This window comes from Carassius carassius, chromosome 42, assembly GCF_963082965.1.
Source record: "Carassius carassius chromosome 42, fCarCar2.1, whole genome shotgun sequence".
Taxonomy (NCBI): Eukaryota; Metazoa; Chordata; class Actinopteri; order Cypriniformes; family Cyprinidae; genus Carassius; species Carassius carassius.
Genome location: NC_081796.1, coordinates 7,690,667 through 7,809,553, shown reverse-complemented (window position 1 = coordinate 7,809,553; position 118,887 = coordinate 7,690,667). Strand labels below are relative to the sequence as shown.

Here is a 118,887-nt window from a genome sequence, read left to right as displayed (position 1 = left end):
TATCGCTGTAGATGAAGTGACCCCAACTAAGCAAGCCAGAGGCGACAGCGGCAATGAACCGAAACTCCATCGGTGACAGAATGGAGAAAAAACCTTGGGAGAAACCAGGCTCAGTTGGGGGGCCAGTTCTCCTCTGACCAGACGAAACCAGTAGTTCAATTCCAGGCTGCAGCAAAGTCAGATTGTGCAGAAGAATCATCTGTTTCCTGTGGTGTTGTACTGATGGTCATCTGAGACAAGGGGGGTCTGTATCTGGGGCTCTAGTTGTCCTGGTCTCTGCTGTCTTTCAGGGATGTAGAGTTCCTTTCTAGGTGCTGATCCACCATCTGGTCTGGATACGTACTGGATCCGGGTGACTGCAGTGACCCTCTGATCTGGATACAGACTGGATCTGGTGGCTACAGTGACCTCGGAATAAGAAAGAAACAGACTAATATTAGCGTAGATGCCATTCTTCTAATGATGTAGCAAGTACATCAGGTGTTATGGGAAGTGTTCCCAGTTCCGGTTTACCTAATTAATGCAGCCTAAAATTCCTTTAACGGATTTGGATATTAAAAGCATCTCAGTATGTTATGTGTAAGCCAGGTTAAAGAGATACGTCTTTAATCTAGATTTAAACTGCAAGAGTGTGTCTGCCTCCCGAACAATGTTAGGTAGGTTATTCCAGAGTTTAGGTGCCAAATAGGAAATGGATCTGCCGCCCGCAGTTGATCATCCAGAGACCAGCCAGGATGATGACCCATGGTGGAGTCGACGGTGGGAGGAGCCATGGTGGAGGAGGAGCCAACAACACCAGGGGGCCGACTGACAGAGACTGCATCGATGGATGAGGAGCCCAGGATGGAGCAGAGCAGCCGCAGAGCCAGGGTGACGCAGAGGATCCGGAGGGCCAAGGTGGAGCAGAAGTCTCAGGCGACCAAGGCGGAGGCGGGGCACCTTTGGTGGCATTAATGGAAGTGCATTAGCATGGTTTAAATCTTACCTATATGACCGCCATCAGTTCGTAGCAGTGAATGAAGAGGTATCATATCAATCACAAGTGCAGTACTAATCTCAAGGCTCAGTACTAGGGCCGCTACTCTTCACGTTTTATGTTACCCTTGAGAGATATCATCAGGAAATATGGTGTTAGCTTTCACTAAAAACAGCAACAGTTATGCTGATTATACTCAGCTCTATATTTCTTCGCGGCCCGGTGAAACACACCCATTTGAAAAACTAATGGAATGCATAGTCGATATAAAAAACTGGATGACGAGTAATTTCTTACTGATAAATTCTCAAAAAACAGAGGTGTTAATTATAGGACCTAAAAACTCTGCTTGTAATAACCTAGAACACTAAGACTTGATGGTTGCTCTGTCAATTCTTCGTCATCAGTTAGGAACCTAGGTGTGCTATTTGATCGCAATCTTTCCTTAGAAAGCCACGTTTCTAGCAATTGTAAAACTGCATTTTTCCATCTCAAATATATATCTAAATTATGGCCTATGCTCTCAATATCAAATGCAGAAATGTTAGATTGCAGAAATGCAGAAAAAGGTTAGATTATTGTAATGCTTTATTGGGTGGTTGTTCTGCACGCTTAGTAAACAAACTACAGCTAGTCCAAAATGCAGCAGCAAGAGTTCTTACTAGAACCAGGAAGTATGACCATATTAGCCCGGTCCTGTCAACACTGCACTGGCTCCCTATCAAACATTGTATAGATTTTAAATTATTGCTTATTACTTATAAAGCCTTGAATGGTTTAGCACCTATTTGAATGAACTCCTTTTACATTATAATCCATTGCGTCCGCAGTGTTCTCAAAACTCAGGCAATTTGATAATACCTAGAATAACAAAATCAACTGCAGGCGGCAGATCCTTTTCCTATTTGGCGTCTAAACTCTGGAATAACCTACCTAACATTGTTCGGGAGGCAGACACACTCTTGCAGTTTAAATCTAGATTAAAGACCCATCTCTTTAACCTGGCTTACACATAACATACTAATATGCTTTTAATATCCAAATCCGTTAAAGGATTTATAGGCTGGTGGATGAGCACCTAGAAAGGACCTCTACATCCCTGAAAGACAGCGGAGACCAGGACAACTAGAGCCCCAGATACAGATCCCCTGTAAAGACCTTGTCTCAGACGACCACCAGGACAAGACCACAAGAAACTGATGATTCTTCTGCACAATCTGACTTTGCTGCAGCCTGGAATTGAACTGCTGGTTTCGTCTGGTCAGAGGAGAACTGGCCCCCCAACTGAGCCTGGTTTCTCCCAAGGTTTTTTTCTCCATTCTGTCACAGATGGAGTTTCAGTTCCTTGCTGCCGTCGCCTCTGGCTTGCTTAGTTGGGGTCACATCATCTACAGCGATATCACTGACTTGATTACAAATAAATGCACAGACACTATTTAAACTGAACAGAGATGACATCACTGAATTCAATGATGAACTACCTTAAACTGTCATTTTGCATTATTGACACAGTGTTTTCCTAATGAATGTGTTTCAGTTGCTTTGACGCAATGTATTTTGTTTAAAGCGCTGTATAAATAAAGGTTACTTGACTTGACTTGACCGGAAGACCGCTGCAGAGCCGGAGTGACTGAGGATGGAGGTGGCGCCAGAGGGAAGGAGGAGCCTGACAGAGCCGGAGGGATGGAGTGACGAGGCGAAGTCGGAGGAATGGAGTCCCGAGGTGGCGGATGGTCGACGACTGACCAAGGTGGAGCCGGAGGGACATGGGAACATGGGTGGAGCTGGTGGGATGCCGAGCCATGGTGGAGACGAGGGAGCTAAGAGCCATGGCGGAGCCGATGGGTCGGAGGTTTGAGGTGGAGTCCAGAGCTCGCAGGCTGGAAGCGGAGACAGGGGATCCTCACACCAAGGCGGAGCTGGAGACTGGAAGTCCCAAAGCATACCAGAGCGCCCAGATGGCGCTGACTGGGGGTGAGACGAAGGGCAGATGGAGATGGAGCCGAGATGGAGCAGAGGAAGTGACTGGTCTCGGAGGAGGCGGGAGAGGAAGGCTGGGAGGGAACACAGGAGGATCAGGGCTGGATGGAACCAGCGGAGATACAGGAGATTCAGGACTGGACGGAACCAGCGGAGATGGAGCAGAGGAATTGACTGGTCTAGGAGGAGGCGGGAGAGGGAGGCTGGGAGGGAACACAGGAGGATCAGGGCTGGACGGAACCAGTGGAGACACAGGAGATCAAAAACTGGACTAAACCAGTGGAGACACAGGAGATTCAGAGCTGGACGGAAACAGCGGAGACACAGGAGATTCAGGGCTGGGCGGAACCAGCGGAGACACAGGAGAATTAGGAATTACCTCCCCAAACCAGTCTATAAGTTCCATTTGAAAAATGTCCATTAATTCCTCCATATAATTTCCAGAAACCGGTTGCAGCTCACCCTCAGTCGCAGAAGTGTGGGGAGGGCTTTCCTCCACTCCCTCGATCTCCACCAGTAATCCCACGAAACATGGTGTTGCCGACTCACACACCTGGTCAGTCGTACATTCGAGTCCTAGATCTCGGACAATGATTGGCTCCTTTATTATGGCCGGCTCGGACTCTGTGGCAGCGGTGGCCTCTGGCTTTAGCTCCGTGCAGCGGGATGACGGCTGGCTGGTCTCTGGTTTGGGAGTGGGGCTGGAGATATCCTCTTCAGAAGGGCCGACGGTGAACGGGGATCCATTATTCTCCAGCAAAACAAAGAGTAAAGAAAAATGCCGCTAAACTCACTCATTCTGTCACACGAGTGCTGGTGTGTAAATCAAACGCACGAGGAAGAAGATATATATAAACAGTTCTTTTAATGATCATGGGAGAGTAAGGGCACATCCAACACAAATTTTAAAACATTAGAACTTAACATCAATAGCGGAGAAAAGGAACTGAACAGACAGTGTTTTTAAACAAAAGGAAAGTAATGAGGGGAATGAAAACAGGTGGGGATTAATGAATTAACAAAACGGAACTTGACTAAATAGGGATAAGACAAAAGGAACAGAAAGTCACTGACTGTGACATATATATATATATATATATAAATTATTATTATTATTATATTTCTTATGAATGTGAAATGGTTAAAATGAAAGACATTGTATTGATTGTAAGTAGGGTTTAATTTACTCTTTTTTTTTTTTTTTTTTTTTTACTTTTATGAGCATTTGATGAAGATATAGCTTGGAGCCCAAAACATTTGTCAAGTTTTTGTCAAATGCACTGTAAGAATATTTGAAATAATCTGGCAAAGTGATATATGAAACTGTAATGTTGTAATGTCAGACTTGTAATTACAACTTCAACAAGGATGTAAATGCTTTTTACAACTCTGAATCTTGTGATTGCATGTAATTCCGGCATGTCATTGCTATGGTGTTGTGAGTAGTTACCAGGGACTTGCTATGTGGTTACTTAGCTGTGTTTAGTTTTTTTTAGAATGTTACTATACAGTTTCTAAGTTGTTGCAGTTGTTAACTTAAATGTCAAATTCAAAAGAGTCTACTGTACCTTTCAATAAAATATGTTAGTTTCTCTATATGGCTTGTGTTCCTTATAAGTTAATATATGTAATGTTCACCCATTTTTTTCATCCATTTGAGATTTATAAACCTAATAAGAAAAGTACTAGCATACCACACAAAAACATATGATTTGAGGTATCATTCATGCCTCAAAAGTAGTGCATGTAAAGTTAGAGTACATGCATTTTTTTAAGGGTTATAGGTTTGATCAAATTCCTAAATAAGAACAATGTTAATGCAGACAATTGCCTTAGCAAGCACTACAATTTTTTTCAGTACACAAACAATTTTACTAATCATTTCTGTAGAATGCTGGTGAAGACTTAAAGACAGCAGGAATCACATCTTCCTGGCTGGTGAGAGTACAGTTAGTGCAGGGCCGTCGCGAGTGGGGTGAAAGGTGGTGACGATTATAGGGGCCCACGGCCGAAGGGGGGCCCCCGGCGATCTCAACCGTCTGGCTGAGGCCAGCCTAAAAAGACGATCAGAACAGTTGACAGACCACTGCTGCGTGTCGTCACGAAAGCTTATCATTTTCATATGTTTTTAAGCCTGGCCTCTTTCCAATATAAACATTCAAAAGAGTTTAAATCATTCAAACACAAGACGCGGAAAAACTCAAGTCATGTGCTGTGTTCAGTGCGCACGCGGAGAGAGAGCCGCGTCTGACAGACAGCGACACTGAACCAAGCTCTCTTCTGCGAAGTTCACCTCGAAGTCCCTCCTGCACCTGAACGAACAAATACAAGTCGCAGTTTAAACAAACAGAAAAGGATGTGAAAAAGCCCATTTCAGCACTGAGGTGTTCTGGTGTTCAGGCTCAAGCAGAGAGACACGTCTCAAAACATTTGAACACCGAATTTGCCTCTTTTTGCTCTTGTACTGACAAAAACATACAGAATATGTCAAAATACCCATCTTAGAAAGTATGTTAGAAAAAACTGTCGGTTATGTCTTAAGTGAAAGTAAACAGTTGAGAAATAAATCGGATGTGTAGCCTATTATATTGGATGCATTCATTGTCTCTTAAAGTGACCGCGCCTAATTTAGCTACTGGCTGCTGTAATGTTAATCCAAGAAAATGAAAGACGTTTTAATAGTAGGTTCAGGACACTATAATTCATGTAAGTGAGTATAGCAAAATAAAGCGAGCTTTGACATACCCAAAAAATCTTCATACAGTGGAGTACTAGTGAAATTGATAGAAGAAAAAAAATTGGACCAAAAATTATTCAGACACTTTGACCTGACCATGTTTTGCTTACGTGTTATTTTTTCCTGAATTGCTAATGCAACCTTTTAACACCACAGACTGAACAAAATTAAGCATTGCTTGGTAATTGTTCAACAAAGTATTGATAGTTGTGTAAATATTGTCATACTAACAACTGTCTTGGTTGATTGTAATCCATTACACACCCACCTTTCTATCAAAGTTATCTGACATTTTCAAGATGAATTTGTTCTGACACAGTTTAACTCTGAGATGTTGTCATATGTTATTATAAACTAGAGCAAATAAACTGTGATAATGTAAGAAATGTTGAAGGTGTCTGAATACATTTTGGTTTGACTGTTAATTACATTTTTACAGTGAAGACTATGCAGTGCTATTTTATATTTAATTATTTGTTTTCTGTACCTGGACACCTACAAACATGAGACAACTTAAACATTGTGCAATTAGCACAAATAAATAAATAGAATGAACATACAAATTAAACAATTTCAAACAGGGCCCACTGGTACAACCTTCACCGGGGCCCCGCAAACCCCAGCTACGGCCCTGCAGTAGTGGCAGACAGTATGAGAAACAGGTCCACAGGGAACATGTGGGCAATGCCAGGATGCTTGGTTTAATGAAAGAGAGAGGGTCATGATGATGCCTCTATGTTTTAAATGAGCAGCTGGAAAAATCAGTTCCTTACAGTAAATTATAGCACTGCTGGCATATTTATATACACTGTGGTCATATCTGTAGCATAGAGAAACTATCACAGGAAGAATGAAATTTCTATTGACTGACTAGTAGTTGTGAAGTTTTCGCTTAGATAAGACCACTTCCATTGATCAATTCAGTTTTGGTTCTCCTGTATTGGAAGCTTCTCCTCAGTTACCTTAATAAAATCCCCAGCTTGTTTGAATCTGCCTGTTTGGCTCCTTGACCAGTTGTGACAGTAGACCAGCCATTAACAGTATACTCAACCAACACTCACATGGATTTCCAGAAACCGGTTGCAGCTCACCCTCCTGCCAACTGTCACCACCACACCTCCAGCCTGTCCCATGGCCCAGCCAGCAATCTTTTCTGGTGAGGCAGCCTCCTGCAGAGGGTTTTTGTTGCAGTGTTCCCTCTACTTTGAGTTGCAACCCCACCTGTTTGAAACTGAATTGGCGAAGGTGGCCATCATCATCTCGCTGCTGTCCGGAAGAGCCTCGCAGTGGGTGTAAATCGTCTGAAATTAGCAGAGCCCTCAGGTTCACTCGTTGAATAGCTTTGTTCAACACTTCTGGGAAGTATTCGGCCCAATGACCACAGAGATCACAGTGCATAATGAGCTTTTCCAACTGCGGCGAGTGGATTTATCAATCTACGAGTACACTATTTGCTTCTGCACCCTTGCCGCCAGTAGCGGCTGGAACGAGGCTGCTGTGCTCTCAGCTGAGAAATGTGAGTTCCATATATCCACCATCCACTTCCTGGGCTACATCATCACCCCTGAAGGAATACAAATGGACCAGAGGAAGGTGGATGCCATTCAGAACTGGCCACAACCCACTATGTTCAAAGAGATGGAGAGGTTCCTGGGGTTCGCAAATTTCTATCACAGCTTTATAAACCACTGCAGCCAGAAGGTGACACCATTCTCCTCTCTCCTCTGACGGAAAGCCAAAACCCTCACCTGGACCCCAGAGGCACACCAGGCCTTCCTCCAGCTCAAATCTGCCTTCTGTATGGCCCCAGTTCTTGCACACACATACCCCAATCTCCGCTTCGTGGTCGAGGTGGATGCAGCGACCCTGGGAGTGGGCACCGTTCTGTCCCAATGCAATTGTGAACTTCAAGTACTCCATCCATGTATGTACTTCTCATGGAAACTATCCCCGGCAGAGCAGAACTACGACGGGGGGAATCAGTTGCTGGCCATCAAGCTCACCATGGAAGAGTGGCGGCATTGGTTAGAGGGTGCCCAACATCCATTGAGGTGATCACAGACCACGAAAATTTGCAGTACCTCTGAGAAGCCAAGTGTCTTAACCCTAGGCAGGGTCACTGAGCTCTAAGCTTTACCCTCTTCCAATTTGAGGTCACTTACCGGGGAGTAAGAACGTCAAAGTGGACACATTTTCCCGCCTACAGCAGCCTGATCCAACCGCAGAGGAACCAGAGTCCAGTCTTCATGTCTCCCATCCATTGGGCACTCGACTACCAAATCCATGCTGCCACTCTCATGGAACCTGCTCTGCCGGGAGGTCCAGAAGGGAAAAGTTGCGTCCCATCCACCCTGCGTCTGGCCCTTACCCAGATAGCACACGTACATCGCGGAGACGTCTTTGAAAGATCGTAGCGTCTGGTAAACATCGCATTCGAACGACCGTTTTTTTATATTAATGAGCCGTCTTCCTTACCTCTATACGATGTCTATACGATTAATCTTAAATAGTTTAAATTGTATGCTGCCACGCGGATCGAGCAGATCAGACGCGGCCGGGTGTCTCTGGCTTGCATTGTGCCACTCGCATCCAAAACACGGAATATATATTTTTTAAATAATTATACATACATGGCTCATTATTCGTCGTTGATTAGCATACAATTCGACAAGCATTAAAACATTGTTGCATTTTTCCCTTACCAGTACATGTGAAAACAAAACATGTTTGCGCTGCCTAATGCAGTTTCACCATTTTGTCTTACTACATATATTTACGAGGGAACCTTAACTTTTTGTTTCAGTACAGAATAATAAAATACAAGCATTACACACATGGATTTATTTAAATAATGCTTTCAATGAGTTGTTAAGGGCAACTTTATCCTTACTGGATACAAATCTGAATGTATTTTGCAGAAAGCATAAATTAGACCCTACAACCATGCCTGGCTGCTGCTGCTTAGAATGTAAAATGTAGCATAACAAGCTTGATAATTTGAGTAACAATTTAATTTATTCCATGATCCATGGCTTTGTGTCAGGTGGTTCTTTTACTATGCCATGCATGGAAATAGTTAAACACACCAATCCATTTTCATATTTTTGTTCCAAATAATGATGCTTACAAACTCCCAATGAGCAAGGCAAAGCTGGTAATGGTAAAGAAAACCCTTGTAGATAAATGAGGAAGAAGCCTTAAGAGTAAACAATATGCAAATGTTAATTTGATTCATATTACCTCATATATTTAATATTTAATGACATTTACTTTCCAGAGAATTGATTCAACTTTAAATATATATAAAAAAATTAAGGACACAATGTAATGTAGTAACTGCTGAGAGCATAAAGGTGAATATAGTCTCAAAGTCTGGCTTTTGCTGATGAGCTGGTGCTGATTGGAGGATCTTGGAGCGATATGACCATAGAGGATATGACCCACAATTTACTCCTGCTGGACGAGTTCTGCCAGAACACCTACACGAAAGATCTCTTCCCTAGGAAGTGTTGCAGCTACCATAATACCATTCTCAAAGATTATAATGAGCTTTAATAGAACAATCTAAAACATTTGCAATGAACAAGGAACAGATCGTGCATGGCAGACACTGGCTATGGACTGCATATTTATTATTTTATTGCATATTTATTATTTAATGAAACATTAATGGCCAGGTGGTTGTGGGAATGAAGGTGGACTAGAGGTAGATCTGCATCTGAGGATGAACTCTCTCCTAAGCTGTTTGTTAGAGAAAAGAAAATGAAAAATATGTTAGAGCATTCTATAAGGAAAGTTACTGTGGGTTATAATACTTATTTCTTACAAACAACATTGGTAGAAAAATGAACACAATACTGCCAACAACCTTCTTAATAGATACTTTAACAGCTGTGGAATTGAAATCAGATTGAACATGATTCTCACAGTATTTAATTTAAAAATGAAAGGTGCTCTAAGCGATGTCACATTTTTTAGGCCAAAACATTTGTCACATACAGCAAACATCTCCTCACCATCCGCTAGCTGCCTGTCCCCTGAAAACTGTAAAGAAACGCAGTCTCTGTAGACAGCCCAGGTTCCACAAACAGCAACAAAAACAAACTATGCTCACCCACACCACAAAACCAACAAAATGTTCCAGCCAATAACCAACAAGGAGGGTTTGGGGGGGTTAGTGTGCGGATGAGAAGGAGGGAGGGTCGAGCTAGCCTCCATTTTGTTTGACAAAACTTTCAGCGTCAACAAGTAGTGACATCACCCAACATCACTTTGAGCACCTTTAAAAAAAAAAAAAAACCACTTTGTTTTGCTCATTTACCAGTATTGCTGAGATCTAATGTTAACTGGTAGGAGCAGCACCGTGTCCTAACCAGACAGGATAAGATTCTAGCGACAAAAATTTGTCTCAGTGGTAAAAATCACAGCTAATCAGAAGAGCGTGAACTCAGCAAGCACTCTCAACAAAATGGATAATTACACAAATCCATGAATATTACACCTTTTTTTAACATTATTAAAAATACATAGTAACTGAAACAATTGTGTTAACAAACAGTTTGAACGTTCTTGTTCACTTTTTTTTGTTCACAGGTGAGTTGCTTTCAGTACAGCTATAAAAGACAAACAAAATGATTTTCAAACTTGCATACTCTTTTAACATTAAAGAATGCACATATACAGTACTATACCTGAAATCGTCACACTTTTGTCCCAGCGGTGACGTCGCAGAAATAGTCTGGTGAGGACACGGTGTTGCACATATTCACTCGTCTGAAATAAGTAAATGAACATAGTCATTGTATTACATGTAACAATTGTGGTAATTACATGTATACCGTTAACAGTTACGGCTCATAAATACATGTAGAATATCAAACCTACATTTCATATAAATATTTTAGCAAAACTTATGTTTTAGTCAGAATTACTGCTCTCCCATCAACACACAACCATCAAATGCAAGTTATACTGTGGTGTCGTGGTGTTATATTTTGCCGATTGTACCCCTGTGTTAAGTACCCCTTTCTGCTTTTTTAGAGCAATTCTGGAGAAAATGGGTCTGTGGAAGGTAACTCCCATACAGGCAAGGGAATTGATTTCAACGGTCTTCTCTCTGAGCTCGTCACGATACGCCCGCAGCGAACGCGCATCACACAGCAACTGCAGGTTCTGACAAACACACATAACAGCAAATTATACTTCTGCATAATGTGTCTTTTTACAACAAAACTGTGAATTACTCTGCCAGTATTCAGACAGTCTCATGCATAGAGATACAGATTCGGGCTACGGTCTACAATCACCTACGTAGGCTAAATTTGTTTGACATTTCTAATCGTAAACAGCCATGTTGAAGCCTGCAGTGAGGTTTTTCATTGATGTTATGGCAGTTCACTCCAGTGTTTCCCACACAGACAAATTCGTGGCGGTGCGCCACAGAATCAACACTGGCCGCCACATTGCGTTTCGTAAAAAAAAAAAATACCAAAAATACACTATTTAAAACACACAGCGTAACCATTCAGCTGAATTTCCTTTTCCCTGCTCTCCCTCCGTCTCTGTCACTCACGCGTCTCTCTCACAACACAAGCGATTTTTTTGTCTCGCCAAGACCTTATTTGATCGGTGAGTGATGTAGTAGATGACTGAAAGAACGAGCAGAGAGAGAGGCCCGGTCGCGCCCAGTCCCCTCACCGTCTTCAAACTGTCTTCTCTCTCGCTCCCTCGTGCATATTAATCAAAATCAATTGAGAATTGGCACGATGGTAAAAGATCGGAAGACCGAAGTTTCACATGAAGCATTCGGGTATTTTTTTCCTGAATTACTGCTGGGTGTTGTGCTAAAAAAATTTTTTTACATTGCCTTATCTTCCTTGAAAAGCGTTCCGTCCATTCAGCTGACATGAAAAACACTTTCAATAAACAAAACAAAACCTATCCAATGATTAAATGTTTTCTGTGTTGACAAATCTTGTGCGATGTCCTAACTGCCGGGATAATCACACAATGCGCACAAGTCCGCTAATGACACGTCCGAGTCGCGAACTAATGACTCCTTTGAACCGATTCAACCAAAACAATCTTTTAGTTTAGACTGGTTGCGGTAAATGCAGTTGGGTTGTCGAGGTCAAAACTCTAAATAAGCTGTGAATCAAATAAACTTACTATAAATTATGTTGTCATTTTTTTTACTCTAATGCTGCGTTCACACCAAACGCGAATATGCGTCTGGCGCGAGTGATTTAAATGTTAAGTCAATGGTAAGACGCGTTTACGCGCGTCTGGAGGTCTTGCGGCGCAAATGAGGCATTTAGCGCGGCACAGTAGGCGCGAATTCGCATAATTCACGCGTAAATTCGCGTCTGCCGCCCGAGTTGAAAAATCTGAACTTCTGCGTCAATTCGTGCTGCGTTAACCAATCAGGAGCCTGCCTGCCTGCTGCTGTCACGTGGTGAACTGACAGTTTAATGTTATTTTATGTTTGGCCTAAATAAATTATTTTGTAATATGACTAAAATGCACAACAAAGCAAATAATCTTTCACATAAAAACTCGATTTCAATATGAGATACTCATTTTGTATTGATATCTATTCTAGATTATATGAAACTTTATTAATCTAATGTACAGACAACAAACACAATATAAAAACTTTTCAAAAAAAAAATCACAGGACAGGTTTCACTTTTGGAGGCTGGCTCCATTTATTATCAAAACAAAAATAAATGACAGATTAGGTGCGGGAGAGGGTAAACTTCGAGCCGGGCTGTACAGCGCGGGCTCGTCATGCAGAGACCACTAGAGGCCGAGGCCTATATGGCATACGCTGTCCTCGTCAGCATCATCACCGTCAGGTCCACCAAACCTCCTCCTGGAGCAAATTGTGAAACTCCTGAAACCCCCGGAGGGTTTGGTGGACCCGAGTACTGCGACGATGTCCCCTATGCAGCTGTTTCTAATGATCGCGTTTACATGCACGTTATTAACTCGATTATGCTGAATAAACTGACACTGCATGTGGTCATGTAAATGGATTTAACCTGCATTATTGAAGTGCGGTGCGCATATGTGAAGTGCATCCAGACAGAGAGAGCACTGGTAGGAGGACATATATCGCAGACTCCGACTCTTTCTTGACCCAAGAAATTAAAACGTGGTCACATCTCGTGCAGAAGTACAGTCAAAATGCTGCAGATCTGTAACGGCATGAGAGGATAATGTGTGTCCGTAAATATAATGTGTGTCCGTAAATTTCCCGCTGACATGTTGAAAAACTCCGAGTCAAATACAAGAATGATTAGGATCTATTTTTTTTACCTCACTCACTTTACCAGGAAATAACCTGATTTAGCCTATTAATAAACACTCCACCTTTGCTAGCAAAATAGAAAAAGATTCTCATTTAAAACTAAGTAATAAAACAAGCAAACTGATGAGTAAATAAGTTAATAATCAAATAAGGGAAGGGTTTTCCAGACCATGTCATGTGAGTTTATTTTGATTTGACTCTAAAATGCAACTGATGTTTATTGTCATCTTCTAAGCATCTATCCAGTATATTGTCTCTATTGTTTTGTGGTGCAAACCATGGGCGTAGATTACACGGGGGACGCGGGGGACGTGTCCCCCCCACTTTTTATAAAATGTAAATTCGTCCCCCGCACTTTTTCATAGGGAAAGTGTCCACGACAACCTACTAACGTTACATCGAGATTTAAAATCCAAAGAGTCAAGGATAGTCTATCTACATACGTGACTTTCACGTTTCCATGGTAATCAGTCACTCGCGCAACACGACACGCCTTTCCGCGGCCAATCCATTTTTTTCATAGAGGTCGTCGCAATGAGTTCAAAACGGCAAAAAAACTCTTCACTCCTTTTTCACGAAAAAGTCAAGCACTGTAAGTAAGTTGTCATGTGGTATCCGAATTGGGTTGCACAATGATGAATAGCCTAACTCTTGTCTATTTCTCTGGTTGAATAATTAACAAGTTTACTACTAAAAATATTCACAACCCGCGAAACGTGCACTTATTTTCAATCTTTTTTTATTCGTAATGTGTTTTATTTTCACAGATGTTATCAAAGCTCTTCAAATTATAAACATGGTGATTGTTAATGCTGAATTTGTATTTTCATTCTACAGCTTGCTTGCGTTGTAACGTGTACATGATAGGGGTGGCACGGTTCACAAAACCCACGGTTCGGTTCGTATCACGGTTTTAGGGTCACGGTTTTCGGTTCTGTACGGTTCTTGTCATTATTTTTCTTTTAACCTTTAACACACTCCAAAAATTTACTTCAGCATATTATATATATAGCTTAATTATCTAATTATTAATTTACTTATTTATTTTATAAATGGGGCGTGTTTGTAAAACGCAGCTTCTCATTTCCCATTTCGAAGTAATATAGTGAGTGAGCGGTTACCGTGAGGAAACTTTCAGTGGCCCAGGAGGTCCATCCATCTGTAGCGAGAGCTACGTGGGCTGTGCCGGACAGTTCTTTGTCAATTTCTCCTCGTGTCTCGTCATCATAGGCATAATTTGCGAGGGGGACATTTCCCCACCATTTTTTGCCAGGGTCGATATTTAGCCCACCACTTTTGAAACATCTCGCGGCACGGATGTATGTACCAATACAAATAAATAAAGCATCTCCAGTTAACTAGCAAAGTATTATTTTTGTTCGTTTGTTAAATAAGAAGCAATCTAGCGCTGAAATGTGTTTTTTTTATCAAGTGATCAAAGTGAGTTATTAGAGTTAGAGTTATTTTAATTTATTCTGGTTCTTCCAAGCTTTATAATGGTAGTCAATGGGGGGCCAACTGAAACCAACAGAAGCACATCCATCCATTATAAAAGTGCTCCACACGGCTCCAGGGGTTAATAAAGGCCTTCTGAAGTGAATCGATGGGATTTTATAATAAAAATATCCATTTTTAAGTAGAACTATCTTCTGACAGACTGCCTTGCGTATTAAATTTGAAAGCGTAACTGATGAAGTGTATGACGTAGCAGAAGCATTTTGAACTGCAAGAGGTGTTGTTGATTGTGAAAATCTGTAGATTAAATACATCATTACTGCAAAAAAATTAAAATAAAATTAAAATAAAGTACCTGATAGTGGAGTTTGTGGGAGAAGAGACAAGATCTATAGCAAAATGATGGCCTCTCACAGCGGTTCCATACAAAGATCAGTCGCCGATGGAGGTGCCACAGCCAATCAAGACTGGAGTTCTGCAGTTCTGAGTCAGGTAAGCAGAATAAAATACACTGTAAATAAACAGTATTAAAATAAAAAGTAAAATCACTAGTACATGACCTTCCATGGCTTAATTCTTCCATAAATTAAAGTATCATATTTTATATCATTAAATTATGTTTTTCAGGATTGGTTGTTGAATAAAATGTTATGCTAGTAACAATTAATAACTACTAGATATAATATAATAAATACAACTCCCGATTTGATACTATCACGATACTTGGGTGCAAATACAATATGCATTGTGATTTGACACATTTCATCCTCTGTTGGAACAAAAGTGGCTAACTTCTATCAACCTCATCTATAAGCAAGGACAAAAATAAAACAATTTAATTTTCTACTAAGCAATACATTAAAATGTAGCAAAATTAATAAACACTAATCATGAGCATATTGGATTTTTATTATGTAGCTCAGAATAAATAAATAAATAAAATAAACAATGAATGTCACGTGACCTTAGGCTATATATAGACGACGACCATTGTAATTTGCATCAGATGACCGTTATTATTTACTCAGCATACTGTACCCTCAACATTTTTATGAATTTTTCCACATCAATAACTTGTAATTAGCAATTAACTGTATATATTTTGTATCTGTGCATTCGTTATAGGCGTTTTTACTTCTGTTGTTTTATTCATTCATTATAAGCCGGCTTTAGTTTGTTTGTAGTTAGTTTGTCGTTAGTTCGTCGTCAGTTCGTCAAATTGTTGGTAAGTATGAATTAAGCAGCCTTTTGATATGTTGAAGTTTATTATAAAGAATTATTATACATTAATATAACACACAGACACAATAAACCACAAATATAAAAACTAAAAACAAATACCGGAAAAGATTAGGGTTCTTTTTTTTTCCTTTCCTCACAAAACAGCTGTGAGTGACGACACTTGGAGCGGGAAAAAAAAAAGCTGTTCTGATTGGTTTAGACCGGGGCGTCCAAACTCGGCCCTGGAAGGCCGCTGTCCCGTAGAGTTTAACGTTAGCTCCAACTCGCCTCAACACAGCTAGTAAAAAGCTTGATTAGGTTGTTAAGGTGTTTAATTGGGGTTGGAGCTTAATTCTTCAGGACAAAGGCTCAACAGGAGCAAAATTGGACGCCCCTGGTTAACGTTAGACGATGAGAAAAGTTAACGTACAAATGTGAAGCGCTGTTCTACTTAACACTGGTTTCCGAAACCTTAACGTCAGTGGACGTTATCGAGTGTACAATCAGTCCAATTTTGCACACTCAACGGCTGTCCGAAATAGCTTATTCATTTTCCTTCACTCCTCCAATTTAACTGTGTTAAGTGAGCCATACCGTACCATGCAGTGGAAAAGCGCCATTAGTGGCCCAATGTAGGGACGATGTGTGCACGAGGCGAGGGAGACAGCGGCCCGATAACAAAAGCGTGCACGAATTAAGTTAAACAAGCACTAAACATATATGATGGTCATTATGCAAGACACACTATTTGTTAACATGCATGTTAATATGTCGTGTTAAACACGATTACCTTCATGACGATGGCACACATCTACGCTCTCCGTCGACTCGTCTCGAACTCCTCTCCTCCTCCTGATCCGGAGCTGATCCGGAGGCGCGCGCGCACGCACAAACACGCAAACGAAAAAGTGACATCAGCATCGAACAGCCAATCGCATGCCCTGAAACAAGAGAATCGGAATTCACTTCTCGCGAGAGACTAATTCAATACTCTCATCTGAAGATTCGATTGAAGAATAAAATACATAAATGCATTTAGACAGCAAGAAGAAAATATCTTGCTATAACAAGAACATGTGTTTGTCTTATTTATACTCCACAATATAAACTAACTAAATACTCAATTTATTTAATAAAAAAACCTCTTAATAAAAAAACCTCTTAATTTTAAAATGCTATTTATTCCTGGGAGGCAAAGCTGAATGTTCAACATCATTACTCCAGTGTCACATGATTCTTTGGAAATCATTCTAATTTGATTAAATGCCCAATTAACATTTTTTATTATCAAAGGATTATCACCATCATCACTGGAATAAATAACATTTTTAGATATTTACATACAATTATTTTAAATTGTAATATATATATATATATATTTGCAAAAGATACTTATTTCAGGGTTTCCGCGGGGTCTTAAAAAGTCTAAAATTCTGAACTTTAAATTTAAGGCCTTAAAAAGTCTTAAAATGGCCAGATTTTCATTCTAGGTCTTAAATTTAATTTAGTCAGGTCTTAAAAAGTATTTACCCTCGTTAATTTCCAGAAATGCTGGCCACAGAAAGTTATTATAAACTAGCAAAAAAAGTATCAATTTGTAGCCTACAAAGCGGAGCCCTAGAGCAGGGGTCTCCAACATGTGAAATATGAGGTTTATCTTTGTATAAAACCTTTTTTGTCAAAACTTTATTTGAACTTGTACATGTTAGTAGATTGCATGTTGCAAGACACTCTTTTAAAATCTGGCTATCATTTTTAATGGTATTTTAATGTTTAAGTAAACAAAAAGTGCATATTGATGCTAATCAATTTGTTATTTGCTGTTTTTGACATAAAACTTGTTGAATTGACTTCATTCTGTAGTATTACTTAGTACTTTTTGAACAGGATTCTGTGATAACCGTGATCATTCTGGTCACTTTAATCATCTCATCATTTCCTCAGTCTAGTTATGATCAACTATGATCAATAAAAAACAACAATAATTGTGTTTTTACAGTATAATATGCAAAAGTCCAATTTTCTATTCAAAAAATATCTACCTCTCTCTCTCTCACACACACATCAGATAATCCTAGATAGATAGAGAAAGATAGATACTCTAATGATACCGTTATCTAACTTGGATAATTTGTTGTGTACTGTAGGTCTTAAATTTCAATCTTTATGGTCTTAAAATGTCTTAAAAAAAACCTTACTGAAACCTGCAGAAACCCTGTTATTTCAAAAGCTATATACATACCTTTCTTACCAGTCTTAAACTTTTGTGCCTGTGTAAACTTAATATGCAAAGGCCTCTAAGGGCTGTCTGACAATTTCTTATGAAAAGAGCATTTTTATAAGACATTTCTTTGGTTCAGTAATTTCACTTTAATGGAAAGGTAAATGTCCTGTTCATCTCCATTAAAAACATAGGAGCCTGCTAAAGAAACTCACATTCAGAAAATTTCAGACGGAGCTTAGAGGCTTTTGCATCTGAAGTCTTCATCCTTTCAGTGCAAGTGAGGATGTTTTGAAGTGTATGTACATCAGTTGTGTTAATGCAGTTTAGCTAGTCTAGTCTTGGTAGGCCAGTCAACAAACAACAAAAAAGGGTTTTTTTCTGTTAAGGTCTTAAAACTATGGCTTGCAATGAACCATCCTATTGGACACTGAGAAGAAGAGCAAAGGACAAGGTGGATCAACAACTGCAGACAATACAAACTACAGCTTGGGGAGAGGAGTTGGGCTGCATGCACAGTGACAATACCTGTCAATGTCTAACTGAGGATGAAGACACATTTATGGACTGTGTCTCTCATATTGATGAGAATGAAGGTGTCAATATGGCAAGTCTTCTTGACGACAGTGAATCAGACACGGAGTCCGAATCTGATCCAACTTCCCTGGAAGACGATTTGGCAACTTGGGCAGCTGAACAAAAAATCACACACGTTGCATTGAATTCATTACTAGATATACTGCGTCAGCATAGTTTAAATCTGCCAAAAGACTCAAGGACATTGCTGGGAACAATGCGTTTGAACCCTGAAATACAAGACAAGGCTGGTGGCCAATATTACCATTTCTGATTGCTGAAGTCCATTACAGAGGTGCTACATCAGAACATTGACATTCTGAGCAGCATTGACATGCTGGAGCTTCAGGTCAACATTGATGGTTTGCCCCTCTTTAAGAGTTCAGCAACACAGTTCTGGCCCATTCTAGGAACACTGCAAAATATCAGACAAGAGGAACCAGTGACAATAGGCTTTTTTTGTGGTACATGTAAACCTACCTCGCTAACTGAGTATCTTGAAGACTTCATCACTGAAGTAAATGAATTGGCCAATGGATTTGAATTTGAAGGAGTGAGGTTAACTTTACAACTGTCATCAATGGTTTGTGATGCACCTGCTCGTGCATTCCTGAAAAATGTTAAAGGTCACACAGGCTATCATGGATGCGAAAAATGCACAGAGGATGGCGTGTACCTGGAAAACAGGATGACATTTCCAAGAAGTGACTTGCCTAGAAGAACAAATGAGAGCTTCAGAAACAAAATCGATTCTGATCATCACCGTGGTATCTCACCCCTTGAAGAAACGTCCCTGGATATGGTCTCTGGCTTCCCCCTCGACTACATGCACCTTGTGTGCCTCGGAGTCATGAGACGGCTTCTCCACTTGTGGCTGAAGATGGGTCCTCTCACTTGTAGGCTGTCGGGTTTTCAAATAAACACATTATCAGAAAGGTTGGTGAATGCGCGAAGATATGTGCCCATGGAGTTTGCATGAAAACCAAGGGCACTGAGGGAAATTGATAGGTGGAAGGCAACAGAGTTCAGGCAGTTTTTACTGTATACCGGACCGGTCATGATGTAGGATCTCCTCACCACCGAGGTGTACAAAAACTTCATGCTGCTTTTTGTGGGAATCTTCATTCTGTGCAACAACAGTTTCATTGATGATTACTGTGATTACGCAAATGAAATGCTAGGTCTTTTTGTCACTCACTTTGGGCAACTGTACGGTCCACAGTTCTTATCGTATAATGCACACCCCCTCGTACATCTTGCAGATGATGCAAAAAAGCATGGCATTCTTGACAAATTCAGTGCTTTCAAGTATGAGAATCACCTAAACAAACTCAAAAGACTTCTGAGGAAACCAACATGCCCTCTGAGTCAAATAATAAAAAGATTCTCAGAGATGCAAAGAAGCTGCAAAACACCTCAGAAAACCAGGCCACATCTGCTAAAAAAACAGCATGAGAATGGTCCTCTCCCTGCATCCTTTCATGAGGCGACACAATATAAAGAGTTGAGGACAAGCCCTTACAATCTTAAACTAGACCAGGCAAACAGTCACGTCTACAACGGCGGCAAAGCTTCTAAGCTCCAGAACATTATTTCATTCAAGGATGAAGTTTATGTTGCCTACAGTACCTTCAACAACCAGGAATCTTTCTTTGACTATCCTCTACCATCCTCTACACTCGGCATCCATTTCGTTGGCGACCTCTCAACAACCGTTGAGTTCTGCAAGTTTGAGGAGATAGAGAACAAAATTTTTCTTGTCCCATATCAACATCATTTCGTTGCAATTCCTCTTTTACATACAAATTAATCCTTTGTCAGTGCTTTTTGGAAAATAGTTTATGCATTTGAATTACATAGTTGAACATTTTATTGGAGTAATTAAATAATATGGGTTTCAGGCTTAAAAAAAAAAAAAAAAAAAAAAAAAATGTACCTAATAGTGGAGTTTGAGGGAGAAGGTACAACTGGACCAATTGCCAAGTCATGGTACGCAGACGGCTACTCCTGGTGGCCTCCATATAAAGACCTTGACAGAGTGTTGAAGAGCGTCAGAACCATGGAGGAACCACAGCCAGAGAAAGGGTGGACCCGTCACAGAACCAGAATCCTGCATGAGTCAGGTAAGAGTAAATTATACATGATCTTGCCCAGCATACCTGCATTTCATTGTTCAGAATCTTATTTCTACACTGTAAAATGTGATCTCACATAACTCTAATAAACAACATGTAAAAGCTGTATTTCATTTGTCAGCATCTTTTCAAAATGTGGCCAAAAATTGGAAGGCGGCCAGCTACACATCTGACATAAATTCAGAACCTGAAATTGCCAGAAAAAGGATTCCCAAGTAAGTAACAAAAGACAAAATAAATGGTTTAACACATGAAAATCAATAATTAAGGTATTTTTGATGAAATCTCTGAGCATTCTGACCATTCAGCATATTTACGTAGCTTTGTCTTTAACCAGTGAAGAGCATCCAATTGTACTTTTTCTTTGTTTTCCTAGAAAGAAAACATACTCTGATAACATCTCATCAGATGATGAGGCACCAGAACCACCACCCCTTAAAAAAAGAAAAACCGCAGACAAAGAGAGTGTTCCTCCAGCACCGAAACCTCCAGCACTTCCAAAACGCACCAAAAAAAAAGGTAATGGAAAATAACATGTTAATTAAATTAATGCTATGAATAACAATACACTTTCCATGTCGACTCAACCAAAGGTCGAAAAAAATATATATCTACGATTCTGCAGAGGGTGTGTGGGGTGGGCTTAAAATTACGATTTTGACCTGAGATTTTGAGCCAAAACACATGGGGGTTAGAAAGATAGCAGCATCGTTATTTTATTTTTACAGAGAGATTGGTAGTCTATTAGTAAAATCTGTCGACGTCAGCAAAATGATGACAGTTCCAAAAAAAAATTCATCCATGACATTCAATATTATACTATTTTTTATTTTCTGAAATTTGGTTGATTTGATGATTGATGAAATAAGTAAGATTAAAAGTGCATAACACCCAGATTACAATAAACGAAACTTCCTTATTATTAGGTCCTGTTGTGCAAACTCAGGTTTTCCAGAGCAAAGCTGTAAACCCTTTAAGCAACTGTAAGTTTTAAATTTTTTTTATCCAAATCTACAATGATTACTCAAAGCTAAAACTATGTCAGTGGTTCTTAATCCTGTTCCTTGGAACCCTCCACTCTGCACATTTTGTTTGCATCTCTTATCACTTCAGACTATTCAACTGTGGACTTCACAGGATTCCAGTTCGAAGGGAGCATATATTTTACATTCAAAGGGCATAAAAGTGCACGAGACATGCGCTTAAATTGTAGTAATTTATAGAGGTATATTACATCTCACTTCACACTTCTCTAATACATTTTGTCTGTGTGTTAAGACCCTGCAGAGGCGTTGTGAAAATCTGTGAATAAATGTTCCTAAGTGAAGTAAACTTCAACAGATTTCCTGTTAAGGAACAGGATTAAGAACCGCTGAACTATGTAATTGTTGAAACATGCAGCTGAACAAATATAGCTATCAAAATGAACATTGCTAATGACCCCCCCAACTGTCAACAGTATTTGTCAATCAGCAACAAAGGGAAACGGAAGAGCAACAGCAGACCTGGTGTGAGAGTCTCCCAAGCTTTCAAGGTAAATTATTAGTTGTATCTGGCTGTTGGGTATGCTCAAATGAAAATGCTTTTTTGAAGTTTGTAAGTTATGGGGTAATGCCCTGTCACAATTACACATATTACAAGTGCTACCTACCCACTCCACCTTTTGCAGCTCCAGTGCGTGTGTCTGAGGCAGACCATTACGGAGATGGCTGGAGTGTTGATCCACCTAACACACAAGGTACAATAGCATAATCAGGGATGAGTAAATCAGAAACACATTCACAGAATTTAAATGCAATATAAAACTAAATAACATCATATGTGTGTTCAATCCATAGAGCACACATTCTCTGTCCCGAGAACATCAGGGGACGACCAAGGAAGAACACGGAGTAAGATTACTGCACATAAATTCACTTGAGTAAATTTTACAATTTGACATCCCTCACCCAAATAGAGTCAGTTAACAGATCACAGTTCAAATTGCAATTGAAATGCACTTTACAGTAAAATAACTGCAAAATGATTTTTGGACAAATGTAGCCAGACTCAAGGCACTGGGATGACTCAAAATTATCCACCCTTGTTAAGATAGATTCTGAAATGAATGTGTCCCGATGAGTGTGAGGCCTTAGAGTGTTAATTTGCAAATTTAACAAGTGAATCTTACCTACTCCACCTTTCTCAGCTCCAGTGGGCGTCTCTCAGGCAGAGCATCATGGAGCCGGCTGGGGTGTTGATCCACCTAACACACAAGGTAAAAGAGCATTTATTACAGTAAGTAGGAGGAAACAAGACAGGCTTGTAAAAAACTGGTAGGGACTACACAAGCTTCCTCCAGGGTTAGTGACATCACTAACCCTAAAAATTACATAAACCCTGACCCCGGGAACACACAGTCCATGTTAAGAATTGTTGTTGTTGTAGAGCACATTTGTGAGTCTGCTCAAGCTGTCGGATCCGTCTTTTCACATGCAATACAGTATTAACACAAATGCAATAGCATGTCACTCTGTAGGCATCTTAAAACAGTTCCCACACAACCGATTTATAGATTATCATGACAGAATATGCAAATTGAAGATAGTTAACTTCACATCAGCAACATAAATTCATCAACTGACCATTCAGAAAGGTCCTTTTGCGCTACATGTTGTCACTTCTTTTTGAATCTCTCCATCTTTGTCCAACTCCAGTGTTTTATTATTTTCTGATATTTCAATTAACTACACATTTACATATTTTAGTGTGTGTTAACTTGTGTTTGAAACAAGCCAATCTTACCTACTCCACCTTTCTCAGCTCCAGTGGGCGTCTCTCAGGCAGAGCATCATGGAGCCAGCTGGGGTGTTGATCCACCTAACACACAAGGTAAAAGAGCATTACTTACAATAGAAAAGGGAGAAAAAAAAACAAATCTTATTCACAGCACTTCAACAAAATCTAAAACTGTATATTTCATGATCTTTTCCACTCCATAGAGCACACATTCTCTGTCCTGAGACCCTCAGGTGATTGTGACCACCAAGGAAGATCACAGAGTAAGATAAGAAATAATGAAAATAAATAAAAACAACAAATAACTGACAGTGTCCTTACCAGACACAGGCTGCGTTTACACTTGGCATTAACATGCTTTCACAGTGATCCAATCAAGCAGATTGGATCATTAGCCAATCAGGACATGGCACATTTACATTTGTTCACATTAAGTGGCCACTGTATCTGGATAACCGATTGGATTTCTAAAGTGTTGTCAATTTTTTATTGGCCATATGAGTGTAAAATTAATTTGAAGGAATATTAGACTGGTTCAAACTAAGCTTCTGTACTGTATATGTTTGATTTATGTTGTGTTTAGGACAAAACTTGTAATTAGGCTCTCTAAGTATATCAAATTTTGGATTTAGATTTATCGTCCAATATATCGTTATTGGCTTTCAGATATAAAGAATTAATGGTTATCGGTTTCGGACAAAATTTTCATATCAATGTATCCCTATTTTGGAGAGCAACTACTCCTAGTCACCCCTTGTCATTTCAAAGATTTGTATAATAGAGAGCATGTCAAGTAGAAACGCCTCATCCATTTTGTGATTTTGCACCCATTTTGGGAGATGCGTGCGCAGTCAGTAGTGAGGAGCCAGGCAAAAGTATAAACATTACACTTGTTTCAAACGGATTTGACAGAATCAAGTGACGAGACCAATGCTGCAGGGGGTGCCAGGAATAGTCACACTCACATTTGGAAATATTAGAGTCCTAACTGTACTCAAAAGAGCACTGATATACTGACTGGTGATTGTTGGTAATGCCAGTGTAATAATTAATAAATTAACCATACTGTTTTTATAAGAAGTGAACAAAAATCTGTTTTATGCTTTTCGGTTTTATATTTTAGTGTGTGTTAACTTGTGTTGGTAACAAGTGAATCTTACCTACTCCACCTTTCTCAGCTCCAGTGGGCGTCTCTCAGGCAGAGCATCATGGAGCCGGCTGGGGTGTTGATCCACCTAACACACAAGGTAAAAGAGCATTCATTAGGCATGAGGAAATCAACATTTAAAGACAATCTAATATATATATATATATATATATATATATATATATATATATATATATATATATATATATACACACACACACATATAATTACATTATCTGTTCAATCAATAGTGCAAACCTTTTCTGTCCTGAGACCTTCAGGGAACCACCAAGGAAGAGAGGAGAGTATGTTTCCTACAAATTATATTTTTACATATATTGTGTTATGCTGTTATGAAAATCATCATCAGCATTTAAGTTTTTACTTACCAAAATCCAGTCTTGAGTATTGTACCATGCAAGTCATTTATCGATTTAAATGATCTTCTGTATTGCAGCAAGGGCAATTCTGGAAACACTAGAAAAAATGGACATGAAGATCAACCACCTGACTTCACTTGTCCAGTCTCTAGTGGGAAACAGACGCATTCTACCACAGATGCAGAATGACGAAGAGGATGACGTCTTTCCACTTGCATCTATTGAAGAGCTAGACCGGCTGGAACAAAGTTTAGTTGACAGAGGGTTTATGCAGAGAATGGTAAGAATCAACTGAATTTTCAACCTACAACTAATAATGAAATACTGTGCATGTTTACACGCTTGTCAAAAGTCTGAGATTATCAAGATTGTAAAAAAAATAATAATAATAATTAAAGAAGTTTCTTCTGCTCAGCAAGGCTACACTTTATTTCAGAAATGCAGTGAAAACAGTAACAGTTAAATATGATTAAACCTTCCCATTTTAATATATTGTCAATGTCAAATGTATTTTTTCTGATCAAAACTAAATTTTCAGCATCATTACTCCAGTCTTCAGTGTTATATTATATTCTAATATTCTGTTTTTCTGATTGGTTAACAGCAATTATTATTGGTGCTCAATTATTGATAATGGTTATTATCAATGTTAAAATAATTTTTGCTGCTTCATATATTTGAAGAAACGGTTATCCTGTTTTTAGGATTATTTGATGAACAGTTCATTATTTAATGAACAGAAAGTTCAAATGAAAGTTCAAATGAACAATTTATTTGAAATGTGAATCTTCTGAAATGTAATAAATGTGTTTGTCATTTTTTAACATTGCTGATTAAAATGGTTACTTACCTAAACTTTTGAATGGTAGTTCATCACAGTTTCCACAAAACTATGAAGCAGCACAACTGTTTTCAATATTGATAATAATCAGAAAGGTTTATTGAGCAGCAAATCAGCATAATGATTTCTGAAGGATCAAGTGCTGCTGAAAATTCAGCTTTGCAAAGCAGGAATTGCTTTTCAAAATAGAAAACAGTTCTTATAGTCAATGAACAGACTTTCAAAAACATTACAAAATAAGAATTATTCCAAACTTTTGACGGATACTAAGAAAAGTACAGAAGAGGTACATCTATATGCTCAAATATTACTTAAAATTTACCTGTTGTGAGGAGTGAGGAGATTATCCATCAGTGGCGGGCCAACAATGAAGAAGACCGTGTGGAGAATCTGCTTCAAGGTCTTCACCACGAACGTCGCCAGGGAACTGAACTGGTGCGGGAGAGGAGACAAGCGGGGAATAAAGGCATCGAACGTCGGCTCACTCTTAATAGGCAAGTTCAAATGTTGTACAGATATGCATTACATTTGATGGCGGGAAGTTAGCCAGTCAGGTACGTTAAGTACTTGCTAACATGTTCATATGAGGTAATAATCAAACATGTGGTAATACCAACAGCAACGTGTCGTTTTCAAAAATAGTTAGCAATTATAATAGTTTGTTAAGAACTTAAAATGAGGTTTAAACGTTCAGTTAAATAAGTATTGACCAACCACAGAAACGTGCACGAAACAACGTGCTCACTACCTAACAGGTGATTTTCAATTTAACATTAGGCCTACGTAATTTCAAAGTTATTACATAACCGATCACAAACGCAATTACCGGTAGTATAAAAAATATTTGACTTATTTGATATATTTGATATTTGATTTATAAGCCAATCTTTCCTTACGCATTCTCCATGCAGCTTCAGTAGTTTTACGTAAACTCACTCAGGAAGAGCTTGACGCATGAACTCTCTGCACGTTTGATATCTTTTGACCAATGTACTCGGATAAAAAAAAAATTAAAGTATCTTTTTTCTTTTTTTTTATGCAGCTTCAGCCATGAGGAATCCCGTCCTGTTGTCACCAACGGAAGCAGAGGCAGAGAAATACATCAAAGATTTCCTACGCTTGGCCCCAGGGAGGGTGTAATTTATGTTATTAGTGTATTGTAGGAATATAGAGTGTTTTGTTTTGTTTTGTTTTGTTTGAATAGCCTATGATAATATAGCGTTCTGTTAATATGGCCTTTTATAATTAATTAAAAATGAATATAAATGATTAATTATAAATATATTGCCTATAATAAATGCATTTCTAAAAACGACAGCAAATGCGTGTTTTATTCTAGGTTCAAGAAAGCGTGGTTACTTCACCTGCACAACAACTTCTATAACTAGCTGATTATTATATCTAACCCAATCAACATAACGTAATTTTAAAGATATAACCGATCACAAACGTCACACAATTAGTATTCAAAATATATTTGTTTTATACCTCAAGCACATATGTTTCCTCACAACTCGTCAACACGTCTTCTCCACGCACTCAGCATTGCAGTATCAGCAGCACGTGGTTTAATGTAGACTAGACTCACGCAGGAAGAGTATGTCCAAAGCCAGGTAAAAGTAGGCTACATATTTACCTTTGCAAGTAATTTTTAGAAGAAGCAGTCGAGCAACAGAAGAGAACAGCAGATTGTAAGTGTTATGTTTTCTCATTAGATTTTAGCGCGGTTTGCCGTTGCTATGAAACATTGTTTTGTTTGCTGTGTTTAACGTGGTACACGCCTGCTGAAGTTGCGTTAGTTCTCGTACAGCGTGACAAGCGGCTGCATTTTATGGGAATTAATTTTGTTAATGGAAGGAATTATATATTACATATACACCCCCCGCCTGCATGAGGAGGTCTCTCCTAACGGGAACCTCCCATGGAGTGCCGTCAAAAAGAGAAACCAGGCCCAGGAACCATACCCGGCCCGGCCAGAACGGGGCTACTAACAGCAGCCGGGCTCCGTCCCGGCGCACTCTCTCCAGAACTCATGGGAGCAGAGCAATTGGGGGAAAAATGTACAGAAGAAGCCTCGGCCACATCTGTACCATGGCGTCCAGCATCAGTGGAACTGGATGAGTCAGAGAAAGCCAGAGGAGAGAGTGCTGTGTTGTCGGGTGCGCAGCAACACATGGTGACCTCTTAGGTCTGTGAGAAAGTAATGTAGTGCTCAAAGCACGGCCAGCATTCTTGGGCAGATGATATGCCATGTCGGATGGCGGCCACTCCACAAACCGTGGGCAGGATGGCCACTCATGACCACACCCCAGCCAGTGAGAGATGCGTCTGTCACTAGCATTATGCCCTGAGACAAGAATCAAGGTTTTCTCCACGTCTAAGGCACGTTTATATTTATAGTTATATATGCTTATTTCCCCTTTCAATTTGTTTATCAATTTAACTTAATGTTTTGGATAATTAGCTATGCTAGTATTTGCTAGCCTACCATATATTTTGCAAATAAACACCTGACAATTATGCCAATAAAGTTTTGACTTTATGATTGTATTTATGCCCATCTTTGATGTTTTGTACTTCTTTACTCTGAATCCGTTATGTTCGTCGCTGTGAAAAGAACTAACTTCTGTCAACTGTCATCAAATAAAGGGAAATACAAAATAAAAATAAAAATACACTGATTTTTATATTATATGCCGCTTTTTATAGTAATATTTTATTAATTAACGTTACCTGTAAAAAACAATTTTTCGCTACCCTCAGGACTCATCACTGTCTGTTGCGCATTTGAAATCTGTTACAGCATGCTTTGGTTTGATTAGCAGATGGCAGCCAGTTTGAAATTACATTACTGCCGTCTAATGGACTGGATTGAGGTGCATGAAGAAACCTTCTGAATTCTCACTATTAACATGTATTTTTTAGGTAATTTGTTAAATGTATGTAAATTATACATTATTTAAAAAGACCTCCTGGGAAAACTAGGTTGCTGCTGGAAAAGGTGTTAGTGAGGCCAGCAGGTGGTGCTCACCCTGCAGTCTGTGTGGGTCCTTATGCCCCAGTGTTTTGACAGAGACACTATACTGTAAAAAACACTACCTTGGTGAACCAAATATTTTAACCAAATATAAAAATCTACCATAAAAACACTGGTTGTATTACACAAAATATAGTTTCTTGTATTTTATATAAACACATGAATAAACATGAATAAAACATGAATAAAATGTTAACACGTTATTTAAAATATATTTTAATAATAATAATAATAAAATTAAGCTGTTTACTGTATATGCAAATATGTAACTAAGAGCTTGTCACAGTAAATCCTGTTTAATATAGCTTCAATGGATTGCTTTCGGTCTCAGTCATAAATAAACACGATCAACTCAGGCATGTTTCGAAGCAATTTCTTGAAATTTGCATTTAAAATGTAGGTTTTTCCATTAGATTGGATGGCGGTCAGATGTACTGACATTATGCAGAAGAGCTGGGTTAAGGAATGCCTGGTCGTTATTGCACTTTTTTCGTGGACTATCTGAATATTTTTGTAAGTCAGGTTTATCGTCCAGTTCACTAGAAGTTTGCTGTCCAACCACTGTACGCCAGACTGTCAAATTAATACATCTAATGCACTTTTAAAGAAATATAACCGAGAGGAACATTTAAAGTTACAGGTTATTCTTTTTTCTTCAGCTGCTCAAAATGTCTTTAGCCGGAGCACTGTGGTTTTCATTTCAGGATGATTTATTCACAAACGGAGTGTGTAACATTTCATCAGCACCCACTATGCACAATGGTCTCTGCCCAGTTAAATCACAGAGCAGCTGGGAATAGATCAGACAGCAGCGGGTGAGGCGGAGAAGACCATTACCAAACTCTTATCAGAAATGAGTCCTGATTTCATCACTTTCCAGAACAGTTATAATAACGCCATGAGTGCAGCACAAGCCTTTAAGAACCTGAGTGGCATCCCGCATGTGGTGGGGGTGCTGGGATATCCTCACCTGAAGCTAAGCCCTCCGGTCGGTGAGGAGCTCATGTACAGTACAGACCAAAGTTTGGACACACCTTCTCATTCAAGGAGTTTTCTTCATTTTCATGACTATGAAAATTGTAGATTCACACTGAAGGCATCACAACTATGAATTAACACATGTGGAATTATATATGGAATTATATACATAACAAAAAAGTGTGAAACAACTGAAAATATGTCATATTCTAGGTTCTTCAATGTAGCCACCTTTTGCTTTGATTACTGCTTTGCACACTCTTGACATTCTCTTGATGAGCTTCAAGAGGTAGTCACCTGAAATGGTCTTCCAACAGTCTTGAAGGAGTTCCCCGAGAGATGCTTAGCACTTGTTGGCCCTTTTGCCTTCTGTCGGTGGTCCAGCTTACCCCTAAACCATCTCGATTGGGTTCAGGTCCGGTGACTGTGGAGGCCAGGTCATCTGGCGCAGCACCCCATCACTCTCCTTCTTGGTCAAATAGCCCTTGATGCCTTCAGTGTGACTCTACAATTTTCATAGTCATGAAAATAAAGAAAACTCTTTGAATGAGAAGGTGTGTCCAAACATTTGGTCTGTACTGTATATGAACACCATGGGTTATCATTTAGTCATGATGCAGTCCATATTTGACGTGGACGGGAATCTGTTGAGTCTGGGGCAGTGCTGTCAGGGAGGAACTCCTGAAAGCACTGTTTTAGGAAAATTCAAACATTGGCAGACAGTTCAGCATATGTCAACATTGTCATACTTGGGTAAGAACCAATGAAGCGTAATAAAACTTCCCCTTGCATTAGAATTATGTGTCCTGATTATTTTTCTGAGGAATGAAGTCAACAAAAAGTTATAAATCATTTAATATATAATAAAATTTAATGTGATCACTTTTTTCTTTTATACATTTTTATTAGTTCTGTACATGTCAGAACAAGTATGATTCATTTTTACATAAATATATTTGTTACCCTGAGTGAAGATCAATCATAGGTCTTCAACCCTGCTCCTGGGGACCCACTGTCCTGCAGAGTTTCTTTCCAACCAGTATCAGCACACTTGGCCTGTGACTTGACAAGTGATCCTGGAGACCTAGGTTGTGTTTGAAATGGCATACTTGCTTACTGCCCAGCACACAGTGTATACTGCCTACTATTTTTCAAAGAATAGTGTGTGTGAAACAGTATACAATAAGCAACAAATGTTTCAGAGTAGTATGCTAAAGTGTTGCACATGACAAAACATTAATTCAGCACAGCTGCTGAGGTTGTTACCTCACAAATAAATGTACTAACCATTCTTTTTACAATGGCTTGTTAATTAAGGATTCACATTATAGTAAACAATGCTATATTGCCCAATTGAACTCATTTCAAAATTAATGGACTTTCCACACTGAACAGCACTAATAATAACTGTGTAAATAGTAGTTAGGTGGTAGATGTTTATATTTCAGTACTGTAGTACATTATAAATCAGAATGCAATAACATAGTGTGTTTTAATGATCATACTTAAAAATATTATTAAAAGAATACAACTTTATTTGAACAAATACCTTCCTAAACCTATACTGCTAACCACCTAATAACACTGTATTATTTATGAGATGTTTTATTTCAAATTTTCAAAAATGATTGAAAATAAATGCCTTTCTGATCTGATGTGTGATGGGAAAAGGAGTAGCCTAGAACAAGTTTGGTAAAGGGCAGCCTCGAACTCAGATAGCTCATGTCAAAATCATTAAACACTCTCTTTTACCCGCTGCACTACTGATATATCAGATAAATGGCCATCTTTTGCAGTGCTGTTTATCTCAGCCTGGCATTGGTGGGTAGAGTTATTGTAAATAGTCTCTGCCAACAAATTATTAATATATTATATTACTTCAATATTTTTATTACTCAATATCTTTGAAATTATCTGTACTGTATAAAGCTCTATAGAGATAAAGGTGACGTCATTTGACTTGATCAGAAATGTGCTGTAGAGATTAAAGTACAGTTTATATCCTACTTACAATATTGTTTTCAGATCCACAGCGACAGTTTGTAGTTTACAGTAACATGTATGTATAAAAGTGTTTTATAAGTACCATTCCACACCTCCAGTTCACTCTCACTTTTGAAGATGAAACATTGCATGGAGAGCATTGGGAAACAGTATCCCATGCAGTGTCTTCGGATGCATTTTCAATATTGCAGAAGATGAAGGTGAATGAGATGTGACCAGATGTGTTAAAGAACAATTGTGATAGCAAAAGACAAGAAACCATTACAGTTTTAATCATGTACTGAATACTTTTAATGAAATGAACACAGACAAATGCATGTCAATGCCAGTTGATTCTTGATATAGTTTTGTTTGATTAATCAATAACTGATCAAAATAAGTTAATGCTATATCTGTCAACAAGTGATGTGAATAAAAACAAAATGTGTATTAATGCCACTTGCTTAATAATACAAGTCTGTTACAAGAAATGGTATTGCAGTGTTACCGTGTCTCATTGATGCTATCAGCATTTAATACCATGGTGCTTTCAAACACAGTAAAATAGTGTGCGATTATCATATTTATACAAACACCAAAATAATTGCCATGGTTGTGTCTGAAAACATGTATTACCATGGTACCAAGTCCAGATATTAATAAAAGATGTTAATAGCTGGTACTTTTTTTAAGTTAATTATTTACATATTGCTTGTGGATGGAATAATATCATGTTTTGTCTTGTTAAGACATTATGTAATTTATTCAAAATTCAAGAGGTTCTGGTCTTACTAAAGTGCAACAAAATTGCATGACCAGCAAATACCAAAACCGGTAACACACAACATTATTTACCCAAATATGTTAAGGTGAATGTGAAAGTTACTTAAATTTGACTGGTTATTTAAGAAATACAAAATGTTTGAAGAATGCTTACACAGCTCTTTCGTTATAACAGATTACAGAAACCGTATATCTGTGAAGCTCCAAAACAAACTCATTTTCAACTTCTTGGCAGCTCTAAAAAAAGCATTCTCTATTTTGCATACAGATTTGAAATTATTTAAATCAGGGTACCCAGTCCTGATTAAAGCATGCTGTACGACAGCTGAGAATACATCACACTGGCAAACTAGAAAAAGAAAGAAAAAAAAAGATAGAAAAATAGTTTTCTTCTGTATTAATCTAAAACAAATTGAATTCAACTGATATTAAATAGACTGTCTCTTATTTCAATTTAAACAAAAAATATATATATTATCATTAAAAAGCAATGTGCAAATTAAGCAGCACAAAGTACAGCTCAAAGGAAAGTTTTCTTTCAGAGAGCACAGCTTATCAAGAAAACAATTAAGATGAAAAACCTGCCTATATACACAGCTACTTAGTTAAATACATATATAACACCATATAATCCAGTCTTACTGTGTTTATTTACAGAAGCCTGTGTATTTAAAATGGTTATTGGACCATATGATATGGCTTATATTTCTGCTCATATTTAACTTTGTTTTTCATATTCTCTTAATGCTATTGCGTTGACATAAATCATGTCTGTGTTTTCATAGAGAGGCTCTGACTTAGGCACAACTTTGGGTTGTAGAGTATCCATGATGCACTGGTGCAGGAACACATACTGAGACTGTAAGAGACAAAGCGATAAGAATAAAACAGATGAAAGTAAAGAGGGACTGCCAGGAATATGCATTTCCTTATTTCCGAGTGATGAAACGATTACCTGTAATTAAATAATATGTAGCAATCATAAAAATACAGATGCCATCCTGTTTGACCAAAGAGTTTTTGAAATTTCCTTAGAACTCAAAATAAGCATATTAAGAACTGTTATAAAAATGTACTATGTTATTGTACTTTTCTATTAACTCTGGAAGCAGCTGTTAAGTCTTAAGATTTAATTGCAGAATTAGCATTAATATCACTAGTATATATATGGAATAATGGGAAAAAGTGTAAAATTATATTTCTTATATGTCTTTGTTTTATAGGCTTTATATTGTACCGTTTTCATATCGTGCTTAGTTATTTCTGTATTGTATTGTATATATACTTCACTCATTTGGATGAATGCAGTGAATAAACTTCCAACAGCACACTGGTTGTTAGTATATAAAGCTTTAAGTAGTTTGATATTTTAACATTATTCTATGATATATGGTTACGAACTGGAAAATATACAGTTTCCCGAATGCCACCCTGGGATGGAATTTTTACAGTAAATTCCATTGACCACATCAGCCTGTATATATTTATATGTATAAATAGTTAGACATCACCTGAATAGGCTATATTCATCATGAAAATAACCACCACAATAATAATAACAACACTGAGAACCCAATTCTATGCTAAATTGCCAATAGTCACAATAAATGCTTTTTAAAATAATGGATTGAAACAGTGTTACCTCAGTTTGCACCATTAGTGGCCGGCTGAGTCTCATTTGCTGGACAAATGCTGAAATTCCCACTTCCTTCTCTTTATCCAGTTGCTGCAGCAGAACATCAAGTGCAATCAGGGTACCTGTCCGACCCACTCCGGCACTAGAGTAAAGAGATGAAGACAAATACAAGATTAAAACTTAGCTTTATTTATTAAATCAATTTAAATATTTATTAACGCTCACTCTTCATATTGCTTTGCTGTCAGCTTTGAACAGCTCACTGACTGTCATTACTCATGCTAAGTAAATGTTTGAGGTGGTTTTCAAAGTGAGCAGTGGTCACCTGCAGTGTACAATTGTTGGCCCTGCAGAGAAAGAGCTCTCTATGTGCTGACGGATGAGTCCTCTGAATTGGATCAGCTCCTCTGTGCCAGTGGGCACGCCATGATCCGGCCAAGCTGTGAAGTGGAAGTGCCTCACTGTTCGTGTCTCAGAGGTGGTTTTCTGTCATATGCAAAAATAGACAGAACTAGATTATGTCTAATGCTTATCTGACCAGTAATGTGTTAATACTGTATATTCATATTCAAGTTAAATGACTCATATCAGGGGGGATGAGGTTAACGTTTAAATCACCATTTTAAAGTAAGCTGTAAAATAAGTTTTGAACCTTTACAAGTTCACATCAGTGATGCCTATGTGGTGAACAGTAATTTTGCCCATCCAGTCAAAGTGAATAATTATGAGAAAGCAGAATGCATACATACCAGAATACATTCCTTAGCATCAGATGAACTGATGATAAGCGTAAAATGTGATAAAGTCTGTCAAAGCTTGTGCTATTTCTGACTGTGTGTAACACCTACACACAGTCAAGAAAAGCAACAACAACAACTAAAAACGTACAACTATTTTGGAAGCAAAGGGATAGAAATATCTCAGCTCACATTTTTGATATTAAACTCTCGCAGAGTCCAACTTGGAAATGTATCCTCCGATTTTATTGTGACAAGCAGGTGTCCATAGAGACATGGCGTGTAGTCCAGTGGCCAGTATTGCTCACACTTAACCTGGAGAAGTAAACACACACACACACACATATATATATATATATATATATATATATATGTGTGTGTGTGTGTTCAAATAACTGCACTAAGTGCAGTGGACAAATCTGATGTAGTGTTAAAAATTTTATTACAGAAATGATGCAACCAGACCACTCACCAAAACAAAAACAAAACAAACAAACAAAATTGGATTAACAAACAATTTTTCAGCCCTGATAATTGAAAGAAACAAATGGTAAACACTTACATGGTAAGTCGGTAAACACTTCATACAACAGTAAGCAGTCTTCTATTCTGAACATTGCCTTACCCTTCCACTCTCAGTGCAGTTGGTTACCATGACGATGACCTGTGACCTTTTCTCCCAAACCATTCTCCAGAAATCATTGACAGTGGATGGCAGTGGACCTTGAGCAGCGATATACTGTCTGTTTGCATTGCCATAGCCCTGATATGCACATAAACAAGCATTTTCTGGCTTGTGCCTTGTGTAATGAATTACAGTTGATGTTAACTACTATTTAATGTACTTACAGGCATGTAGTTAGCATTGATATAATCAGAATCACCCTCATCATTTGTGCTGAGATGCACTCTTGAGGAGTCATCTTAAATACAGAGAGAAATTTTTAGACAGACACTGTGCACTAATATTGTGTGTGTGTGTGTGTGTGTGTGGGGGGGGTCCTGGTATTCTCAACATTATGGGGACCAAATGTCCCTACAAGGATAGTCATGCCAAGTGTATTGAAAATCTAAAAGTGTAGAAAATGTTCTTGAGAGTCTATGTTTAGGGGTGGGATAGGATAAGAAGATACAGTTTGGACAGTATAACCATTACATCTATGGAAAATCCCACTCAAACCAGTGTGTGTGTTTGTGTGTGTGTAAACACTCACAGGCTAAAACATTGGAAAATCTGTTTTTATCCTTGTTTTCAGGCAGAAGAGCCGCAATACTGGACTCTTTTATACCCACTGAACTCAAGTCCTGTTAAAACATATTCAGTAAAAGCATACTTTACAAACACTCAGACTTAACTTAAACATAAAAGCTGATTTACATTTTCAGTCCCAAATAGGCCTTGTTCTGTTTTAATGCCACTCAAAAATCAGACAGAGATAAAAATAGTAAAAATATAATTTCATATATGATTAACCGTACCTCATATTCCTCACTGAAACCTTTATTCTCATCACGACTCATGATTTGAAAATATTCAGGAAATTTATCCAAGGGAATCTGTCTGAAAAACATTTTGCATTTGTTATATATAAGTCACTAAAATGACATCATATACACCAGCTCCCAAAATATGTAGACACTTTTGGCAAACCAAAAAAAATATACGTCTGAATGACATAGTAGTATTAATATATAATTAATAAAGCAAGTGCATTTCTATATAAAAGCTACTTCACATGACACTTTCACATTTTTATATCTAATCACATGCAGTTTCACCTAAAGTTCACCTGAAACTGAAAATTATGTCATTGTTTACTCACATTATTTCAAACCTGTACACTTTTCTTTCTTCTGAAGAATACAACAGAATATATTATGAAGAATGTTGATTAGCCAAACAGTTTTGGTGATCACTGACCTCAGTTGTACAGAAGAAAAAAAAACCTTTCTCAAAATAACTTCCTATATCTTATACTTCTGATGTACCACACAGGTTTGGAAATGACATGGGGGAGAAATTTTGAGGTGAAAGTCTAAATGATTCGAGCCACTTTATTTTCTAATTTTCTCATATAATGGACTCACACATACTTGTTGTTTTTATTAGGCACTTTTGACTCCACAGGTGGTCTGGGCATTCTAAAGGTGAGAAAAGACATTAGATATAAAAAACCAATACAGCTTATATTGCATTAAATTATAAAAGAAACCCATAATCTTAGAAAATAAATAAATAAATAAATAAAAATCATACTTATTATGCTTTGCAGAACCATAGCGGTGCCATACAAACACAGCAACACAAATAATGATGATCAGGAGGAAAAACACAAGAACACCTGCTATGACACCTGTAAAAAAAAAAAAAAGAAACAAACACTGAATATCTAAATGCAATGTTCAACTACTATAAATAAATACAAGATTAATAAGCTTTATGCAGCTGAAACCTATGGGGGTTAAAGGTAGAAATTTTCATATATGGGCGCATCATCAGAATGAACAAATGCAGAAGTCCAAGAAACAATTTCCAGTATTTTCTGGTACCCACCACAGGCCTCTAGGCTTTGTCATACTGTACAAAATCAACTCCTTCAGTAATAAAAAATTATAAAATAGGTAATTACTGTCCTTTATTTTGTTGAACCACACTTGATGCCATTGTGAAACACTTTACACACGACTGGTCAAACGTTTGGAATGATTATGATTTTTCAATATTTTAAAAAGATATCTCTTGTGCTGACCAAGGCTATTTATTTAGTCTAAAATACAATAAAAACAATAATATTGTGAAATATTCACAATATTAATATCACATGATCCCTCAGAAATCTATTTTGATATGCCAATTTGCTGCACAAGAAACATTCTTCATTTTTGTAATGATTATATTATAATGAGTGATTTTTCTTCTTCTAATTATTATATTGTGGAAACCATGATATATTACAAAAGTACAAAATAAACAAAATTTTAATTTAAATTTTAATTCAACAGGGATGCATTAAACTAATCAAATAAAATGATCTCCATAAGTTCAATAAGTTTTATAAGTTAAATAAAGGTTTTTTTTTGTTTTTTTTATAGCTGTTGTTTGACTTTTCTGTAAAAATAAAAAAAAATGTACCAGGGTTTCCACAAAACAAAAAAAATAATAATACAAATGAATAACATTGATGATAATGATAAACATTATTGATAATTGAGTACCAATAAAAATCGATCATAATTGAGCACCAGTATCAATATATTCGAATGATTTATGAAAGATTACATGTGACAGTAATGAGAAATGGCTGCTGATGAGTAATGTTTGCGCTCAGTCACAAAACTTTTGTGATGGAAATAAAATGAGATGGGAGGAAAAACTATATTTTACAACTATACATTGTAAAAGTGGTCCATACTGTATGACTGTATTGTCCAAATGACTTGGTATATTTCAAGTCTTCTAAAGTCATATAATAGCAATTGTGTATGGAACAGACATTAAATCTCTCCTTGGTTTTTCCATGACAGCTCATGAGTGAAGCAGGGTTCATAGAGGTTTGGAACAACATGAAGTTAAATAATAATGACAGAACTAAAAGGAGTTCTGTCATTAAGTTGTAATTTAACTTGGAATGTTCCCAAATCTTTTATTACAGATATCTAGACATCATTTTACCTGCTGGATTTGTTTGGCAGTTGACTGATACTGTTTGACTCCTCATGTCTCCAGAGAATGACGTTGCTGTCACGGTGTACCACTGGGCAGCTTGCAGGCCTTTTACCTCTACCTGTTGTGTTTTTTCTGAATTATGTGATTGGTTGAAACTTTGTTTGCCAACATCTACCTGCACCATATTCAGAACTCCATTTGGAGAATCCCACATAACAGCCAGACCATACCCTCCAGAATGATGTGTACAACGGAGGTCAGATACGCTATTTGGAACTAGTTTGAGAGAGAAGCAGAGGGACAAAAATAAAACATTTTGTATTGGGTATCAGCTTCTCAGCGGTCACAATCAAGACAGCGCATGTAAACCCACCCAATGTCAAGCGGTGTGAGCACTGTAGCAGCTTTTCTGACTCTAAGTCATAAAACAGTGAAACAGTGTAGCTTTCTCCAGGATATAGGTCTTGCAGATTCACCCTGTTATCATCTACAATGTCATTTTTACCAATTCCGGTGCTGTTTTGAGCTGTCACGTATGTGCAACCATTCACTGCAGCCTCTATTGATGAGGTGGTAACTGTCCAGTTAAAGGACGCACAGTTAAGAGCTGCAGAAAATATAAGAACATATGAATGTCAATTTCAGACTGAGTGGGAGTCTTACCCTTGGGGTCTTAATCTTGACATAAGTGATACAGGACTTTTGGTAACACTATATTTTCCAGCGTCATTGTACACATTGTATTTACCATAGTAAATACAGTAAATTATGCATAATTAGATGCAAATAACCCTAACTCTTACCCTAACATTATAGTAAATACACACTGTCAATTAATATCACTTAGTGTTTAAATGTATAATTACACAACAATAAAGTGTAAACAGACTTTAACTTCCTGGTCTGGATCTGGTCTTGGCCCCAACTTGGATTTAAAACATATGTTAGTTGATTATGCTGTGGATCCCTTACTTTTCAGAATATGTGTTACCAAATGTGTTAAAAATATGGGTAACACTTTACTTAACGTTAGTTAATACAATAAGTAATACATTTGTTACAGTATTTTAAAATCTTTGTTAATCTTAAATGTTAAAATACAACTTCAATAAAAGTCAGTTAAATAATATTAACAGAGACAACTTTTGATTTGAATTATGCATTAGTATTAAACTAATTAAACTAAGACTAATACATAACTTAAAACTATTTTTCACTTTTATTTCAATTTAACTAATATAGTTAACAAATGGAACCTTATCAAAATATTGTTTATAGTGTTCAAGCACTCAAAACCACATAAGTTTTTTATTTCCATGATTAGCAAGCTGTCAAAACTCTTACATTTGCTTTTTAAATAAGTAGCTGAATCAAAGTAATGCTATCAAAACTTACTAGTGACGTTCTTAAAGCTGTATCCTGTACTTCTGGCATTGTTCACCTCAGTGAAGAGACTAAAACTGTGTTCAGTCCCTGGTGTGAGAGATGAGTAAGTATATGTTAACTTATCAGATCCAGTGAAATGTATCTCACTCTCCTCTCCCAGCCTTTGCAAGGTGTAGTTGTAGATGTCATTGTTGTTTAACTTAGACCATGAGATCGTCAAACTCGTCTGTGACCGTTTGACTGTAACTCCAGTTATGTCGGATAGAGCTGTAGAGAGAGATTCATTTTTAACAAGAACTGTTAGTAATTAATACAAATACTGCAGCATATCCTCCATAAATTCATCATTGAGATATGGTATGTAGCAGGTTTGTACACCAATTAGAATTGAGTTGATAATTCATTTCAATTTAACCTCAATTTGAACTGAGACAAAATAAGAAGACAAACTGTAATACCAATTTAAATTGTTTTTTACAATTCCATTCAAACCAATTCAATTCTGCTGAAAGAATGCTGTCAGAGTTTGCAATAATGTCATTCATAAACATTTTTCATACAACATTTGGGTTGAAACATCAGATTGATTTATTGATTGATTGATTGCAATTGATTTTTAAAATGCCTCAATAGAAATTTGCTTTAGTCAACTAGTTCATAAGTAGTACTTTATTTTAAAATCCTATTCTATATGTACAATATGTACTAAAATAATGTGTAATAACTATACTAATCCTCGCCTAACCTTAACCCATTACCTTACAAGAAGTTGCTGTATACTGTATTTCTTTCAGTTATTTCAGTTCAACATCCTGTGTGTTGTAATCACTCTGATTCTTATATTCGGACTTTTGCCCAGTCCTGCTATGTGATCAATTATTAATTTAATCTAAAGAAATATTAATAAAAAAGTGAGAGCCACTTACTCGTTATTTGGTAGAAGTTGAATCCAGTACTTCTCAGATCAGCAAACTCTGTGTACAGAGTGTAGCTGTAATTTGTTCCAGGAATCAAATCTGATATATGACATGTTACCTCATTTCTTTCTGCAATGTAATTAATGCAATCCACCGGTTCATCTTTGTATTCAAGAGTATAGTTGTAAGAGTTATTGTCTATGTTTGGTACAACATTCCATTGTAAGATCATGTCTGTGTCATTGAGCTTCGGCATCACATTTTCAACATTAGATGGCACTGAAACAAATGCAGATATAGTGAGATATGTGTTATAAAATGAGCTTGCAGATTACATAGCAGTTATTAGATATCAGAGGGAGTAATTGCAGTCATAGACCTTTTAACTCTATGACACCAACTGCTAGGTTTGTGACAGTTTTTAGGCCAACTACGCTGCACTGCCATGGAAAAATGTACAAACTTCGTACTGTATTTACACCGTTTTAGCAAATTCATCTGATTCTGAAAACTTAATCCAACAGTTACTAAAACAATAGAAGTTTATCAGTTTTTGTGTTGGGACCAGTGAAAATATTTGGTGGGCAAATAAAATCCATAAGGGGTATACACTGATACAGTGAATTGCATTCTAATTTAATTAGAATTTCAGCTGTGGTTCTGTTCTTATTCCTGCACATAAACAGAAATTGGAGCGGAAAGTCAAGAGGCAATTGTTTTGTCTTTTATATCGCTTTCTTTCTGACTTGGTACAGTAGGTGTGACAGATCTCTGACAGAATATGACAAGATTTCAGCATAACAGCAGACGTAACACCCTCAACAGCATTTGTCCCTGTAGGTTTTAAATGTTAAAATGATATACTTACTGGTTACATTGGAGAAGTTGTATCCACGGCTCATTACATTTTCAAACACAGTGTAGAGCATAAAGAAGTATTCAGTCCCAGAAGACAGACTCTCGACAATATGTTCCACTGTAGAATCAGTAGATAATGCAGATATTGAAGTATTTTCATTGTTCCTGTATTTCAGCTTATAACTGTAATCATTGTTGTTGTTGACTTTATTCCACTGTAATTTTATCTCAGTCTCATTCCGTGTGATGACCGAAACACTGTCAACAGCAGATGGAACTAAAGAAACAAAACAAAAAATTATATATATATCTATATATACATATATATATATATATATATATATATATATATATATATATATATATATATAAATGACAATAACATTAATCTACAAGGCCATACAAGTACTTTTTTCTTATTGAAAAAATAATAATAATAATAAAATAATAATAATGATGGAAACCTGTAAATTGCCATTTCCAAAATTCCCTGCATGCCTCTTTACATTTCATTTGAATAATTACATTTCTTCTTATGGTTGTTATCAGTTATGCACATCAGAGTTAAATTTTACATCTTGTGTTAAAGTGTTAAAGTTTAATTGGATTATTTTAATGTTGTTTTACAACATTTACAACATTAACAGTTTTCCACTTTGCCACAGTCCATTTTAAATGAGCTTTGGCTCAGAGAAAATGCCTGCGCTTCTGAATCATGTTTAGATATGGCTTCTTTTTTGACCTATAGAGTTTTGGACGGCAACGGCGAATGGCACGGTGGATTGTGTTCACAGACAATGTTTTCTGGAAGTATTTCTGAGCCCATGTTGTGATTTCCATTACAGTAGCATTCCTGTATGTGTTGCAGTGCCGTCTGAGGGCCCGAAGATCACGGGCATCCAGTATGGTTTTCCAGCCTTGACCCTTACGCACAGAGATTGTTCCAGATTCTCTGAATCTTTGGATGATATAATCCACTGTAGATGATGATAACTTCAAACTCTCTGCAATTTTCTCTGAGAAACTCCTTTCTGATATTGCTTCACCTTTTTTCGCCACAGCAATGGGGAAATTGGTGATCCTCTGCCCATCTTGACTTCTGAGAGACACTGCCACTCTGAGAGGCTCTCTTATACCCAATCATGTTGTCAATTGATCTAATAAGTTGCAAATTGGTCCTCCAGCTGTTCCTTATATGTACATTTAACTTTTCCGGACTCTTATTGCTAACTGTAACAACATTTTTGGAATGTGTAGCTCTCAAGAAATCCAAAATGAGCCAATATTTGGCATGACATTTCAAAATGTCTCACTTTCAACATTTGATATGTCATCTATATTCTAATGTGAATAAAATATAAGTTCATGAGGTTTGTAAATTATTCCATTCCTTTTTTACTCACAATTTGTACAGTGTCCCAACTATTTTGGAATCGGGTTTGTAGATTTTGAGAAAGATCGTTAATTAATTTCACTTAGCCAACAATTAGTTTACATTAAATTTTACCATAAATGTCAGGAATGAAAATTAAATAACCCTTATAGTCTATTTACAGGTGCTGGTCATATTATTAGAACATATTCAAAAAGTTTCTTAATTTCACTGATCCCATTCAAAAAGTTAAACTTGTATATGATATTTAATCATTACACACAGACTGATATATTTCAAATGTTTATTTCTTTTTATTTTGATGATTATAACTGACAACTAGGGAAAATCCCAAATTCAGTATCTCAGAAAATTTTAATATTGTGAAAAGGTTCAATATTGACACCTGGTGCCACACTCTAATCAGCTAATTAAACTCAAAACACCTGCAAAGGCCTTTAAATGGTCTCTCGGTCTTGTTCTGTAGGCTACACAATCATAGGGAAGACTGCTGACTTGACAGTTGTCCAAAAGACGACCATTGACACCTTGCACAAGGAGGGCAAGACACAAAAGTCATTGCAAAAGAGGCTGGCTGTTCACAGAGCTCTGTGTCCAAGCACATTAATAGAGAGGTGAAGGAAAAGAAAAGATGTGGTAGAAAAAAGTGTACAAGCAATAGGGATAACTGCACCCTGGAGAGGATTGTGAAACAAAACCTATTCAAGGATTCACAAAGAGTGAACTTCAGCTGGAGTGAATGCTTCAAGAACCACTACGCACAGACGTATGCAAGACATGGGTTTCAGCTGTCACATTCCTTGTGTCAAGCCACAGAAGTGTCTCAAGACAAAGAGGACTGGACTGCTGCTGAGTGGTCCAAAGTTATGTTCTCGGATGAAAGTAAATTTTGCATTTCCTTTGGAAATCAGGGTCCCAGAGTCTGGAGGAAGAGAGGAGAGGCACACAATCCACGTTGCTTGAGGTCTAGTGTAAAGTTTCCACAGTCAGTGATGGTTTGGGGTGCCATGTCATCTGCTGGTGTTGGTCCACTGTGTTTTCTGAGGTCCAAGGTCAACACAGCCGTATACCAGGAAGTTTTAGAGCACTTCATGCTTCCTGCTGCTGACCAACTTTATGGAGATGCAGATTTCACACAGTGCCAAAGCTACCAGTACCTGGTTTAAGGACCATGGTATACCTGTTCTTAATTGACCAGCAAACTTGCCTGAACTTAACCCCATAGAAAATCTATGGGGTATCATGAAGAGGAAGATGCGATATACCAGACCCAACAATGCAGAAGAGCTGAAGGCCACTATCAGAGCAACCTGGGCTCTCATAACACCTGAGCAGTGCCACAGACTGATCGACTCCATGCCACGCCGCATTGCTGCAGTAATTCAGGCAAAAGGAGCCCCAACTAAGTATTGAGTGCTGTACATGATCATACTTTTCATGTTCATACTTTTAAGTTGGCCAAGATTTCAAAAAATCCTTTCTTTGTATTGGTCTTTAGTAGGAATCTAATTTTCTGAGATACTGAATTTGGGATTTTCCTTAGTTTACAGTTATAATCATTAAAATGAAAAGAAATAGACATTTGAAATATATCAGTCTGTGTGTAATGAATGATTATAATATGCAAGTTTCACTTTTTGAATGGAATTAGTGAAATCAACTTTTTCATGATATTCTAATTATATGACCAGCACCTGTATAGTGTTATGTAATTTTAATGTAAGTCGAATTTGAAATTTATTTTGCCCAAATTATTAAGTTGCTCTACAAGTTTATAAATACGGTTAAACCTCAATTGCTCACTTACCAGTTACTTCAGAGAAGTCATGTCCTTTGCTCGAATCATTCCCAAACACAGTGTAGAGTTTGAAAAAATATTTAGTCCCAGGTGACAGAGATGTGACTTGTACATTTACTGGAGCATCAGTTTCTGATGAGTTGATATATAATGGATCTTTGTCATTTATCTGCAGTTTATAACTGTAACTGCTGTTTTCAACTTCCCATTGAAATGTTAATTCATTTTCTGTTCGACAAATTACTAAAACATTAGTAACATCAGGGATTTGTGTCTGAGGAAAGAAATTACATTAATTAAATGAAATTAATTAAATGTTCTATCAAACAAATGGATTCTATAACAATCACAACAGATATGTTTTACAACCAGATGAATTGTAAAGTTATTGCAGAAATCACTCATACAGATTTGCTCTAAAACATCAGGAAAATCCCATCGTATCTCAGCATGCTGCACAATTCTTTTCCCACTATTCTTTTCCCTACTGTAAAGCTCTTAAGCAATCCTTCATCATCTCCAATCAAACATCTGTAAGTCTTCAAAGAACCCATATTACACCTTTTTGTGAATCTCTGCACTACCTGCCAATTTTATCAAAGACTGCATATTCGCTGTGTATCTTATTTTATAAATAAACAATACGTAGGATTACTAAATATGGATTTGCTTATTATTATTGCTATTAATCTAGAACGCTGTCTAAGACTTGATGGCTGCTCTGTCAATTCTTCGTCATCAGTTAGGAACCTAGGTGTGCTATCTGATAGCAATCTTTCTTTTGAAAGCCACATTTCTAGCACTTGTAAAACTGCATTTTTCCATCTCAAAAATATATCTAAATCATGACCTACTGCATGCTCTCAATGTCAAATGCAGAAATTTTAATTAATGCAGTCATGACCTCAAGGTTATATTATTGTAATGCTTTATTTGGGTTGTTGTTCTGCACACTTAATAAACAAACTCCAGCTAGCCCAAAATGCAGCAGCTTCTTACTAGAACCAGGAACTATGACCATATTAGACCAGTTCTGTCAACACTTGCATTGGCTTTCTATCAAACATCGTATAGATTTAAAAATCTTGCTTATTACTTATAAAGCCCTGAATGGTTTAGCACCTCAGTATTTAACCTGGCTTAGACATATTACACTAACACATTTCTAATATTCAAATCCGTTAAAGGATTTTTAGCCCTCTGGCTTGCTTAGTTGGGGACATATAATTTCCAGTGATTTCGTCGACTTGATGTTACGATCGGGAACCCAGGGAAACACAGGAGATGAGAGATCCAAACGGAGTGTGAGTTTAATGGGTAATCCAAATTCAAAATCCAACAAGCAGAGGGTCAAAACCAAAAATCCATCCAAAACAAACAAACAGGGAAAGGAACAGGAACTGGAAACTCGAAAGACGAGGAAACTGGGTGACGGAAAGAAAGGATTCCATGAAAACAAACAGAAACAGACCAGTTAATATAGGCAGGGTAATGACTATGAAGTGAAGACACCTGAGTGCAATTACTGTGATGAAGGGACAAGGCTTTGTGGGAATTGTAGTGCCTGAGGTGAGGTGCCTATGGGGAATTGAGTCCCTAGTGGAGACCCAGGGAAACAGAGACCAGACACCATGACACTTGATTCCAAGAATACTATTTAAACTGAACTGAGCTGGAAGATGACATCACTGTATTCAATGATGAACTACCTTTTGCATTATTGACACACTATTTTCCTATTTAATGCTGTTCAGTTGCTTTCTCACAATCTGTATTGTTAAAATTCATCAAGTGTATCCTTTGAGTCTGTAAAAAAACCCACAATCCTTTGCAAGCTCTCGATTTAATGCAAAATAATGATCAGAAAAAGAATCAGCACTGAGCTTGTCTAATTTCATTATGTAATGCAAGACAAAAAAAAATGTAGATTAAAGCATTATGTAAATTTGTTTTTGTTGGTTTTGTTTTGTTTGTTTTTTCCTGTAAATTTTTCATATAATGCTAAACTGTCTGTATCCAAAGACATTTGACCTTCACTTAAGAGTCTTATTCTAGGATTCATTGCTGAGGAGGACTCTAGCAAAACACAACATCTTGGGGCTTATTGCTTTATACAGTAAATGTCTGTTTTAGTTAGTTGATATATTAGAATAGCATAATTAGCATGATAGCTTAGCATATACATCAAATATTTGCACTTACCCTAAATGTATTCTCAATAACATACAGTATAAATGAATATAAAAATATGAAAATGTCCAAATATTTCAGTTATTAGAAAAGAATGAAGTTTGGTTATTCACTTATTAATTAATTGTTATCAAGTGAAGGAAATTATATTATGTCCAATTTGTTTTAAAATGCACTGTGTAGTAAGCAATTATTTACATTACCTATTGATGCCTTTACAACCTTTGAAGTGCAGCTAATGAAGATTGGTCAAACTTACTTTGTGCACTCATCTATAGACCACCTATATATTTTGTTTTTGTCAACACTGGTACCTTGTTGTGACAGATTGTTAATCCTTGGATATTTCAATATTCATATTTGCTGTAAAACACAAACCTTGGGTGAAGGAATTTTTGTGTGTGGTTGATTCCTTTAATTTGACACAGCTAGTTACTCATAAAGGGTCATATGCTTGAGCTGGTGTTAACTTCTGGTTTTCACGTGAGCAATCCTGAGGTGTTAGAATCTGGATGTTCTGATCATAGTTTTGTTTTATTTGAATCTCTACTGCCACAACCTAGCTCTACCACCCCCAGAGAGTTGCATTTTACTTGTGTTAGTACTTCTTCTATGGTTATGCAATTTTTAAGCTTCCACATATCTCTCTCAAAATACAGATGTGTTAACTAGTACTACGGATTCTTCACAGCTGACGGAAGTATTTAATACAACTTGTGCTAATATTCTGGACAGGTAGCTCCACTCAAATCACTGAGATCTAGAAAAAGAAAAACAGATATCCTGCCCAATGTCAAAACCGTTCTGTTAGGCAGCAATGCATGAAAGCAGAGCGTAAGTGGAAGAATGATAAACTTTTTTTTTTTTATAAATGTTTTGTTGGAAAATGTCCTTTCCTCATGACTCCAGTGTGTTCCCTGAACAGTGTGACGTGACACCAAGCTTTTCCAGTTGATGTGAGATCCTCGCCCACATTGGATAATTTTAAATCTAGATTGAAGACTCATTTATTCTCTTTAGCCTATGGTGTTGCCTGAGAATATTGGGAATATAAAGTTGTTTATGGTGCATTTTGCATGCTTTTGTTTGAATCTTATTAATTTTTTTGTTATTAATCGATCTGGATGAGCTTACAGAGACTGTAACATCTTATATCAATTTCTGTGAAGACGTGCATTCCTACCAGGACTCATTTAACCTACAACAATGACAAACCATGGTTCACTGCTATCTCTAGGTATCACTATTTCTCAGGACCTGAACTGGGACAATCACATTGAGTCCATTGTGAAGAAGGCCCAGAAAAGTTTTTACTTCCATCGCCAGATGAGGAACTTCAGCCTGCCACAAGAGCTGCTGAAACAGTTCTACTCTGCCATCATTGAATCCATCCTCTGCACTTCAATAACTGTCTGGTTCAGCTCAGATACCAAGTCTGATCTCAGAAGACAACAGAGGATAGTCATGACTGCTGAGTGAATCACTGGTACAACATTCCCCTCTCTCCAAGAACTGTACTCATCCAGAGTGAGCAAAAGGGCTGGAAGGATCCCTCTGGACCCCTAACATCCACCACACTTCCTCTTTGAACCGTTACCATCTGTCTATCTATCTGAAACACACTAGTAATGTGATGATACCTACCAGCAACTTCATAGCAATACGCTAGCAACCATCCAAACCAACTTAGCAACCACCCAGAGTACCCTAGCAACTGCATAGTAATCACCATAGCAACCATTGCAAGTACTCTAGCAAATGCAGAGTAATGCCCTTGCAACCACCCAGGATAGCAAGGCAACTACATAGCAACACCATAGCAACCACCGCAAGTGCCCTAGCAACCACATAGCAACGTCTTAACAACAACTCTGGGTTCCGTATCAACCAAATAGCTACATCCTAGCCACCGCCCCATGTACCATAGCAACCACCTAGCAACAACCTAACAACCACTTAAAATACCCTAGCAACCAACTTGCAACTACCTAGCAACCACCCTGAGAACACTACCAACCACCGCAAATAATGTAGCAACAACACCCTAGCAACCACCCGAGTCCACTAGCAACACCCTAGCAACTGCTTAGCAACCCCCTATAACTCCCACAACTATTGTTTATTCAAACTTAGAATAAACACCTTCAAACTAAAAGATTTTAAAAGGGTCATATGATGTAGCTAAAAAGAACATTATTTTGTCTATTTGGTGTAATGAAATGTGTTTATGCAGTTTAAGGTTCAAAAACACATTATTTTCCACATTATTGTTTCTCCTCTATGCGTAATTCTTTTACAAAAGGTGTGTGAAAATAATTGGCCAGCTATCCAGTGCTTTGTGATTGGCCGAATGCCTCAAGCATGTAACAGAAATGTTACGCCCCTTGTCATACTGTGATGCGTGTCCAGGTGAGAACACCGGTGAGACAAGACAAAAACAATAAAACCCATTACAAACAAAGCATTTGTAATTTTTGTAATTAGAAAAACATTATTGTCCCCCTTAGGGGCAATTTGATCTGCAGCAGGATAGATTTCACCACATACAAGACCGACAAATACACAACATTAATAGCATATTAAAAAGGACTAAAAACTACTTATTTCTGTTTGAATTACAAGGATCCTGAGGGGAGGGTCTGAAATGAATCTTATAAAAAGGGTGAGATGTGTCAGATATAATGTGATGCACTTTCTTTATCACATGAATGTCAAACAAATCTGACAACCCAGGCAGTTTCACACTGCAGTTATTTACAACCTTTGATAGAGAATTATTTTGTTTGACCTTTAAAGAGGCAAACCAACAAATCAATGAACAAGTTATAATCGATTCAACATACAGGTGCTGGTCATATAATTAATATATCATCAAACAGTTGATTTATTTCACTAACTTCACTGAAACTTGTATAGTATATTCATATTCATTCATTTACACAGACTGATATATTTCTTTTAATTTTGATGATTATAACTGTAAACTAAGGAAAATCCCAAATTCAGTACCTCAGAAAATTAGATTACTACTAAAGACCAATACAAAGAAAGGATTTTTAGAAATCTTGGCCAACTGAAAAGTATGAACATGAAAAGTATAAGCATGTACAGCTCTCAATACTTAGTTGGGGCTCCTTTTTTGCCTGAATTACTGCAGCAATGCGGCGTGGCATGGAGTCGATCAGTCTGTGGCACTGCTCAGGTGTGATGAGAGCCCAGGTTGCTCTGATAGTGGCCTTCAGCTCTTCTGCATCGTTGGGTCTGGCATATCGCATCTTTGTCTTCACAATACACCATATATTTTCTATGGGGTTAAGGTCAGTTGAGTTTGTTGGCCAATTAAGAACAGGGATACTTAAACCAGGTACTGGTAGCTTTGGCACTGTGTGCTGGGGCCAAGTCCTGTTGGAAAATGAAATCTGCATCTCCATAAAGTTGGTCAGCAGCAGGAAGCATGAAGTGCTCTAATACATCCTGTTATACGGCTGCGTTGACCTTGGACATTTTAGAAAACACATTGGACCAACACCAGCAGATGACATGGCACCCCAAACCATCACTGACTGTGGAAAATTTACACTGGACCTCAAGCAACGTGGATTGTGTGACTCCTCCAGACTCTGATTTCCAAAAATGAAAGTAAATGCTAAATTTACTTTCATCAGATAACATAACTTTGGACCACTCAGAAACAATCCAGTCCTTTTTGTCTTTAGACGCTTCTGACGCGGTCTGTTGTTCAAGAGTGGCTTGACACAAGGAATGCAACAGCTGAAACCCATGTCTCACATACGTCTGTGCGTATTGGTTCTTGAAGCACTGACTCCAGCTGAAGTCCACTCTTTGTAAATCTCTTACAAAGTTTTTGTTTCACAATCCTCCCCAGGGGTGTTTATCCCTATTGCTTGTACACTTTTTTCTACCACATCATTTCCTTCCCTTCGCCTCTCTATTAATGTGCTTGGACACAGAGCTCTGTGAACAGCCAGCCTCTTTTGCAATGACCCTTTGTGTCTTGCCCTCGTTGTGCAAGGTGTCAATGTTTGTCTTTTGGACAACTGTCAAGTCAGCAGTCTTCCCCATGTGTAGCCTACAGAACTAAACTGAGAGACCATTTAAAGGCCTTTGCAGGTGTTTTTAATTAATTAGCTGTTTAGAGTGTGGCACCAGGTGTCTTCAATATTGGACCTTTTCACAATATTAAAATTTTTTGAAATATTGAATTTGGGATTTTCCTAAGTTGTCAGTTATAATCATCAAAATTATAAAATGAATAAGAAATAAACATTTGAAATCAGTTTGTATCAGTTTGTGTGTGATGAATAAATATAATATACAAGTTTAACTTTTTGAATGGAATTAGTGAAATAAATCAACTTTTTGATGATATTCTAATTATATGACCACCAGTATCTGTATGCCTTATAAAAAGCAGTCATCAGTGTCTTATCAATTTTAAATGTATCTAATTTCCACAGACAATAAAGTCTTTGTTGGCTCATCTTACAAAGTCTATTGGTATTCTCTACAAAATGTAATTTATTATCAATAATAGTACCTTTAGGTACTAATAACTTTCGCCCATTTCAATCAAATGATTATCGACAATAGTACATGGAACTACTGCCTGATTTCGCCACAGGTCGATTTTCAATTCCAGTCCTTGCTCCCCCCAGCTTTTCATATTGTGCATGTCTCTCTTTGTTAACACACCTGATTCAGTTAATCAGCTTGTTAGATGTGAGCTCTGTTCATGAACTGTGTTCCAATTGACATGGTCCCTACACAGTGTTCATTGCTCCCTACTCCCTAAACAGCAGAGGTGGGTAGAGTACCCAAAAACTGTACTCAAGTAAAAGTAAAAGTACTTCTAGAAATATTTACTCAAGTAAAAGTAAAAGTACTAGTCTTGAATAGTTACTTGAGTAAGAGTAAAAGAGTATCGGATAAAAAATCTACTCAAGTAGTTAGTTACTAGTTACTTTGGGTCATATATACTGAGCCTATTTTTATTTAGATATATAGATAAAATGTATGTAATGTATGTGTGTGTGTATAAATGTATATATTTCATCAGCCTTTACTCCAATTTATGTAATTTATTATAAAACCCCGTCTGTTTACTTAAGTAACAGATATAGGTGTCATGCCATAACATATTTTTAATACGACTGACTTTATATTAAATGTGAATTTAACATGGAAAGTTAATGTGATATAAATATTGCTACTAATATTTCATTGTTCAGAAAGAGAGCAAATAACATTTACATTATTAAAGATCATTTTCACTGACAGTCTAGAGTTCAATCACTCTCAGAAACTCCCATTAAAGTCACTGAAACTGTTAAGACTGTGAAATCAATATCTTAATTAAAGATATACTCACATCTGCACTTTGTTGTTTCTGACGAGAGAATTCGCCAGAAAGAGGTATTCAGTCAGTGAGTGAGTGAAGGAAGCACCGGCATTTTAGCGATGACTCATTGGAACACCTCTGATTGGCCAATGCTTTAATAAGCTTAAAAGAATCATGTGTGGTTTGTTATAATGCGCAGTGCTGTAAAACACATCTATCTCTGGCTCAGCGCCAGCAAGCTATCACAGATCTGAATTTAGCAGCTGATGATATGACTTGCTGAACGTACTCGCACCGGTGTGATTGTATTAAAATTAATAAAATCTTAATCGGCTATTTTTTGTCTTTTGGAAGCTGCATTCAACTTGACTCCCCTCTGTTATAAGCCACACACGTACAACAAACTAATGTCACAGTGGTATCGTGTACTGTAATCGAATGTAGCCCAAGTTATTACCTGTTAAACAGTAGACAGCACACGCGGTGTTCATCTAATAAGGATCTCCATCGCAAGCAAATAATAGCCTTCGCAGATTTGCTTTCAATTCAGTGCAGTTCCATATCCACGTTTTCAACGCTGCTGATGATCTTAAACGTTACAACTCTGAGTGAACCACTTCAGACGCTCAGCGCGTGAAGCAGGGAACTAAATGAATCATTCAAACTGATTCATGAACCAATTCACTCATTTGCCAATTGGTTTGATCAAGCCTTTGAACAGAATTGACTCAAAAGAATGAATCATTCGCGAATGGGTATCGCTCATTGCCCAGAGAAAAGTAGACGGCGCGTTTGGAATACACTGAAGCATTTATAATATTTATTGCATTAAGATAAAGTAACGAGAGGAGCGTTGCCCACAGTAACGAAGTAAAAGTACAGATTTTTCCCCCAAAATGTACTCAAGTAAGAGTATAAAGTACCCATCTTTAAATATACTCCGAAAAGTATTAGTTACCCCAAAAAATTACTCAAGTAAATGTAATGAAGTAAATGTAACTTGTTACTACCCACCTCTGCTAAACAGATATAAACTTCCTTGTTTAAATAAACAAATCTAAAAGTTTACCTAACTTTGGAACATTCATTCACAGATTTGCACTGTGCAACATCTTCACACACAGGCAAGTGTGACATTACCTCTTTAAATAAATACAATTTAAATTCACATCTCGCACACTTCAATGCACTTTAATGGAACATATACATTCACTTCTAACTGTAATCATGGTGGAATATTCTGTGATGTCCACTTTACAGGACACTTACGTTCGAATAGAACGAACATCTGAAGCCATAAGAGAAACAAACAAAATGTGTAGAGCAGGGGGTGCGAGGACTGGAAATGAGAACCGCTGCTCTACACTGCTGTGAGACTGTGAGTCAGAAGCGACGGAATAGTAGTCTTCTCTCCCAGGATCAGGAAACAGTCCTCCACAAAATGCATTGCACACATCTAAATATATGGGTTGAACTGTTCTGGAACAGTCTGGTTTTGTGTCCTCTTTTGGAAGGCCAAACAAAGTATTTTCGCTTTCACAACGAAACGAGCGTCACCACGATATGGTGTCAACAGCGAGAATCAAAGATATGCCTTCTTTCTTTGCATGAACATTTGGGCTGCATTATGCAAATATTCCCACATCGAGGCATTTTAGGAGGGCATAGACAAGTCTAAACTTTTATAAAGAATATCTCTTTGGGTTTGAGACTTTAGTCTTTGCAACAGCTTGTAATACTCCAAAGAGAAAGGAAAACATGAAAATCATATGACCCCTTTAAAACCACTTCAAATAGGCTTTCTCAAGTCACCCTCAAAGTTTGTTCACAAACTTTACTTGACTAGTTTAAGCTGTTTTTCTCATGGTGACCGAATTTTTTGGGTAAAAAATGGCTGGTATTACTATCCTTGTGGGGATATTTGGTCCACATAATCAAGATAGGAAATAACAGGTACAAACACAAATGCACACACACTGATTTCCGTGTTTTATGGGGACATTCCATAGATATAATGGTTTTTATATTATTCAAATTATTGGTATTACTATCCTTGTGGCTACATCTGGTCACCATAGGGAATACAGGTAAACACACACACACGCACACTTGCATTTGTAGTTTACGAGGACTCTTCATAGGCAAAAAGGTTTTTATAGCCTACTGTACAAACTATATTTTCTACTGCCCTACACCAACACTACACCTAAACCTAACCCTTACAAAAAACTACTGGCAATTTTAGAATTTTATAAAACACAGTTTTGTATGTTTTTTAAGCCTTTTGTTTTACGGGGACATAGGAAGTGTCCTCAAAATTATTTCGCTTCTTCAAAGCATCCTCCCTTTCCAAACTCGTTATCTTAATCAATCTTCCAAAACAAAAACAAACAAAAAACCCAATTGAAAGAGTTTGACTTTACTGTCCAACAATATATTTCAGAAGGTCCAACAATATATATATATAAAGTTATTTTGTGCTAGTTAGGTATTTCTTACTTAAAAGATAAGAATGTCATACCCATTACAGTAAGATCTTATTACAACTCGTGATAACTTATCTGCAGGACTTTGGACTGGATCTTAGGGATGATATTTCAGTAAAACTTTAGATCCATAAACATAAAATATTAATCCACAGACCTGTCATCTCCACACCATTTAAAAGAAGATAATATTAATTTCATATAGTGGTTATTTCATATAGTGGTTATTTAACTATCTATCTATCTATCTATCTATCTATCTATCTATCTATCTATCTATCTATCTATCTATCTATCTATCTATCTATCTATCTATCTATCTATCTATCTATCTATCTATCTATACTTCAATAGTCCACTTTAGACATTCTTATAAGTAACTTAACAAAACTCTAATTAAAATAGACTGTTAGGCTATAAAGTTAGGGTGCAATATGTTAATTGAACAGTTGTGTGTTTCGCAGTTCTCCTGGAGTTGGAAAGATAATTTGGTTGCACTTTATGGTCCCACTTTATTAGCTGTCTATAAATACTAAGTACTTGTTATAAAATAATGAATTGTTAGGTAAAGTGTGCCAATTGTATGTTTAATAGCATTTGCTGCTATTTAGGCAAAATAAAAATAAAAAAAAAGTTGGTACACGTTTGGTGGCCCTTATGAAAAATACGTTTATTTAAGTGTGCTATTAGTATACTTCTTTTGAACTAAAAATAGGAAAGTATGCTTTTATTTTAGAAATAGGCTTTATATACTCCTCAGAAAAATACTTAAAATGACATTAAAGTATACTTGACTTATACGTACAAAAATTCTAAATAAATTTCAGCTATACTCCTAGAATCAGTGTTTTCATTATTATACGGTAGAGGGTGCTAGTACACATCTTCTGCACAGAATTTCCAAAACAAATTCTAACACATGTAATCTTACATGATCATCTGACATGAAACGGCATCAAAACTGTAACATTAAGGAATAAAATGTCGACTGAAGAAGAGGTAATAATTACAGTCAAGATTTGGGGTGCTAATCGATCTATGTTTTCGATCCATCTATGTTTTGATTATCATTCTGAATCCAATTTATAGGTTTTTTTTTTCAGATTTTCGTTCAAAATGTTATTTCTTTATTTTTTATGAAACTTACCCACATTAAAGTGTTTAAAAAAAAAGAATGCATGAAGCTAGAATTTGTTTACAAGTAGATACCCTGTTCTTTCTTTAGATGTTTTGTATGTTCAGATATTCATACAACAAAATATATACAAATTAAACCTAAATAGGGACATAATAGTATACAAAGTATGATGTAAAGTTCACTTAAAGAAAACTTAGGAGTATACTTGCGGTATAAAACTAGTAGTTTAATGAGACTACACTTCAAAGTGTACAAAGTATTTAATTAGTAAACTATCAGTATACCTATAAGTTAACTTTTAGTATAATTGTATCAAACTACAAACACAGAGGTAAACTAGTTGTGTACTCGAAGTTTGCTACTGTTATACTTAAAGTATACTTAAAATATACTTTTATATACTTGAAAGTGGGCCAATTTAGTCCCAAGGAGTATTGAAACAGTACTTATACTTGTAAATATACTAAAATGCTGATATTTGTATACTTGCTACATAAAGTATACTTAAAAATATACTTGAACTTTATTTAAGTATACTTAGTAAAATAAACTTGAAGTATACTACTTTTTGGTAAGGGGTATTAAGGAGTACATGTGGGGTTTACAGTGTACATTAAAATAAAATGGTGCTAAATAGCACTAAAAAGTGGTTAATTTCTTGTTAATCATAGGGGGACCACTTTAAGTGCTAAATAGCACAGAGTTAGGTCAAAAATTAATTACGGATGTAATTAGAGGATGATATTTCCAATATCATAAGTCCAGTGTAAAAACATGTACAGTATGTACACGATAAGTGCATTGTATTGAATGATTAATTTAAACATACGTAGTAGTTAAGACTGATTAATATAAAGTGAGTCGCATTTTATTTCCATAATCCTGTTTACACATTCTACTAACATTACATTTACATTAATTACTTATAGTTTCCCTTTCCATTTTTATCAACAGAGCTATTCTTTGACTTCGCCATGCTTTATTTCACTTGTATCAGTCACAGGTGTTTTGTCCTAAAAATGAAACCTCTTTGTCATGTACAGCTATTGCTTTACAGACTAAACCCCAAATCAGGAATCTCAGTTGATTACAAATAGCAGTTGTATATAGAATAAGAGTGACTTACCCATGCAGAAAGCACACACAGCAATATTAAAGTCAAAGCTACTTTCATGATCAACCCGGTGTGTGGTCAATGTAAACAGCACTTTTATCACACTGGAATTTCCTAATCACTGCATTCAAAACCATATATAATTGAAATAATTAATAAAGGCTGCTTGTGTTACAGCGCTCACACAAGACAGCTTTAGTATGATGTTTTTCTGTTTTATTGCCACTTCTCCTTTTTCTCATTACGGGAAAACAATGCCCATCAACCTTTGTCCTGCCTTTAAACCAGCTCTTGTTTCCTTGTTTTGAAACTCCTGCATTTTTATTCTTTCCAAACTGGTTATACCTCACTTCTCCTCTATTTTTAATTTCCACTCACATTCCCCTATGCTTTATTAAGATTGGTATTCCTCTATCAATTAAATACCTTTTAACTTTTTTTTAATTACAATTATTTTTCTTTTTGGATACGCTTTCAATGAACCCAAAAGGAATAACATAAATGAATAGAACTGAATTGTGGTCATTTATTGTTTTTTAGTTTTCCTTTGAATGGTGTTCTGCCTGTGGGTTGACAAGTTACAAAAGAAGTTAACAAAAGAATTCTTACAGATCAAATGCTGTTATGGCTTAAGTTCCATAGTGTAGTTGGGTGTGTCTTGAATATCTCTAATATCTGATACTGTTCACATCATAAATAATGATACAGAGAGCATTTCTATCTCACACACACACACACACACTTGAATATCTCTAATATCTGATACTGTTCACATCATAAATAATGATACAGAGAGCATTTCTGTGTGAAGAGTTTGGTTCCAAAACGCAATACTTCCCATTTTGATTAGTGTTTGTAAAAACTGGTTTCTTTACCAAGAATGTGACAAGATGAAAACCAGTATTTTCTGTTTAAAATTTAGCATCTTTAGGTTATAATAACATTAAAAATGACAAAAATCAGGCTTTGGTTTTCAAAGATTTATTTACAAATATTTCAATACTAATGCACAGGACTAAAAATACATTCATCTGTCATTCCTTTGAACATGAATGTCATCTTGTTAATGCTATAAATTAATTACAGCAATAAAATAAAATTTCATCATGAACAAGAACATTAACAACATCACATTAGACCGGAGAAATTCCCAAATTCCCTTACATTCTGTACGTTCATCTTTGCCATGTTACATTCATTTAGTTGACTAGTGCTATGTGCTGCATTACCGAAAAACATAAATGGCATTAATGAAAACACTAACTCTAACAAGCTACCCAATATCACGTTAATAATCATGTTTAACAGCTCATGGGGGCAGCTGTGGCCTAATGGTTAGAGAGTTGGACTTGTAACCTGAAGGTCACAGGTTCAAGTCTTGGTGCTGGCAGGAGTTGTAGGTGGGGGGGGTGAATGAACAGTGCACTCTTCCACCTCAATACCCATGGCTGAAGTGCCCTTGAGCAAGGCACTGAACCCCAAGTTGCTCCCCGGGCGCTGAATCACTTGTGTGTTCACTTCACTTCACTTCTCACTGCTGTGTGTGTGCACTTTGATGGGTTAAATGCAGAGCACCAACTCTGAGTATGGGTTACCATACTTGGCAAAAACCATGACTTTCACTTTTTTTTTTTCACTCTGTGTATTAAATGCATCTGAATAATTTCCATCTGAAAGCATGTGATAGAGATTTACCGGTACCAATAATCACTGAATTGGCTTTATGACGAGATGCGCATGGCAATCCCATTCAATTTATCGTGCAGCCCTTGTTTGTTGATCACAAAGTACAAAGTAAAAGAGGAAAACTAGGATGGAGGGTGTATTCAAAGAGCCTCCATGACTGACTAGAATGCATGGAATGGTGCTCTGTGATTGGTTGTTACTGTTTACAGTGTGTGGAATGGTGTGCTGTGATTGGTTGAGCGGATGTTTCACGATCTGCAAAAAAGGGAGACTGGCGTTTGTCAATAACTCTGCGAATATCGCATTTTGAATTTAAAAAAAAAAAATTACATAATAATAATTAATACCAACCAAATATACAATACTGATTTGGGCGTAAACTCATTTATTTATTTATTTTTAAATGCCGTTTATCGCATTTTGGAACCAAACTCTTCATTATATATATATTATTTTTAATAATTATTTAAAAAAAAAAACCATTCCACACCTGAATGGTTATATATACCATTAGGCCAATGTTAATATATATATATATATATATTAAATAAGATTTATTTTTCATCAGACTGACATTTTCTCTCTGTTGTAAACATTTAGTAGGTCCAATGATATGTGGAGGGAATTAACTGTGGAGTGTTTGGTTTCATTTTAATTTTCAGCCCTCACAGGAGCACAATCAGCACTGAAGCGATTGTTCACCAGGCACCACCATGTCTTTTTCTTTGTTGTGTTTAAGAATTGCTTTTAGATCCTCTTTAAATTATTATTATTATTTTTTTTTATTGCCAACATTGTATGTGAAAGTGTGATACATAGCTGAATCACATAGCTGAAAATACGTTTTTATTCATATTTACATTATAAACAAACAAATAAAAATTGTGTTTACGCACATTTTCCAGGATGTCTCCTTATCAAAATAAAAATAAAAATACAAGTGTGTTGCTTTTTGTGGAATTACAAACATTGTGAATATATGTCAAAAGCATTTCATCAGGTTTTTCCTCTCAAACCAATTTGTACCAATGTAGAGCTGTCATTATGATCAAAACAACAATTGTTTTCTCAAATGGTATACTTTCCACGCATATATACAAACTGGTGTCCCGTTTCATTTGCCGTACAAGGAATAAAGATGAACACAAATTCATTGTTCTTTGTAGAAATATTCAAAATTATAATACTATCAAAAAAGTATTATCTAACACAAATTTCTAGTTTTTAAACATGCAATAGTATCACACAGACCTCAATAAATGCATTAAAGTTCATAGCAGACTTTTTAATTTACCACACACTATATTTAGCTGTACTATTTCCAACACACATATTATGCCATATTCTCAATTTTTACCCAAAGTATCCTCAAACAATTTAATCATTCTTTTACCAAAGTACTTTTAAGAGAATCTTTAACCTAGGGTTCATTAATACATATTTTAATTCAATTAACTTATTAAATGATCAAATTGTGTTTTTATGTTACATTTTTGAAACATAAATTCAAAATGTCAAACAATAAACCTAACACAGCACACAGAATGGGCTTAAAATGGAACATAAAATGTGCTTAAAATCAATATTTTTACAGCCGACTCACGTGACTGGATGTGTTTGACTCCTCGACTGAGAGGCTAAGGCAATAATCAAAAAAGAAATTATGAAAAAATGGCAGGACAGGTGGGATGTGGATAAAAGTGGAAGGAAATATTACAGATTGCAAAAATCTATTAATACACAGGGGGTGAATAGAAGTAACAGAAGAGAGGAGAGTGTTTTAACCAGGCTAAGGTTTGATCACACAGGATTAAATAAAACATTGTTTTTAATGGGTAAAAGCCAATCTGATGAATGTATAGAATGTAGGTCCAAGGAAGATGTTGAACACGTATTATTGCATTGTAAGAAATATAGGGATGAGAGGATGAGACTAAATCAAAAGATAAGTCGGGTAGGAAGAAAGTGGAATATTGAAGGTTTGTTAGGCACAACAGGAGATGGGGTAAAGGATGCACAGAAAGCAGTTGTACAATATTTGAAAAATATTGGAATATATAATAGGATTTAGGTAGTATATATATTTTTTTTTTTTGATGATATAGTCATGATAATATCTTCTCATGTTACATACTCCTATACAGTAGGTGGCGGTATGCACCTTTATAGTCATGGTTGCAATCTGCCAAAAAACGAAAAGAAGAAGAAGAAGAAGACTCCTCGACTGTAGATGTCGCTGTGTGTAAAGGCAATGGGGAGATTTACTGCCGAGGAAACAACAAACACGGGACTATAAACGTGTTTACAAATCAACCAATTAAAGTTGTATTCTGTTTTCCCCGTAACCTGTTTTTATACAGTCTATGAATCTGACGCGTATCGTTACTGAAACGGTGAGTCTATGATCCTGTTAAAGTCAATCCGCGAACATATAACGTTACTGCAACAGCTCAAAGCTTTGTAAACAATGCCATCCATGCGTTTTTGTTTGTACTTTGCGTTTGATCAAATTTTATATATATAATTGAAATTATGATATTAGATTTATATATGATAAATTAATAAACTCAAAAACATAATTGGTTTGTGCCTAAATATTTAATTGTAATTATTGCTGTACAACATATGCAACTATCCATGTCATTACAGACAGAATTCAGTTTACAGCAACATATCTAAAGAAACAAAATTGTATACATTGAAAGGGGTTTATATATATATATATATTTTTTTTTTAAATTTGTACTATTTTTGAATCAGTACATCCCTGTTTTGAATCATAATCTACGGAGAGTTACATGTCTTTAGTACTTACCCCAGGTTTGCGTCACATCTGATAAATCTATAACGCGTTGGACAGAATTTAGGGTGATACACTCCCTCAGTATCAGCACTGAACAGTGAACACACACTTTACACGGTAAGACAGAGAGTAGTGCAGTATACAAACATTTTCTTTTTTCTTTTGTTAGTACATGTAATGTTTGTCTTGAATCCACCTGTACTCCACTAACCTTTTTAAGTTTTTCATTTTGTATTATAGTTCATCTGTTTTGCATGTTTTCCTCCTCAGAAATGTCTCTAGTCAAGCAGAATCTTCACCCGAATAATGAGGCAAACATCAACAAACTGGTCAACCTCAAACTGACGGCCTCATACGTGTATCTCTCATTGGTCTGTTCACAAACACTGGCACTACAAGTTTTTAAGAATAGAATATTTATGTTTAGAATTTAATATTCTATATGCAGTGACAAAATATTTTTTTTAGGCTATATATTAATATTTGACCCCTGCATGTCTGTTTAGACAGTAAGACTAACACAGTCTCTCTGTGTCTCATAGGGAATGTATTTTGACAGAGATGATGTGGCTCTGCCAAACTTCTCAAAGTTTTTCCTGGAGCGTTCACTGAAGGAGCGGGATCAGGCGGAGCACTTGCTGGAGTATCAAAACACAAGAGGAGGACGAATCGTTCTGCAGACCATTGCAGTGAGTGAGTTTTAAAGGAATAGTTCACTTAATAATGGAAATTGTCATCATTTACTCACCCTCTTGTCATTCCATACCAGTAAGTCTTTTGTGGAACGCAAACGGAAATGTTCAATAGAAAAGTCACATTGCTCTTTTTCATACATTAACTAGGGACTGTGATGCTTTAAAAAAAAGAAGAAAAAAAGCACCCTGAAATATTGTAAAATAATACAAATGACTGGTGCATTGAAGTCTGCTAAAGGTTTATGTCTCTTTGAGATGTTTCTAATGCAAAAGTGCACTTGCTTACTGAAACCCTTTATTACCACACTTTAGCATGCTTTTCTCATTACAGAAATAATGTACTTCTTAAAGAATATACTTCATTGCTATAGTATAGTAAACACATACAAATTGTTGTACTTGTTGATAAAGATTGTTGAACATGAAGATTCAAATGTATTTTAAATTTGTGAAGAAATAATTAAGTGTACTCCAAGTTTACTTTTGTGGTATTTATGCAACTACAGTAAAAAAAATAATAATAATAAAATAAGTGCATTAAAAGTGCATAATCCATACAGTTAAGGCCAGGACACACCAAGCCGACTTCAAAGACGAAAGCCAATGATGTCGCCTCGCGTCAGCCCAAAAAGCTGCACTGGAACACATCACACAGACTACAGCCGATGGCAAATTTACACGTGTGTTCTGCGCATACCTGAGAGGAATGAGCTGTTCATATCAGCAGTTGTTAATAGTATCTATTTGTCATTCAAAAGGAGAAACCGAAACAAAGATAAACGAAATTAAAGCAGATATAAGAAATGTAAATAAAACAGCGCATTATGAATACATTTGCGTATTAGAATGATTGGGAAAGATCACATAACATTTAAACAGCCTTCTGTCTGTACTGCCTTCATTCACATGCTTGTTTTCTTCACTTTTGCTTTAATTTTCTGCACTGACTCATTAGCTTAACTGAACATCCAATCAGAGCTCTTACTCTTGCTGTCAACATGTTGAATCGGGAAAACTGCCGATGATGTGAGCCCGACAAAAGCCGACGAGTGGAGCACACCAAACAAACTAGCCCGACAATCGCTCGCCATTGGCCCAGACGATGGCAAACGGCTGATCGTCGGCTTGGTGTATCCTTGGTGTACACTTAGTTTTCACAAGTATGGTGTCATTGCTATCAAATTTAGATTATAAAAATCCATTTTTATCTCTTTCTATCAATTATCAGAAGCCCAGTCGTGATGATTGGAAAGGAGGTATGGAGGCTCTCACTTTTTCTCTGGACCATCAAAAGTCTCTTAACCAATCTCTGCTGGAGGTCCATAAAGCAGCTGGAGAAAACTCTGACCCTCATGTGAGTAGCATAAGGGAAACAACATCTGGCAACCCCTGTATCTTTTTTCTCATTTGTTTCATGTGTTTTCCGATATAATTGCATATTAATTTTCAATAACAGTGTAAATTACTTTCTGTTTCAGCTGTGTGATTTCCTAGAGAGCAACTTCTTTACTGACAGTCATGACACCATTAAGATGCTGGGTGACTACGCTGGCAGCCTGAGTCGCCTCATCTCTTCTGACCCGCATGGAAAAATGGGAGAGTACCTGTTTGACAAGCACACTCTCTGATCCGCTCTGATCTGAGTTTTGTTGTCAACATTCCGTTAAACAATATGTGCATTGTAGGGGTAGAACGGTACACTGATGTCACGGTTCGATACGTACCTCGGTTCGGGGGTCACAGTTCGATACGATTTCGGCAGTACATATATACATACAAGGAATAAATTATTGAAATAAATTCGATTTAGTTTACAGATAAACAAGGGGAAAACAGTGGGACAGGTAACGTAACCTATAAACGCAGAGTTTCAATTCATTTTTGTGTCACACTTATTTTGTTCACAGACAAACATAGCATAGCAACATCCTATTTGTTTTCTTTCTTTTAAAAAAGCATGTTTTTTTTTTCATTTTGAGTGTACACAAATGAAAGCAGACCTTTTTACAGTGATGCATTATTAATAAGACGAGTGTTTAAAGTTGATTCTGCTGGTGTAAGGAAGCAGTAAATTGACTGCGCATACGCACAAACACAACACATCAGTTCTAGCATTGCTAACTTAACAGCACCGTTGGTATTTTATCAAAATAAAATACAGTGAACATAACATCAGAACGCCTGCCTCTGTGTCACCGTTGGAACATTAATGAAGTACAAAGCCTATAATTTACTAAATAAATAATCGTTTAGCATTCGGATACGTTACATCGAAAATATGGAAAAATGATGGAATACCGTAATTCCTCAAATAAAAACCATTAGTCAAATAAACGCCGGGCCTATCATAGTGGCCGGGGGCATGGTCAACGCGGACAAATAAAGGCCGTTCTTAAATAAAGGCCGGGGGAAAATTTGTGCAGCAGTCCACTGCCGGAGCGTTTCTCGTTCTCGAGTCAAGAACCGGTTTTCGGATCAACAGTACACTGAACCGAGAACCATTTCTGTCGGACGCGTCCGATTCGAGAACTGAAGAGCTGATGATACTGCGCATGCGTGATTCAGCATGAAGCAGACTGACACAGAGCGCGTCTGAACAGAACTGGTTCTTTTGGTGATTGATTCTGAACTGATTCTGTGCTAATTTTATGATCTCTGTCCACTGGAACGGTATCACTTTTAATTTAAAATGGGTTATTTAAAACAATTACTTATCAAACAGATAGAATTAGAAATAAAGGCCTGCCTCTAATAAAAGCCTGTTAGCTTCTGCAGTTCAGGTAAATAAATGCCCCGGCTTTTATTTGAGGAATTACGGTATTTGGATTTGTGCCGAATGAGAGAGGTAGGATACATGAGCACAAAGCTTTTTTTATTTGTTTTCAAATGCGCATTTCACGCCATTTGCTGTTCTTTTGCTGGCGGCAGGTTATCAAACAGTGTTGCATTGCTGCATCACCCTCTTCTGGATTGGGGGTGAATTACCTGTATTCTTTGTAAGGCCTCATACACCGAACCGAGATGTCTGTACCGTGATGGTTCGGTATGTATCGTTCCACCCCTAGTGCATTTTTAAAGGAGTTTTAAGTATTTTTGCTCAACCATTTCATTTCTTTTTCACCTTTCAAGAGAGACATTTTGGTAAGAACTGCCCATTGTTTTGACATCCCAATTTGAAGTGTTTTAATCCATATAAAAGTGGGACTATACTGTGAAATGTGCAAATCCAAACATGGTACCCTTGTGTTAAAGCCTTAACTACCCCATGTCTGTTTACAAAATTGAATAAGTGCTAGGATAAAGCTATATCTTATGGAAGGCCAGCCTATAGGCTCCTGTAGGTTCTTCAGGAGAGTTTTAGTACAGTGCACTAGTGAAAATTGGTGTTTATGTGAATGTATTGTACTCCGAAACTTCTGTTACTGTGGATTGTTATACCTTGAACTTGGTGCTTAATGCCAATATAGCAATATCAATAAAAATCAAGCGTTCCAAAAACAAGTCTTGTACCTTTAATGCACCTCTGTACAGTATTATTTTTTATAAAGCAGGCCATTCACTTCTCAAGTTTTATAATCAAACTGATCAAATCATTGACAGATGAGAGTATAATGACACATTGGAACTTGCTTTCCTGCTCATAAAGCTGAAATGCTAATGGCAAATTTTTTTTATTTTCTTATATGGTTGTGAACAGTTTATTTGAAGTATGAATTCAGTTAAGCTGGTATTGGTTTTATGAAAACATGATTTACAGTAATTATTATTTTTATTTAGATTACATTACACTCCATTATCTGACCAGATAGCAAATTGCTTTAAAGGGCTTTCTGCAAGTGAAAAATGCTCTTCTTGGTATTTGACTGCACATATCCTCCTTATACATGGACACGGCTGAGCACACCAATTATTTTAACAGACGCTTAAGTCAGTTATGAATTAGGCTGTCAGCCACAGAGATAAGGACATTGAAACTGTTGACTCATTATGTGTGTTGTTTGGATAAGAAAACATATCCGGTGTTGTTCTTGTGCTTGAATGTTTTCTGTGTGGTTTATGTTTTCAAAACCCCTGAACTGCACTGAATGCCTTGCAAACAATTTATTTCTATGACTTACAGATACATAGAGGTAACTGAAAAAAAGGTTAATTTGTAAAATACCTTTTTTATATAAAATTTGGGTAACACTTTAGAATACTGTTTCTTACTTACTACATAACTAATAAGGAATTATTGAAGAACTAACAGGTGATTATTCATTAACACTTAACTCACTACTGTTAACTACTAAAGAAGATGTGTTAATTAATCAGTATGTAATATCATTTTATGATTATGTTAAGTAACAGTTAGCTAATCGATAACTAATGTATTATGTCATACCTCCTGAAGAACTACTATTAATTATCTATAAGTTAGGGTTCAAGTCAAGTCAAGTCACCTTTATTTATATAGCGCTTTAAACAAAATACATTGCGGCAAAGCAACTGAACAACATTCATTAGGAAAACAGTGTGTCAATAATGCAAAATGATAGTTAAAGGCAGTTCATCATTGAATTCAGTGATGTCGTCTCTGTTTAGTTAAATAGTGTCTGTGCATTTATTTGCAATCAAGTCAACGATATCGCTGTAGATGAAGTGACCCCAACTAAGCAAGCCAGAGGCGACAGCGGCAAGGAAACTCCATCTGTGACAGAATGGAGAAAAAAACCTTGGGAGAAACCAGGCTCAGTTGGGGGGCCAGTTCTCCTCTGACCAGACGAAACCAGTAGTTCAATTCCAGGCTGCAGCAAAGTCAGATTGTGCAGAAGAATCATCTGTTTCCTGTGGTCTTGTCCTGGTGGTCCTCTGAGACAAGGTCTTTACAGGGGATCTGTATCTGGGGCTCTAGTTGTCCTGGTCTCGGCTGTCTTTCAGGGCAGTAGAGGTCCTTTTTAGGTGCTGATCCACCATCTGGTCTGGATACGTATATGATCCGGGTGACTGCAGTGACCCTCTGATCTGGACATAGACTGGATCTGGTGGCCACGGTGACCTCGGAACAAGAGAGAAACAGACAAATGTTAGCGTAGATGCCATTCTTCTAATGATGTAGCAAGTACATAGGGTGTTATGGGAAGTGTTTCCGGTTCCGGTTTACCTAATTAATGCAGCCTAAAAATCCTTTAACGGATTTGGATATTAAAAGCATATTAGTATGTTATGTGTATGCCAGGTTAAAGAGATGGGTCTTTAATCTAGATTTAAACTGCAAGAGTGGGTCTGCCTCCCGAACAATGTTAGGTAGGTTATTCCAGAGTTTAGGCGCCAAATAGGAAAAGGATCTGCCGCCCGCAGTTGATTTTGATATTCTAGGTATTATCAAATTGCCTGAGTTTTGAGAACGTAGCGGACGTAGAGGATTATAATGTAAAAGGAGCTCATTCAAATACTGAGGTGCTAAACCATTCAGGGCTTTATAAGTAATAAGCAATATTTTAAAATCTATACGATGCTTGATAGGGAGCCAGTGCAGTGTTGACAGGACCGGGCTAATATGGGCATACTTCCTGGTTCTAGTAAGAACTCTTGCTGCTGCATTTTGAACTAGCTGTAGTTTGTTTACTAAGCGTGCAGAACAACCACCCAATAAAGCATTACAATAATCTAACCTTGAGGTCATAAATGCATGGATTAACATTTCTGCATTCGACATTGAGAGCATAGGCCGTAATTTAGATATATTTTTGAGATGGAAAAATGCAAGAAACGTGGCTTTCTAAGGAAAGATTGCGATCAAATAGCACACCTAGGTTCCTAATTGATGACGAAGAATTGACAGAGCAACCATCAAGTCTTAGTGTTCTAGGTTATTACAAGCAGAGTTTTTAGGTCCTATAATTAACACCTCTGTTTTTTCAGAATTTAGCAGTAAGAAATTACTCGTCATCCAGTTTTTTATATCGACTATGCAATCCATTCGTTTTTCAAATTGGTGTGTTTCACCGGGCTGCGAAGAAATATAGAGCTGAGTATCATCAGCATAACAGTGAAAGCTAACACCATGTTTCCTGATGATATCTCCCAAGGGTAACATATAAAGCGTGAAGAGTAGCGGCCCTAGTACTGAGCCTTGAGGTACTCCATACTGCACTTGTGATCGATAGGATACATCTTCATTCACTGCTACGAACTGATGGCGGTCATATAAGTACGATTTAAACCATGCTAATGCACTTCCACTGATGCCAACAAAGTGTTCAAGTCTATGCAAAAGAATGTTGTGGTCAATTGTGTCAACCGCAGCACTAAGATCCAATAAAACTAATAGAGAGATACACCCACGATCAGATGATAAGAGCAGACCATTTGTAACTCTAAGGAGAGCAGTCTCAGTACTATGATACAGTCTAAATCCTGACTGGAAATCCTCACATATACCATTTTTCTCTAAGAAGGAATATAATTGTGAGGATACCACCTTTTCTAGTATCTTGGACAGAAAAGGGAGATTCGAGATTGGTCTATAATTAACTAGTTCTTTGGGGTCAAGTTGTGGTTTTTTGATGAGAGGCTTAATAACAGCCAGTTTGAAGGTTTTGGGGACATATCCTAATGACAATGAGGAATTAATAATAGTCAGAAGAGGATCTATGACTTCTGGAAGCACCTCTTTTAGGAGCTTAGATGGTATAGGGTCTAACATACATGATGTTGGTTTAGATGATTTAACAAGTTTATACAATTCTTCCTCTCTTATGGTAAAGAATGAGTGGAACTGTTCCTCAGGGGGTCTATAGTGCACTGTCTGATGTGATACTGTAGCTGACGGCTGAATGGTTGCAATTGTATCGCTAATAGTATCGATTTTAGAAGTAAAGTAGTTCATAAAGTCATTACTGCTGTGGTGTTGGGAAATGTCAACACTTGTTGAGGCTTTATTTTTTGTTAATTTAGCCACTGTATTGAATAAATACCTGGGGTTATGTTTGTTTTCTTCTAGAAGAGAAAAAAAGTAATCGGATCTAGCAGTTTTTAATGCTTTTCTGTAGGATATGTTACTTTCCCGCCAAGCAATACGAAATACCTCTAGTTTTGTTTTCCTCCAGCTGCGCTCCATTTTTCGGGCTGCTCTCTTTAGGGTGCGAGTATGCTCATTATACCATGGTGTCAAACTGTTTTCCTTAACCTTCCTTAAGCGTAAAGGAGCAACTATTTAATAAAGTGCTAGAAAAGAGAGAGTCCATAGTTTCTGTTACATCATCAAGTTGTTCTGAGGTTTTGGATATGCTAAGGAATTTGGTTACATCAGGAAGGTAACTTAAATGCAGTCTTTTGTGGTAGAAGTGATGGTTCTTCCATACTTGTAACAAGAAGTAGAATTTACAATTTTGGCTATATGAAGTTTGCACAGAACTAAATAATGATCTGAGATATCATCACTTGGCTGAATAATTTCAACACCATCAACATCAATTCCATGTGACATTATTAAATCTAGAGTATGATTTCGACAATGAGTAGGTCCTGAAACGTGTTGTCTAACACCAATAGAGTTCAGAATGTCCCGGTAAACATTTGACTATGGTGGCTGGTGTCTCTATATTCACGTTCTGTACAATAGAATCACCAATAACTAGAGCACTTTCATCAGGTTTCTCAGTGGGTGCATCACTGAGTGGGGAGAACCTGTTTAATGTTTTGATCGGAACAGAAGAGCGGTGTTTTGACCCACGACTACGCTGCCTCACCGTCACCCAGTTGCCCTGCTGCAGGGGCTTTGTTTCCAGAACCGAACAATGTACAGAAATCCCTGAGCTAGACGCATCCAAAGCCGTATCTAGAGCCCTAACATTCTTACTGTCCTCAATTAAAGTTTGGATGCGTGTCTCTAATTCTGAAATCTTCTCTGTCAGCCTAACTATTTCCCTGCATTTATCACATGTGAATCCCTCATTTGCGACAGAGATAGATAAACTGTACATGTGGCAAGAGGTGCAAATAACAATAGCAGGAGAAGCCATTACTCACCGTGCTTGATGAAATATTCTTACTGCGGTTGTTTGATGAACTTGTGAAAAACTGGAGCGAGAGAGAGGAGAGAAAAAGGAGAACAGCGATAGGTTCGAATGAAAATGCTAATGACAAGCTAACGAGTGCTAACGCTTTGCAGGTGTACTGCACTCACGGATATAAAATAAAAGTGAACGATCAAAGTTAATCTAATAAGATTGATCGATAATATCAGAAATATGGTGTGAATTAAGTTATATTTTATCACTTTAAAAAACAGAGTAATAGTAAGATAAAGATTCTAGTGAAAAAATAAAATAAAAACAGCTACACGGAGCTACGATTAGCTACAGAAGGCCAACAGGAAGTAGAGAAAACACTGTCCAACAGCGACACCCGCAGGCAGCAAGGAAAATAACTATGAAGTAACTACTAATGAACAGTTATACACAGTTACATTGAATTGTGACCCTTTCATATAAATGGTATTAGCAATAGTAGTGGTAGTATGAAAATGCAATATTAATAAATGCCAATACATTTGATAGAGGTTTTGCCTGTGTATTGAATTGTTTTGTGTATTGTGTATTGTGAGTGTGTTTTGTAAGAAATCAGCTTCCAATAGGAACCCCACCATGACTCCAGTGCATTGCGATAACATACCTTAGTTTTTATATTTTATATATAGTACTGTATGTGTGCCTCCTCAGCATATACCACATTATCATTATCATTATCATTTCTGTATGTAAGGCAAAGCCTCAGGAAAAGTTATAATACAGGTATCCAATTTGTAATTAATAAAGAATTATCAAATAATTCTGCAGGACTTATTTTGAACCTGAAACATTAGGCCTATTCTAAAGTGAAAATATTGGGAACCCATTAGTAATTAATAAAGAATTATCAGATAATTCCTGAAGAATTACTTAGAATCTGAAACAGTATTCTAAAGTGAAAACATAGGCAACCCATTAGTAATTAATAATTAATTATCAAATAATACTGCAGGACTTATTTTGAACCTGAAACATTAAGCCTATGCTAAAGTGAAAATGTTGGGAACCCATTAGTAATTAATAAAGAATTATTAGATAATTCCTCAAGAATTACTTAGATACTGAAACAGTATTCTAAAGTGAAAACATATGGAAACCCATTAGTAATTAATAATTAATTATCAAATAGTTCTGCAGGACTTATTTTGAACCTGAAACATTAAGCCTATTCTAAAGTTTAAATGTTGGGAACCCATTAGTAATTAATAAAGAATTATTAGATAATTCTGCAGGAATTACTTAGAACCTGAAACAGTATTCTAAAGTGAAAACATAGGGAACCCATTAGTAATTAATAAAGAATTATCAGATATTTTTCAGGACTTTACTTAAAGTGAACCTCTTAGTAAATAATAATAAACATCATTTTGACTAAAATCTGTTTATTTCAGATGAGAACATTTCTTAATACAGCATATTTTATTCCATTTTAACATGTATACATTTTAAATTGCCCACATTTGAACTAATTTAACAAACATTTCATAATCATTTAGAAGCAAACAAAATCCATATTTCCTTTCCATTATAAGCTAATAAGTGGGCTGTAACAAAGTTGCTACTGTACTTCGTACTTGTCCTTTTACTCAAGTAATTTTGAAAATAAATAGGCCTACTTATAATTTTACTGGAGTAATATTTTATTGGGCTATCTGTACTTTTACTCAAGTACTTGATTTGTGGGCCACAGCCTGATTATTATAGTGTTTATTTGCGTATATCTGTTCAGGAGTAGTTATTTCATAGTTATTTTTCTTAAACCTTAACTAGTTGATAATTAATAGTAGTTCTTCAGGAGGTATCACAGAATATATTAGTTACTGATTAGCTAACTGTTACTTAACACAATCATAAAATTATATTACACACTGATTAGTTAACACATCTTTCTTAGTAGTTAACAGTAGTGAGTTAAGTGTTAATGAATAATCACCTGTTAGTTCTTCAATAATTCCTTATTAGTTATGTAGTAACTAAGAAACAGTATTCTAAAGTGTTACAAAAATTTGTAGTTCTGTTTAACCAGGTGAAAGAAGAAAGAGGGATTTGAAATACAATTGTTTTGTCATAGCACGGTAGATATAGTCGTGGCCAAAAGTTTTGAGAATTACATAAATATTAGTTTTCAAAAAGTTTGCTGCTAAACTGCTTTTAGATCTTTGTTTCAGTTGTTTCTGTGATGTACTAAAATATAATTACAAGCACTTCATACGTTTCAAAGGCTTTTATCGACAATTACATGACATTTATGCAAAGAGTCAGTATTTGCAGTGTTGGCCCTTCTTTTTCAGAACCTCTGCAATTCGACTGGGCATGCTCTAAATCAACTTCTGGGCCAAATCCTGACTGATAGCAACCCATTCTTTCATAATCACTTCTTGGAGTTTGTCAGAATTAGTGGGTTTTTGTTTGTCCACCCGCCTCTTGAGGATTGACCACAAGTTCTCAATGGGATTAAGATCTGGGGAGTTTCCAGGCCATGGACCCAAAATTTCAGCATTCTGGTCCCCGAGCCACTTAGTTATCACTTTTGCCTTTTGGCACGGTGCTCCAATGTGCTGGAAAATGCATTGTTCTTCACCAAACTGTTGTTGGATTGTTGGAAGAAGTTGCTGTTGGAGGGTGTTTTGGTACCATTCTTTATTCATGGCTGTGTTTTTGGGCAGAATTGTGAGTGAGCCCACTCCCTTGGATGAGAAGCAACCCCACACATGAATGGTGTCAGGATGCTTTACTGTTGGCATGACACAGGACTGATGGTAGCGCTCACCTTTTCTTCTCCGGACAAGCCTTTTTCCAGATGCCCCAAACAATCGGAAAGGGGCTTCATCGGAGAATATGACTTTGCCCCAGTCCTCAGCAGTCCATTCACTATACTTTCTGAAGAAGATCAATCTGTCCCTGATGTTTTTTTTTTGGAGAGAAGTGGCTTTTTTGCTGCCCTTCTTGACACCAGGCCATCTTCCAAAAGTCTTCGCCTCACTGTGCGTGCAGATGCGCTCACACCTGCCTGCTGCCATTCCTGAGCAAGCTCCGATCCCGCAGCTGAATCCTCTTTAGGAGACGATCCTGGCGCTTGCTGGAGTTTCTTGGATGCCCTGAAGCCTTCTTTACAAGAATTGAACCTCTTTCCTTGAAGTTCTTGATGATCCTATAAATTGTTGATTTAGGTGCAATCTTAGTAGCCACAATATCCTTGCCTGTGAAGCCATTTTTATGCAACGCAATGATGGCTGCACGCGTTTCTTTGCAGGTCACCATGGTTAACAATGGAAGAACAATGATTTCAAGCACCACCCTCCTTTTAACATGTCAAGTCTGCCATTCTAACCCAATCAGCCTGACATAATGATCTCCAGCCTTGTGCTGGACAACATTCTCCCCTGAAGACGATTACTGAAATGATCTCAGCAGGTCCTTTAATGACAGCAATGAAATGCAGTGTATAGGTTTTTTTGGGATTAAGTTAATTTTCATGGCAAAGAAGGACTATGCAATTCATCTGATCACTCTTCATAACATTCTGGAGTATATGCAAATTGCTATTATAAAAACTTAAGCAGCAACTTTTCCAATTTCTAACATTTATGTAATTCTCAAAACTTTTGGCCACGACTGTACAACTTATTTAAGATCTTTACCTAGTAAAGCCAGACATAAAATAATGGTACTAAAAATTAAACTTTTATTTATATAGTGCTTTTAACAATAAAGATTGTGTCAGCACTTCAAAGTATTAAATAATGACAATAGTAAACAATCAATTTTCAGTTAAAGGCAGTTCATCAGTACAACCTCATTGTTGGTGCTGATTACAATGAAGTCACCATTCTCACCATCACAGTTTTCCTCAATTTCGATTCTGAAAATATATAATCAGTTTAGACAAGCATTTCAACTCACAGACTTTTCCTTGCGAACCCCCATATGTAATAATCATCTTTTCCCAGCTGCCAATTTAGATGCTACTTTCAAGCAGGACTTGGGCACAGTTAAATGCAGTGACTTTACAATACTTTTGCCAATTACAATGATCTGATTAAAAAAAATGAATTTTCAAAAGTCCGATTTTTTTGTTATCTTCAGGTTCGACAGTTTATTCAGGCCCATTGCTCTGTGTTTCCTCAAATGCCCTCTGAATCAAGGTTGGACTTGGTTCTTAAGACCCCTACACACCTCAAGGGCCTCATTTCCGAAATATATAACTTAATTATGACATTTCAAAATAGATCACAAGAGAAAATAAAAACAGAATGGACAGGAGAGTTGGGAATTAACATATCTGAACTTGTGCACGACTCAGTCTGATTCAGATGAAAGTTCTCTACCATCTTCACTATAGTAAAACCAAACTGGCTAAACTATACCCAAATATAGATGAAATATGTGATAATTGCAATGCATTTAAGGCAGATCTAACTAGTATGTTCTGGTCATGTATTAAACTGAGACAATTTTGGTCTTAAATATTTTAAATATTAAATTCCACATTTAATTTGAGAATTCAACCTAACCCAATAATGGCATTGTTTGGAGTTACAGGTGACGACAATCACATAACTAAAGATAAAGAAAATGTCTTGGTGTTTACAACATTAATAGCTAGAAGAATTATTTTAGAGTGGAATTCACCACTGGCACCTAAATTGTCACTATATGGCTTAGTGATGTAATGTTTTTTTCTAAAAACTGAAAAAAAATCTAATATTTTCTCAGAGGATCAATCAGAACGTGTTACAAAACATAGGATCCTTTAATAATCTATATCGAGAAGACTGTACTCTTCCAACTTTGAGCCAAATTATATCTATGCAATCAAGTCAACAATATTGTTGGATATTAGTCTGACCTAGATAGAGACTAGTTTTGGTTGCTAGGGTGACCTCGGAATAAGAGAGAAACAGACTAATATTAGCGTAGATGCTATTTTTCTAATGATGCAAGTACATCAGGTGTTATGGCAAGTGTTCCCGGTTCTGGTTGTCCTAATTAATGCAACCTAAAAATCCTTTAATGGATTTGAATATTAAAAATGTGTTTGTGTGTTATGTGTAAACCAGGTTAAAGAGATGGGTCTTTCAATCTAGACAGAGTTTTTCTGACAGAGTGTTTCTGCCCTTCTCAAACAATGTTAGGTAGGTTATTCCAGGGTAGGAAAAGGATCTGCCGCCCGCAGTTGATTTTGATATTTGCGGTTGCGGTGTGATCACCAGCTCTGACTCCAAGACCTGCAATGGGTGTGTCAGACAAAGGTGAAATGCAAAATGTGCAGTATTGTGGGGGCTCCAGGAATGTGGTTGGGAACCACTGTACTAAAGCATTTTAGTGTGCAGTGCATTCTTCCTTCCCCAGCTCCACCTGTTTAGATCTGCTACAGGTTATTTAATATACTATTCACAAGCTAGGACCACGCCACAAACAAACTACGGAACTGGGGAAGAGTAGAAAGAGGATCAAGGGGTCGAGGGAATGGGATGATGGTAAGGTTGATCAGGGCATCTTGAATTGAGGGCTCAGAGAGACTCAGGGTGGGGGTACCGTCTCTAGCATATATTTAGGCCAGACAATGAGGACCCCCCTGATACAACCTGATAGAGATATAATGTGGGAGAAGGTTGACTAAAAGGATGAGAAGGGAGGGAAAGGGTGGGTTCGAGAGAACGAGACTAGCAGTGCGGTGTGACATGGCCCGGTATATATGGAGGTTCTTAGAAGTCAGGTGATTGTTTGGGCGTGCCCCAGCCCCGAACTTTAGTTAATACCAATTAACTCCATTTCACAAGCTAGGACCACGCCACAAACAAACTAAGGAACTGGGGAAGAGTAGAAAGAGGATGAAGGGGTCAAGGGAATGGGATGAAGGGGTCGAGGGAATGGGATGATGGTCAGGTTGATCAGGGCATCTTGAATTGAGGGCTCAGAGAGACTCAGGGTGGGGGTACTGTCTCTAGAGTATATTTAGGCCAGACAATGAGGACCCCCAAAGATGGGAAGAGCTTAGTCAAGTGTGAGCTCGGAATGCCCGATCATACGGAGAGGACGCAGAGGCTGATTAGTTCAGTCGTTAAATGGTTAACGCAGGTACTTGTTTTCGTAAGCCTTTAGAAGTATGAATGTGTGAGAATGGGAGAAGCTGGGCAATCGCAGCCAGTGGTTATTCAAAGGAATAGATGATCCCCCAAGTAGGTTTAAATGCACATGGGGATCTGAAGAAGGAATGACTGTAAGATGTTAAGTTGTAGATGGACGGTGGGTAGGTTGATGGGAAAGGAAGCTTTGAGACAGTTCCAGGCAGAGTGGAAATCATGCTTGGAGCAAGGCTATTAAAAATGGCTTCTTGTGTCATGATTCTGCCTTCTTGTCTCTGATTTTTCCTGGTCTTGAGGCAGGATCATGACAGGCCCATGTTTTATGTGCAAGCACATGGCCATTTGTTTGGGCCATGTGCTTGCGTTGTCTTGTCACGTTACCCCGCCCCCTTGTCATCATCTTGTAATCATTAGATTGTTGCCTTCACCTGTGTCACCTGTTCCTGATTAGTTTGCTCCTCATTTAATCCCCTCATGTTCTCTGTCCTGTGTCGGTACATTGTCTAACATTGAGCTGTCCGTGAGTAAGTCTGTTGAAAGTCTTGTCTAAATAGTAGTTTGTTCCTGTTTCTGTTGTAGTCTAGTTTGTCAAGTGTTAGTCTAGTTTAGTCATCCTTCGTCTGTCTAGCCCTTGTTTTGCCCCCTCGTGGGTTTTGTTTTTCCTGTTATTTGTTCAATAAACTGTGTTGCTGTGACAACTGTCTGCAATTGGGTTCTACCTCCATCAGCATAACAGAATGTACCGACCAAGAAAGAACCCAGCAGACAGTAAGTCCTCTTTGGTAGAGCACAACTCTGACAACCTTGCACAATGGTGGCAGAGGGCTATCGACGATGCAAAGAATGGCAAGCTGCCAATACCTCCCCAGGGAGAGCGGCCCCTGAGAGAGTACGCTCGGGTCGCGAACGAGAGGAGGCTGTTCCTACCTGATATCCTCCTCAACCGCTACCTCATAGTGGGTCTCAACGCTCCTCCACCCCTGGCAGAACGGGAGAAGCTGGTCTGCTGCTCGTTTGGTGACATGGTGGATTGTTTGTCGCAGAGGGAGTCGCGGGGTTCCACCTTGTCGTCACCATCACCCAAGCTGTCAGTGATTCCCCTGGGGAATCAAGCTGGCTCCACTTCCACCCCTGAGGCTTCAGTCGTCCCCGAAAGTCTCCGTGGTAAACAAGGGAGAAGGGTGTCTTGGGATTCTTCATCGGAGTCCTCCGCGACTGAATCAGCCCTGTCAGAGACTGTCCTCCATGCCCCAGTCACAGCTCCTGTTGAGATTCCCCAACCAGTCACAAGTCCGTCCATGGCGTCTGCAACGCGACCTAGGAGAAAGAAGAGGAGAAGGGGAACCTCTCGTTCTTCATCTCCGCCTGTTCCAGAGCCCGCTACTGCAAGCGCTGTTCCAGAGCCCGCTACTGCAAGCGCTGTTCCAGAGCCCGCTACTGCAAGCACTGACCCCGAGCCAGCCGCTGTAAGCGCTGATCCAGTACCAGCAGCAGTGAACGCTGATCCTGAACCAGCTTCAAGAGGAACTGTGTCAGAGTCAGCAGTCGTGAGCGCTGAGGAGAGAGCCGCGGCCGACACTGCAGCAGAAGCAGTGTTGCAGTCTGTCTCGGCTCGTCAGGAGATGCCTGTGGCCATTGCTGCCAGGACCCTGTCCGATTATTTGTCTCGTCTTGTCAAGATCCTTGAGGTCCCCGCCAGCCCTGTCTTGTCCCCAGACGCAGTGAGCGCTGATCCCGAGCCAGCCGCAGTGAGCGCTGATCCCGAGCCAGCCGCAGTGAGTGCTGATCCCGAGCCAGCCGCAGTGAGCGCTGATCCCGAGCCAGCCGCAGTGAGCGCTGATCCCGAGTCAGCCGCAGTGAGTGCTGATCCCGAGCCAGCCGCGGTGAGCGCTATTCCCGAGCCAGTTTCTGTCTACCCCGATGTTGTCTTGTGTCCAGAAGATGTTGTCATGTGTCCTGTTGTGTCCCCTGCTGTTCCCCCGGTCTGGCTTCCTGTTTCTTCGCCCTCTGTACCCCTGTGCATTTCCCCGGACGCTCCTGTCACCACTTCACCCCGAACTGTTTTCCCTAAGACTGTCCCTCGTGTGTCCCCATCCAAACCTGCCCGGAGTCCTTGTTCACAGCCCTCGTCCGGAAGACCCAAGACTTCAGTCCCACCCACCCACCATGGAGATTCCCCCATGAACTTTGTTGTTCCTCCGCCCCCCCTCCCGTGTTTGTTATTTTTATTGTTTCATCCCAACCCGGTTGTCGTGTTTTCGTGTCTGCCTTTGTTAGTTTTTGTCATGTTTTGTTGGTTTGTGTCCTGGTCTCAGTCTGTCATGTCACGTGTTTAGTGTTCCCTTAGGGAGGGGTTCTGTCATGATTCTGCCTTCTTGTCTCTGATTTTTCCTGGTCTTGAGGCAGGATCATGACAGGCCCATGTTTTATGTGCAAGCACATGGCCATTTGTTTGGGCCATGTGCTTGCGTTGTCTTGTCACGTTACCCCGCCCCCTTGTCATCATCTTGTAATCATTAGATTGTTGCCTTCACCTGTCTCACCTGTTCCTGATTAGTTTGCTCCTCATTTAATCCCCTCATGTTCTCTGTCCTGTGTCAGTACATTGTCTAACATTGAGCTGTCCGTGAGTAAGTCTGTTGAAAGTCTTGTCTAAATAGTAGTTTGTTCCTGTTTCTGTTGTAGTTTAGTTTGTCAAGTGTTAGTCTAGTTTAGTCATCCTTCGTCTGTCTAGCCCTTGTTTTGCCCCCTCGTGGGTTTTGTTTTTCCTGTTATTTGTTCAATAAACTGTGTTGCTGTGACAACTGTCTGCAATTGGGTTCTACCTCCATCAGCATAACATCTTGGAAAGCCAATTTGGTGTTTGGTTTGTGGTGTGACCGGCGAGAGATGCATTTATTCTGGAGCCAAGTCTAACTTCTGAAATGGGAAAAGAGACGAAGAGCCGGTTTACGAGATTAAGGAGTCGTGGTATAGGATTGCTTGGAGGAGGAATTGTTGTTGAGTAGATTAAGTGGCCTATGCATGAATTGCATAACTGCCAAACGTAGTCATCCCTTGTTTATGGTTTCAATTTCTACTGCATATTCTGAGCAGATGAGCAGATTCAGACTATTCAAACCCCCAAGGATGGCTGTTATGACTATGGGATACGTTTCATAATGCTATGACGACTGCTCTTGACTGTGGATTGTAGGAACTGAATTCTGGATGCTGAGGCGCTGCTGTTGTAGCTGTATGATCGTTTCACCTGAGGCGCTGTTGTAGCTGTATGATAGTTTCACCTAAAGCGCTGCTGGCGGTGCTGTTATAGATATATGATCGTTTCGCCTGAGGAGCTGCTGTAGCTGAATGATCGTCTCACCTGAGGCGCTGGTGGGGCTGCTGTTGTAGCTGAATGATCGTCTCACCTGAGGTGCTGCTGGCGGTGCTGTTGTAGCGGAATGATCGTTTCACCTGAGGTGCTGCTGGCGGTGCTGTTGTAGCTGTAGTTACAGCTGAAGTTAGGGTGGAAAAAAGGATGTTGGGATGAAAGGATGTTTGTGAGTGGGGTGTGTTGCAAGATGCGGGATGAGGTTGGGAGGTAGGTAATGAAAAGAAGATTTAAATAGAATTGGAGGTTGAAGGGAGACCGGCTGGTCTGCATGAGTGAAGATTAAATAATACACAAGACGTGTCACTCCTTTAGTTTTGAATGGCGTGAGGGACGGTGAATGGGCATCTGGAATTTAGAAGTAGCTGTAGAGAATTATTAGAAAACATGGAGCCGTATTGCTGATTGTTGTCTCTTTACTTATTAAGCCATACCAGCATATGAGGCTATACGTCATGGCAAAAATCAGTTAATACATAAAATCAATCCGTGCACAAGTCTGTAATACATACGAGTCAAGTGGGGAACAATTTAGACTGTACGATTTGACCAGCCTGCGTGTCTTTGGGCTGTGAGCCGTATTGCTGTAATCAGCTGAAAGGAAGGGTATAGGAATGGATGTTGGAATGAAAGGATGGAGTTTTATGAACGAAATGTGAGCATAGAGAAGAGAGATCAGGTTGCTTGAGTGCAGGTGGAATTACATCTTGCCTGCCGCTAGGGGGCGCTGCGGTTTGATGATGTTGAGGAGAATTCCCGTGGGAGAGTGGAGTTGCCGGAAGTGCTGAGGGCTCAAATTTTGTCACGACAGAAGTTTTATTGAAACTAAATATAGTTGAAATAACTGTTTGTTATCTGCACGATTAAATTGGATACCTTGGATTTAAGAGCGTGTTGAAGGCGACCTGTGGTTCAGTTGTCCTCAGCTCTGGATTCTAGAAGACGTGCAATGAGAGCGCTGAGGAAGCGTGAGAGAGCGGCCGCGATGGGAGCGAGAATTTAGTTTCTGCGTCCACCACGCAAGTGATGATGGCGAACTCGGCCGCGGATCTCACTGACAGAGAGCAAGGAGGTTGGGCTCAGAATCTGCCTGAGATGAGCCTGTGAGTGGGCGCTCGAGGCCCAGAATGTGGGCAATCGAACGCGAACGCTCTGAAAGAGACTGTGAGCGGAATGATGAGAGGTGATCGTCGAGTGTTGTCAGTGACATTGAATCAAAAAGCGCGCCGTTCAGACCAGGCAAGTACACCTGTCCTTCGAGAGAACGAGACTAGCAGTGCAGTGTGACGTGACGTGGCCCGGTATATATGGAGGTTCTTAGAAGTCAGGTGATTGTTTGGGCGTGCCCCAGCCCCGAACTTTAGTTAATACCAATTACCTCCATTTTGTGCTGCAGCAGTATGTCTTAAATACTAAGAGCACTCTATCTTGTATCTTAGTTCTTGTATTATACTCTCATAAATAAAGGTACAAAAGCTGTCACTGTTACCGTACCTTTTCATAAGGTTCTAATATGTACCTTTAGATGGACTACCACATTAGACAGCTGCAGCTCATCCAGAATGCTGCTGCCAGGATTCTGACTAGAACCAGAAAATCTAAGCATATCACACCAGTCCTCAGGTCCTTACACTGGCTTCCATTTACATTTGGGATTGATTTTAAAGTACATTTACTCGCTTATAAATGACTCAATGTCATAGGACCAAAATATTGCAGATATATTCACTGAATATAAACCTAACAGACCACTCAGATCATTAGGATCGAGTCAGAAATACCAAGGCTTCACACAAACAAGGGGAGTCTGCCTTTAGTTACTATGCCGCCCGCCGTTGGAATCAGGTTCCAGAAGAGATCAGACGTGCTAAAACACTAGTCACGTTTAAATCTAGACTCAAAACTCATCTGTTTAGCTGTGCATTTATTGAATGAGCACTGTGCGATGACCGAACTGATTGCACTGTATTTTACGTATTCACTGTATTTTATGTAAAATCATTTTCTATTTTTTAACCGTTTTAAATTCATTTTAAATAAGTCATTTTTTAATTAATTTCCAAAGTTTTAAAATTTCTTGTTTTTATTTTTGTTATTATTTTTCTTCATGATTATTTTACTTTCTTTTTATGTAAAGCACTTAGAATTACCATTGTGTACGAAATGTGCTATATAAATAAACTTGCCTTGCCTTGCCTTTAAGGTACCAAATTGGACCCTTAAATACAATCATATCCATTTTAAAAAGGTACCACCCTAGTTGTCATGTTAGAAATGATAGTATGGACATAAGTTGTTGCATAATGCAGAATTCCTTTGCTGGCTATTTTACTGTCATAATATAGGCAAGTGTGACATAAGAAGGAAAATGCTTGATGCAACTATAATTATGCAGTATAAAACAATAATACAGTGTAAAAAAAAGTACATTCATTTTGATCAAATAAATTGCACTCATGGAATGTGAAGCATGATTGGTTTTATTATCACATTAGTGGTTAAGACGTGTGACATTACAAGAGAGTATATGCATCATCAGCTACACAAGCAGAAAATAAAACAAAACAAAAATTAAGATGCTACAAGCAGAGTAAAACTTTTGCAAGATTACGCAATTTCTGAAATGATACAATCTGAGCATTGAGGAAAATGGAGTTAAACATTATTGTGCTCTAAGTAATAGCAGTGATTCATTATCATATGTGTTTAATTTAAAATTGGAGGTGCTAATGACATTATCTAAAGCTTTTTGCTGCTCATGCCTGTTTCACTTATTATAACTTTTGTGCTTTTAGGTCAATAAATGAGGCTGAGGTTTTATCTCTTATTTGCCCATTATTACATTACCACATATGTCCACCAGGGGACGTACAGGTATTACATAAACAGTAATTTTAAATGGGTAAAGAGCACTGGTGCCTTTGTTGTTGAGCAAGCCTGCAGTGCCATTCTGCAACCAAGATCATTTTATAGATATTTTTACTTCTTTTATCATCGGTATGATTTGGGAGTTTCCAGTAAACCTCATGCAAAAGGACAAAAACATGTATTCACATAATCATTTTGGATGTTAAAATGCTTTTTCATATTCTTCCATTTTTATACTGTTTACTATTTGTGTAATTTGTCACACTGAGACCTAAAATAATCAGTGTGACAGTTTAACTAAGACAGCCTGTTGTAAGGAAATGTAACATTATTCGTTAAACTCTGAGAAATATAAAAGATATATATGAGCACTTAGAAGCAATACTTCAGGTTTTCTTATCTTGGTTTGTTCCTCCACCTTCTATGAAAGGTGAAGAACAGTCTGTGGCTCTTACATGTGAGACTAGAAAAAGAAGAAAAATAATTGGTCTTACTTTATAAAAAAAAAAAATACCTGTCCAAAAAGTCTGTTGTTCTTTTGATCAAGCCACCCGTTATCTGTTTCATATAGTTGCAATTTTATGTTCATGCTGTCCATGTAGCTCAATAATGTTCCCATATACCATGTTGCATCTTATTGGCTGGCAACGCCTAGTCCCCACCCCTTACCCTTACCAAACAAGATGAACTCAAGGAACTAAGGTCATTTGGACTAGTACAGTAATCACTTACTCACACAAACACTGGGTGAACGAAGTCACCTTGATTGAAAAAGTCTGCTGCTATAAAAGAAGCAAATAAACACATGCAAACAGACACATTCACATTTTCCTGCAGAATCCAATATCTGGACTAGCAGTACAGCACACATGCTTAGGGCACCTACACACTAGAAGTTATGCTATGTCAGAGAACGCCGCAAACACTTTAATGGGGATCTTGCTCCACAAAGATGTAGCAGAAAATAATCAGGGTTTGGTGAAACTGATGCTCTGTTAAGTAACCAAAACTTCTTTAGGTATCAATTAATTGATCAGAATCTTAGAGAGATGAGCTTTTAGAAATCAAATTTGGCACTTGATAGCAATCTTAATCCTACCAGTAAAATGTTCTGTAACAAGTTTCTCTAATGTGTATGCGCCCATATACACACTAATCGCTATCTCTATCATGGTCTTCCACTAACACCAGCTCTTCTCCCCTCTCCAGTAGCGCTCTCATCTCAGGACTATCTTCTGTCTCGTCATCTTCCTCCACCATATCGCCATCATCCATCTCCATCTCCTCATCTTCTCTTCCCTCCATCACTGCATTTTCCACCTCCTCTGCTTCCCCAATGACTTCCACCATCTCGGTTCCCTGGATCTCCATTTCTCCTTCACGAATCTTCTTCACATGGAAGGTGAACGGGGGAACCTTGTAGACAGCCGTTTTGGAGCGAGCATAGATGGTGTGGTCAGGAGTGAAAGACTTCACCATCTTCTTCTGCGAGGACTTGATCTTCTCCTTGCGCTCGGGGTTCACAGACATCCGATTGCCGAGTTTGCCCATCTTTTTCTCTATATTGTGACGTGTTTTCTCCAGGTTCTCTTTGGTTTTCTGTTTGGTCTTCTCAAGATTCTCCTTGGTCTTCTGCCTGGTTTTTTCCAAGTTCTCTTTGGTCTTCATGCGAGTTTTCTCCAAATTCTCTTTGGTCTTCTGTTTGGTCTTCTCCAAATTCTCCTTGGTCTTTTGCTTGGTTTTCTCCATTTTGTAATTGGAGAAAACGGTTTTGATGTTCTGGACACGTTGTAGGCTGCTCCGTTTGATGCGCTCTGCTCGAGACTCCTCAATGGTCTCATCAATCTCCACCTCCTCTTCATCAGAGGACAAGTCCAGATGGACTTTCTCTTTGTCCTCTCCTTCTTCCTCTGCTGCCGCTTTGTGTTCACCTTCAGCTTCTCCTTCCAAAGGCTCTGGAAACTTCATGGACTTGGCCACACTGACTTTTGAAGGTATTTTCACTTCGTCCTGTAGAGAGACAAAAAAATAACAATGTATAATTCACATTCCTTAAAACATTTGTAAGTTGTCTTTCTTTCTTTATCTAGATACAACAATTAAGATAATCAGTGGTGGGTCCTTTTTACTCAGGCCATAACTTAATAAAAACCCCAACTACCACTTTCTGTACCAACATGCCACCATTATGCAAGAACCACTAATACTTTCTGCTGAAAATGTCATAGGTTTTGTCCACAGTATCTCTCTCCTTAGGGAAATGATAAATTAATAAGCCTCCTTTGCCAAAAGTCTGTAACAGATCTCCAAACTAAACAGTGCCAAAACAATCAATTTCCTGTCTTTATTTATCCCATTAAATGGCCCTATTGTTCAGTATCCGTACTAACATTAATGGTGACCTTGCACACATTCACAAAAACACACCCACCCACATGCTAAATTCACAACAAGGCCATTATTAGACAGAATATTTGATTTCACTTGGTCACTGATATGATTTTATGATGTTTGTAGCGTGACTGCAAACATTATATGATGCACTTGTGTTTGTATCAGTTAAAATTGCATTCTAAAAGCTACCTTCTGTATTAACTTTAGCAGGGAAATCCTTATGCAAACCTTTACTAATTGTAATGTCAAACAAGCATGTGCTTATGAAAGAGCTATGTTAAATACATTCTAACAGAGGTTGACACATGGAGAACATGCAATAGTCAGCAAGAGCCGTTCCTCTTACTGTAAGTAGTTAAGTTCCTCAACAGAATTTTTGTTTTCTTTCTTTTGTTGTCTTCCATTCTTTTCATCGCCCTTCCCTTCCGACCTGACTAGCACCCACCCTCCTGCCCGACCCTAATTCCCAGCATTCCAAAGCCCCTCGTTCCCAAGCACACTCTTTTTCTACAGCACAATGCTCTGACTTGTCTGTAAAGGAGACATACTTTCCGTTAGTGTGATACATTGAGTCATTCCGATTTGCTCTGTTAATGTCCCTGCCAACATTCCCAGACCAAACTAACAAATATAAAAATTGTTTTTTGTCAATGGCAAAGTTTGAGCTTTTGCCCCCAAATGGACTTTTGTGACTGCTCCCTTTACAAGTTTCACACGCAAACATCCATGTTCTATTGTCAAAAATGGCAGTGCACAGTATGAAGCACATCCACACAGAAGTTATTATCAAACCAAGCAACTTGATATGAGTGAAATCTTTTGTACAGCTCTTATGCCCTCACACAAAACCCCTGTTTGCACAGATTTCTATAGAAATGACTGTATTTTACCAAAATAATTTTACGAGGCACAAACAATTTCTTTGGGTCTAAGTAAAGACTTTTTTGCTTATTCATCAGCTTTTTGCATGTATCAAAATAAAAAAGTGTAGATCTGATGGGAGAGAGGTCATGTTGCAGGTTTGATACGGATCCAGGTCCCCGCAAGCACAATAGCTTTTACAATATGACAAACAATGTATAACCCTAATGAATGTTAAGGTAATGAACCTGATGCTAATGTTAACGTGCTAACATAAACAGTAGAGAAATCTATGGTTTCAAGATACACACTCTTTTACACATAGTAGTAGTACAGTGTTATTTCAAATAGTCATACCACAATGATGTTCACAGTATTAGAAGGGCATCTAATCTATAGAACTAAAGACCCAAAGGTCAGAAAGTCAATGATTTTGAGTAAACAACATTCTTTAAAAGCAGTTTTAATGGAGGAACAGTTTGATGGAAAACATGTCAGAGGAAGTCAGAAAGTCACCTTGGTGAGCCCACATCCCAGAGTGCCTCTCTCAAGTTAATGTTGCATTGTTCTGCTGAACAGAGAGGAAGGGAAACACACACTCCTCCATTGCAAATGATTGGAAAATGCGAGTAAATGTGTGTATGAGGGGAACGATAAGAGCTTTCACATTCCCAAGAAAAAAAGAAGAACAAAAACTCTTTAAACTTGTTTCCTTTTGAAGGGTTTAGATCCTGTCAAACCATGAGACAGAAATCCCTTTATATATTTGTTATTATGCACTGAACAGTCAATAATTAGTCTATCTGTGTAAAGTGCATGATTCATTTGCTGATTACACTGTGCAAAAAATGCACAAAGATGTAAATATATTTTAATCTAAAACAGGGCTCTCCTTTCATACTTGCAAAATAGATAAGTGATTACTTCCAGATAAAATAATGTAATTGCTGAAAGTACATCCTGTATCATTCAAGATAGCGCTGTTGTGAGAAGAGAAGAGAAGAGAAGAGAAGAGAAGAGAAGAGAAGAGAAGAGAAGAGAAGAGAAGAGAAGAGAAGAGAAGCTGCTTTCACCCATTACATGCAGATACACAGCACAGTTGTCTTGGAAACAAGTAACATACAGTGTATCTGAATCTGTGCAGCTACTCGTTTCATAAGTATTCCTACTTTTTATTCTGTCACTGGCTCATTTTGGTCTGGGAAGAAAAATGGTGTCATGCAATGGCTTTCCCCTTTTTTCTCTCAAACACAAGGTGTTCTGCATGCACACACACATACATAAGTATGTATGAGTCACATACAGAGAGCTGAGAACACATCACAAACTGCTTGACTTTTCCATGTGCCAGCCACAGAAGCATGGAGGGCCATGGGCTACAGAGATTGACATTATATATGAGCACATGAACAGAAGAGTTGTTTGTGTGTCTCTGATACAGATAAAGGGGTCATATGTCATTGCTAAATATAACATTATTTTGTGTATTTGATGTAAAGCAATGTGTTTGTGTGGTTTAATTTTCAAAAAACACATTAACACATAATGTATATTATTGTTGCACTGCCCCACCTTTCTGAAACGCATTGCTTTTTAAAAAGCTCGTCATTCTGAAAAGCAAGGTGTATGCTGATTGGCCAGCTATCCAGTGCGTTCTGACTGGCTGAATGCCTCAAGCGTGTGACGCTCCTTAACATACTGTGATGCCAAGTCCCGAGACAAAACCAATAAAACTCATAACAAACGAGGCATTTGTTGCATCCAGTGGGGACATAATTACTAATTATAATGACTTATACTGTTTTTTTATGCTTTGAGCGCCGGGTAAACAAAACCATGTCTGCATTTGAGATCTGAGAAAAGACAAACAACAAGCGCTACTCTACACTGCTCAAAACTAGTGTGTTCTTTAAATATGAAAACGTACTTACAGGCTCTGAGTCAGAAGCGCCAGACTGTCCTTGCAAAGTAGGAATTGGCCCACTTTATAGAAGTAGCCTTTGTGCACGAAAGCATTGTAGGCTACTGGTTCAGGAAACAGTCCTTGTCCCCCATAAAATGCGCCTCTGATTTCTAGTTGTGTCCTCTTTTGGAAGACCAAACAAAGTAGTTTCACTTTCACAATGAAACACACAGCGTCTCCACAACATGGTGAAAGCAGTAACAGCAGAAAGAATAAAAGTTACGCCGTCTTTCTTTGAATGAACATTTGTGTGGTGTTATACAAATCTTCCCACATCGTGATGTAGAGATGTGGAGGCGTGTTAGAATGAGCCGTTTTAGGTAGGCGTGGTGGACTCTTAACTTTTATAAAGAATATCTCTTTGGATTTGAGACTTTAGATACAACTTTACAGATCTTCTTTATGCACCAAAAGCTTGTAACACTCCAAAGAGAAAGGGCATTTTGAAATCTCATCATATGACCCATTTAATGTTCACGTGTGTGTGTGTGTGTGTGTGTGTGTGTGTGTGTGTGTGTGTGTTTGATATGCTGTGTTTAAACACAATCTGATACAACAAGAGCTCTCTTTGATTCTGTGTGTCACATGGTGTGAAGAAGAACTGTCTCTCTGTCTGTCTGACTCTTGTATGTTTGCAGGTTTGTCAAATGCTGATATCAGCTGGCTTCAACCACAGCTGGTCAGTAGAAACCTCCTGTCTTTTATACTTTCATTCATCCGTCCTCTTTTGCAGACAGTATCGTTTTTTTTTGTTGTTGTTGTTGTTGTTGTTTTAGAAGAAAATATCATTTTGGGCTCCCAAAAGAAAAAGGAAAAAAATATAATTAGATAAATAGTAATAAGAACAACATTTTAATAATCTAAAGAAGAACCTTTGGTGCAATGGAAAGGTTCCATAGACTTAGATGCCAATAAAGAACCTTTATTTTTAAGAGTGTATAGTGCTTGTTTTCTTTTAATGATGAATAGTCATTACATGGCAAAACCTACATGAAGTTTTCTTCAAAATATTTAGGTCTTTGTTCCACAGAAGTTTGAAAAAACATAATGGTTGCATTTAATGACATAATTCTCTAATCCTCATTAGAACAAAGAAATAAGATGAAAATGTTTTCCACATGTCAGCAGACTGATAAATGAAAACTGTGTGTGTGGATGGCAGAATATTTCCACTGCCTCGCAGAAGCGTCTCTCTTCAGTCACATGTGAAGAGCTCTTTCACATCTGACTGCCTCGTCTCCATGGCGATGAGGGATTCCCTCCCAAAACACTCTCCACCCCACCTTTCCATTCACAGCCAACCACCACACCCACAAACTCCAGCACGGGGTCAGAGCAGAGGGAAAAGAGAGTGGGTGTGGGGTTTTCCCAAGAATATCTGAATGTGTGGAAGGGAATCCTCCGGATGTGTTGCATAACAAGAAATGGAAGTAGAGCACCAGTGAAGGGAGTACGTGTGGAGTGTGTTTGTCTGTGGAGCACATTCTGTTACAAACAAGTCAAAAATAAACATAAGCACACACTAAAAGTGATACTTGATTTATTTAGCAGAAAGATAAAGCAAACATATTAACAGTTTCCCTTATGTCTCATTTAATTAATATTCCCCTCCACCAGAGCTCGCAAATATCATTTATGCCATTAAATTCGGCTCCTCGTGATCCATCACCCTTCGGGTTGGAGTTTTAAATACCCTTCCATTCTATTGGACCCTTTTCAATGACTGTTTCCACAGATATTCAAATTTTTTAACATATTCATGTATATTGTGTTACCTTACCTCTGCATTAAATTACAGTAAACGCGATTAACACAGTTAACTAGTTAACACTGCTGTGTAAGTGTTTCATATGGAGCCCCGCACATGACATGAAAGAAAAAAATAAATAAATTGTGCACACGATTTACTAATTCGTTCCCTCAATGTACTAAAACATGCACACGATTACTATTGCGTTCCCTCAATTGTGTGCACAATTTATAAATCGAGTGAATGAAATAGTAAATAGAGGGAACGCATTATTATTATTATTATTATTATTATTTATTTTTGCTATGAAGCAAATGGTAAAGCAAAAATTATAATTGCTGTAGTTTCCATTCACCACTATAGAAGTTTTTTCCAACAGTTACGACTTCCACTTCTGAAATGTGAATAGTTCATAAAAAAGTATCCAAACTGCAAAAGAAGTTGTTTCAGTAATGGAATGCGTTAATCAAAAACCTGGGTAAGAGGAAAAGAATGCTCTAAATGCAAATGTGTTGGTAATAATTAAAACTAGACAGAAGGAGCCAAAAGCACCACGTACCAAATAGAATGTTCGAAAAAAGTGCAACCAGGGTAGCATTTTATAGTTTTCAAGGTATATTCCACACAGATGCAATGTTCTATTTTGAAATTCAAATTGGATGCCAAGAGGTTAGTGTTACGTTCATTATTCACAAATGTTTTCCTAATGCAATCATAGGACTGCAGCCCTGAAACTAGCCTTCACTACCCTAGGATAATGCATCTCAAAAGAGCTTGAGATTTTAATAAACAGAGCATTAATGTGCATTGGTATGGATGCTATATAGTTATTGATATAGCGATTTTTATAGTTATTGTTCTTTGTATGAATGGCCTTTAATGTGCCATCACAGGCGTATGTTATCCCATCAGAATTCAGAGTTTGAATTGTCCGTTCTTTTATACCGATAATCCTTCCTTATTATATAAATGGACAAATAGAAGGAGAGAGAAATGGGAAAATATTTGTGTGGACAGACCCTAGGGAAAATAAAGAGTTATTTTTCTACTTTAATGTTTTAAAGTAGAGAGAGAGAGAGAGAGAGAGAGAGAGAGAGAGAGAGAGAGAGAGAGAGAGAGAGAGAGAGAGAGAGAGAGAGAGAGAGAGAGAGAGAGAGAGAGAGAGAGAGAGAGAGAGAGAGAGAGAGAGAGAGAGAACTTTGACTATATAAAGTGATGGTATGCTAGTTTTCCCTGCAGGGAGTATTGTTTGATGAATCAGAGGCTGTTGTTGAGATAGAGGGAGCTGTTCAACTGTTACAACCCCAAATTAAACTGTTTGATGTCATAAACACTGCGTGTTTCCATGGAAACCGCACAACAGTATCATCATGGTGACTGTCCAGGCAACTGTGGCAATTGTGTGCTTAGCAATAGCAGCTGTCCTTGAAGATTCACATCCATGTGGAGTTCAGTACAAACTCTGGGTAATCACTCATGCTATAAAATGGCAGATCTGGCCAGCTTCCATTGGAACACACTGCTCTGAGAAAGTGAACATTGGCATCACAGAGCATCTGAAACTCACAAAGCAATCATTTATTTCAATATTCATCAACAACAGACTGTTCAAAAATGTTTACTAAAGGCTTAGGGCATGGTGCATGGAGTAACTAGTGCGTTCGTCGCCATGTTGAGATTTATAAGCAAAGCAGGCAGTTTCCAGGCTGTGGTGAGCTGAAACCCTTTTCTCAGACTGATGTTTTCCCATATGCAGTACAGTTGTCATCGGCCCATTCTGCCCTCTGATTTACAGTACTGCTGGCACCACAGTCATGGTTGCCATGGTGCTGTTACTCTTTCCAATAACAATGGAAGAGAGAGGTGTGTTTACACAGAGATTTATGACTGTGTGGAACATCAGCACATCCTTTTTGTACAGCAGTAGTAATGTACCAAATACTCCCCACAGTAAAAAAAAAAAAAAGAAAAAATCATAATTTAGTATATATATTTCCATTTTTTTTTTTTTGTAAGCAAGAAGAAGGATTTTAATACGGTATTTAACCGAGAGCTAATTCAAGTGTTTTAATATGGGAGAAATGTGTTCAGTTATAAGAGTTCTGCAAATAATTTTTTAGAGATGTTTAAGGTTCTCCATGGAATCGTAGATTGACTTATTTTTAAGAGTATACCTGAAAGTAGCAATATTACTAAAGTTACTTACTTCACCTGACTTTTTCAGTACAGTTTCAGATAAGTTTACCCAACACTAAACGAAAGAGAATCTTGAGAAGAAGGAGAAGAGGAAAGATGGAGATTAGGCGATCGAGTACAAACAAGATAAAGTCTCTGCCAAACTGAGAAGCATTGGCCAAAAACCAGAGACATGTCGTTATGCCTCATGCCCGGCTGAAGATTAATTGCACAGAAACAACTCAAAAAGACACACAGCAATGGGCTGAGCCAGCAGTGGATATAGCCATCCATTCTGTTGTTGCCTTCGTCCGGACATGGAGCTTTCTGAGCGTCTGCTCCAGATCAATTATAGAGAATAACCCAGCCTCATCCACAAGCCCTCTCCCCTTCATTATCAAACAGCTATGCAGTAGATCCTATTAATAGCAACCGCTAGTGCTTTTCCTTCCCTTCTCTCATGTGTGTGTGCTAGCTGTGTTTTAGGAGCCCAGATGGCTTTCTATTCTCATAACTTCACCCTGTATGCTTCTGTTTCACACACTTTTCCTCTAATTCTCTTCTTTTTCTGGTCTCATGCACTCCTTCTCTCTCTTTGGTCAGTGGAGAAAGCACTGAAATTGCTTCCAAAGTGACATAAGACTAATGGGCTTTTCTACATGACGTACACAACAGGAGTATTTCTGTGACTTTGCCATATATGGTCTACCAGTGTTAGGGCCAGATAAAATTAAGTTATCGACTTACCTCACTATGTGATGGATGTTAATTATATAAGTTACATGATACAGTTAAGCATTCCAGTCTCTGAAAGGTGGACAAGATCCAAGTTTTTCCATGTGTATTTGTAGGCCTTGTATTTCTCACAGATCTTTACTTTCTTGAAATATCCAATCTCTGTGCTACTGAAATGTCTTAAAACCAATGCTGCGCATCCAGGTTGAGAATTTCTGGATGTTATAAAACTTAAATAAAGTAAAAATAGGTTTGAGCTGAGGTTAAAGGTATTAGAGCTCATGACATGGATAGCTTCACAAACTCAGTCTTTTGAATATCGTCAAGACAAATTGTCCATATTCAACCTAACAAGAATAGCTCACTTAGAAAGAGACTGAAACAAATCAAGCAGTTCAGTAGATGTACAAGACTGACACTGGACCCAGCCCTTAAAGCAAAGTGGAAAGGTGTACCGATTCAATGCACTACCTGCCTTAAACAAAACAGTATGTTTTAATGATGCATTGCCAAAAATCTAAGATTTTTCAGTAGTATCCTTATCTGGCCCTACTTGTAGCAGCCTACAAACTTGAAAACAGTTCCCCTTGAGCTAACAAAAACCTGTTTCCCTTGTTTGGTGCAATATGCTTTATAGTGTATAAACTATGTTGAGTGTTAAAATTATTCTTCCTTATATTCCTTTTAGCATGAAAATAATTTATTTTATTATATTCTTATATTAGGCTATATTTTTTCTTTTTTTTATGAAATTTCATATTTAATATGAAATTTATTGGCTTGCATACCTCATTATTTAGACCTTTTCTTTAAAGACCTTTCTCTATTTAGAACTTTCTTTAAAGGAAAAACAAACTTGCAGAAAGTTGCAAAATCTAAAATATCATCGCAACTAAATGCAAGACATTTTTACTTCTACTGTTAACCAAAACACACTGGACACATATAACTCACATAACAGCTATTAGTAACAGTCACATCAAATGTCATCAGGATAATGAGCCATCAGGATTTTGGAGACAGGGAGTATCAGGGTGTGAAAGGTACTGGTAGGCTTATAAATGCGTTATACTGGGAGGGTGAAATGGAGTGGTTGCAAATAGGATGAGAAGCAAGGGGAGACAGGGGAGTGAGGATGCCTGAAGCATGAATCAGCACAGTAAATATGAGCTCCACTTTGTTAAGACACCACACCCTATCACACAACCCTCCTCTCTCTTTCCTTTTCCTGCTTTTACTGAATAGAAGAGGAAAAATAACTGGAATATACCTCTATATTCATGCCCAGAGGGCCCAAGAAGCAACAATAAATGCTATTAAAATGTTTTGGAGGTTTATTGAATTTTAGTAAAGTGTAAAAACTGAAAAGTTGCAAAATCTAAAATATTGTGGTAATTTAATGCAAAAAAATTAAATAATTACTTTTACTGTTAACCAAAACACACTGTACACATATAGTGTTTAACTGGTGCTAACTGATCCGAAAACTCTTTTGACCCACTCTAATGGCTATTAAACACATAATGAAAAGGAAGAATGAAGGTGATAAAATTATGTCAAAAGAATGTTAGCGTAAGAGAGAGAGAAGCAGAGAGAGAGAGAGAGAGAGAGTTGTAGCAGCAGCAGATAATAAGATGAATGTTTATGATGATATAGAGGGGTCAGAAATGTAAATAGTCAGCGGTACTAACCGGTAACACCCCCGGGCAGCTAGATCGATATAGCCTACAATTATGATTCCTATCTGCTTGAAAGGGAAAATACCAAATTCTCCATAATAATTGTCTTACAATTGTCTTTTTTTTTTTTACTAGCAATAAAGTGTGATAATAGCATCATAAAATGAGCATTAGTCCAAATTTAATACTGTAATACTGGCCGTCTCCTCCTTATATTGCAGAAGTCTAACTAAATTGCATTATGATTATCTTCCAGTAGCTTGCCATGTAACTTCCACACTTCTTGACAGGTGCCTCAACAATAATCCCTGATGTATGAAAACTGTTATTCTTTACACTCATAACAGAAAGGCTCAGTGGGATAAGAGAGGCATCTTGTTTGGGCAGGGACACAACAAATCCCCTAAACGCCCATTAACTCGTGACCCTGTAATGTCTGTCAGGCACACATTTCAGAAATTATGAAATATGGAACGTTGGCCTACTGTGCTGAAGGAGACAAATGATTAGAATACTCTTTGTCCTACAAAGTATTTCAACACACCCATGAAGCATACAAATCAGACATGTATGTAACTATCTAACTGTTGGATTTGCATCCCACGGGTGAATGATGAGTTCAGTACTCTGCATATGACATGTATTCAAAAAACATAGGAAACATATGTTATTTAAGTGCATTAATGTAATCACTTCTACAGTACAGTACAGTACAGTTCAACTACTAAAGCTTGATTTCACATGACTGCAACACAATTCACAAATTATTAGCATTGCTACAAAGGGTGCCATTGTTGGCATTATCGAACTATTTTGGAAAGTGAATTTTCCAAACCAACTTCAAAGAATTAGCAGAGAGGACTATGGTGTTGCCTCACTTTGCCTGCATATAAGCAAAAAAAGGTGAGCTTAAGCACACCACGATGAACTACAACCTATGGGCAATTAGCATACGACCTGCATGAGAAGAAATAACTCTCCATACCAGCAGGTGGCAGTAGTCTGTATTCACTATTCAAAAAAGGAAACCCGGAAGTGCTCGGACTTTGAAAATGAAAATTAAGCCTTCTTGCCTTTGTCAAATTAGTTTTTCTTCAAATCCATTGATTCGCTAAGCACAACACCAAATCAGAGCGATCTCTCTCACAAATGGACTTCACTGCCAATTCAACATGCTCAATCAGCCAAAAAGCCACCAACAGGGCTCAGACTAGCGCAATGGTGCAGAACACACTGCAAAAATCACAAATACTGTCCTACCGTCACAGCCTTTAAATCAATTACTGTAATGACTGAAGAACTTGTCAATTGATTTATCACAGTTTTGCAGGTTTGAGTCATCAAATCTTTGAAAGATATTCTAAATTTTGAATTTGGTTTCTCTGATGAAACAAAATGAGATATCCACTATGAAAATGATATATTTTATGTCCGTGCAATAACTCATTAATTTTGGAATATGTTATCTGCCAAAAAAAATTCTGTAATATACCACAACCGATAACGAAGTCAAAAGTCTCAAGTAATTGTTATTGTTACTCAAGACAATAACACAAGAATGCACATTGTATGGGACACTTGCAATCAGTGGTGTTAAGTGGTGCCTTGAGAAGTGGGTATACTCTTAACTTTTGTCCCCATTTTTTATTACTTGTATTGTTGTTGTTGTCAATTTCCTATTTCTTACTTTTAATTGGTTGAGAAATAAAATACACTGCTGGGCAATAAGCAATAATTTGTATTCTATAATATTTTTCCTAGAATTTCCTAATGACAATTTTATGATGACACACACACACACACACACACTTTTTCCATTTTTATCACAGAATAAGGCAGAAGATTTAATAGTTTCTATAGCCAACTGTAATAAATGCTATGTCAGTTAGCACTGTATTATTCAGATGCTTTTTATTGTCTGGAGATGACCTGAAAAACACACATAAACCATATATTGTCGCAATTGTGTGTTTATTGACTTCATGTTTCATCAGTCAAAACATTTTATTTTATTCAGCTTAGCTACTGCAAGAGATTGCTTCGGATTCGATAGCCACATCCCTTTATCCATATTAGGGATTTCCTGGCATGTCATAGTTATTACTTCTACGAGTCAGTTTTGGACTTTCTGCATGAGAGTGCACTCTGCTTCGAGTATGAACGAAAACACACTGCATGATACTGCATGACGTGTTTACGCCTCGGTCCTTACCCCATCACTGTCTTTACTAGGTTTTTAGTCAATATTTGCATTAATTCACATGCGATTGAATTCGTTTGGCCTACTCATGTGCTGGACTGTCATGATTTGGGCTAATCCAGAACACTACAGAATAAAGTGCATCAAAGGGGGTTTGGGTATCCACAATGCAGACTGATAAAGCAGTGGGTATACATTGATACCTGTGTATACCCTGCACTACACCACTGCTTGCAATGCATTGGCCATTCACATATGTATTTGCATACTTGACTATGTTTCTGGCCATATAATGTTGAATTAACCTAAGTCATCTAAACAAAAAGATGAGGGAATAAGCTGAACTGAATGAATGAAAAGAGTGGAATTTGATCTTCCTAAACTTGCAAAATAATAACAGGGTGGAATTGTGATGGACCCTCCCTCTCTGATGAGTGAAGGAAAGATGTTCGGAAGAGTAATTAGTTGATTGTGTGTGCATGGGTCAGGAAGCTCCAGCCTCTTCTGACTCACTGTGTGGAAACTCTGAATGTTCTTGCGCCACTGTGCAAAGCTGCAAGCTATTACACATTGCACTATACAGCCAAAACAACAACAACCTCTAACTCCAGACAGACTCTCTGAGTTACTCTCTCTGACTATTTTTGCTTGAAGCTACCCTTTTTCTTGTTTTTTCCCACTCCCCTCTACTCTGTCCTTAGCCTCTGTTCTTCCATTCCTTCTTTCCCTAACAAACCACTCCCACCCTTTTAAAATAGTCTCTGGATTTTGCTTGTGGTATTTTTCCATTTCTGGAAAAAAAAGAAACTTTCTCTACATTAATCCAGCATGACTGCCATGTATGAGAATACATGTTAAAACATGTCAGTGTTCGTTTATTCTGTGACCATCAAACAGAACCCTGCTTGTAAAGGCAGCAGGTAGCTCAGCTGAAGCAACTGTAATAACACACAGTGCATGCAGACAAAATATTTCTTCATCATTTTTTTATCAATGCTTTTAATCATATGGTGATTTTTGTAGATGTATATATAAAGTAAACCCTTCTCAGGTTCACACAGGTCTTAGCAGAGCAACCAGAGGTTTCATTGTTTATATTAAATATGAACATATAACTAAAATCATGATCCAAACATATTAATATTACTTCAATTTACTAAGAAAGGGGCCCAATGCATGCAATTGTCAGTAAACTTAACAGAAAATGTAATGATTATTTTTCAGCCAGGACACCCTTTTTTTCCTCCAGTGTAACGGCATGCCTGAATGTTGCACTTTAAAAGTGTGCTTTGATATTTTGTTATGTATTTGAAGTAACATTCAATTTTAAGTAAGCAAACACTTTTAAGGGCCATTGCAAATGCTTATATTTACTCATGGTATGATGTAGCTCAATCATTTTTACCAAGGCCACACCCTACCAATTATGACTGTGACGTGATGTACCCTGAATATTTTATATTGCACTCAGAGTGTACAAATGTATAGTCTAAAATCACCTTTAACATGTAATTTATGAAAAGAAAGAAAAAACACCAACAGAATTCCTTCAGTTTCTCGAACATTTCTCCTAGACACCACTAACATTCAATTGAGCTGTTTTTGTTTTGTTTTGTTTTTTTTGTTTGTTTTTTTTTTTTTTTGAGAAAAAGAAAATCTTGCATCTTAACTCAAGTTTCAGAAGAGATCTCAAGCTTTGCTCAGATTTACCAAGAAACTTGAATCTGAAGTCAGAAGTGAAGTCATTGTGAACTAATGAATTTCAATATGAACGCAGCTATTCCATCCACATTTTATAGATCTTACTGCATGTCAACAACTGTCTCAGTTTTGTCCGTTTTTACTTGTATAGAGAATTTCAAAAGAAATGTCTGGGACAAAGTTGATATTTCAATTAAATGTAACTTAGCTATGAAACCTGATCAAACTCGAAGCAATCCTAACTGTTCTCTGTGTGCACACTCCTCACCTGGTAGATCATGACTTTAAAGTTTCTTCTCTTCAGAAGTTCGTTCTCATTGCTCTCCAGCCGTTTGATGTGCCCGGCCTGTTTTTCTAGGTTCCCCCGCACGGTCTTCACATTCACACTGACTTTCCGCACCTTCTCTAGCATCTTGTTGACCTGGTTGGCTGTGGTGCTGTGGCTTTTGGACAGTTTGGTGAGTTCCCCCTGGATGCCCGTTACGGATCTGTCCATCTCCCGTTGACGGATTTCCAGCCCGGCCTGCGTCTGCTGGATCTGGTCCACGGCCCCGATGATTTTGTCCAGCAGTGCCAAGACCATGACTCCATTCATCTCACCTTTGTCTCCCTCTCCTACCTCTTCTTTCTCATCAGAAACTGTTGCTTTGTTTTCGGCGGCGACCTCGTCTTCTTCGTCAGAGGCTGGGAGGTTGATTTCATCTTCTGAGATCTCAGTAAGGGATCTGTGTGGGTCAGGCACCTCCAGGTGCAGATGGCTGTCTTCAATCACTTCCATGTTTAAAAGCTTGACTATGTGGTAAAATAATGTGGAATGTGGAAGGATATAAGCAGTGGAAAGTTCTGTGTCCTTACTCGCCTTTCTTTCTGCTCTCAGGATTCCCCTTTAGAGTTCACCTTACTGTTCCCTCCTCTGTCACACTCAGCACATCTGCTCTCCTCTCTCTCTTGCTCTCTCTGAGTGTGTTTGGGATCTGGCCAGAGCAGTGGAGGCTGGCAAGCAGGCTGTGGACGGACCGTACTGCATGAGCGCTGGGTCGTGAATGCCACACTTTCCTGTGAAACCCTCCAGACAAATCAGCTGCATGCCAGCTGCCTTCCTCTTACCCACTGACACTCCCCCTGCACACTGTGTGTGTGTGTTTGTGTGTGTGTGTGTGTGTGTGTGTTGGAGAGCAGTGCTCCACCCAGTGGCTTGCACTGGGACCCTATTGTGAGAAAAAAAAGTGTTTGTGGAACTCGGTGGAGATTAACTTTTCCCACTGTTAAAAAAGTTTACATTTAAAGATGAAGAATCCAGTTATATCAGTGGTCTAGAAAAAGCTGCTTTACTCTGCCTAATGGTGGTCCATCTCATTGTGACCACTGTTAACAAATTACCAGACAAATACCACACTCTTGAAATCACAGGGAAAACCATTGTGAAAAAAGAAGAACATGTCAATCATTTTTTTAAAGGAGTATTTATTAATTAAAATTGATCATAGTTTACATTTACATAAAATGCAGTTTGACCCATCTAAGCAGGACTTATCAAGATTATAATTTCACAATTACTAATAATATGCAATTGTTCAAAAACATTTCATTCAATTCACACTGTAGTATATTATTTCTGTAATAAGGCCTGTAATGAGTCAATGAACTTAGCACATTAATTTGATAGTTCTAAATTCCAATTGTATATGAATAATTGTCTCATTTGTGTCTATTTGTATACCTCCAAATGAACTGTAAGAGAAAGGTAAATCTTATATGTCACAATTCCAAATTCCATTAGATCTTTTGAGCAAGATCTGAGTAATATTTTTTTTTTCTTGGGGATGGTGCTGTGTATGTGTGAAGATAACAAGGTCCTGGAGAGTGTAACAGTATTAGACAGGCACAGACACAGCGAGAGCTGGAATGTGATCCAGACCTACAGGGTTTCTGAGTTCCCTAAAGGCCCATTTTTCCCATACAGCACACCAAAGCCACCCGAAGGGAACAGTTTACAAAAATAACTTGAGCTTTTATGCCTGCATGTGTACACATGTGTGAGTCTGTGTATTATTACAGCTCATCTCTCACTGACAGAATGCTGATGTTTACAGATTTAGAAAGAATAATGTAATACTCAATGGAGATTGATTGATTATAACATTATTGTTTTTCCAGTCAAATGGAATAAAAATGGTTTTGTGGATTTAGACTCCAAAATTGAGCCTTTCAAAATCAGAGAGTACTGTATGTTCATCTTTAGAGCTTCGGGTGTCCAGGTGCTAAATTAAGTTCTAAATAAACTAAAGCTAGAATATATTATATTAGCTATAGATGGGACCTATGCTCTCAATGTCAAATGCATGTCCTCCACATCTGCTGCATTCTCAAAATTCTGGCAACTTGATAATACCTAGAATATCAAAATCAACTGCAGACGGCAGATCCTTTTCCTATTTAGCTCCCAAACTCTGGATTAAACTACCTAACATTGTTCGGGAGGCAGACACACTCTGTTAGTTTAAATCTAGATTAAAGACCCATCTCTTTAACCTTGCTTACACATAACATACTAACACATTTCTAATATTCCTTGCCGCTATCGCCTCTGACTTGGTTAGTTGGGGACACTTAATTCCTGTGATATCATTGACTCGATTGCACAGATACTATTTAAACTGAACTGAGCTGGATGATGACATCACTGAATTCAATGATGAACTGCCTTTTTGCATTATTGAGACACTATTTTCCTATTTTATGCTGTTCAGTTGCTTTGTCACAATCTGTATTGTTAAAAGCGCTGTATAAATAAAGGTGACTTGAAGTTGACAAGTAAACAGTATTTTTATTTATTTATTTATTTATTGTAAAAGACCATTTCTGAAGATTAAATACATATATTTATGTTATGTAAAGTCTGATATTTGAGAAAATATAAGAGGTCACTAACGTTGTCATGTCTTTTTTTACATTTTTACTTAACTGTAACAGCTGAACATTATACCATTTTCAGATGAGTGATGATTTTTTTGTTGTTGGTTTTTTTAATAGATATTTCAAGACCAAACAAATATGTGGTTCTTTTATGTGTGTCACACCATAAAACATTATGTCACTCTCAAGGACAGAAATGGTAATTATTGCTTTCAAGAGAAGGTGAGAGGTATTACATTAAAGTATTTCTATTTAACTTTGAACATGTCAAATGAGAAAGATACTTTAATATTGATACAAACAATATCATGTTTGTTTTATTATTAAAGAGTATAATAATTTTAATCAACAAAATTCAAGGTGCATTTCAAATTGTGTACTTATGCACTATTCTGTGATGTTTTGTATAATAGTGCGAGTAGTGTATTCACACTGAAAATTCCAAAAAGAAAAAGTACACTTTCATTACCCAGACAATGCACTTAAATGACCAAAAAGTGTACAATATTGGACACTTTATGAACTCAACTTTGAGAGCTTTAATTGTCAATGTCAATGTCACCTTTATTTATATAGCACTTTAAACAAAATACATTGCGTCAAAGCAACTGAACAACATTCAATAATGCAAAAATGATAGTAAAAGGCAGTTCGTCATTGGATTCAGTTATGTCATCTCTGTTCAGTTAAATAGTGTCTGTGCATTTATTTGCAATCAAGTCAACGATATCGCTGTAGATGAAGTGTCCCCAACTAAGCAAGCCAGAGGCGACAGCGGCAAGGAACCGAAACTCCATCGGTGACAGAATGGAGAAAAAAACCTTGGGAGAAACCAGGCTCAGTTGGGGGGCCAGTTCTCCTCTGACCAGACGAAACCAGTAGTTCAATTCCAGGCTGCAGCAAAGTCAGATTGTGCAGAAGAATCATCTGTTTCCTGTGGTCTTGTCCTGGTGCTCCTCTGAGACAAGGTATCTGTATCTGGGGCTCTAGTTGTCCTGGTCTCCACTGTCTTTCAGGGATGTAGAGGTCCTTTCTAGGTGCTGATCCAGCATCTGGTCTGGATACGTACTGGATCCGGGTGACTGCAGTGACCCTCTGATCTGGACACAGACTGGATCTGGTGGCCACGGTGACCTCGGAACAAGAGAGAAACAGACAAATATTAGCGTAGATGCCATTCTTCTAATGATGTAGCAAGTACATAGGGTGTTATGGGAAGTGTTTCCGGTTCCGGTTTACCTAATTAATGCAGCCTAAAAATCCTTTAACGGATTTGGATAATAAAAGTATATTAGTATGTTATGTGTATGCCAGGTTAAAGAGATGGGTCTTTAATCTAGATTTAAACTGCAAGAGTGTGTCTGCCTCCCGAACAATGTTAGGTAGGTTATTCCAGAGTTTGGGCGCCAAATAGGAAAAGGATCTGCCGCCTGCAGTTGATTTTGATATTCTAGGTATTATCAAATTGCCTGAGTTTTGAGAACGTAGAGGACGTAGAGGATTATAATGTAAAAGGAGCTCATTCAAATACTGAGGTGCTAAACCATTCAGGGCTTTATAAGTAATAAGCAATATTTTAAAATCTATGCGATGCTTGATAGGGAGCCAGTGCAGTGTTGACAGGACCGGGCTAATATGGTCATACTTCCTGGTTCTAGTAAGAACTCTTGCTGCTGCATTTTGGACTAGCTGTAGTTTTTTTACTAAGCGTGCAGAACAACCACCCAATAAAGCATTACAATAGTCTAACCTTGAGGTCATAAATGCATGGATTAACATTTCTGCATTTGACATTGAGAGCATAGGCCGTAATTTAGATATATTTTTGAGATGGAAAAATGCAGTTTTACAAATGCTAGAAACGTGGCTTTCTAAGGAAAGATTGCGATCAAATAGCACACCTAGGTTCCTAACTGATGACGAAGAATTGACAGAGCAACCATCAAATCTTAGACAGTGTTCTAGGTTATTACAAGCAGAGTTTTTAGGTCCTATAATTAACACCTCTGTTTTTTCAGAATTTAGCAGTAAGAAATTACTCGTCATCCAGTTTTTTATATCGACTATGCAATCTATTAGTTTTTCAAATTGGTGTGTTTCACCGGGCTGCGAAGAAATATTGAGCTGAGTATCATCAGCATAACAGTGAAAGCTAACACCATGTTTCCTGATGATATCTCCCAAGGGTAACATATAAAGCGTGAAGAGTAGCGGCCCTAGTACTGAGCCTTGAGGTACTCCATACTGCACTTGTGATCGATAGGATACATCTTCATTCACTGCTACGAACTGATGGCGGTCATATAAGTACGATTTAAACCATGCTAATGCACTTCCACTGATGCCAACAAAGTGTTCAAGTCTATGCAAAAGAATGTTGTGGTCAATTGTGTCAAATGCAGCACTAAGATCCAATAAAACTAATAGAGAGATACACCCACGATCAGATGATAAGAGCAGATCATTTGTAACTCTGAGGAGAGCAGTCTCAGTACTATGATACGGTCTAAATCCTGACTGGAAATCCTCACATATACCATTTTTCTCTAAGAAGGAATATAATTGTGTGGATACCACCTTTTCTAGTATCTTGGACAGAAAAGGGAGATTCGAGATTGGTCTATAATTAACTAGTTCTTTGGGGTCAAGTTGTGGTTTTTTGATGAGAGGCTTAATAACAGCCAGTTTGAAGGCTTTGGGGACATATCCTAATGACAATGAGGAATTAATAATAGTCAGAAGAGGATCTATGACTTCTGGAAGCACCTCTTTTAGGAGCTTAGATGGTATAGGGTCTAACATACATGTTGTTGGTTTAGATGATTTAACAAGTTTATACAATTCTTCCTCTCCTATGGTAGAGAATGAGTGGAACTGTTCCTCAGGGGGTCTATAGTGCACTGTCTGATGTGATACTGTAGCTGACGGCTGAATGGTTGCAATTTTATCTCTAATAGTATCGATTTTAGAAGTAAAGTAGTTCATAAAGTCATTACTGCTGTGGTGTTGGGAAATGTCAACACTTGTTGAGGCTTTATTTTTCGTTAATTTAGCCACTGTATTGAATAAATACCTGGGGTTATGTTTGTTTTCTTCTAAAAGAGAAGAAAAGTAATCGGATCTAGCAGTTTTTAATGCTTTTCTGTAGGATATGTTACTTTCCCGCCAAGCAATACGAAATACCTCTAGTTTTGTTTTCCTCCAGCTGCGCTCCATTTTTTGGGCTGCTCTCTTTAGGGTGCGAGTATGCTCATTATACCATGGTGTCAAACTGTTTTCCTTAACCTTCCTTAAGCGTAAAGGAGCAACTTTATTTAAAGTGCTAGAAAAGAGAGAGTCCATAGTTTCTGTTACATCATCAAGTTGTTCTGAGGTTTTGGATATGCTAAGGAATTTGGATACATCAGGAAGATAACTTAAAAAGCAGTCTTTTGTGTTAGAAGTGATGGTTCTTCCATACTTGTAACAAGAAGTAGAATTTACAATTTTGGCTATATGAATTTTGCAAAGAACTAAATAATGATCTGAGATTTTTTTTTTTATTATACCTTTATTTAACCAGGAGGTCCCATTGAGATTCAGAATCTCTTTTACAAGAGAGACCTGGCCAAGGTAGCAGCCAAAGCACACAAAATGCATACATAAACACCAAATTACATTTTCACGTACAAAGAAGAAGTACAAAATGTTAAAAATAAAAATATAAAAACACAATGAGACTCTCAAGAAAAACAAGAACATGTCTCCATCACAACACTCTTTACAGTAGTTTTAAATTCATTTATGGACATAAGGGTTTCTAACTTTAGCTCTTTTTGTAGATTATTCCACCCCCAAGGTGCTAAATAAGAAAAAGCAGTTTTTCCCAATTCGGTTTTAACTCGTGGCACCTTAAAAAGCAACCACTTTGAGGAGCGTAGCTGATAGGTACCAGAGCAAACAGAGAGGAGGTTACAGAGGTACAGTGGAAATTTGCCAAGTATAGCTTTATAAATAAAGATATACCAGTGCTGTTGTCTACGAATTTTAAGTGATGTCCAACCAACTAAATCATAAAGAATGCAGTGATGGGTAAGGGACTTTGTATTTGTTATAAATCGAAGTGATGCATGGTAAACTGAATCAACATGACGCAGGATGGAAAATGCAGCATGCATGTACAATATATCTCCATAATCAATTACAGGCAGAAAAGTAGCTTCCACAAGTTTCTTCTTAGCACTAAAAGTAAAGCAAGATTTATTTCTGTAATAGAAGCCGAGCTTAACTTTAAGTTTCTTAACTAAAGCAGTAATATGTTCATTGAAGGAAAGCTTATCATCTATCCATATCCCCAAGTACTTGTATGAAGACACTCTCTCAATTGAGTTCCCATCTAATGAAAAAAGGCTACAATTGTCGAGTAGCTGTGCTCTAGCTTTAGAGAAGACCATAAACTTTGTTTTCTGTGTATTTAAAACCAGTTTTAAACTCAATAATGTGTATTGCAGTGTCTGAAATGCAGTCTGAAGTTCCTGCACTGCTACTGAAATGGTGGAAGCCTGGGTGTAAACCACTGTATCATCAGCATATAAATGTAATTTGGCTTGAATATCTCTATCCAAATCATTTATAAAAATTGAAAACAAAATGGGTCCTAAGATTGATCCTTGAGGGACACCTTTAGTTATTTCAAGAAAATCAGATTTACATCCTTCAGCATAAACACATTGAGTACGATCTACCAAATAATTCTGGAACCATGCAACAGCCTTCTCACTTAAACCAACTGAACGTAGTTTGGTCAATAACAATCCATGATCAACTGAATCAAATGCCTTAGACAGATCAACAAATAATGCAGCAGAATGTTGCTTCTTATCTAAGGCCCCGATAATATCATTTATCACTAATGTAGCAGCAGTGATAGTGCTATGGCCACTTCTGAACCCTGACTGAAAATTATTTAAAATATTTTTGTCAGTCAAATACTGTTTTAACTGTACATTAACAAATGATTCCAAGATCTTTGACAAAACAGAAAGTTTTGATATTGGACGGTAATTATTCAATTCTGATGGGTCTCCACCTTTATGTAAAGGGAGAACATAGGCTGCTTTCCAGCTTTTAGGAATGGAGTTAGAAAGAAGACTCAAATTAAAAATATGCGCTATGGGCTCAGCAATAATATCAGCTGCCACTTTTAACAGAAAGGGATCCAGATTATCTGTACCTGCTGACTTTTTGTGATCAATATCTCTGAGGGCTTTTTGAACTTCTGAAACTGAAATCGGTTTAAAATTAAACAATTCCCGATTTTCATTTTCAGATGCTGACATGGCAGGACATGGGACAGATTTATTTGCGGTTTGATTAAATATGAATCCAGCCTGAATAAAGTGTTTATTAAACTGATTGACTATGACTGCTTTGTCTTTTACTTCATCTGACCCAATAAGAATCTGTTCTGGAAGGTTTGAGGTCACACGTGCACCCGACAAAGATTTAATTGATTTCCAAAACTTTAAAGGATTGTTTAAGTTTTCTGTGGTTGACTGCAAATAAAACTCAGATTTGGACTTTCTAATCATCAAAGTACACTTGTTTCTTACAGTTCTAAATGCAGTCCAATCAGCAGAAGAGTCGGAAAATCTGGCTTGTGCCCACATTTTATTTCTTAAACATATTAGCTCTGATAGGCTGTCTGAAAACCAATGATTGTCCTTACCACTGATCCTAAACTTTTTGATTGGTACATATTTATTTACAATGGAAATAAAATTTGAATGAAAAAAATCCCATGCCATTTCAGCATCCGAAAACAAAGACACCCTGTTGAGTTCACTATGATACAGATCATGCAGAAAAGCCTGTTGTTCAAAACTTTTCAAATGTCTTTTTAGGAGTATGCGTGGTTTTACCTTTGGGATTTTTGTATTTCTTACACAAGCGACTGCACAATGGTCACTGACGTCATTGCAAAATACGGCAGTAGAGGTGTATTTATGAACTGAGTTTGTTACGATTAGATCTAGGAGAGTAGATTTTATTTCTGCTTTGGGATTTATTCTTGTCGGTTCATTAATAAGTTGCACTAAATTTAAGTCATTACATAAGTCTTTAAAACAATCAGAGTTCCCAGACAGCCAGTCCCAATTCATATCACCCATAAGAATAAATTCAGAGTCATTAATTTCATGTAATATTTCAGATATAGATTGGAAAGCATCCTTTGAAGCAGATGGAGGTCTATAGCACCCAACTACTGTAATATCAGCGTCTTTTGAAATATTCACTTTCACAGTCAGAATTTCAAATTGTTTAGCTTTAGTTAATGACAGGGTTACCGAGCTTATAAACTTGGATTTCACATATATGGCAACCCCACCTTCTTTGCCAACCCGTTCAGTTCTATAAACTTTAAAACCTTCAATAGAAATAAGTTCATCAGATACAGATTTTTTAAGCCAGGTTTCAGAGATAACAATGATATCAGCATTGGTTGTATTAGCCCATATCTTAATCATATCCATTTTAGGGACTAGACTTCTAACGTTTAAATGTATAAAACCAAGGCCATGTCTGCTTTTGAAATCAGAAGGAGTGGCTGAGCATTGCAAAGTATTAAGAAGACCAAGAACAGGACCAGGATTGGGCTGAACATTACCAGATAACATCAATAAAAGCATAATCAAACAACGTAGTTTTTGTTTAGCTGGGTAATATTTATCATTACCACTGACCTCTATGAACTGAGAAAAAGAGAAATCTGAGACAGTAAAATGATCATTTAACAACATTAAGTTCTGGAGATACAGGGTGTTATTAATTTGTGAACAATTTGTTTTGTTACACAGTTTGATTTTCTGGCGGTACATCTCATAATGGCTTGTAGATGAAATTGAGAAATGACCATAATTTAACTGTATCAGTATACTACTTCTCATTTTGGGCATATTAAATTCATCTAGTATAGGGCTGGACTGTAAAAGTATGAATAGTATAAACAAATGCATGATGTCAAGTTACCAGGTTTAGTTGAATACAGCCTTAACAGGGGTGAACAGTAGCTTGGAGTCAAAAAGTCAGGGCTATGGAATGGAGGCTAACAGGGAGGCTTCCAGGTAGCAGCAGGGTATCCAGAAGGTGGCTAGCAAGTGAAGCTAGCAGCAGTGCATCCAGGTGGTAGCTAGCAATGGCAGCTAGCAGCAAGGCATCCAGGTAGAAGATAGCAAGGGCAGCTAGCAGCAGGGCATCCAGGTAGTAGCTAGCAAGCAACAGGCTAGCAACATAACATCCAGGTGATGGCAAGCAGGCAAAACCACCAGCAGCAGGATATGAAGCAAGGCTACCAGCAGCAGGCTATGAAGCAAGGCTACCAACAGCAGGCCAGTAGCAGGGTAGCAACAGGGCCTCCAACAGGCGGCTAGCAAGCAGGACTACTGACAGCAGGCTAGCAGCAGTAATTCCAGCAGCAAGCTAGCAATATATCATGCAGGTAGTGACTAGCTGCAGGGCTAGCTGCAGCAGGTTAAAAAGCAGGACTACCTGTAGCTGGCTGCTAGCAGGGCATCCAGGTGGTAGCTAGCAAGCAGGGCTATCAGGTGGTCAATGTCCAGGTTTTAAGTTCAAAATTCAGCCTTATCCACCATTAAAATGATCCCAGTATGGAAGAGAATGTCCTGTTTCTCGAGAGTATACTCATTTGAGTTTAAAAGACATAAAACATCATAGAAAAAAAAAAAAAAAAGTAAAATCTTGAGATCTCAAACACAGAGATCCACACATAGGTGTGGCTCGGCTGCCATCTTGGATGGAGATATCATCACTTGGCTGAATAATTTCAACACCATCAACATCAATTCCATGTGACAGTATTAAATCTAGAGTATGATTTTGACAATTGCGTACAGAGATGGGAGGGTCTATCAGAATCTGATTATGAAGGACAAAATAACCTTATATAATGCATTGATGAGTACATAGTGCATAAGTGAATAGTCATTTGGGATCCAGCTTCAGACATTCAGTCACTTCGTCAATCAGTATGTTACTGAAATTCTTCTAGAGCCTCCAATGTTCATTAAGATATGAATGAAGTACATGGCTTATTTAGGCATCATTTCAATTCTATTTACTTTCTGCATCACTCTCATTCCTTCTGCATGGATCACCCCCCCCCCCCCCACCCCCTTTAAAATAATCACATTTTGTTGCTTCACAGCCTGAAATGAAGACAGACAAAGTTTTTGTTTTATCCAGCTGTATTTACTCAGTGCAACTTATTACATCCAAGTGACAGATGTAACACCAACATCTCAGAAAAAAAGAAAAAAAAAACCTGAATCAATGAGTTGAAAAAAAGTATCACTTCCCTGTTTCAGTATTTTGTTGAATCACTTTTTGCTTTAATCACAGCATTTAGTCTGTTGGGATTTGTCTCTACTAACTTTGAACATCTACACTTTGCAATATTTGCCAAATCTTATTTGCAGAACTGCTCAAGTTCAGTAAAATTTGATGGTGACAGTTTGTGGAGTGCAGTTTGAGTCATTCCACAGATTTTCAATTTAAGTCTGGGCTCTGACGAGGTAATGCAAGGACATTCACCTTTTTCTTCTTCAATCTCTGTGTGGTCAATTTTGCTGTGTGCTTGGGTCATTGTCTTGTTGGAAAGTAAACATTCTTCCCTTGGACAACTTTTTGGCAGAGAGCAATAGATTTTCCTCTAGAATATAACTGTATTTTGCCCCATCCATTTTTCCTTCTATCCTGACAAGTTCTCCAGTCGCTGCTGCAGAGAAACATCCCCTAAACAGGATATCACCACCTCCATGCTTTGCGTCATGTGGAAGGTGCGCTGTATTGGATTTCCACCAGACATATCGTTTGGTGACAAATAATCACATTTTAGTCTCATCTGCCTCAGAATGCAGTCCTCCCATACAAGCCACATTTGTGGAGAACTTGTGATGTTGTCACAAGCACACAATGACCTCTCTTTGTGATAAATTCCTGCAGCTGCTTCAGAGTTGCTGTAGGCTTCTTGGTCGCCTCTCTGATCAGTTTCCTCTGGCTCTTTCATCTAGTTTGGACTGACGTCCTGATCCTGGTCTGTGTTTTTTCAAATACCTTCCACTTACACTAAACTTCACTGTGCTTCTAGGCATTGATAATGCCTTTGAAAAATATTTTTTGTGTCCATCTCCTGACTTGTGCCCACAACTTTATCCTGGAGATCTTTTGACAGTGCCTTGTCACCCATAGCTGATTGTTTGCTTCAATTGCACTACTAATGGCTCAGTTGCTCCAGGAAAGCTCTTTTCATGCTGAGATATAATCAGTGATTCTGTTTTTGTATTTAATTATTTATTTTTCTGACATGTTAGTCTTTTATCTTTCACTTAGACATTATACATTGCACTGAATGAAATACAGCTGGATAAAACAAAAACTGTGTCTATCTTCATTTAAGGATGAAAAACAACAAAATGTGATTATTTTAAAAGGGGGTGATTCTTTTCTATCCCAACTTTATTTATATCTCCCAGTAATTTCTCTTACTCAATTCTTTCTGTCTCAAAATCAAAGGATCACATTTATACTTATTTTCAGGACACTTTATAACAGTACAAGTTTTTCTGCAAAAACATCAGAAAATATTTTAATGAATGTAACTTTTGCATTCAAGAACACTGAAAATTTCACAGTGTGACAGTGAAAATTGGCATGTCATGTCAACAACTCAGATACAGCTAATAGATACAACTACTTTGAAAACATTATGTAAGTTCTGAAATGTATAATACTCTTTAAAGGTCCTAATTATTGATTAGTAACATACATACATACATCTTCTTCCGCTTATCCGGGGCCGGGTCGCGGGGGCAGCAGTCTAAGCAGAGAACCCCAGACTTCCCTCTCCCTAGACACTTCCTCCAGCTCTTCCAGAGACGTTCCCAGGCCAGCCGGGAGACATAGTCTCTCCAGCGTGTCCTAGGTCTTCCCCGTGGTCTCCTCCCAGTGGGACGCGCCCGGAACACCTTCCCGGGAAGGCGTCCAGGAGGAATCCGGAACAGATGCCCGAGCCACCTCAGCTGACCCCTCTCGATGTGGAGGAGCAGCGGCTCTACTCTGAGCTCCTCCCGGGTGACTGAGCTTCTCACCCTATCTCTAAGGGATCGCCCAGCCACCCTGCGGAGAAAGCTCATTTCGGCCGCCTGTATCCGGGATCTTGTCCTTTCGGTCATGACCCAAAGCTCATGACCATAGGTGAGAGTAGGAACGTAGATTGACCGGTAAATCGAGAGCTTCGCCTTGCGGCTCAGCTCTTTCTTCACCACGACAGACCGGTACATCGACCGCATTACTGCAGAAGCTGCACCGATCCGTCTGTCAATCTCCCGTTCCATCCTTCCCTCACTCGTGAACAAGACCCCAAGATACTTAAACTCCTCCACTTGAGGCAGGAACTCTCCACCAACCTGAAGAGGGCAAGCCACCCTTTTCCGACTGAGGACCATGGCCTCGGATTTGGAGGTGCTGATTCTCATCCCAGCTGCTTCACACTCGGCTGCAAACTGTCCCAGTGCATGCTGAAGGTCCTGGCTTGATGAGGCCAACACGACAACATCATCCGCAAAGAGCAGAGATGAAATCGTGTTGTCACCAAACCTGACCCCCTCCGGCCCCTGGCTGCGCCTAGAAATTCTGTCCATAAAAATCATGAACAGAACCGGCGACAAAGGGCAGCCCTGCCGGAGTCCAACACGCACCGGGAACAAGTCTGACTTACTGCTGGCAATACGAACCAAGCTCCTGCTCCGGTCGTACAGGGACCGGATAGCCCTTAGCAAAGGGCCCCGGACCCCATACTGCCGGAGCACCCTCCACAGGCCGCCGCGAGGGACACAGTCGAATGCCTTCTCCAAATCCACAAAGCACATGTGGACTGGTTGGGCAAACTCCCATGAACCCTCCAGCACCCTGTAGAGGGTATAGAGCTGGTCCAGTGTTCCACGGCCTGGACGAAAACCACACTGTTCCTCCTGAATCCGAGGTTCTACTATCGGCCGGATTCTCCTCTCCAGTACCCTGGCATAGACTTTCCCAGGGAGGCTGAGAAGTGTGATCCCCCTGTAGTTGGAACACACCCTCCGGTCCCCCTTCTTAAAAAGAGGGACCACCACCCCGGTCTGCCATCCCAGAGGCACCGTCCCCGACTGCCACGCGATGCTGCAGAGGCGTGTCAGCCAAGACAGCCCCACAACATCCAGAGACTTGAGGTACTCAGGGCGGATCTCATCCACCCCCGGTGCCTTGCCACCGAGGAGTTTCTTGACTACCTCGGTGACTTCAGCTTGGGTGATGGACGAGTCCACATCTGAGCCCTCAGCCTCTGCTTCCTCAATGGAAGACGTGACAGCGGGATTGAGGAGATCCTCGAAGTATTCCTTCCACCGTCCAACGACATCCCCAGTTGAGGTCAACAGCTCCCCACCTCTACTGTAAACAGCGTTGGTAGGGCACTGCTTCCCTCTCCTGAGGCGCCGGACGGTTTGCCAGAATCTCTTCGAGGCCGACCGATAGTCCTTCTCCATGGCCTCACCGAACTCCTCCCAGGCCCGAGTTTTTGCCTCCACAACCACCCGGGCTGCAGTCCGCTTGGCCTGTCGGTACCTGTCAGCTGCCCCAGGAGTCCCACAAGCCAACCAGGCCCGATAGGACTCCTTCTTCAGCTTGACGGCATCCCTTACTTCCGGTGTCCACCACCGGGTTCGGGGATTGCCGCCTCGACAGGCACCGGAGACCTTACGGCCACAGCGCCGAGCGGCCGCTTCGACAATGGAGGTGGAGAACATTGTCCACTCGGACTCAATATCTCCAACCTCCCTCGGGATCCGGTCGAAGCTCTGCCGGAGGTGGGAGTTGAAGATCTCTCTGACAGGAGACTCGGCCAAACGTTCCCAGCAGACCCTTACAGTACGTTTGGGTCTGCCGAGTCTGTCCAGCTTCCTCCCCCGCCATCGGATCCAACTCACCACCAGGTGGTGATCAGTTGACAGCTCCGCCCCTCTCTTCACCCGAGTGTCCAAGACATACGGCCAGAGGTCGGATGAAACGACCACAAAGTCGATCATCGACCTACGGCCTAGGGTGTCCTGGTGCCACGTGTACTGATGGACACCCTTATGCTTGAACATGGTGTTCGTTATGGACAAGCTGTAACTAGCACAGAAGTCCAATAACTGAACACCGCTCGGGTTCAGATCAGGGGGGCCGTTCCTCCCAATCACGCCCCTCCAGGTGTCACTATCGTTGCCCACGTGGGCGTTGAAGTCCCCCCTAAAACCACGGAGTCCCCAGTCGGAGCACTTTCCAGCACCCCTCCCAGAGACTCCAAGAAGGCCGGGTACTCTGCACTGCCATTCAGCCCGTAGGCACAAACGACAGTGAGAGACCTATCCCCGACCCGAAGGCGCAGGGAAGCGACCCTCTCGTTCACCGGGACGCCCCTCCTTGAACTGCCACCTTAACGTGGTGGAGGGGTTTGAGTACCCGAATGACCCTAGGAGCTATGTTGTCCGGGGCTATATGCCTCTGGTAGGGTCTCCCAAGGCAAACAGGTCCTAGGCGACGGGTCCGACTAAGAGCGGTTCAGAAAACCCTTATGAAGAGATCATATCATAGGACTGTGACGTCGCCCGGTATGGCGCAGCCGGGGCCCCACCCTGGAGCCAGGCCCGGGGTTGGGGCTCGTATGCGAGCGCCTGGTGGCCGGGCCTCCCCCCACGGGGTCCGGCCGGGCTCAGCCCGAAGGAGCGACGTGGGGCCGCCTTCCCGTGGGCTCACCACCTACAGGAGGGACTGTAAGGGGCCGGTGCTTAGAAAATCGGGCGGCAGTCGAAGGCGGGGGCCTCGACAGCCCGATCCCTGGACACGGAAACTAGCTCTAGGGACGTGGAACGTCACCTCACTGGCGGGAAAGGAGCCCGAGATTGTGCGTGAGGTTGAGAGGTTCCGACTAGCGATAGTCGGGCTCACCTCTACACACAGCTTGGGCTCTGGAACCACACTCCTCGAGAGAGGATGGACTCTTCACCACTCTGGAGTTGCCCATGGTGAGAGGCGGCGGGCTGGTGTGGGTTTGCTTATAGCCCCCCAGCTCAGCTGCCATGTGTTGGAGTTTACCCCGGTGAACGATTATTAGTAACAAAACAAAGGAAAAACCTTCAGCTAGCTTCAGATGATGTGTGTGTGTGTGTGTGTGTGTGTGTGTGTGTGTGTGTGTGTGTGTGTGTGTGCGTGTGTGTGTGTGGTCAGTCACATGTAGGTTTCTCACCTCTGGTTCTTCAGTAGTTACCGACTCTAAATATATCCAGGTTCATTACAGAGTCTGTGCTACATTCTTCTAAGGTCTGCAATCTCACCTCTCAGTGTTACACTGGCACACAAACTTGTTTCATTCCATCTATATCAGATAACTCTGAGCAGACTGAGTAAAAGTCTATAGCATAATTCAATAATCTGGGATTGTACAGAAGCTTCCTATAGCTTAATTCTCGACTTAAGATTTAAAAAAATTCTAAAATGATAAAAGTGAATTTACCATGGTTCCTAAACAAATAGTATTCTGAGTTAGGATGCGTCTCTAATACAGCTTCAGGTAGCAAACTTGTTAGGTTCAGTACAGGGTCAACAGTATCAAAAAGAAAATACTTATAGAGCTCATAAAGGCTATCTCTATTGTACTGCTTATTTTGGCATTTTGACACACTATTTTCCTTTAATGCTGTTCGGTTGCTTTGTTACAATCTGTATTGTTAAAAGTGCTATATAAATAAAGGTGACTTAACTTGACTTGTACTTCATGCTATAGTACATAGCTTTTTATGCATTGTTATTAACATCTATTTTTATTTAAATCACAAATATTTCATTATAACAGTATATTTTTTTGAAAATGACCTATGGATTCTTTTTTTGAAAGGCTCAAGCATGGATGGACTTATTACCGCCTATCTATCTATGAGACCATCATACTATCATATCACATTTTATTAACATGTTTATAGTTTTAATTAAAAAGTAAACATAGTGTGTGTGTGTGTGTGTGTGTGTGTGTGTGTATATATATATATATATATATATATATACACACACACACACACACACACACATACATTTGCATAATAAATGAAAAGAAAATATAATAAAAAAAGATTAGAAAGGCTGTTAGATTTTTTTAAAGAATAGAATTAGAATAGTGAGGGCTAAAGTTAGAGGGTCAAAAGATGGAAGAGATGGGTTTTAAGCCAATTCTTGAATTATTATTATTATTATTATTATTGATGTTGTTGTTGTTATTGTTATTATTATTATTATGTGAATTAAATTTAGTAATGGTAATTCACCTTTTCCATGTAACCTCTGGTTTTACCAGTAGGATTTACTACAGAATTAACTATTGTTCCTAACGTAATAGTAGCCTGTTGGTTTTTATGGATGAACACATTAACAAGAACAACCAACAACAACAAAACAAATTATAATAAAACAGTTTAAACCAATATAAACATAGTTTATAGCAATAAATGCAAACTACATAAATACAATAATAACCGCACATAAAAATGTCCTGTGCGATTTGGCTACATCGAAAAATCACGTGACCAGCAGCAGCAGGCGTGACGTCACGTAGCAGGTCTGATCATCATTGCAGAGGTGACCATATCTCTTACTGAAGACGTCAAGGACGGTAAGAACATTTATATTTTACAAATTCGTGTTTCTCTTTCTCCTCACTTTTAACTCGTACACTGTGTGTGTGTGTGTGTGTGTGTGTATATATGACGTTATAAATGAGTGGATTAATTATTTTATCTGTGGTGATGCTTGAATATGGATGCATCGAGTCTGTCAACCATTAGCGGTGAGAAATATATTCATATATCAATTTCTCTGATTATGACTTCAATATTATGTTATAATTGCGGGAGAAAAAATAAACAGCTGACAGCATTTTAGAGATTAATACACTGGAAAATCTGCGTTAATCGGTCGAGCATATTTATTCACTGTTTCATCCATGCGTCCTTTTATTCAGTCATGAATTAATGTATTAACTAATTTTGTTCAAAATACAACTACATGCGCTTGATGTGTCTAACTGGTCTACTAAAATTCATTATTAGGATGATGCCAGAATGATTCACTGCAGCCTTATTAAACAAAAATCAACATCTTACATATAAATATGCGTGTTAAATGATTCACAAGCGCCGAGATTTGTTAGTATATTAGAGGATGCGATAAACCTGTGATGAAATAATTGTTGTTACGGGGTAACGTTAGATAGAAAGAGGAGCGCGTAATGGCGCCCTTCAGGGCTGAAGGACAGACAGTGCGGCAAGAGATGTGAGCGAGGTTGAGCCATCAGCCAATCAGCTTTCAGAGATGCGTAGGTTGTTGAGCCATCAGCCAATCAGCTTTCAGAGATGCGTGGGTGGTTGAGCTTCTTGGCCAATCAGCTCTTAGAGATGCGGGGATGTTGAGTTCATCAGCCAGTCAGAAGGGATGCTGAGCTTTCAGCCAATCGGCTCTTTGGGATGCAGGTGATGCTGAGCCAAGAGCAGAGACTCTCACATCAGAAGAGAAGAAGCCCGTTTCAAGTGGTCAGCATGGACTCGTGTAGCTGACGTCATCGCTTCCATCATTTTACATTAGCAAGTAACAGTTTGTACCAAATGAATGTGTCAAATGTTCAGATCATTCTCCTTTTAAATCTATTACAGAAGCAACATTAATTTAAATGAAATTCATATAATTGCTGATGTTTTAGTAATTTAGTATTACCCATAAACGTGTTATCATACATATGGAGTATTTGCAGAAACATGAGTATATTAATAAAGGTTATAATGATAATGATCATCTTTAGAAAATGATATTTAAAATATAATAAAGCATATGCAGTATATGAGGAATAAAGATGTATATAGAGATAGATAGAAAGATAGATAGATAGATAGATAGATAGATAGATAGATAGATAGATAGATAGATAGATAGATAGATAGATGGACAGATAATACTTATCGCAAGGGTTTATCCCATTATTTGAATTTCAGTTTTAGTATAAACTAATATATAACATTATAATACTATTCATATTTTTACTTTTTTATAATTTAAAGAAGAAACCAATCCGATGTATAGTTGACATTTGAGGCTTAATACTATAGAAAAGCACTAAAGGTTTTTCAATTAGAGTGTTTTCAGCTTTTTTATTTTCATATAAAATGCAGTTGCATCAAACAATGTATAAACATCATTCAGTGTAAATTGTGATAATCGTTATTAATTACAGTTTCAAGGGAATAATCGACAATTATGATTTTTGTCATAATCGTGATAATAAATATATCACAATTTATTTAGGCAAAAACAACTTGTAATCAAATTTAAGATTATTTTGGCTAGGGTTACTCACAGCCAGAATATATTGTGTCTTTAGTTAACAGAGATGGTGAAATGATGGCTATTGTTTGCATAAATATGTTATCATATATCATTTACAATTTACACACATGGGGTATTTGCAGAAAAAATTAAGTTAATCCATCCATCTATCCCTAGACTGACCAGTAGCATCCTGTGGGACTGATTCCTGAGCCGTGGGTGAGTTCCTGTGGCCTGCAGCATCATGGGGGAGTTGTTCCGCAGTGAGGAGATGACTCTGGCCCAGCTCTTCCTCCAGTCTGAAGCGGCCTACTGCTGCGTCAGTGAACTGGGAGAGCTGGGAATGGTCCAGTTCAGAGATGTGAGTAGATACAGCTCACTATCTCTCTCTTCCTGCTCTCCTCTATTATATGCTGATGATGAGTTCAAACTGTTTTCTTTCAGCTCAACCCTGACGTGAACGTGTTTCAGAGGAAGTTTGTGAATGAAGTGAGACGTTGTGAGGAGATGGACAGGAAGCTCAGTGAGTGGATCAATACATGCACAAACACATACACGAGACCAGTGACAGTCCTGACTCCTCAGAGATGACTGACAGTTCTCTGATTAACTACAAATGATGGACAAAGTCATATCAAAAATAGAAATATAGAAAATAATGGGAAATTTAGAATATATCTACTCCAAACCATCACTTGCAGAACCTAAGCTAAATTCTAAAATAATAATAATAATAAATTTTTTTTTAAATATAACACCATAATTAAATAAGGCTGAACATTGTTATTTATGATTGTACATATAGTGTACATTTACATTACATTAAGTCATTTAGCAGACACTTTTATCCAAAGTGACTTACAAATGAGGACAATAGAAGCACTCAAAACTAACAAAAGAGCAACAATATGTAAGTGCAAATGACAAGTCTCAGTTAGCCTAACGCAGTACATGTATATGCACACACACACACACACACACACACACACACATACATGTACATCAGGGCTAAAGGCACACATCAAGGAAAATGTACTTTTCAAAACCTCACCCTTCTCTGTGAGAAATAATCATATAGAACATTATTAAATATGATTAGTAAATTGTTGCTGATGTCATGCTCTGCAGGGTTTGTAGAGAAAGAAATTAAGAAAGCCAACATTCCAGCAATGGACACTGGTGAGAATCCCGAAGTCCCATTCCCACGAGACATGATTGACCTTGAGGTAATTATACTCTCTCATGCTGCTTTAATCAGATGTGGGCTTAATAATTCTGTCAAAATA

The 118,887-nt window shown here is 38.2% G+C and overlaps 4 protein-coding genes across 8 annotated transcripts in view; 2 read left to right on the top strand and 2 right to left on the bottom strand.

Moving 5' to 3' along the window:
* Positions 1-33,213: 33,213 nt before the first annotated feature.
* LOC132124491 (receptor-type tyrosine-protein phosphatase H-like) lies at positions 33,214-57,458 on the bottom strand. 2 transcript variants are annotated; one of them, XM_059535544.1, is made up of 17 exons: positions 57,232-57,458; positions 44,942-45,206; positions 41,752-42,018; positions 40,893-41,162; positions 39,976-40,233; positions 38,954-39,187; positions 38,587-38,856; positions 37,171-37,267; positions 37,002-37,055; positions 36,393-36,474; positions 36,128-36,218; positions 35,763-35,836; positions 35,539-35,676; positions 35,106-35,228; positions 34,502-34,662; positions 34,183-34,318; positions 33,214-33,399 (listed from the first exon to the last, which is right to left on the bottom strand). In XM_059535544.1, the coding sequence occupies exons 1-17, from the start codon at positions 57,277-57,279 to the stop codon at positions 33,259-33,261; spliced, it is 2,709 nt and encodes a 902-aa protein (XP_059391527.1). In that variant the 5' UTR covers positions 57,280-57,458; the 3' UTR covers positions 33,214-33,258. The 2 variants fall into 2 exon arrangements, with proteins under 2 accessions (XP_059391527.1, XP_059391528.1); XM_059535545.1 differs by having other exon boundaries at positions 37,008-37,055; positions 57,232-57,457.
* A 3,688-nt stretch (positions 57,459-61,146) lies between these two features.
* On the top strand, positions 61,147-64,167 carry LOC132124497 (ferritin, lower subunit-like). Of its 2 annotated transcripts, XM_059535557.1 has the most exons (6): positions 61,151-61,298; positions 61,714-61,825; positions 61,979-62,079; positions 62,251-62,397; positions 63,632-63,757; positions 63,882-64,167. In XM_059535557.1, the coding sequence occupies exons 3-6, from the start codon at positions 61,981-61,983 to the stop codon at positions 64,029-64,031; spliced, it is 522 nt and encodes a 173-aa protein (XP_059391540.1). In that variant the 5' UTR covers positions 61,151-61,298; positions 61,714-61,825; positions 61,979-61,980; the 3' UTR covers positions 64,032-64,167. The 2 variants fall into 2 exon arrangements, with proteins under 2 accessions (XP_059391539.1, XP_059391540.1); XM_059535556.1 differs by lacking the exon at positions 61,714-61,825 and having other exon boundaries at positions 61,147-61,298.
* Positions 64,168-82,915: 18,748 nt separating this feature from the next.
* LOC132124522 (caveolae-associated protein 1-like) lies at positions 82,916-99,341 on the bottom strand. The gene is made up of 2 exons (XM_059535584.1): positions 98,514-99,341; positions 82,916-84,797 (listed from the first exon to the last, which is right to left on the bottom strand). Exons 1-2 carry the CDS (start codon positions 99,021-99,023, stop codon positions 83,940-83,942), a joined length of 1,368 nt encoding a protein of 455 aa, XP_059391567.1. The 5' UTR covers positions 99,024-99,341; the 3' UTR covers positions 82,916-83,939.
* A 16,462-nt stretch (positions 99,342-115,803) lies between these two features.
* atp6v0a1b (ATPase H+ transporting V0 subunit a1b) overlaps positions 115,804-118,887 on the top strand; it is a 21,081-nt gene continuing 17,997 nt past the window's right edge. For all 3 annotated transcript variants that reach the window (XM_059535548.1, XM_059535547.1, XM_059535546.1), the window contains exons 1-4: positions 115,804-115,898; positions 117,779-117,962; positions 118,046-118,124; positions 118,730-118,827. In XM_059535548.1, coding sequence (XP_059391531.1) covers positions 117,846-117,962; positions 118,046-118,124; positions 118,730-118,827 — 294 coding nt within the window. In that variant the 5' untranslated portion in view covers positions 115,804-115,898; positions 117,779-117,845. The remainder of the gene's footprint in view (positions 115,899-117,778; positions 117,963-118,045; positions 118,125-118,729; positions 118,828-118,887) is intronic.

Bases quoted from the DNA above. Each gene is read 5' to 3' on its own strand.
- LOC132124497 (XM_059535556.1), top strand. From the start codon at position 61,981: ATGTCTCTAGTCAAGCAGAATCTTCACCCGAATAATGAGGCAAACATC. The intron at 62,398-63,631 runs GTGAGTGAGTTT...ATCAATTATCAG, and splicing joins TCGTTCTGCAGACCATTGCA to AAGCCCAGTCGTGATGATTG. The intron at 63,758-63,881 runs GTGAGTAGCATA...TTTCTGTTTCAG, and splicing joins GAGAAAACTCTGACCCTCAT to CTGTGTGATTTCCTAGAGAG.
- LOC132124491 (XM_059535544.1), bottom strand. From the start codon at position 57,279: ATGAAAGTAGCTTTGACTTTAATATTGCTGTGTGTGCTTTCTGCATGG. The intron at 41,163-41,751 runs GTAAGTATATCA...CATTTGTTTCAG, and splicing joins CAACTTCTCCAATGTAACCA to TGCCATCTAATGTTGAAAAT. The intron at 38,857-38,953 runs GTGGGTTTACAT...CTCTCAAACTAG, and splicing joins CTCACACCGCTTGACATTGG to TTCCAAATAGCGTATCTGAC.
- LOC132124522 (XM_059535584.1), bottom strand. From the start codon at position 99,023: ATGGAAGTGATTGAAGACAGCCATCTGCACCTGGAGGTGCCTGACCCA. The intron at 84,798-98,513 runs GTGAGGAGTGTG...GTCTCTCTACAG, and splicing joins TTAAAGTCATGATCTACCAG to GACGAAGTGAAAATACCTTC.